Raw genomic sequence first — 143838 nt, 5'->3', positions numbered from 1 at the left:
GTTAAAGCCATAAGACATTTCAAACATTTATTTTTCTTCTAATAGCCAAAAAATTTGGGTGCCAACACAGAGGGCAATAATATTAAAAAGCATGTAGCTACAAAGTGCATTAGTGTTTTTTCTCTTCTTAATGTTAAGATACTTCAATTCACAATGGATGAGTCAAAGTACCCTCTATGTAAAAAGTTTAACTCAAAATCTTGTAGTGTTTTCCAGTGAAGTTTGGCACAGGTATATAATACCCAGGCACATCAAGAGATTTGATTACTAAAAATGTGGAGGATATGGGGAGGGAATTGCATAAAGTTGCCAAGAATTTTGTTGCCTTTTTCCAATAGGCTGCTCTTCTTTTAGGACTTAATTCTGTTACTTGTTTTTTGTAGAATTTGTCTTTTGTGCTATACAAAACATGTATTCTTACTACAGCCAAGTATACTGCCATTTTATGTACTATTTATTGACCATATACACGAAGTTTAATGACCACAGTCATTTTCTTTACTGCTGCTTCTCTGGGTATATGCCTGAAGGACTCCTAAAGGAGACTGAAGGATTTACTTTTGGGAAATGGATGTGCTAAGGAATAAAGGCATTATAAAATCAGTATGGAAACTTCAATAATTGTTTTGAGGAACTAGTATCTTAGAAAAAGATGTAATACACAGAGAATTGTATGACTGTTAATAAAACAGTGTTTACACAGGGCAAAGAAAGGTGAGTAGTAGGTGATTGAATTTAAAGGAGAGAGTGCCATTCATAGGGCTTGATTAATCTCCAGTTTCCACTGGGCAATTTATGAACTATGTCTTATGAGGAGTTAACTTAGGCTTGAAGCCTAGTCCCGTGTCACATACACAGAGGCAATTTCATCCTTATCACTCTTGCATTTTGGAGTCCCTCATTTCTACTGCTGATGGTTGGCTTCCAAATAGAAAGCATAATTCAGTCAATTCAGGAAACCAAGGTGGTTTTGGTTATAAAACACAGTGTGTAAAAGAGCCTGGCCTCTCATATGTCTTTTTCAAATTTAATTCTTCAGTGGTGTTTTTCTCATTTAAAGCTATTGAATTTAAGTAGATTCCAACATGTCTTTAAACTGTTAGTTTATTGAATCTGGCAAAAATAAAACTGAATCAATTTTGTAAAGAAAACATACAGTTGGACTATTCATATATTCCAATGTGCAACCAATTACTTTTTTTTTTGTCAGCTTTGATTTGCATTTCCTAGGACACATGAGTTCTGGACATGGAATAAAAGGTCTGGCTTTGCTCACTGTTTTGACATTTGATACTATAAAAAAGATGAAAAGCTCAAGAATAAGCATCTGTCAGTTAAAAAGTTGAAGGATCCATCTTTTCCAGCAATAATAGAAGACTACATGCTGTAAATTCACATTTGAAAGCAAGCCACTTTTTAGGTTAAATTCCTGTTTACAGGAATTTACAGCCTATTAACATATTTGCTTTTGCCGTCACTGTGCTTGTGTACATACTGTTTGTCATAGTAACATACAGTTACACTACCAGCAGCATTTGATTAATACATAAATTCAACATAATTTCTTTGATACTTAGGGACATAAAAATGCATGTGGCTCTCCCACAGCCTCTTTTCTTTTTAGAAGTGCTAACAATAGAATGAAAAACTAATAAGCATACTGTTTTAAACAGTAGGTTTATGAAAAGAAAGTAAGTCCATTATCATCTGCCCAAATTATTCTGAAAGCTTATGATAGTATTTCATACTGGATAGTAATTCAGTGCAATTCTAATGTAGCATTACACTAACAAATCAATTGAAAAAGAAAATGAAGTGAGAAAAATCTTTTAGCACTATTATAGTTCCTGTGTTTCAAGGGGTAGGTATGTCAATGCTTTACTGAAATCTGTAAAAGGTAAGTAAATAATAAGCTACTGTTTTCCACAAGGTCAGACTGGCTGATTAGGTGTTGAAAATGTGAGAGTATGGGAATACTTGTGGTTAATCTTAACAGTTATTCAGAAATGAGTATATGACCAGGACTTTCCATGAAAGAAGCCAATCAGACTGCAAAAAAGGTAGTCACTATTCTGCTTTTTGCTCGTGAAATTAAAAAAAGGACATGAACTTTGCAATATCTGTTACAGCCTTCTCCCCCCAAAAGTAACATCATTAAATTTACTGTAATTTCTGAGGCTACGTATTTTACAATCAATGTCTAGAGTTCTAGTACAAAATATTCAAAGAAAATAAAAAATTGCCTCATTCCATTAATTGTCACATCAGTACACATAGTTCCACAGCTAATCCCCAGCAACTCAATTTTGTCTAACCTTGAATATAACAAAACCTTACTAATATGTTCTTTCTTTTATAATAAAAACAAAATAAAGTTCAGCTTCTGTTTTATATGCCAGTTGAGATTCTTTGCAGTAATTCCTTCCACATCTGCTCTGCAGCTTTCAGGTTTATAAAAGCACCATCTTCCAATTTCCTTTCATCAAAATATCCATATTTATAGACATGTTGGTACACTTTAACACTGAGGCACTAATTACAACTTGGAATCATATGTTAAGGCTAAGAAAATAAATACATGTGGTTATGAGGCATCTAATACTGAAAATCATGAACTAAAATTACTCAAAGAGTGACATAGCAATAAAAGTACACCTGAAATTATCCCAAAAGTTATAGAACTAAAATTGAAAGATAAAAAAAAAAAAGCCTAAACAAAACCACCACCATATTCTAAGCAAATGACCTAAAATCATGTGCAGAAAAGTTGCTATCCAGATTATGAGAGTAAAACTGTTGTAATAAACCAAATTGTTCAGGAAAGGGGCTGATGAGGGAAGAGCATTTTTCCAAAACATATATTTCTAGTATTTCTGAATCTGGTGTTGCTATCTCCTGATTTCAAGTTTCTAAGTTAACAGTGTGTTGTAATTGTCATTGGCTTTCCAGTGAACAGTCCATTGATGGGAGCATTCCAGGGGACAGAGAGTGTAAGACAGATGATCTCCAAGTCACATTAATCTTCACTATATGCAGGATTAGGAAAGCTTTTCATTGTCCTGACCAATCTGTAGTGCTGTATTCCCTTTCCTGTGTGTGCCGCCACTGCATACCCAATACTCCTGTCCCCCTGAGGGTACAAGCATAGCAGCCACCTCCCTTCCATATCTGACAGATGAGAATATAAGCGCAACTGAGGAACTGAAGGTAGGTACTGTTCTTTACAGCAAATGGTATATAAGCATGGTATGATCTGTATAAAAATTAGGGGGCCAAAAAATACCCATTAACCTCAAGACAAAGAGAACTAATCCTTCATGTTTCTGTCTAGAAGTACCTAATGCACTAAAAATGTTTCAATGGGAGAAATGAAATGCAAATATCAAAAAATTGATTAAATTTCTCATCAGGTACCTACCTGGAACATATTTATAAGCATGCATTTGAAAAAGGAAGCCTGTTTTCTCACAAAAATGGACCAGTAAAGGCTGCAAATAAGTGTTTTCAATCCTGCAATGATGCTCTAAATATCCAATAAAAGGAGACAAAAGGCAAATTAGAAAAACATGCTACAAAATACCTGGGGACATCAAATCTTGAAAAGACCAAAGAGCCCTCTAGAAAATTTAGAAGAGCTGAAACAAACTGGCAAGTATATTCCTCTTGAAAACAGTATAATAGTTTGCTGATCAAAACTCTGGCATCTAGAGAGCTACAAGCCAAAACAAAGCAGCATCCATCACCTCAAAATCAAGGTTTCTAGGTTTCAACAAAGGCACACTAAACAAACAAAATTGAGGGTTTAACACTAGTTTTCCTATTTTCTTCCATGCTAACCCTGGGATACACATAGTAATCTAAAGCAAGCAGCACACTGTCAAGGGTATTCTTAAATAATCAGCAGAGAACAAACCGTTCCTTCTCTTCCTTAAATCTGTACCCAATCACGCAGGCAGGGTTCATGTTTTGCAAGTGAGAGAACAAAGATTTTCCCCCACACTTTTCATTTGCCTTTCCTCTCTCCTCCCCTTCCAAGTGAACATGAGACACAGAAGGCTGTTCTCTAAAGCTGGGTCAAGATGCTTGAAATGCTACCTTGCCATATGAAGTCCTCCCATAGAAGGTTTCAGATAGTAGTATTTCTCCATCACTCTCCGTTTTTAATAATGAAGAAAATGTTTTGCCATATGGCAAGAGTAAGGAACATCAACTAAGTGGTTTCATATGGACTGCCTACATATGTTACTACAAATAGTAGAACATAGGGCCTTATTCATATTACACAAAGATGACGTTTAATGAAAAAAATGAACACATCTACTACACGGCATTGGTTGGCATGAAGTACTTCTGGTAAAATGATATAACCTACCATAACCAGGCTTACTTTACAAGCATACAGCTTTTTCCTTCACTTCCTGATCAAATCTCAATAGTGACTGAACAACTTTTCTAGAAATATAAAGGAATATTTGTTTTAAGAAATGAATTACAAATGGAAAAGTAAAAAGTAAATATTAATATCTGATTCACAGTGCACCATACATGAAATAAAAGGCATTTGCCACATAGCCTTTCCAAGTAATATTTAAAAGGTTTTTCTCTTCTTTAGCATTGCTTAGCTTCCCCAGAACTCTCTAGTACTTCCTATTAAATAGAACACCTACCAGCTCCAGCTAGCACCAGGAAAAAATCCTCCAGCCAACCTTCCAATGGCAAACAAGTTAACAAGTATTTTTCCTAGCTCACTGTAGTAGTTAAATGTGTCACTTCCTCCTTTTCCAATATTTCCCTCACCTAAATTGACCTGAAGTTGGACCAACCAATCCCAACTCTTATCGGGCTTCAAGCATGGCATGTCTATGCTAAAAAGCCTGCATGGCTTTCCCACTTAACTGGCTGGTGTGAGGGAAGAGGATCTTTCATCTCACCTGGTCCTGTCCATACCCCTGTGTTGTGGTGATCAACAAGCAACACAGTTCCTGGGAAACCCTGGCATTAGAAATATTTGGCAGTAGAACCCTGGTGATGAGATGCTAGAAGATGTATAGGGTCTCCCTACCTCAGTAACTGCACCAAGAACCTGCTCAAGAACAATGTAGGGTCTCACCCCAGCCCCAAAATATAAATCAGACTGGATCAGAAAATACTTTTGTAAATCCCCCAGTAAAACAGGAGAAAAATGGGGCAGTAGTTACAACCTGCTGATCAACTGCTCAGACAGCAGATATACTCCATTTCTATGCAAAATCAGAACTAGTAGCCCAAATTCATCCTAACTCATCACAAATTATCTCAAAGTATTTAATAGCAAGAACGTACTTTTTACCACCACACACAGAGCTCCCTCTTTTCTCTTTAAGAAGGTCATACGCTAGATATACAGACTGTATCACATCTAGTAACATCATTACTGATGAGGTGCCTAATTTCATTACAACATGCCTCCCAGTTCACTGACGTTCACATGAAAGTGGCAGGCCCACTCTCCCATTGCTCCCCAGAATTTCAGAGTGTTGCCAAACTTCTTCTACACCCGCTAGAGTGTTTTGCTGTGAGAGGGGGTGCAGGATGCAGTTTAAAAGATCAGAGAAATGAGTTTAAGAGATTACCCTGGGGTCTGCAGAGCAGCATTCTGTACCGTCATTTAAGTGCTTCGGTAGCATTTGGCCTCCTATTTAAATTCAGATATTTACACTGTGTACACCACATTGTACTGAAACTTGTACTGTTCAAAACTGCGGATTTGAATTTTTAACAAGGTTTAATCTTGCGCGTTAAGGAATAAATTAAGAAAGATAGCCCCACCTACTGACAGAGCAGTCACAATACAGGGTGAAAATTAACTTCATACTCACTGACCAGAAAATATTTCTTTCCAGCCCTTTTCCACTCAGACCCCAGAAACACTTTATACCAACAGGGCAAGAACTCAAATCCCTCATTTTCCCTTTACTCAGTACATAAGCTCAGATGACAAAGTAGTTCACACCATTATCCTTTTCACACTCTGCTGCTACTTGATAGGGTAACATAGGAGCTTCATTCGGGGATGTCAGAAAACAGAAGTTCAACACTAAGCAAAGTGAAGAATCAAAAGAATTAAGTGAAACCCATTTGAAAGGTTCATCCGCATATTGTATCACAGGCGCTGCTTCCTGTGTTCAGGACTGTCAGACCACTTTATCAAGTCAGTAAGAGGATAACACACTGCTCATTAGCACATTGTAACTTCAGAAAAGTTTGTTTTCCAAGTAATAATGGGAATGCTTTATCCTTTGAAATCCTTTGACTCCATTTCCCTTTCTGGTTTTCTTAGTTCTGTTTGGGGTTTTGGTGGGAGGTTTTTTGTTTTGTCACTGTTGTTTGAGGTTTTTTGGTTTGGTTTGGGGTTTTTTGTTTTGTTTTTTTTTGAGTGGGTAGCTATAATTCTAGAATTTTATTTCAAGAGTCTTAGTATTTATCAATAGCCCTCATCTTTTCATGTGTTATGTCACTATCCATTTGTAAATAATGATTTTAATGTTGCCTATTCAAAAAGCTCTTTTTCCACCCTGCCTTAAAGCTTAAATTTCTATACATTATACATTTATAGTTTTTCCGAAGATCCCACAGAACTGCTAAGAAAAAGTTGTAAACTTTCTCCACAAAATTCTTTCACAATTAGCTTTTTCCTGCCTCTGATCGGCACAGTAAGTTCTCTTGGAAGTACTTTGGTTTCCCTTTACTTTAGAGCCTGAGTAACAGACGATTTCAAGTCATCTACAATGAGTTAACCTTTGAGCACGTAAGCTGGAGAAGAGGGTGCTGGATGGACAGACTAACTAGTAACTCCCTGCTGTGTGCTCCCTCATTTATATTTTTTTCCTCTGTAATGCTAAGTCAAGTCGCGGCCAGAAAAAAAAATGTATTACCTGCACAGAGCTGTCAAGCAAACTAATACCCTTGTTCTGTTATCTTCTACTCTTATAAAACCAAACAGCACTGCAGGAGGAACCACGGCGCCCTGGATTTAGCAGTAGCAGTCTTCCCGCGGAAGATGGGGAAGTCCAATGTATACCTCAGGGGGATTTGATTTTGGGGAAAAACAGCCAATGAACTTAATTGTATGCTGTTGCCTGCTGTGTAATACTTTTATAGCCCATCAACTAGATGTCTTCAGGTCACCAGCAGCTAGCCCTGACTTCCCTCCAACCACCATCCCAACAGAGAATGAACTTTGACAGAACCAGACAAGTTCTGCAGTAAAGGAATGATCAGCATCAGCAGGCAACGATCCAATACTGCACACAGCCTTTCCTGCCCTGAAAGAATATTACAAGAGGTGGAACCTGACATCATGGACCGAATGGACTCGGCAGCATTATAGGGATTGGTCCATGCACTAAGAAAATGATCACTTTCTCTCGGTCTGTGCGTGTATGTGGACGTATATATATGTAAGAGCGATGGTATATTGAAAATGTGGGATCTGAGCATGACGTGAATGGTATGGAATAAGGGGTGGATAATGTCCTGGGTTTAGCAATAGCAGTCAATTTTTCTCCTTCTTGGTAGCTGGTGCAGTGCAGTGTTTTGACTTTCAGACTGGGAACAGTGCTGGTGATACCGATGTTTTCAGTTGTTGCTAAGTGATGTTTACCCTGACCAAGGACTTTCTGAGGCTCATGCTCTGCCAGGGAAGAGGGGAAGCCAGGAGGAAACAGAGACAGGACACCTGACCCAAACTAGCCAGAGATATTCCATACCACAGCACGTCATGCCGAGGGGGGGAACTGGGAGTTACCTGGAAGGACACGGGGTCTTCTGGGTCAGACTCGTTTTTCGGCCGGTGGTATCATATTCTCTTCCCTTGTTATTTTCTCTTATTGTTATTGTCGGTGGTGGTAGCGGTGGTGACTTGTGTTGTACATTGGTTGCTGGACTGTTCTTGTCTCAACCCGTGGGAGTTACATTCTTTCGATTCTCCTCCCCATCCCTCTGGGAGCGGGGGGGGGAAGGAAAGAAAGAGGGAGGAAAAGGGCGGGGGAAGGGAGTGAACGAGCTGGCTGGCTGGGTTTAAAACACGACACATGGTTACAAGGATAATTTTTTTAATGTTTAGCAAATGAGATTTTTTTTTCTGCTTTTTCCTCTTTAGTGAAAAGTTTGTTTAATTACTGAAATACCAGATAATGGGAAGCAATAGGATGAATTAAGTATCACCTTGTGATAGAAGGAACATGACTCAAATGAAAATCATGATGTACAAAAATAAAAGGCAACCAAACAAAAAACACACAAAAACAAATTGTCACTTGGACATTGGAAAATTTATCTTTACTGATCTGACAGTGCCACAGTGTTTCCAGTTAAGAAATAGCTGCATGGAAGCTAATGGAGCTTCTTTTCTCCTCTAGCTTGTTGCAAGGCATAAGAAGTGATGAAGCATGCTAACAATAGCAGAATTTGACATATATGTTCATATTTAACAGGGACTGTTTGATTAACAGTTCTTTCATAAACCTTTTACAATCACTTCATTCAAATGTCTTCTAATAACCGATAGAAAAACAGAGATTAATTCTTCAGGTTCATTTTATCAGCAATGATGAATACAAATCTCTTACGAAAATATTCTTAACATTTCAATATATAAGAATTGTCTATAAAAATATACTACTACATAACAAAGCCAGTAACTTCTACAAAACATGCTGTCCAACATATATTTAGCAATATATAGGACATAGTAAAAGTCATTTAATTACTTTAGGGTATTTTTACACCCTTTTTGTCAAACAATAACTCACAATATAGGAAACTATGCATTCTGATATACAGAAGTGTTATCATCATAGAAGTCTATGTATGTTCCACCTGAAGTTACCTGCGTCTGCAGGAACATAAAGCCACAACGTTTCTTTGGATGGACAGGCAGTTATGACCACAAAAACATTCTGCTGCTAGCTGCAATGTCCTGCTGATGTCAGTGTTGCACATCTGTTGTCAACACTGCCAATCCTGAATTCATGCACGGACAGAGGTTGTGGTTCTACTACCCTTGTGGGACTGATGTCACAGATGAGCCTGCTACTATGGTTAGAGAACTGGAAAACAGGCTCTTCCTGGTTAAATACCGCTAGTTAGCAAGGAAGTGATTTTTCTAAGAGGCTGCCTCTCCAGAAATAAACTTTCTTCTCACAGACAGCTCTTGAACAAAAGCTCAAGGAAGAGAAAAAACTGGAAGTGTTCATACTAAACGATGATCAAGGGTCAATCTTGTCACTGCCAATTACAGGAACTGACATCGTACAACAGTTTTTGGAGTTGGGAGAGACCCTAGTTTCAGGCTTCAGAAGAAAAGTGACACACTGAACTAGTTACTTCACCAGCACTGTTATGCTGAGGTTACTTCATGCCTGGTGTTAGACAAACACAGGAAATCCATTTTAATTAGGCAGAGTGCTCTTGTCTACACAATGAGCTTGTCAAATTCTTAGTGTAGATGTATTTAGAGAGCTTTTGGAGCATACTTTGACAACCAGCTTAACCTGAAGAAATTGGCTGCTGCACAGTGACAGTACATAGCTTTTTCACCATTAGCTTTCTATAGAAGAGTTGGGTATGTAAGGCTTTAAGGCTTCAAAGTCCCACTGAGGACACCAGATGAACAGTGTTTTGCATAGTAAAGAACGTAAGAAATATGCTTGCTGTTACTAATACATCACTAACTCTTTTTACCCTATGTTTACGCGTAAAACAACCAATAATTAATCATTACTCTTTCTATTCAGGGTGCACTGAAATCAGCACATCAAATTAACACATTGAAACTCAAGAGGAACAACTTTATAGCATAGCAGTTGCAATGCAACAATATTCTATCATATTACTAAGGAAGGACTTCCTATTAGAAAAGTACATTTACAGAACTTAAAAATACTGTAAAGATCACAACAGGATACTACAGGCGACAAACATTAATAATATGTTTCTGATGGAAAGCTAAGAAAAGTAACATTTGACCCTGAGAAACTTGCTGTACTGAAACTTAAAGCTAAAAAAAAAAGAAATCAGAAGTAGAAATTGTCAAGAAAAAAGACACACCAGAATATGAAAGACTCCAGGCTCAACCAGTTTCATTTCAGATTCTCTTAAAAACCCACATTTTAGGGTATCCATAATTTTGTATCATTTCATTCTCCTTCATGGCTTCCAACTAAAATTTTAGTTTTCAGTCTACATTTGAGGGTAAGAAAAAAATTAAAAATTGAGGTGGTTGAGAAAATATAAGCTTAAATGTCTTCCATTCCCAACATCACCTAGAAAAGCTAGTTACAGAAGCTAGCTTGTCACACGTTATCACTAGAGAAGCCCTAGTCAAGTCCTTCATTCTCATACAAGTTGAGTAATTCTATAAAACATTGATGAAAATCAAAATAATTAAAAAAAAGAAAAAATAGTGCTCTCCAACACAGGATCTTGTGTAGACTGTTACTCAAATTACTTAAATATTTAGGAAGGTTTAGGAACAGCAACAGCAAACAAGTAAGTGGAGCCATAAAGAAACACTATAGGTTTGGATAAAGTAAAAAATAATAATTGGGGGCGAGGGGGCACTACAGATATGGAAATATAATGAAAGTTTCTGCAAGAACTGGAGAGAAAAATTACCAATCACTGTATCAGGTTGGTGGTTTCAGGTAGCCTTATTTTCTACACTTACGTTACAGGCAAGAAAACGGTCCTTTCTTCAGTTGCCTGTTCTTCTCCACTAACTGTAAACAAGTTTCAGTGAAATCATATGACCTAAACATTTTTTCGATGTAAGCTTCCACATTATTTTTATTCTGTACTGACAAAGCAGCATTCATAAGCTGTAATTTAAACTACTATCTAATTGCCCTTCCTAATGTTTTCACACTGTCATCAAGTTCAGGCTACTCTGGTTTTGCCTTCTCCAAGTACCTTACTAAGAAGTTACACAGCTGGATCAGCTCCCAGGGCTAGCTCACCACATAACCACATAAGCATGAGCATTGAGCCAATGGGAGGGAGCAGGACCAGCTGACAAACCAAGTTTACATCAGTCTGAACTGCTTTGGAACCACACCTTTGTTAAGTGTCAATTCAAACACATGCTATTAAACGTGAAGTGAAGCAGTAAAAAATGCGGTCTATTTTCCTTCCCACCCTGAAAGCAGTTGTTCAATGACAGTGATGGCTGAGCAGCAGGAGAAACAATTCCAGTTTATAATTTCAAGTATTAAGTAGTAATTCCAAACTGGAATTTTATTATTACATCAGGCCTTAAAGAGATGTGAAAGCAGTTTCATACTACTCCTGACCTTGCCAGCAGTAGCTGAACTTCAGCCTTCATGAGAAGCAAGGCATGCATGCTATAAGCATGATCTGATTCTATCACTCAAGTGAAATCTGCTTGTGTCCATAAACATATATGGATTCAGGGTGTTGGTTACATACAGACATTTACATACAGAATCTTGCACAAAGACAGCTTCTCACTTCCAGGCACATCCCAAAGTACTATGCACATTCCAGTCTTTCAGGACTTAAGTTGCAGGATCTGCCCTGCTAGGAAGCAATGCTTATTGGCAAAAGAAAAGATATGTGACATCAGTAAATCAAAACAAGAAAACATCCACCAGCATTCTCTTTTATAAAAACACTAGAATGAGTAAATAACTGAAAACCACCTCATGATACACAGGACCAAATAAAGATCCAAGTTAAAATTTTCTCTGTGCACTACTGAGATAGGACCTCAAAGTACTTAAGACTCCATTTGGGAAAATCCCCTTATCTGATACTAAACATACATTCCTCCTCAAACATTAAGGATGCTAACATAAATAACACAAGCCTTTTTTCTTAGCATTTGTAGCTATCAAGATAAAGCCCATAAAAGTGAGAAGATGTGTAAGAGGAGCAACTAAATGCAAATTTAAAAAGATAGGCTGGAAAAATGGGGCTGAAGCTGCCCACTAGCACTGCCTGATGTGGTGTGGATGCCTCCAAGCCACTCTCCCATCAAACTCTCCCCAAACCTGTTCTGTAGAATCTCTGTTATTACCTTGGTCAACCTACCTTTTCTGTGAAACTGCAATTACTTTGTGCTCTTGTAAATTCTTAGGAAAAAGGCAAAAGCTTTGTTGTAAATACTCCTAACTTTATGAAGGCCAAAACTTAAACTTGGTCTCATAAAGAACTTTTGTACAGAAGAATCTAAACAAAAGGGTCACAAGCAGCATTTAAAATAACCTGTATTAAATACCTAAAAAATGTAATCTTTTGCATAGAATAAAGAAAGTGCAGCTACAGCATAACATTCCATACCACAAGAAATGGTGAATTTACGAGTGGTACACAATTAACTGTTGTCTCTCATCATTGAGACTGCAGCAACTAAAGAGTCATGTTAAAAAAAAGGGATTAAGTTATTTCATTATGTCTGTAAAGCAAGTGCAAATATTTAAAATTCATTTTAGAAGAAAGTAAAGCTGAAGATAATTTTCACAAGTTGATTTTCTCTTTATATAATTTGGAAAGATGAAATAGCTTTTGTTCTTCCAGAATCCAAATTAAAAAGAAATCCCCATTTGGCATCTGTTTTGTGGAAAAAAAAAATAAAAATAGAAAGCTTATAAATGTGCAAGCTTTATCTGTTCTAGAAAAGTTGGATGTTTATAGGATTATAACTCTTTTTTCACTTCTAAATTTTGTACTACAATCCCTCTGCTAATCAAGCACAGAATAGTATTAAATAAGCCTGGGAGACTGATTTCCACTGCTCAGAAGAACAGAGAAAGGGTCTAAGAAGTGGAGAATCAGGAATTTTAGGGAAAGAAAAGCCAAAAACTTATTGCCCAGTTTTGATAGGAGGCAAGCAACTTTCAAATTTTTTTCTACTCCTCGTATTTGCATGCCTAAGTATGAGAAAGAAAAGTATATACCTAATCAGTTGTTCACACATATTCAATTTTGTTAAAAAAAAAATAAAAATAATAAAAAATATATATTCAACTTATTGCCCATAATTTGGTACTAAAATTTGGTAAAAGAGATATTTAAAATAAATAAAAACAAATATTGTATATATATATTTGAAGATTGTTTGTTTCTGTAATGAATTAGTGTCTGCTACTGTCAGATTTCATTTTCTTTAGCTTTCTTCAAGGTTTGTCGCCACTTACGAATCGCGGCTCCAGAACTACTTGCCACTACACAAAGAGCACCACCTACAGTCCACCAAGTTGGCCGATGATTGAGAAAAAGAATTTGCAAAATAAAAGCAAACACCACATCCATTGTTTTCATTATGGCTACAGGTCCAGCTTTCTCTATCTGTAATGCTTTTGTGAGAAATATCTGACCCCCTAACCCTAACAAGCCTATTAATATTAGAAGAACCCTATCTTTACCACAGTGTGGTAAACGCCATTCATTCATAACAAACAATGCTACAACACATCCAATTAAACCAATGACCGCATAATACCAAATTGACAAAAAATAATGCACAGATTTTCCCACCTTCCTTAGTATAACGAAAGTCGAAGCCGAAGACACTGTGCTTGTAATTGCTGCTATAGTTCCTTTAAGGTGCTCTGTATAACTTCCTTCAATCCCTGTAACATTTGACCCAAACAGAAATGGTGGTCTGGCAATAAGAATCACTCCAGTGATGGCAAAGAGGGTAAACAGAAGATCCCAAATACTGTACTTCTCTTTGAGAAAGATCCATGCCAGCAATGATGTAAAAACAGGACTGCTAAAAGTTATAACCGTGGCATCAGCTAGTGGCATGACTTGGTAAGCATAGTAGAGAAGAATCATTGCACTAGAGCCAAGGAATCCTCGGAAGCAAAGAAAAATTCTTTTACCTTTTGGTCCCAAAAACCCTGTTCTGAAAAACAGAAACATCACATTAATATTGCTGGCTTGCTTATTTCATGACCAACATTCAATCACATTTAAACATACACACCCTTCTAGACTTTACACACCTTTCTAAATGAAGGCCTTATCTCAAATATCAAAATATTTTTAACTCTCCGACCACAGACCAATTTATTCCCATCACCACTCCCAATCACATTCAGAGTCAAAAACCTGTTCTTCTACCTATTAATTTTTCTGCTTGCAAAATAACCCAAGCGTATCTACAATTTACCTTCTATTTTTTAAGAACACCATTTCATGGAAGATCAACACACTTGATACAATCCCTGCAGAAACTTCTACAATTCAGGGAGTCAAAGATTTTCAGTTTGTGAATAGTATTCAGAAACTATTAACTAATTAAAAAAAATGCAGTTATGCAACTGAAGTCTGAATTACAATAATCTTGCTATCTGATTTAAGCGAGTGATAATTCTACACCTATTATTAAGAAATAATTTTAACTACTTACTTGTAGTATATTAAACCAGGAAGAACAAATGCCATTTGGAAAATACATCGAAACGCACTCACTTCCACTGAATGTACATCTTCTATTTTTTTAAGAAATAAAGAGGCCACTGAGAAAAGGAAGGCAGACAGTACAGTATAAAACAGACCAAGTCCTGGACACGCAGCTTTCTTCTTTGCTCCTGCAACAGATAAACTCAAGTTAGTAACGACCCACCGGAAGATTTCTCAAGTTAATCAGCTCTACATACTGCAGTGCTTTATACATTTGTAGCTATTCTTGGGGAAGCAAGAGAAACAAATGCAAATACTACATGTATTTATGTAGTATTTATTCACTGACCATCACAGGTCTCCAACTTTTTAATTAAAATAGGAAGTAAGAGATTAACTCTTAACACTTTGGACACAAAACTTCTCACATTTCAACAAGTCAGTGGGCTTTACAACTTGGATACATCAGCCTAGTTTGGGTGATTCACTGTAGAAGTAGTACGATTGACCACCGCAAGGACCAACAAATACAACAGACTACGAAATGGTCCATGGTCAGATTCTGAAACACTGAAACTTATTAACTTGCGAACCATCTGATTATCAATTAAGTTACTCAGGTTTCATAAGCAACTACCTAATTTCCTTTCTCACAAATACACACATAAAACTTGTGTACAGAACCTCACTTCTGTTGTATTTCATATTTATTTTGCAGCTAAATCGCCCTTTGACCTAGACCTACAAAAGTTTTACATAACGTTTTTATTTTGCTGTAAAAATCCAAGTATTTGCTTCAAATAAGTATCATTATTATATCACCATTAAGTATACAGTTTTAAGCAGAAAAAAAATTAAGTGACTTTAATTTTAAAACATCATAGGCCTGCTTAAAGTACTGATACAAACTTCCATGAAGACCTTAGTTATCACCTTAGTTTACACTTATTTAGCAGACTTCCTGAAGTAGTTTCCCAAATCTAATAGCCTCTATTCAAGCTTCCCCACTGCCTCGGGCTCTCTTCAGGGACATACTCTTCCTTGTTCCACTCATCTTCTCCACCCTCAACTATTCAAACAATAATTTAAAAAACAAAAGAAAAAGGGCTGCTAACGGAGAGGATGAACTGCTGCTGACCTCAGCAGGGTCCCCAAAGAAACCAGCTTATTTTGCCATTGCTTTGCTGCATAGGAACAGTCTTTCCACTGAACCTAAAGGTGAACAGTGAGGAAGAGATCCCATCTAAAAATCTGAGTGGGATGTTACCTCACTCCTGTCTGCACAAAACATTGGGAGTTACCTTTTCTTCTACAACACCCTCTAAAGCTAAGAGCAAGAACTCCATGTCCCTGAGGCAGTGTTTTGACAAAAGGGTACGTCATCTCACATAGGTGTGGAAGCCTGTGGGCCTTATGGATCCTCTAAAAACCAAATCAGGAGGACACTGCTGTGAGTTGCTTAGCAACTAAATATGGGTTTGAAGGGCTTTTTGTTTCGTTTGGGGTGTGGGTTTTTTTTTTAAACTAACAAAACTTGTCACAAACCATTTTGATCCTCCTTGAGATCAGCACTCAAGGATGAGAAACTGCACTTAATACACAATACCTAAGACTGGACCAATACAGTGTGTATAGCATTGGTTCTGGCTTCAACAGTTCTAGAGACCCAGGTTTAACAACCACAACCAAAATTTGAAGCACACAGAAGGCCTGCTTTTCAAGGAATCCAGCCACACTGCAACTGAAAATGAATGACAGTTTCTACTAGAAATACTTCTATTACAGCCTCTTACATAAAAGTGACTATAAAAGCTATCACCAACCAACACTGGACCAGGACATCTACCAGCTATGAAACAGAGCACGTTTAAAAAATGTTCATGAACTACATAATGTCCTAACCTACACAGTCACACAACAGAACTACAAAATCAACAATGTCTCTAATATTAAAGCATGAGGAATCAGACTGGTCTATAACTGAAATGGGAAATCCAAACCCAGGCTGGCTTACAGATGAACACAGCACAAACAGAACTATTAACTTTTATTTCAGGCATGATAACTTGTGCGATTACTACAGAACGAAGCCAATCTAAATAACAGGAGTGCTGAAATGGAAAACCAATCAAATTAAAGTAAGCTGAAAAGATCTTATACCTAGAATTAAGGGTGGGATTTAAAGAAACAAAGAAAAAACAGAAGGAACTCATTTTTGTAAGCTAGCCAATAAACCAAACCTATCAGAAACATTATCTTGTAATTCTAAAATTTAAACCATCAATATCTCATATTGCCAAAGCATGTACTCGGTCCAATGAGAAAGTGTTTTATTTCCTTTTAAAAATACAGTGGTGCAAGGTCTTCTACCAAAAACAAGAACTGCAGTTCTGAAGAGTACTCATTTCAAGATACATTGTGAAGAGGTTAAGATAACATTCCCACCCCACAAAATATTAAGCCTCCAAGCAAAAGCCCCATGCCATCAAAATACGGAAGCACTCATGCTTTTCTAAAAAAGTGTAGCAGTCTGAAAATGACAAAGTTTGAAGTAGCACCAAACTCTCTTTTCTGAGTGGCTGCAGGTTTGAGGTTTTTCACTTTTATTCCCTGACCATCTCCAAATGTAAGGCTTTCCAAGAATCTTTCACTCCTGTTTTAAGTACTAGTCAAATGCCTCCCACTGCGCACCATTTTCTGTGCAAATTCTTGTTGCCTGTATTTTAATGCCATGCTTTCTTGAAAACAGCTTTTAAACTTGCAAAATGCAGAGAAGAAAATCACACTTCTCACATACATGCGTCTTGAGTATAGTAGCAGAGGCAGAAGAGTACTGGCTGTGGGGAAGGTGGTCAGCGAGAAGATGATTCTCTCAGACCTTCTGTAAAGCCAGAGGGTTGTCCATTCTTCACACTGTAAGAAGCAGGTGAACGGCTCTCCCACAGACTTCGGGAAAGTGCCACGAGCACAACAGCCTGTGCAAGAGCTCACCATGGTCATGCAGACAAGATTTAGGAGTGATTCATAAAGTTCAGCCATTGACTCAGTTAACAATTTTGCTAGACAGACTAAAAAAAAAGTAAGTTTGATGAATAAATACAAGTTTCTCAGGATTACAAACGTGGGTTTTTTTCTCTCAAGATTTGTCCCAGAACTGACGTGAATTTCACTGGTGAAGCATGTTATCTCTTCTGGCCTCTCCGCAGCTCACCAGCTAACAAAGACTGCTATTTAATCCATTTTCTGCTGGAAAGTCAATTATAGTCCATATTTAATGAGAAACACATTTTTAGTGAAGTTGTTTAAAAATCACACATGCCAAACTACTTCAGATACCAACTGCAAACACTATTTTAAGATGGCATTTGGGTTTTAGGAGGAAGCTACGTTAAAGTAGCAAAACCCGTGTATTTCGCTGTAAGTTTCTAGCTTTAGCAATTCAAAATGACCAAGAAGTGAAGCACAGATTAAGACAAAATAAAGAGGAACCTCACACTAAAGCAAGGTACGAATTACCAAGGAAGTCACAGTCGCAAGTACATGGACTTGTTGAACAGCACTCATGCCCCTTCTCAAAGTTCACGCTGATAGAACGCACCTTGATTTACTCATACCTTACTTTGAAACTTTGGCAACAAGAAGGTCTGTCGTCCCGAAGGGATAATCGCTACCAAAGCGAAGAGCAGCAGCTCGCCCGTGAGGACTGGGAGTCAGGGAGGCGCGGCCGGAGTGGCCCCGAGCGCTCGTCCCGCTCTCGGAGGGGCACCGGGTCCTGCCCCTAGCCAACCCCGGAGTGCAAGCACAGGGGCTTAGCACCACGGAGGAGCTCGTGCCTGCCGCTAGGACGAGGAGGAGGGAGAGAGGCCGCACACGCTCGCAGGGGCCCGGTGTCCCCCGCCGGGCACCAGGTGTGGGCCACCACAGCCAAGTAGCCTCGGCTGCCGCCGGCCTGTCCCCGCCCGAGGGCCGCCGGCGGAGCAGCGGGCTCAGGTGCCGGACGCCCTCTGCGGCAGCCCCAGATCGCTCTGCGCCCTGCTGCCGCGCGCTGTGAGCCCCTGTGCCCTCGGGGCCGCTTCCTCTTCCTCGGCTCCTCTGGCAATGTCACCCCGAGAGCCGGCAGCGATGCCAGGAGGGCGCTGCCCTCCCCCCCGCGCTGCCTGTCAGACTCCCCCTCCTCACCAGGTGCCTTGCAGCAGCACAGCCAGGACAAACCCGAGCAGCAGCCACAGCCGCGGCGCTCTTCAGCGCCCGCTGCCTCCACGCCGGGCGCCGGGCAGAGGCAAGGCTGCCCCTTACCCGCATCGTCCTCCCGGCTCAGCGGCACCTCCGGCTCCTTCCCGCCCGCTGCCGGAACAGCAGCGGCCTCGCCGCTCTGACACAGCACCATAAGGACGTCGGGCTACCCGCGGTGCTACCGGCACAGCACAAGCCGGCAGGCACCTGGCCTCCTGCGCATGTGGGGCCACCGCCCATCGCCACCCGGCTCCCTCCCTCCCTGCGCTCGCCCCGCGGGTGTACGGCGCTTCGGGGCGGCGGGGTGGGTATGCCAGGTCGGGGCTTAACCACCCCACAAGGCAGGGCCCCGCCTGGAGAGAGCCAGGCTGCCGCCCGTTCTGCCACGGCAGAGACCTGCCTGGGGGCCCGGAGAGAGCCAAACGCCCTTCCCGGGACAGGAGGCAATGCTCTGCCCTGCTGTCCCCTCAGCCCACGGTGGCCCACTGGGAGAAGTACGGGAGCTGTGTCCGGGCAAGGGGCCTGGGCGGGGAGGAGCGAGGCCGCGGTGCTTCGGGAGGGGGAGCTCTCACCCTGCCGGAGAGCGGAGCGGCGCGGCGCCGGCCCCGCCGGGTGACCGTTAGGCGCGGCCAAAGCCGCGGGGCGTGGGCGCTGGGTGGCGCAGGCCGCGGGCTCTGCCGATGCCGCGCTCCGAGGTGGTGAGCTTGCGGGGAAGTGAAGCTGTGGTAAACGGTGACGCAGTGTTACTTCAGGGGCGCTGTTGCGTCATCTGAGCGCCCCAAATCAAGTGTGTAACTGTTGAGCACGCGGGACTGACACCTCAAATACCGGCTCGTCAGCCCGAGTGCAGGCAGGGTCTGCGCGGGGACAGCCGCCTTCTATTACAGCTGTTCCACATTGCGTGTGTCAGCGTGAAATCCCCCCGGGGAATCTCCGCACCGATTTAAGTAGCTTTCAGCGGGCCGTTAACGTGTAGTTGCCGTGCAATTACACGATTACCTGAGCATCACCCGTAGCATCACTGGAAGAGCTGCTGCCTGCACCCGCTGCCCTCACAGAGGTTAGAATGGAGATGCGAACCCGGTGGGTGATTTTGTCATTCTGTGTGCGTAGGAAAACCCTCACAGGGTTGTTGGTAGAGTACAAAAATCATCTAACCACCTTCTGGTAGGTTTTCTCTAAAAAACCGATGCCGCCTCTGTCTTTGGGCAGGGGAATCAGAGAGGGGAGCTGGTTCAAGTATACAGGCTGGCCTCTTACCCATCAAAGACTGCAGAGAAAAAGCAGCAGAATAATTTTCAAAAGCTAAAATTTTCCCCTTTTTAGCAAGTTGAGCTGTTATCAATAATTAAAACGGAGGAATTTCTATTCAAAGAATAGATTTATGCTCACGCTAATATTTCAGCTGCATAAATTAATCAGTGTTTATTTCTTTATTCTTAACAAGGGGAAATGTAATCTGTAGCTTTAGAAAAATGAGTAATAAATGGTAAATACAAGCCATTTCACACAAACTATTTCAAACTTCCCCTCAGACTACCTCATAAGAGCAATTTCAGGCTTTCTTTGTCTCTGATTTAGCACATTTTATAGTCCATGCTATCCACCAGAGGCCATAAATATTACATTATCACAGAGCTAGCATTTGATTAATGTGACCAGAATTATTTCTCAAATTATTCTTAACTAAGAATTAGATGTGTTATATCAATTATTAAAAAAAGAGAAAATAAGAAGTTTGTGTTGAAATCAGGATTAGTTCTTTCTACAGATTTACATTATCCAAACTCCTCTTTCTAGAAACCAACAAAGTATCTGCTGCACTAGACATAAACTCCTTTTATTAAAGCTTCTGTCAGCATAGTCCTCTACAAAGGCCATGTTCAAAGCTCGTCTTTCCTTATGGAGATGACATGGCAGCTTCATGTCCCACAAAGGGGAGAATCAGGCCAGCAACATTTCCCAAAGAGACACCCTTATTACTTCTGCCAGATGCACTTCCCTATCCCTCAGAGTTTGGTTTAATTTGGAGAGGGAGGTGCAAGTGAACCTGGCAGCATGCTGCTTTCCCAAGAAACTTACACTTTTCTGTACACTGGGGCAGTGCTTACAGGTCACTGTTCCATGAGTAACACAAAGGCAGAGCTGCCCTTCCTCACAGGAGTTTTGGTGAAAGACTGGTGGAGATCCTGCTTCTCACCAGCCATCTGGGGTGTCAATCCCATGGGTCTCTAGGGGAAAGACCCAGCATGTCCCTCGGCCAACAACCAAGAAGCAGGCTTGCGGAGTGCATGCACCCACAAAAAGGCCTTTCCTCGTGGTCACTACATGAGTTACCTCTGTAGCCAGTAGCAGCAGAGCGGCTGGCTTACTTGAGCCTTTGGTGAAGAAAAACAGAGCCAAAACATTTAATCCGTAGTACAGACGCAGAACAAAATTTAGTGAGTTCTTACGATTTCTGGCTATTTGTTTATATACTGTGTTAAAATGTGCAGATTATGTGCTTTATAATATTGTCACTATGAAACCCAAAGTAAACTTTTTAAGTGACACAGTGCCAAATACTGTGGTGGAGTTTCAAAGAGACTCTGCAACAGCTTCTTCCATCCCCCCTCCATGTCTGGCTTTGAAAGGGCAGTGTTTGTTTATGCCAAGATTCATAAAGTGTTCTGTTTGCTCCTGGTCAAACTGCCAGGCTTGCCTCAACTTGAAAGCTTCCAAGTTCTGCTTGCAAAGTACAACACTCCTCTGAGTAAGGAGGCAGAGCAACTGCAGCTGCCCAAACCAACCAGTAGGCAAAAGTAATGCTGCCCTAGACTGGAAAATTAAGTAGCTTGCATAAATGTGACAGGCCAATGTTTTATGCTGTCCTTTCAAGTACAGATTAAGCCTCATCTGTACAACACAGTGCTCAGAACTAGCTGTTCCTTTCTCCAGCACACTGCCAAAGGCAGAGCAATAAGGACCTGCAGTATCTTCCCTGATTGCAAAGTCCGTGAGAAAAAGGTTTAGTCAACTTGGGCAAACTGACCATTGAAAGGAGTTAGCTGAATGTCCACACACAAAGAGACTACTCTTTGAGTGTGGTCAATAGCTGGATGTTCGAGTGGAGATCAGTAATGAGCTGTGTTCTTCAGGGGTCGGTACTGAGACCAGCCCTGTCCCTGACATCTTTGTCAGCAACATGGACAATGGGATCAAGTGTACCCTCAGCAAGTTTGTTGACAATACCTTTCCTATGGAGGCTGAGAGAGTTGGGCATGTTCAGCCTGAAAAAGAGAAGGCTCCGGGGATAACTTTAAGCAGCTTCCAGTGACTAAAGAGGACCTACAAAAAAGCTGGAAGGAGATGTACAAGGGCATATAGTGATAGGACAAGGGGGGATGACTTTAAACTGAAAGAAGGGAGATTTAGATTAGATATTAGGAAAAAATTCTTCACTATGAGGATGATGAGACACTGGCACAGGTTGCCAAGAGAAGTTGTGGCTGCTCCATCCCCAGAAGTGTTCAAGGCCAGGTTGGATGGGGCTTTGAGCAATCTGGTCTAGTGGAAGGTGTCCCTGTCCATGGCAGGGATTTTGGAACTACATGAGCTTTAAGGTCCCTCCTAACCCAAACCATTCTATGATTCTAGAATGGCATTTGTCTGGTTTCCATAATATTGTAAGAGCAGAGAGGGAGCCACCTTCTCCTGTGTACTTACTGTTCTACATAGAGTTTTCTTGTGTTACTCTTTTCAAAGGAGGAATATTCTCATCCTCATCCAGAATTTAGGCAGACAGTTTTATCATTATAAATGCCAGGAACAAGAAAGTGCTTTGGTGCAGGTTGATATATAGACCTGACAGGTACTTAGGAAAGTACTGTAATGAGTCATTGGTCTGGATCTGTGTGCCTGGTGAGGGATCCTTTGGTTTCTGTCTCCCTGCCTGCAAGTGCTGTCTCTGACTCGTCAGTGTGACTTTTCAGAAACAAGATTAACTGGCACAAATGACAAAGAAATTATGTGAGTTTTGTGGAGAACCGTGGGAGTTTTCTATGAGATTATAAAACCTTTATCCACTATCACATAATTCCTTTAATCCACTGCTTAAGTATCCTAATAAGCTTTTTGAAACACTGCTGCCTCTTGGAGGTTTAGTGAGAACCAAATAATATAAACTCAGGGATCCCTGGGACTGAGCAAGCCCTTTCTCACCTCACCTAAGGGCAGCACTAAGGACTCTGCAGAGCACTAGTGGTAAAAGCCAACAGGCTGGATTCCTGAGTTCTGCATGTGGAACACTCTGATGACATTTAGCCCAGTTTGATCTTAACACAGCTGTGCCACCAGTTATGTATTGCTTAAGCTATAAAAATAATAGATTTAAATCAAGCCATCAATCTGTATTGGTGAGTTTCATTCTGTAAAAATGCTAATTTTTTTTAAGACCTTAACTTGGGATTCAAGTTGTCTAGCAGTAAATTCATTAAACCTAATATAGGCTAGTGCAAACGAAGTAACATAATAAACTTGAATTCATTCCTTTCATTCTGAAAAGGTTAAATGAAAAAAAAAGATAAGAAATACTTTGTCAGCTTCTGAAATGGATCCAGTTCTTAAGTGCATTGTAATAACCATTTACCTCTGCACCTGAATGCCATAAACCAGTTGATTATTGCAGCACCAAGGAGTTTCATTGTCCCAGTCATTCATTCAAACTTCTGGTCAACCCAGAGTTGTTTGAAAATCGCAGAATAGCTGAGGTTGATTAACACATCTGGTGTCTTGAAAGGTTGCCTAGTCCAAATTCCCCTGCTCAGAGCAGGGTCAGCTGGAGTTCAGGACTGTGTCTCTTGGGTTTTTAGATATCTCCAAGGACTGAGACTACACCACATCCTTGGGCAATGTGCTCCAGTGTTCAATCCCCCTCACTCTTAAAAATAAATAAAAGTTTAAAATGAGTGAGCCCTTGTAGTCTCGCAGCCCTATGAAGATGTGGTCCATATGAGCTGCTACCATTCCATCAGAATTCCAGTGCATGCCTTAGTGGTTTTTATGTCCATCTCATGTGCTAGAAGAGACCCATATATATCAGTTTCTGTGTTAAAGTGAACAGTGCATGATACTCAGTTTTGCCATCACCACTAATTGCTTCCACATGTATATATACAACTGTTGTACAAACATTTAATCTTGTATCAACAAACATATTTAGATGATCACAGTTTTCTTCCTCATGAGTTGGTGGTGGTACTGAATAGTATTATAGTAATAGGAGATAGGCATGAACATTGTAACAAGAGAGAATCCTGCAATTACATTTAATATAATGGAGAGATCCTGGGGCTCTTTTGAACTGTATTTTTCAGATTGCACTATTACCAGTTGCTCTTCAGAAGACTGAAAGTACTGAGGCAAGTACATTGGGGAGGAAGCAAGGAGTACATGTAACAATAATCTTATGTGGTTTTCAGAATGAAAGTTTGGTGATTTTTTTTACTTCCAAAGAACTGAAAGATAATGGATATGCAGAACAATATTCAAATTCTGCTTCTATACTGAATATAGAAGCAGTATTAAAGATGTGCTGCTTAGCACATGGTCACATAAAGGTCATGCAGCATTGCTTCTATCCTCAGATGGCTTAATTGCACTGCTGGCTAAGCATTCAATCACTTGCTAAGCATTCATCAAGTCTCTGTAGCTAGTGTTAATGGGAGGATAAATTAAAAATCATTTTCCACATACACTCACTTGAAGACAGGAAAATCCATGGTAGAACTGTTTTTGTTGGTCACGAATGAATGAATTTCTCCAGGCCAGGCCACTGTAAGTTTTGTAAAGCATAGTGGCAGGTGGCATTCGGGTATTCACCCTGGTACTCAGAAGAGCGAGCTGCACTTGCTGTCTTACTGCAGTGAAGGTTTACTGATTGTTTTTAACATGTAACAAATATACTCTGCTAAAAAGGCAAAACTTAGTGAGTTAATCTCAATGAACAGAGGTTTTAGCATCTATCTCATGTGTATCTCAGGTGCCTATCCATAGATGTGTTTGTAGTTATTTTATACCGTGACACAGTGAAGATAGTTAACAGAATTCCAAAATGCTTCAAACTAGCAGTGCTTGATAAAACATATATTGCAAAGCTATTATTTCTACTTCTTTAGGAGAATCTATGTTTTGAATACAAACTTGGCAAAGCAAGCAATGTGAAAGCCTGAATTTGGAAAATCTTTCTGGCAAAAGAAGTGCAGGTGGTGTTTTACTCAGGCATATTTTTTCATTTGGTTGCTTGAGAATATCTGAGTCCTCACTATTTTTGAGTTATTTATTGGGGCCATTTAAGCAGTGAAGAGCTTGCAGCCTTGGTGTGTTCCCTTTCACTTACTGTACTTTCTGATCTGATGTGTCAGTACTATTGCTAGGAATGCAGAACATTAAGAGCGTAGCTATAAACTAACCAAAGCTCTGTTCTCTTTGAATACCTCTTTACTCAGAAAGAGTAAGATTATCCAGTGCTTACAGAAACGCACAGTGAACAAAAAAGAAATAAGAGAAAATAAACAAGGAATACAGAAAAAAAACAAACCATAACAACAACAAAACCACAAAAAACCCCCAACCAGCCAAACATTTATGTCATTTGATATATGGAAGAGAAGAAATAAGCATCCTAGCATTTGTGTATGCATTACCCTGGGAAGTTGCTTCTTCTGGTAGGCATCTCCTCCTGTTAGTTGCTTAAATTTAGATATTTCCAAAATAAAATGCTTTCTTTTGGAAATATCTAACTCTAATGTTTTGACATTTTCAGTCCCCAACATTATTTTTTTTTCATTCAAAATTATTTCCCCAATCCATCCCAATTTCTGGATAATTTGAAAAATTGTGTTTTGCAATTTTGATAACTACATATTTTTTTTCTACCTTTTCCTTGGAGGAATTCTTGGAAATCACCTGGGAACTTGTCATTCAGTGCAAATTGCCACTTACGTATTGCAGAGATGACTATCTAAGCTCATTCAATGCAGCTACCAGAGTCAAAGGGCTTGGAAGAGGGAAGGGCAGATGCTCTTTAAACTATAGATAGAGAAAACAGGACTAGACAGCAGGTATCAGTTGCCATTCTGCAATATGCTTGAATAGAAATAATGTAATCATTAAATATATGCTCTTTCTAAATTACTCAGTGAATTAGCAGACAAGGGAAGTGTCTTCTTCCTTCTTCATAGCAGTCAGAATTGTGGAGAGAAGAGAAAAAGAAATAAAAAGTTATATAACTTTAAAGTTCATGGCAATTTTCCAGAGATTTCTTCCCTGGCAAGTAATACAGTACAGAAATCAGGTAGCAGAAGTACAGCTTGAGTGCCATTGAGTGTTAGAGCTCCCAAGGAGCAGTGGAGGAAAGCGGAAATTGCCCACAGTTGCCACTGATAATTTTTGCTTGTTTTGTTCTGTTCTGTTCTGCCATTTATGGCTGTTAGATGATTTGTTCAATTATATTTTTTCACTGTCACCTTAACTTTTTTTTTTACAGCAGTAGGAATGACTGAATGTCGTGGAAGTTTATCTTCATGGAAGGGAATTATTTCAATCAGCTGCATTTCTTGGCACTTACACAGTACCTTTCCTATTCCATAAGCTATCTGCCTGGGGCTGCTCTGCAGGGCAGGAAGGGGGAAACTTCCTTGCTTGCAAGCAACTGACTTGCTTGCAAGTTGTTAAACATTCGTTTACATGCCTTACATGCCTACATTTCCTTGAAGGACATTGGTCTTCCTTGGCTTCTACTTTTCCCCAGAACAAAAAGTACATGCAGTGTACATAAGCTTGTCACAAATAATGGATCAGTATTGATGCATTGGGACGCTATCACACATATATAAATTTATAGATGTGAATGATACATGATATAAATATATTTATGTTCTGTATTTATATAAATATATGATATATAAAACTCTAACATGATTCAGCCTGCACACCTCTCATCTTGTTCTGACATGCTAGTGCAATGTCTGCTTCTCTCAATTTACTTGTGTTAGTATGTTCAAAGGGGAACAGTCTGAAATGCAACCCTAAAACCCTAACTGTTAGGGAGAAAAACCTCGCAACACAGGTTTTAAAGCCCTTTCTATTTGTCAGTCACAAATATAGGTGAGGTCTTTTTTGTTTTCATATGTTTTCATAGTTTTTTAACTATGTCAGTGCTCCTTCATTACCTCCAGCAGCTGCAATGCAGAACAGCATTCATTATTATAGAAAAAGCCCCTGCTGCTGCCATGCATGCAGAATGTACCGATTCTAGGCATTTTGCTGTTCACAAGAATACCTCCTTAAGGCAGGAAGCATGGTTTATTTTCCTTCCTTGCTGGAGGCTGAGAGGGTATCCTGGGAAATCATTGTGCTGTATTTCCCATACTCTTGGTTCTTTATAAGCATTGCTTCTGGCCAAGTAGGCAGGACTTTGAAGCACATGAACCCTGGTCTAACTCCAAATGGTTATTTTTATGTCCATGTAACCGCAGCTAACTCAGATCCTGCTAACAGTGCCAGTGTGGTAGCCTCTCAGGAATGGGCTGACCAAGCCTTTGCAGAGTGTGCTGATCTCTGCAATCTGTTCCTGGCGCCCCAGCAAGTGGACACTAAGTGAGCTTGGGTTTGATGACACATGCAAACTGATTACTCCCTCTGAAATACCAACAAAACTGGGAATGTTCCGAAATACGTCCTCAAGACCCTGCTGAGTTGTCCTTGTCTCTCAGAGGAGCACCTCCGGTCCATGACTGTACTTCAAGGAAATTGTCACTCCTGAGGCACACATGGAGCTTGTTCCCTTCTTCCAAAGGCAGCTTCTGTGCTGTCTGCTCCTTGTGCAGGTATAGGGAAGGTTACAAGGGACTCTCAGACTGGCAAATGGAACTTTGCAATGTACTTGCTTAAGAGAGCTCTGGTTGTATACAATGACGTAAGCGTAGCATAGTTTATTTGTACTAGTCTTGCTAGGTACACTTTACAGTTCATGTCATTGAATGAACTGATTATTTTGCAATTTAACCTGGTTGCATTTATGTGTACTTTTAGACAAGTCACAACCACCGCAGTAGTAGAATTTTTTGAGCAGCAGTTGAAATTAGCTTCCTTTTGTCTTCCTCTTAGGTCCCTTGATAATGTCACTGCTATCAAAATAACTTTACAGAAATTTTGAAATGAGTTGTAATTCTGGAAAAGACATTAATTTCCTATTTGGTTCAAGCTAATTAAATATGATTATTGTACTGCTGTTGTAGTTGAAGTACTCCAGAACCCTGTATAGAAAGGCACAGCTTTCCTAGTGGCTGCTGTACCAGATAATTTTGCTTGGTCTGAGCCTTGAAGTGAGTTTAGTTTGAAGAAGTTACTGTTACCTTAAATAATGCCAAGGAGAAGTTAGAGATAGGGTTTAAGACTGGACTAATGCCAGCACACATGGATTATTTAAAAGCAGAGGACTTTTATTGGTGTTTGCAGTTTATAATCCAGGTAGCTAATGCCTTCAAATGTAAACATTAAAAGGATGTTCTCTTTTCAGTAATGTTCTATATATCAGAAAATTTTGATGCTCACAGGTGCAATTAAACTTTCCAAAACCAAACAGATTTCCTGACCACAAGCTATTGTTTCTGTTCCAGCTTTGTCCTTTTTCTTCCTTTGTTTTGCACTCTGGAGCAATATATTTACAAGGATTTTTCCTGAATGGGCAGTATCATTATGTTACTGTCTATGGAGGACAAAAGGGAGCAGGATAGGGTTTTCAGATTTCACACTTACTTTAAGATTATGAAATCTGGGGTTGTTTCTTTTCTCCTCCCTCCCTCCCTCCCTCCCTCCCTCCCTCCTTCCTTCCTTCCTTCCTTCCTTCCTTCCTTCCTCCCTCCCTCCCTCCCTCCCTCCCTCCCTCCCTCCCTCTCTTCCTCCCTTCCTCTCTTCCTCCCTTCCTCTCTTCCTCCCTTCCTCTCTTCCTTCCTTCCATCCTTCTTTCCTCTCTTCCTCCCTTCCTCTCTTCCTCCCTTCCTCCCTTCCTCCCCTCCTCCCTCCCTCTCTTATTTCCTTTTTCCAAAATTGATGATCTGTTCTTGTATATTAAAATTACACCCTTACAGGACAATGCTGTTACCTGGTTAATTACAAGGTACTTTGTGACTTTCTGCAGCTCTAATATCCAACTCTTAAAAATAAGCTTATAAAAAGGCTGACTTATGTTCTTCCCATGGGACTCTGTTAGGACATACATAGCTAAAGCCAGCCAAAGTTCTGCAATTACATCTTCAAGCACTTGCAAATAGTTTGCTAAAATTTTCTCATTGTTGACATCCTCAAAACGTATGTTGCTGGTATCTTCTAGATTTATTCAGTGTTCATGTTCTCAGTATTGTAAATGCTTCTGAACAGCTAATTCATATGTATGTACATCTTATGTATTTAGTTTTGTGAATCCTAGAAACAAAGTTGAGTTAATTTCTGAGCAATGTGTCTCAAGGACTGAAAATAGGAAATGCCACACTGGAGCACATTCACTATCCAGCTGCTTGGCTGTCCTCCTGTCCAAAATGGCTACAGCCAGATGCTTCTGACAGAAGTGTAAGGAACTTCCTCTTCTCTAATAATTAAAAAGCATTTTAAGCACTAAAAATAAGATAAATACAGTTTTAATGGAATTTGTCCATGCTTGACTCTTTCTGAATGCTCTGTTCTTTTTTTCAATGGCTGCTTATTGTAATGAATGCCACAGTTTAATGGGGGGGATGGGGGAAATAGTTTGTTTTATGGCTTGGTGTTTGCTAATGTCAGTTGTCATCTTGTCCACACTTTCAATGAGTTTTTTCACATTTATCTGAGTACTTAATCATTCTGCAGTGTTTTTTAAGATGACTACATTAGCACTACACACAGTATCTCAGCTAAGGCAACAGCATTGATTTGCCACAACGTGTAGTGTTGTATTCTCCTTACTGTCCTGCCCATGTTCTAACATTATTTGCTTTTTTCTGTAGCTGTATATCGTGATCAGTGTCTTGCTGAGTTGTTCACAACAATGTCAAGTTGCCTTTCTCTGCTGCTGATCTTAAACCTTGCAAGCATTTCTTTCCTATGGATGATATTTTGATTTTTTTTTTTTAATGTCCTGCTTGTTTAGTTACCTACTTTCTCCTGAAATTTTACATTTTGGTTTTTGATTATTATTTCAGATATTCAACCAGATATAAATCTGGATCTCACTGGCCTGAAACTCCACTGATTATCCCATGAAGTTTTTATAAAAATAGACATGATATTCATTACTTCCAGTTCTTTTGCACATAAATGATTTTTAATGAAGGACTGTGTATTCTTAGCAGATCAGCCTGTTTATTCTGAAGCTCTTTCAGCATTCTTGGATATTCACCATCTGGGCAGGTTGACAACTTGCTAACATACTGCTGTCGCTATCCAGGCCTTCGAACAGGAAGTGAGAATGGGTCAGAAAGTCCTTTTTCAATTGAAATAATTCAGTCGGAAGGATAAAGTAAGGCTGAGCTGAAAACAACTTTTGAGAATTCAAAAATTGATTTGATGAATAGGAGATTGGGAACAGTAACATAATTATTGCCATCATCCACTTTATTTGGAGAATAAATAAACAATTATATGAATATAAATATGCATATTTGGAGGCAAATTGCTTTCTACTGTAACAAATTTGAAGACAGAAGTATTACACTAGCATAACTAATTGGAAAAATTCAACGTCTCAAAGCAGAAATACAACACCACTTCTGTATAGCACACTGGAGGTCTTTGTAGCTGTAGTTCATTTCAGGAAAATTCCTGAATAGGAATAGGGTTAGGTTGGCCTCTGAGCACTTTGTTTAAGTGAACTATAAACAGAGACATGCCTGTAACACTAGGCATTAGAATTCAGAGTCATCAGTAATGAAGAAAAGTTGCCGTTAGCAATAAGTCAGGCAGTGTACCACAGCTTGGTCTTGAAGAACTCCACAAGACCTCAACATTTATCGGTTAGCTCCTGACCACAAAAACATCTTTAGCCATTCTAATCAATAGGAGCCTAAATCACAGCTTTACTACCACGGTCAGGTCTCCAGATCATCAAGTGTGAGAGGAGAATGCTTGCAGGCCTATGAAAGGTAGCTGCGGTTGCAATCCTTATTAACAAATCGGAGAGAAAACCTGCTAGACAGTGGGGGAGGCATTAACAGCCGAGTGAATTGAGTGTTCAGGTTTGCGTTTTCCATCTGCTGAACCTGGCTCAACTTCTTTCCTGCCCTGGCAGGGCCCTGGCCCTTTCAGTGGGCAGTAACCTATTTACTGCCCCATTTGTGTCACCACAAAAAATATCTCCTTGAAAGGGAAGACTCTTTGACTCTTGAGACTTGCTGCGGTCTTATTCTGTCCTTAGTTGTAACATTTTGGACATGCTGACTTCCCCACTTTCTCTTGGTGCTATTAGTGGTGCTCGTGAACAGTCTGAGGACTGGTTTAAATACTCCTTATTTTCCACTGAATACTAACATAATATATTGTAATGCTCATATAAATACAGCTGTTAGACATTTAGCTTCCCACTAGAATGTATCAAAGCATATCACACATATTAACAACTATGCTAATAATTGTTTCCCATCCTCAAGTGTATTTTGAATGGCCATTATTACCCCTTCAAATAAAGTTAAAAAATAACTGTAAGAGAATTAAGAGAAGTTATAATTAAAATGCAACTCCGTACTCTAAAATAATACGGTTTGTCCCTATTTCTGTTTGGTTTGTTATTTTACAGAACAAGCTCTTTCCTTACTGAATTTTCTTCTTAGTAGGTAGAGTGTCTTTTGGAATATTTTTCCAATGGAAAATAAGTAGAAACAAAAAACCTGCAAGTCCTAGACATTACAACAAAGAAAAAAAAAACTACACAAGGTGTAATATCAGGTATTCTGAATGTATTTTGTGTATCCTTTCTAGAGTAAAGAAGTGTATGTTCTTTTGTATTTGTGGTCCATTAAAAATATAATGAAGTAGTTGTAAGAATACAATATAATTCCATTAACAGCCTTTTCTGCTTAGACGTTAACATGACTAATCAGCATCAGGGATCAGCAGCATCCATTAATGACCTACAATACTGTCTTCTATAATACTTTCGGTATTTTACAGGATCCGTCAGTCAAAACCAAAACAATTAGGGAGTTTAGAAAATCCACAGCCACAGAAGACAGACAACCAGTTAGCCACAAGAGACTTGCTGAAAGAAATGGATTTTTTTAAACAATGTGTAAGAAAAGTATCAATGTATATATGAGAAAAGGTTCTCTTTTAGTTTTGTCTGGGACTTCCACTGATAACAGAAGGAATAGTGAGCAGAGAACCAGGGCGCAATATGGCATTATGCTCAGAGGAGTTGTTAAAATGCCCAGTCTCTGAAATTAGGAAGAAACAGCACAGGGAGCCACCTAAAGAGCCTTTACAGTCTTCCACATTAAGGATTATGAGTTCCGTTCTAAAAATAGCCCAATTCCTTATGTGATGCAATGAAATGCTATGCTTGCACAAGAACAAACTGGCCCTACTCCCTGTGAATCTCCACCTGACATAAATTGGATAGAGGATTTTCAGAAGAGAACAGATTTAGATTGAGCATTTTATAGTGATTAGCTGACCTTCCAAAAATGACATAGGCATTAAGAACTTCCCAAATCATTAGTCCTTAGCTACAGGTAAAATTTCCTGAAGGAATACTCAAACTGCTAACACAGTTGTGTACTTCAGCAGATTAACCCAGCAGATTTATCTCTTACCAGCCTCCACTGTACCATGGCTTGTTTTATAGGTATAATGAATGTAAAATTCTAGTGACTCACACCCTTGCAGGCTTTTAAACTCTTCCTTTAAACCCAGGAGTGAGTTCCCATGAATCTGCTGTATTATTTCAGAGTAAGTTAACTCAGGAAAACAATCATAGCACTATTATAGCAAAGGGTGTGTAGCCGGCTGGCTCTGAAATATGATTCCATGAAACATAACCTTCTCGAGGTACAATTGTGAGGAAATACACTGGGGTTTAGCATTTGTAAATAAATATTAGTAGCAGATTAGCAAGGTTATCCAATTCCACTGAAATTCAGCCAGATGTCCATAATATGTCTCTAATGAGAGGGATACATAGCCATTATCTACATAATTTGATAGAGAATTCATATAGGCAAGTATAAGGGGAGAAATCAGATCAAAATCAGCGCACCTAATTCAATAGGACCTTAAGTAAAAGACCAAAACAAAAGACAAGATGAAGTAGAAAACACTTCATGATTTGCTGGTACATTGGAGGTTGGTTCATGACTTTCTGTTTTATTCCTTTGCCATGCAACGTGGACTGAAGATGAAATGGACAAACTGAATTGGCCATCACAGATGTGCAGGCAACATTGAGAAATAATAAAAAAGAATATTTGGGTTCATCTGGTATTTGAAATCATGCTCATATAAAAGCTAAAAATTTACAAAGGAAACCTCTCTAGCAAGTGATGTTTTATCAAGATGATTTTGGGAAATGTATTTATTAAGAAAAAATGTGGAGGTTTCAACTTTGAAAATCTGTCTAGTCACACTGTGACTACTTACAATTCTGTTTGATTCCTACTTATGGAATAGGTAATTATTAAGCCACATGCTGACCAGAGCATAAGCAGCTATGGATAAAATGGTATCATAAAAATAAACCCATTAAAGTAGTATTGTTCACATGGGACTTTTTTCTTTTCAAGTAACATTTAATATAAAAGAACTCTATTCTTTATTACAAAAACATACTGTTTAGGAGTGGCTTCTTAAAAAATACATAATATGTCTTTTTATTTGCTGCAGGTTTATTTCCTGCAGGTGCTCTCAGTAGCACCATAATGTTCTGACAAGTCTCTGTGGGTACAGAGAGCAGCCAGCTTGCAGAATCAGCTTGTGTGGTTAGCTGACATGCACAGAATGCTAAGTCTTATTTGCCAGTGAATGTCTGTGAACGTTAGAAATGTTAGAAATGGGTATAAACACACCCAGTGTTCATATTTGAAAGATGGCACTGGATCACAAGGCTTCCTAACTTCAAGCGAAGTGCAAAGGTATCTAAAATCAACTTGAGCTCTTTTCCTGAGCTGCACCAAACAAGCTTCAGCAGCAGTATACGTTTCTCACAAGTGATGTACTAGATGGATGTAAACAAAAGTCTATTTTGAGTTTGTAATAGATTTCCATGCCAAATTCAGACTTGGCATAATTTAGCAGATATAGGTAGCTTTCCTGGAGTTGCATATGCTACACCAACTGAATTTGTCCTGCCATGTTCAAAGTTCCCTGAATTTCAGACGTATCTGTTGCTAAACTTCATTGCAGGGTAGTGGAAAAAAATTACTTCAGATTCACTAGCTTCATTCAGAATAATGAATAAATTCATTGAAGATTAAGTAATTGCAATTGCAGTGGAAAGACTTGACAGGAACACACAGAATTCATGCAAGTGATGTGTGACAGTGCAGATACAGAAATGATGCTAGCTTAAAAATAAGCTGTGCTTCTAGCTCTCAGCACAGTAACAGCCTCAGTGTTATAGCAGAGATTTGATTTGTGCCACTTCAGCATGAGGTAGAAAAAGACAGATTTTTACATTGTCTTTTATCCTGTTGCTTTCTTTGTATATTTTTAGAAGAACAGGTACTTCCAGCTATAGACAGTACAAAGCCTCATCCTACAATTGGATCTGTATAACTGGTTCATCTATATCAATGAACACTTATTTCTGGGTGGAGTCATGTTTAAATGAGTGAGGCTTCAGATAAATGCAAGGATATGTCCAGGCGATAATTTATAGGATCGGGGTTCAATGCTGTATTTTTATCAAGAACTTCTTGGTATATGTAACACCCACCTGATTTTCAATATTGTGTGTCTTCCATGCAGTACAATACTGCGTTGGGCAATATGCCTTCTTGGCTTTATTTTATATGTGTATATTAAATACACAAATAAAAGGTATCACCTGCAAATAATATTTGGAATGTGAAAGACACAAAATGTAAACATTTTATTTGGCAGTTGTTTCAAACAGGTGAATAAATAAATGGAAAAGTACATCTTAATATTTTTTATAGCAACAGATGCAGTTGCACACATATTTACATATTGTGGATGCAAAGAACAGTTAATTTAATTTCTTTTTGTTAAAAAATGCAACTTCCAACACCACTAGACAATTAGAGATGAAGATACTAGTAATACTTGGTTCTAGCAATCGCAACTTTTAAAGGCATTCATTTGGAAGTAAGATAAGAGTCATCATGCACTTAGTTCATTTTGTCCACTTATGGTAGAAAGTCTGATGTAATCTCAGAATTATGAGTGTCATGCGCTTAAGTCAACTATGACATGTTTATAAATCAATGTAGTTCCCTTAAAACTTGAAGCAAAGAGAAAATCTCGTTTATCGATGGAGACATGTATGAAAGATCTCGGTGCCTGTACGTTTAATTCTTGAAACTTCACAAATTTTGCCTTTTCAGCATCCCAGTAATAGACTTGAGTGAAAGAATAATCACTTCCAAGAATGGCATATTGGTAATTACTTATCTGAAGCGGTTGGAATACCATGGACCCTCGGGATGGCATCCTTTGTAAATCCAAAAATGCTGAACCACCCCATTTCATTACTTTAGAGTCCCCAATAAATCTTGTTAAGCAAATGTATACATCCTCTTTCACTTTGAAATGTTTCACTGCATATGCATCTTCCATATCTTGGATATCAAAACGCTTAACAAATTCATTTGTTCCTTTGTTCCACTGATATATTACAGGTCTTTGAGAACTACTTGACAGAATTAAATGTGGTTTGCCAGATATTTCAAGATACTCCACATCAGTATCTCTGTACCAGGCATGCAGAGACTGATGGGAATAAAATCCATTCCCATTCCATTTGTAAACCGTGGTGAAACCAGCCTTTGAACTGTCTGCAACAACAAAATACCAGTCTTCAGCAATCCTGAAAGTTTCAATGTCATTGGGTTTTCGGATTTTAAGGATTTCAATATCTTGAATTTTTATAAACTTATTAGCAAAAATATCTCTTTTATATATGTGGGAGCCTCCAAACAGCTGTGCGACAATGACATACAGCTGACTCTCAATAACTATAGGTTTACACACAACAGTTGAAGTACCTGTAAAAAGAAAAATAAAAGACAGGGTTAGCACCACTTCTTGGATCAGCTGTTGTAATGTTATTTCTTGAGCAGTGTTCATACCTGTAATGTTGTCATAATTCCTGAACATCACTTCTACATGGTCCCACTCAAGAAAGATGCATTTTCCAGTAAAAGGCTGAGCAATAACCACGTGTTCATCATTCATGTATGAGAAAGTATCTACTGACAGAGACTGGTATGGCAGGGACTGATAAACTTCAAATTCTGCAAAAGTGCACACAACATGTAATTACAGATCCTTTCCATACTGTGCTGAAAAAACATCTGCTTAGCAGATACCATTTTATTACAAATTACAGTATTTCATCGCTAGTTTGATTTTCCTGTTGATAAGGGAACACTGCAATTTGTTTTCAGATATTTCTCAAAGAGGTGCTGTTTTATGTCCCAGTTCTCCAAATCTTTATATAGCATATTAAAGTCTTGAGTAGAACCTGCAATATCAGACCCCACTCCCAAGTGATTTGGAAGTCAGACTTATACCTTCACAGAATTCATATTGATTTTAGTGGAATTTCCATCCATTATGCAGACTTCTTGCAAAAATGGACCTTAGTATAAAAAAAAATACAGCTTTGACTTTAATTTAACAAGATTAAATAATTTGAAGCACATTACCTGTAATAATGCAATCAAATTCTTTTGGAGAGAGGCTATTGATTTTGCGCTTCTTATATTCTGGTGGACTTTCACAGTAAATGTCTTCAACTGTTGCATTGGTGCTGCCCAGCCATTCCACTAACCATTTCAGTTTGCAGTCACAATTAAATGCATTGCCTCTAAGATCTCTACAATAAATAAATCATGCATTGAAAATAAGTACTTAGCTGATGTATTCCTCCTTGTAGGACATCAACAAACTAAGCTCTTGTTAAATATGTGCCCTCTTGCTTATTCTCAGTTGTTGCCTTCCTGACCTAATTTGTCCAGACCCATAGTTAAATCTACATGCCAGAACCCACACAGACTTAATTATACTAAGGTTATCACAAAGAACTTAACTTGATCAGTAGGAAATTTTTGTTGATTTCTCCAAGTTTACAGGTACACAAAAGCTTACCTAATTGTTGGCCCCATATTTTGGGAGGTTGTTTCTTTTGGATTACCCTTTCTCAGTAAGATCATTCTAGATAACAAAGTTGGAATTAATACAGCCTGACAGTCAGCCAGTCAGTATTTGGTATATCCTTTAGATATACTCATTTAGGGCTTCAGGAGACACAAGCAAAGGTGTTCTGTTCAAGACTTACAGCTGTCTTCAGTCATATTTCAGATTGTATGTACAGGAACAAGCAAGTGCCAGGACCAGACTGTGCAACCACCTGGCCACGATCAGTCTTGCCAAGTAATGCTACCAGATAACACTGACCATCTCCACATCTTACTACTGCAGGTCTACACTGTGAATTCAGCCTACCTTGATAACACAGGGAGCAGGCAAAGGACGTTCTGTGCTCATTATCCCACATCAGGTGAACCAGAATTGGTGTGTTGTAAACAGGACATATTTCAGTGAAGCAGCTACAGATTTATCTGTTCATATTTTGTATTTTTACTGGTATTTAAGTTACATATTTTTAAAAGTTCACGTTTTGGTTTGATTGCAATTCAATTTAGTATGGGATGGTACTTACTAAGACACATGCACTCATGATAAAAGATTGCCATCCCAGAAATTGCTTGCACATAGAAATGTTACTCCATTAAATACCTTCCACCTTCCCCTCATGCCATGCTCTCTCATGCATCCCTAAGGATACTTCCTTCTTATTCACCAAGTCTAAATAAACATGCATCTCTCTTACACAACTACTAACAATATTACTTATCTTCATAACTGGTGGAATGTTCAAAACTAAAGCAAATTATCAACAACAGTAGACAAAACCCAGGCCTACCCATATTGGGAAGTCTACCCAGTGGATCCCATTTCTGGCTGTCAGTTTGAATGGTTACTCAGAATGTCCTCTAAAAGAATCTCATTATATTTTTAGTATAATTAATAGATTAATTAATTGCTTTCTTACACATTTGTTAAAGAATCCAAGCCTTTGAATATGTCTTTTGGAAGCGACTGGAGGTTATTATTTGCGAGACTCCTGTAAAAAAAGATATTTCAGTATCAGTGCTAATTCATTAAATTACACATTTTTGCAGGGTGTAATAGGGTTTCTTTCTTTAGGTAAAGAACCCTGGTATTCTGTAGCACTTAGTTCTAAAAGATTGCTTTTAAGAACAGCTCATTTACTTTGTGACTTTTTCTTCCACTAAAATGCCATGCCTCCTTCTGTGTTCTCACTCTTCAGCAGCCTTGCAGCATTTACAATAACTTCACTTAGCAGGGTAAAAGGTGTAATCACCTCTGGTGTTTTGCCAACACCATTGTTTTAAAACGATTAGTCATGATTGGATCTACTGATGTTTTCCTTATGAGATACCAATACATGGTGTTCATATTACTACAATTTCCCCACTTTCTTGTATCTCTTCTGGAAGGGAAATCTTAATACTAGATTTCATTCAGTGGATTTAAGTTTAGTTCATAGTTTTTGGAAATATGCATTAATAGACAAGAAATTGCTGATCAGCATTCATTTCTTTCCTGGAATGTGCATGTGTGTGTGTGAGTGTGTGAGTATGTGTGTATGAGACCAGCAAAAACCTGCTGTTAATTCACAGTTTTTAATGTTGGGAAACCTTGCCTAAATTCAGTGAGTATTCTAGCTACTAAAAGTGATGAGAAAATGTGAACAGGCTTTGAACAAGCAATATATTACACTTCACACAGACATGTCTCTGTGAATCCACTAAAGGTCTGAGTTCTCCAAGATGTCACAGGGGGCATGACAGGAAAAGAGTCACGTAGGTTATAGCTGAGGGCTCTTTGAGTAACAGTATTATTTATTACTTACAAGAAGAAATGAAAATAGAAATCATTCTGGTTTAAGATCCCAGTTAGAATCTGTAGCTACTAAGACTTAACAACTTCTTCTGTTGTCGCTTGTAAACATAGAAGTTATTTATTAACTACAATTTATCTCACCATGCAAAGGCACTTAGGCATATACTAATTTCTAGAACAGGCCCACATATACTAGGTCTGCTGCCTCATTTAAAATTGTTTGTCATATCAGGAATGGTAAATACAGGATGATGCCATTAGTCCATGCTTTCAAAGTACATCTGATTGTAACACTGTTTGGTGTACGTATCATGTGCTTCACTTATGCTTAATTTTACACTCAGGAGCAATTCTTTAAAAGTCAGGTAACTCATATGGAAAAAGCCAAGCAGATGTGCAAGCTGAGGCAGGTTTAATGCCCTATATATTATTTATATATTAATTATCATACAACAAACTGAAAGAGATGGTAGACTTGGAAGTAGCAGCAGTTCACCACTGCCGTGGGAATGTGACTGACAGAAAAATTTACACAAGGTTTGTGCATTTGCCGATTTTTGGATGAAAATTACTCATTTTATATTCCACTGTTAAAAAGCATACTTATATATTACGAAACACTGGCTTGTGTAGATGGTGCTGTATGTGATATTTGGCTTATAATAAAAGAGTAAAGGTTGAATCAAACATGCAGTTAAACTTATGGCTGCAGTCCTGAAAGAAGTGCAATCAAAATTACATATTGTGCATAGAAATTACTGTCCAATGCTAAGATTTTTACATTAAATGATAAATTAGTAAAAGAAATAAGCTTTTTTTTTTTTTTCTGACCTTTAATATACTCTGAGCAGAAACTGAGTTGTGTTGCAGAATGATAAATACTAGATGGTTCTGTTTTACAGTAAGGGCACACTATAATTATCAAAATCAATTGCATTATAAAAATACAAATGTTTGGATAGCTTATTGCATTGCAAAAGTTATGTTGCCAAAAGGAAGTTAACAGAATAAATAGAACAAAGTTCATCTCTAACTTCATGTAACTCATTTGTATGCTTATTTACTGTGGTTCTTTTTGATATATTTTATGTACACAAGTACTCTGCTGTTTCTCAAATGAGAAATGCCTCAGGGTGCCAAATGATTATTCTTAATGTGTATGTGCAATTTCCCCCAAAGGGTGGGGAGTGGTTCTGCAAGCAGATTAAACTAGTCACATTCTGTGGTTAATGGACCTGCTTTTGCAGTTATTTTCTGCAAATTTCTCATTGTCTTCATGAATAGCACTCTATGTGCAATAGCAGCATGATGCACAAATCTGTGTCCCAAAAATGTGCATGCAACCACATGCAAACCCCAGTGGCTCCTCACTTGTGGTTCTAGCTTTTGCATTTGTTTCTCTTATGAAACTGCTGAAGCATCCCCAGAATCCAATATAACAGGCAAGACAAGATGTTACTCTTGGAATATATGCTCTGATAAAAGAAACTGTGCCTTCCTCTGTGTTAGGAAAGCAATTTGCTCCCTGGCAGCAACAGCTACTAAATAAATAAATGAATATGATAAATAATGTACTGAACCCATTTGTGAATATAAAGCTATTCATGTGCTTAAATATTTTGAAGATAGGGTCCCAGTTACCAGCTTTATCCAATTATCTGCCTTTTCTAATAGTACTGTAAGTATGCCTATACCTCTAATATGGATTTTTACAGGATGTGCCGAGCCTGTTTATATACCTTTTTACCTCCCCTCTCTCTTTTCTCTTCTTCAGACGCAGGGGCATTCTATAAGTAACTTTATCTACACAAGTAGTCATAGTAGGCTTGGGCTCACACCTCTGAGTCTTGTCTGTTCTGACTAAAAAGGGAAGAGTAAAGTGTTTTATGGTATATTTACTATGTAGTGAAGCACGTGGTGAACTACAATTCAACTATTATATTTATGCATTAACTATTTAAAATGGAACCTTTGCTTTCTCTCCTGTGTCAAAATATATGAAAGAAAAAGTTAAATGGCCCTGTTTCAAAACACTCTTGGAGGTTATTGGGTTAAGGCCAAAAGGTCAGAATCCACTCCCCTGCCTCTGACACACCCCCCAAGATGTATGCTTCAGAATGCAAATGCTCAGAGCTAGGTACAAACCCATGTCAGGCACACCCCAGAGGTTTCAGCCTCCTTTTTCTTACAGTACTCTTGTAATTTGTTATGTTTTCTTACAGTACATATTGTATTTTCAATAAATTTATTGCTTGCTAAAATAAAATTATTGCTAAAAGATAAACTGAATGTGAAATAAGAGACAGAAGCATGAGGATGCTACTCCTGTGTTTGCAGTGGAATGTTACAGGTATTTGTTGAGAGTGTGCAGTTTCACCTGCTGAGCACAGCATGAGAAGTGCCTCCACTGGTGTGAGCTTGGGAAGCATTGCTCTGAACAGCCACATTAGCATCCAGAGTGCCTTTGACTAATTTCCCCTCTTGGCTAATGCAGCAGGGGGGCTGCAGCATATCAGAGGGCAAGGGTTAGGCATGTTTCTAGGCCAGCTGAAAGGCTGAGCAGCAACATGAAGAATGTTAAGAAGTTCCTTGTGTCAGTGCATGACAGATCCTGACCATGAGATGCTCTTGCTCATGTGCAGGAGAGAACAGGGTGCAGAGCAGGGCTTTGAAGCCAATCCTGCTGGAGTCTAAAAGCTGCTATGCCACACAGTTAAGTGGAAGAAGTGTACCAGTAAGTTGTAATAAATGCATCTTGCTGCAACCCTTCTGTTTAAAAGGGTGGGAAATTTCAAATTTTATTTGGTCAAATTCTGCTGGATACACTTAGTGGTGGCTGAAGTGGACATGGGTACAGACATTGATGGCCTGTCCCCAGGAATGACTGTCACATGCTCTTGGATTCATGCCAGACTTGGGTACCTGGGAAGAGGCACGTGTCCATCCTTCAGCATGTCACCACTGTGGCACTTCAGTGCTGACCACAGCTCCCACCTTCCTGCTCTCCAAGTTCCAAACTTGAACTCCCTTCACCAGTGCCAAGCCCTGACACATTCTGCTTTCTACCTGTTCCTACATACTCAGGTAGAAATCCCCAGTGCTCTGAGCAGAGAAAGTCAGGGAGCTACTGCCAAACATACTTCTTGGAAGCTGTTTGGGTCCTGACCTTCTACAAATACCAAAAGTTTGGGAGTCTTTCGTGGAAACACAAAGATTAACATTCTAATTAAGTTACTATTAATACTGCTTAAACAAATGTAAATAGCTATATATCCAAATGTGAAATTCAGCAACACAGTGGTTCAGTTACTATATTAAAAATACCAAGTAATATATTCAACCACTTTACTTACAGGTGAATTAAAGATTTCAGTCCTCTGAAAGTATTTCTTGAAATTGACTTAATGCTGTTGTTCTCTATGAACCTGTAACGGGTCGTAAAGTCATTCTGGTCAAAGCAATGCCTGGAACTTGAAAGCCCACCCCCTCTATTCAATAATACCAGGAAATATACATTTGTCCACTCACAAATATTCTAGATGAGGAAGGCCCATGAAAGCATCATCACTAATAACATCAAAAGTGTTGGACGTAAACAACCTGCATAAAGAGATGCAAAAGACCATTAGGTTATTAGCATCTTTAGAGTTCAGCAAGCCATGGTAGGCCAGATTTCCACTTCCTGGTTTCATGTTTTTTTCTGTGCAAGCACTACCAGGCTGTATGGCTGATATTTTGCCCCATAGTCTGGGTCAAAGGGGCAACAAGCCTAGCAACTTGTTGCTTTGCCTGCTGGAGCAATCTGATAAAATTCCATTGACTTCTGTGGGATGCAAACGTGGGTTTATCATGCCAGTAAAACAATGGGATCGTACAAGTGCCACTGGAGACATACTTGGTCGACAATGAAATGTTCAAGTACTACAGAGGTCTAAATTGTCTTGAAGAACACTTATTTTTTATGACAACATAGGGAACGTATCCAGCTGGCTAGCCAGACATCAGGTTGAATTAGCATCACTGACAGGCAGGAAAATCCCTTAACTTCTGAGTTGAACTTGTGAGCATGTTTGACCTGAGGGTACTAAAAAGTTACTGAGAAACAAATAGAAAATCTCTTAATTCAATCAGTGTTCAAATCAGAACTATTTTTAAGACCACATTATACCAACTGGAGATAGTTCTTAGTGTGTGCATATATTTTTCATCCATCTAGCAATAAAAATAGCAGCAACACATTTAATTTTATGTAATTTTGTAAGCATTAAAAGTGGAACAACATTGATTTTTTGCAGCTTTATTTATGCTTATCAGCCATGTTTGAATTTTGCCCATTTTAATTCAGCTCTGGACTGCCACACCCTTAGTATGTTGAGCATTGTCAAGTACAATGAACTTTGCCCAGTGGAATACTAGATGTACATCTATATATTATTCAATTAGACCTGATGGATAAATAAATTTACCCTGTGACATCTTTAGGCATTGAGGAATGCAAGATTTGCAAGTATGAATTAATAAAATTAATAAGACACTTCATCTCTTATTCTGAAATTCTGGTATAAAGAATAAATTGCAGTTGATTTGTTTTCTCACTTAGCTGTTGCAGACTGTGCTTTTTCCACTTTAAATATGTAATTTTATATGTGTGAAAAATATAAGCAGGAAAATCTTTTTTTTTTTTGTTAGAAACAATAAATACTTGTCTTCCTTCAAGAAAATTAGTATTTTTGTAAAATCTCTGAATCAGAAGACCAATTTAGTAAATCTGCTGCCTGTAACTAATTTTACTTTTCTGATGTGATTTCACTGGATAATTTTTCCTTTTCTGCACTCTACCCTCCTAAAGAACATGGTGGTATCTCTTTAAACAGTATAGCTATTTTAGGGATTGCCAGGTTTATAGAACAGGTCTTGCACTTCGTGATCTCATTTGCCTCCCATCTCATACCTCTCCCCAGTGTCTGTATCACACATATGTGATGCACAAAGTGGCTTTTCCCCGAGTCACTGACCTCAGACACTAGTTTGCATGACCCACCAGCTAGCTATTTCTGGGATAGAGGCTGAAGATACTGCACTGTACCTAGGGACTATACTACTTAGCAGGAACTGTCTGCTGCTAGCAGATGCCATGACTACCTCCTTTCTTTCTGTGGGCTTTCATGTCATCAGTTTATAAAAGCAACCTCAGCACGTTGCTGATACACAGTTAACGACTGCTGGAGATGAGAGCAGGGATATTTTCTCTACATTTAGGGAACACTCCTGCTGGCACTTGTAGGTCCTTTGTATTTTTGTTGTCATATGAAGAGCACAGAGCATACCATCCATACTATTCAAGAAGCTCTCCTGGCCTGGGACTTCGCATAGTGTTTAGCACGAGACCATGATTTTTTCAGAGACCATTGCCACTACTACAGTAAAAATAGTAGTAAATAATAATAGCAGCAGATATATTTCACACTCAGAAATGTGTGAATGTCATACTGGAGATACCAGCTCACATTTGGGCTGCAAAAATGTAATGCTGGAGACTATTACATAGAAATATAGGCTGCTCAATCTTGCTATTGGCTAAATTAAACCTACTGATACAGCTATAATCATGCAAAGCTAAAGCTTACTGTAATTTCTAATTAGCCTGAATTTTCCGTACTCTTATTTCCATTACTATCTTCTGCCAAAGGTGGAAATTTTCCTTTCCCATGTACAAACAGGAGTATTGACCCCACAGATACAATCCTGCCTCCTGTGGTCTGTGTTTAAGGAGTTTGCCTCAGATCAGCAGTCTGACTTCTCAAAAATGGCAAGCAGCTCAGCTACCATGTTAGAAATATATCTGGAAAACAGATCACTCGTTGAAGACCATAATGGAACAAAACCAGCTCTTCTGAGGTCAGAGCTTTTGTTGCAGCATTTATTAACATCAGCTTAGAACATGCATTTCAGTGTACGGCAGACCATGCAAATTATTACCATTACGAAAATGCCATAAGCCGTTGCCAGACCCCACTATGCCAGGCACTATAACTCAAAATAAGATGACTGTGTCTGTCCTACTCCACCCTACCCAATTCTGCCTCCCTGGCAGCGGGATCGTTGTGTAGGTGGCGTATCGTAGCCAAGAGAGATGATGTCCTACTCACACTTTACTGATACAAGCTTCACAAACGCTGCTATTTCGGTTTTCCTTCCTTTGAAAGGCCTATTGCAGGAATTATGTGAAATGTGTCCTTTTTGTGATCTGTGACCACCTGGGAAAAGCTTCTCCAGAATAAAGCACTGTAGAAAAGCATTTAGGTTTCCATAGTAACTGCATTTACCTATTTACCCTGTATCCAAAATTGTACAGTACGTCTGCACCTCCTTATCAGCTCCACTTGAGGTAGCAGAGTACAGCTAGGGTCAGGGCTTCAGCTATCGGTGCGCCAGCAGTTTAATCCAACAGCCATAGGCTCTAATACATCAACATTACACCTCTGACCACATACAGAGTGCACGGGAAGTCGGTCCGGGACAGACATCTGATTTTGGTTTTGATCACATCAGGGAGTCTGTCCTGCCGGATTTCTGAGACAAATCTGGGTGTGTGTCAGGCTGGCAGCACATCCACTATAAACAGTTCAGGTTACACCCCCTCTACTTCTCTATAGCTCACAATTATATAATCCTATGCCCAAATTTCCAGGAAAGCCTGTAAGCCTGTAAAAATCCTATATAGAAATGCATCTAGTAAACACCCCAAAATATTCTCTCTCTGCGTATACCTCATTGCAGTATTTGATTTTGAAATAAATGCTTAATTTATTTCTTTTCGAATTGGAGGAAAATTTCCATTACTTTTTTTTTTCTTTTTTCAAAGAACATGAAATAACAAAAAGGGTCAAATCCAAGCGCTATGAAGGCAAAACTCCCACTGAAGTGACTAAACTTCCACAGAAGTCAATGGTAATTTTACATGGAAAAGGACTTCAGGACCTGTCCCACTGCAATGAAGGGTCTGATCTGAGGGTTTCAGAACCCACAGTCAGTGGGAGTTGCAAATGGGCAGCTTTATATTGGGATCAGGCCCCCGGACTGCAGAAAAGGAACATGAATAGTTGTTGCAATGCTGAAGTCCCTGCTGTAATGTTAATTAAAGTATAATGAGGATAGCATACGTTCTGTCACCAAAAGCTTCAGCATGTAATCATTCAAAGTAGCACTGACAACAGATAGCCTTGCAAAATACAAAGTAGATACACTTTGAAAAAATTAAACATGCACTATCCTTCAAATTGCTAAGAAGTCTTGTATTTTGACATCTAATGAATCTTCTCTTGCTGTTTCTTATAAAAGTAACACTGAGACTCTTATAAAATTAACACTTGAGACCCTTTCTAAAATATTTATGGATACATATACATTTCATAACAAAAATTGTATCATATAAATATTTCTCACAGAAGCTGCAGAGATGGTGTGAGCAAAAAACTCCCTTCTGGGATTTTAGTAAAAGCAGATCTCACAAAGGATCTGGAAAGAAAAAAAAAAACAACCTTATATTAATGTAGTCTTATATATCCATGGTTATAATAATGATCTGGTCATCACAGAGAAATTTATTTATGTAAGTAAAAAAAAAGAAAAAACAACCAAAAAAAAAGAATGTTACAGGTTTCATGTAGTATAGAAGAAGGTATAAAATGGGATGTGTGCACATACACAGACAGACAGACGGATGAAAGAGATGTAAAAATGAGGATTCAAGGATGAAGCACAATTTTAACACATTAGCTGATGATTCTGAATACTGGAGGTACTCCCTGCAGCAAGCATCCTTCCGTATGCACTGAAAACACCACACATCCCAGTTCATTTTAAATCATAAATTAAATAACCAAATGCTTACAGCCCTTACAGTGAGATAACATCAGGCGGAACGCTGCGAGGAATAGATCTGGCATTTTCACATAAAGCATTATCTTTGGTACAAGTACACCAGGCAGGACATTTTGGCTTCACTGGTTTCTTCCCTTCAGTCAGCAAAAGCACAGATAAAAGGCATAAGAAATAAGCAATTCTTCTAAAGGGTCTGCTGGCATTTCCCATTCTTTTGATCCGCTCTCGTTCCAGTCAGTTGAAAGAATATCCCAAAACATGAACAGGGGTTCTTTATTCAGCCATTGGATGTCTTTCTGTAAGTCCAGGTCAATATTTGTCTCAGCTTTCCCAGCCCTTTTCTTTCTCTTTCACTCTGTTTTTGTAGTCAGAAACCTGCAGCTGATCTGTATGTTTCCATTCACTCAGGCAATGTACTGCTCAGAGAAGAGACCTGCGAGGTGCTGTAAGATGGGGAAAATCCAACCGGCTGAAGGGAGGAAAAAAAAAAAAAGGAAAAAAAAAAAAAAAAAGACTTGCATCACCACAAAAACACTGAGCACAACACGGCATTAGATTGCAAAGTGATGTAACTGAGAAATACACTGCTTTCTGTTTTCACAAGGAGGCCCTTTCCCTGCTGCCAAAAATAGTACAGCATTATGTTTTGCTGGTGGGTGGGTGAGGGGGTGTGGGGTGGAGTGAATGTGTGTGGGGGGAGAAATCAGTCATCTCCTACTGGATCCCTACAACCTCGTGAACCTCTGAGAATTATGCTTCACATATTGCAAGCAGCAGAACTGACGGCAGTATCCACAGGAAAATGAAATCGAGTGAAACCATCAAAAGCCTTGCTGCAAAAGCTGTTAGATTAATTCTTACCCTTAGCCCTTATTGCACATATTTGTACCACTGAAAAACAAGCTGCCACACATGGAAAATATTACAATGTATGAGAGAATGCCTACAACTCTCATTCCTAAACAAAATATTTTCTCATGCAAAATAGACCCCAACTGCCTTTTTTAAAATTTTCCTTTTTTTTTTTTTTAAATTTTTTTTTTAGGAAAAGAACCGTTTTTATGTGTTACATGTTTTCTGAGCTGGTTAAATAAAGTGGATCAAAATGGACATTAATTAAAAGTTCAAGTTAAAAAAATGTGTTTGCTTGGGACTAGTTTGATCATTTTAGATGGAAGGAAGAAAAAAAAAAGAAACTTGTTATCTAAACACCAAACCTGTAGTTAAGAATGGACCTTCCTTGAAGAGTGAAAGGGTAGGGACAGATCTTGATGGTATAATGAACCTTCATAATACTGCCTGGAGGCTGCAGTTGAAATCAGTGCTAGGTGCTGCATGAACACTGTAAGAAACATTCCTCAGCCTGATGACTTTACAGTAAACTACATTTAATATTTTATACGGAACTTAAGCAGCACCTAAGTATTATTACATAAAGAATGGTAAGACAAAACTAATGAATGCCAAAGAGCTGGAAAGCCATATGGGATTTTTTTTTTTTTTTTTTTCTGATACAGGATTGCTATTAGAAGAGATTTGCAAACTTTAACAGATCTTGACACTTCCCCACAGTGGCAGCAGCACTGTTTATGTTACACAAATCACAAAGCCTACTAGGGTCGACTCTGTGGTGCAGGAGTTTAATACAGTCATGCTCACTATAGTCTCCTTCACGTAGGTGCTGTCTCCTCACCAGAAGATACTTGATCTCCTGATAAGGAGATCCCTCTTGACAGTAGATTTAGGAAGGCAGATATTAGGAAGAAATTATGTACTATGAGGGTGGTGAGGCATTGGAACAGGTTGCTCAGAGAAGCTGTGGATGCCTCATCCTTGGCAGTGTTCAAGGCTTAGAGCAACCTGCCCTAGTGGAAGGTGTCCCTGTCTGTGGCAGGAGGTTGGAACTGGATGATTTTTAAAGTCCCTTCCAACTCTAACCATTCTATGATTCTCTGATTCTGCTCACTCCTCCTTTGGTTCTACAAGGCCACCTGGCTCTGGCCCATTGCTTCTGCTCTACAGGCCATCGACTCTCAAGACCAACACTGGGCCATGTCTGTCTCCCTCAGGAAGAGTGCCAGCAAGGCCCTAGTGCATACCCAGCTATGGCTGTCTAGCAGGAATTTCATACACTATGGGTCAAAGACAGCAAGGGGGAGCAACAGGCTAAAAAACTACAAGAAACTCAGCTCATAGATACTAGGCAGGATGCCAGCATTGCTGAATCCTTGCCTGGACAGTGACCTAGGTCTGTCTACCCATTATGAGACGAGACCCACAGAGCTCATGCTGTGTGGTGGGACTGCATCATCTGAGGGATAGGGGATTGCCAGAAACATTGAGAAAGCTTTCAGAGGCAAAGGGACACCTCCAGAGGCCTGCTGGGAGAGGACTCTAGTGCCTGTGCATGCTCCCCGCCTGCAGAAGAAAGGGCAGCTCGTGCTTTCCCAGCTCCCTCGCTCTCTGTGCTGTGTTTTTGTAAAGCTCTTTATTAATTTAAGTGGAAGGCCGTGTTTCTACTGTTAAGAAAATCTTCCCTGTCAGCAGTCTCTCCTGAAGCAGGATTGACTTCAACTACGAATGACACAGAGCTGTGTTACTTCTGAGCCCTTCCACCTTCTTTCTATAAGGAGATGGTACAGAATTACAGTAACCAAAGCACTGAAATCATTGTAAAGCAAATGTCAGTGCCTTCCCCTGGGTATAAAGGTTACTTCTTGCTCTGGAAATGATCTAATTGGACGACTGGGAAAGAAGCTGGACTTGTGGGGCTTGTGTAAGTAGGGTACACCATCTCCTCCATCTGAGATGTCCAAAGGCACAGACTTTGGTGAGGTGAGAACAGAAAATTCTCTAACTTTTTTTTTCTGAAAGAGAAGAGGCCTGTTGTTGTTTGTTTATTCCTGGCAAAGCTACCCATTGCCATGGCAATATTTTGCCATTGATGGTGAAACCCCATGTTTCATTTCCTTCAGCTCATTCACTGAAACCCGCCATCAATTACTTACGCATTTCTTTTTAATTAATACTCCAGCCACACTCTGAATCTCCTGAAAACTTTGCAGTGGAGTGGGCTTGGGGTAACGGAAACACGTTCTGCAACAGAGCAGTAACACAGCTCCAGTTTTGTCCAGAGAACTGCCTGGAAGTTAGTCTCCTATTCCAAACTGTGTGCCAAAACAACCGCTCTTTCCAAAATTGCAAATATTATGAATATTTATAACAGCTCTGTCAAAGGAAAGGCATAAATCGCATTTTCCAGAGTCCTTCTGTGCCAGCCTCAGCATCTCATTTCTTGCTATGTAGCAGTTTAAAAAGAAATGGGTTCACTGAATTTTGGTGGCTTAGCTCTCTCCAGGCATTGCAAGGTTTGACTCACTCTTTGCCTAGGCCATCACTGTTGGTTCCTGGCTAAGGGAACAAGCAGCGGCCTCCTGTGCTCACACCTCTAGGTACCTAGGGTCTCCTCTAGCTTGTTTTTGGTGGCGTTTTTGGTATTAATTAGGCACAATGTGATACAAATTTATTTATTTCTCTCAGCAAGGTTTCAGCAGGGGAAGGGGGTGCAAGGGAGTTGTGGCTTGCATTACTCGGTCTGCTTTAGAGGAACAATCCACCTCGCCGGAGGTGCTCGCTGGCAGACATGTTTCAGCATGGGCAGGGGTACACCGCGCTGATGGCTCGATTTCGGTGCCGGGCAGCAGGTTCAGACACGGACCTAAGCAGGGGCCCCGCACCACAGCCCCGCGGCCAGGGCCGGCGGTGAAGCGGCCGGGCGGCATGAGGGGGCCGGGGCTGAGGGGACCGGCCGGGGCTGAGGGGCCCGGGGCTGGGACTCGGGAGGCCGGGCAGGGCTGAGGGAGCCGGGCGGCGCTGCCCTTACCCGCTCGGTAACCCGGCAACCTGCCCGCCGCAGCCCCGCTCGCTCGCCTCGCCGCCTCGTTTTAGCCGGAGCAGGTCCGAGGAGAAGCCCCCGAGGAGAAGGCGTGGAGGGAGGGCGGTGTGCGCCCTGCCCTGGCTTCCCCTGCGCCTTCCCCACGCTCCCCCGGTGCCTGCCCTGCTAGGATTTGTGCCTCCCTGGTGACAACGGGTAGTCACACACCGCTGCCCTGGGCACGGCAGATTCCAGTATTTCCTGTGCTTTATTACTATGCTGTGATACCTCACCTCTTTAATTCTGACCAGAGCTAACTAAGCCCTTAGTGACTGATTATCTCCCACACAGTTGCTCTGGACAGTAAGAATCAAATAGCTTATTTCTTCCACTGTCTCCAAACTGTTTGGTAACAATCTTTGATAATAATAATCTAATGACAAGCTCGGTGCAGGTATCTGGTGGTCAAAAATAAAGATACTTTTGCTAGCTGTCATTACTGGTATTCACCACCTACCATTACGCGTGTTCCTTGGTCAGACTTAGCACAACTTTTGTGACTTGGTTTCTACAGCGAACATAGGCATTTCTTATTATTAACTAAAAATACATTTTTAGCAAGTATTCTCGAATATCTGGTTAAAATGTGAATACTTCAATGAGTAAACCTGTTTGCTAAAACATTTGAGGAAAGCAAACACAAATGGTCAGGACATAGAGCCATTTAAATATACAAAAAATACCTTTTTTGAGGGATAAATTCTTCTCCACTGACTATATCTGTATATTTGCCTTAGCCCAATATGTTTTCATTATGAGCATATGACAAAATTTTAATAAGCTTCCCATGGTTTCATGCTCACTACATTTCCCTTTGCAGTTACATATACTGTTACAGTTATCCTTTATTTCACCCTGCTTTCAGAAAATCGTGTTCCCTTTTCTATGCTTGGGATGAGCTGCCTACACCTATGTTGCTTAATCCAAAAGCCACTGATGATGAAGGTGAGACTTTACTGAACTTCACTGTGCTTGGTGTTAGGCCCGTAATTTCACCCCACACAGATGCACAATAGTGTAAAACACACCCTGATATTCATGAGCCTCCTAAAGAACAAAACATTGTCATTGCTGTGTTACCACTGTGCTTGGAGCAGAAGGATTTTGAGATCAAAGACTCCTACATTTCATGAGTCTGAATTTTTGCTCTCTCAGTGCCATCCTTTTAACAAATACTGCAGCAAATGGCAAATTTGAAGCAGCTGAGACCAAGGCTGTACTTTCAATACACCGAACTAAGTCTTGTGAATTCTAAACAGTTCTGAAAAGACTAAGTTTCCTGGTAGATCTGGCACCAACAGCCATTGCCAGGAAGAGGCCTTCTGCAGGTTAGGCATAATAAAATTCGAGATGCCTTTACAACAGCTCACAGCACAGACCAGCTTGGGAATGATCACAGGGCTGCCCAGAATGTTTTATTTGGAAAGTTCTTCCGACTTTACCCTGTCCTGTAATACAGGTCTGTATTACGGGTATCCTTATTTATTACACAACAAGAGTTTCATTTAAAGCAGACCAACCAGGCCAGACTCTGGGTCAAAAAGATGAGGAAATGGCTACTTAATTGCTGCCAACTTCAGAGGAAATAAAAACTTGGAGGGTGGTCTCCTTTGCCTTGCACAAAGTAGCCAGTTCACAGTTCTCATAGACAAAATTGCATGGTGATGCAGAGCACCTACTCCTCTGAGCACATCCTGGTGTGTGTGCAGGTAGCACTAGGACTGCTTGTTAGCCTAGGTACACTAGAATTTGACCAATGACGAGGTATGTCAGGAGAGATGTACTGTTATGGGTACTGTTAGCATTCTCTGAGAAAAACAGATGCGCAATGCATTTCATCCAACAAGAAGCTAGGCAAAATTAATCTGTTTAGATTTTATTCTTTTACAAGCAAGGACTTCCAACGTCTTTAGGATTCTTGATTTTTTTTTTTTTTTTTTACTGCAGGTTTTTAATAGTAGAGAATATTAAATATTACCTCAAAGACACTTTAAAGAGATAGGATTTCTACCCCTTGTGATTTTCAAAGGGCTCTCTCAGGCTGGGAAGGACACCTCATCCAACTTCCTGGGTAACTGAGAGTGATAAAGGCTAAGCTAGATAAGAAGTAGCCAAAAGGTACTATATTTTGATATCACATTACTTTTAAATCACTACCACAAAATATTAAGGACCTAATCCCTCATCTTTGAACAGCTGATACTGACAATACCGCTAATATTAAGTGTGTTTGCATGTTCTGTGGGATGCTCATTCCTGCTGGTCTATCTTCCAAGGCAGGCAAGTAAGTGCCACAAATCAGTAGCTTTATTTTGTGTAAGTAAAGAAAAAGTCAGAACAAACTATCAAACAGAAAAATCCATTAACTGTCCCTCAGGCCAGACATAGACATAACCTCATTGGATTGGCCCTTCACTATGAGAAAGAACCCACAAATCCTATCAATCTTGTTACATAGTGACCCCCAGTTTCCTCTGAGGTTGTCTGTTCCTGTTTTTCTAAATGAGATTTGATGCCTCCATAAATCCCAGAGGCAGAATTCCTCAGATCTTCCCCAGCTCCTGCATTCTGTTTTCCAGCAGAGTGGGACCAGTTTCTTTCTCAGGTTTTTAAAAGGCTCATAGGCTCTGCTACAAAGCAGTGTGCTTTGCAGCACACAATCCAGTAGTGTGAAGTTAACTGCTCTCCTGAATATTAGCCACTTTTCTCCAGTCCTAAAATAATAGTTCGTGTTTTGTTTCTATTATCTGTGTTTTGCCTTGAAAATGCTAACAATGGATATTTGGGGAGGAACAGGAAGCATACAAGCTCAAGAGCAAACAAGAGCCGAACTCAAAGATTGTGAAGCTGTGCTACTTCAAGGTTCACAGCAGGAATTGAGACCACACCTAATATAAAGGGAAGTATTAAGAAAGGAAATAATAACATCTCATGTGTGCAAATAGGGACACTTTTCAACCAGAAAACATGCTGCTGCACTTTAGTGGCACTGACATCAGACCCATCATGCATCCTACCGTAGTAGTGCCCTCTATATGAACCTCTCAGAGAGGAAAAGTCATGTTCAAATATGCAAATTACTTTTTTTTGCCCTTTTCTTCCCCCCTGCATAGCTTGATCAGACATTAAAAGCATGATACTACTGAGATAGCTTGATCAGACATTAAAAGCATGATACAACTGAGAGAATGTATGCTGAATTTATAATTTGAAATGGTCTGATGACTTCTGAAGAAACTGATGTGGTGATACTGAGAAGGCATTTCTGTGCAATGCTTTCCTTAATGGGCCAGTTTCTCACTTTCCCACTCTTCCATGGGCTCTTGGTTCTGCTCTCTTCCGCAGCTCTCTAACTGTGCTTCTGGCCTTAATGCTATTCTCTAAACTGGATTAAATAATTGATCTGGTAAAACAACAAAAACCAAACCAAACCCTAAACAAGCCCAAATCCTTCCAAAACAAAACCAGAATTGCTAGAGCAATAGGACAAAATATGAATCTCATAAAATGCCCTAGCATTTAGCTAGCATTGTTTAAAAGTTATCAGCTATGTGGAGGACAGACAGACCCTCCACAGGTGTATACGAAGTGCCACTTGGTAATTATCTCCACTCTGCCAGCTCCTTGCACTATTTATTAATCTAGTAATTGTTCATAGCAGGTATCCTTCATGCCTACAGTAAAATTAAGAGGGATAGAAAATCCAGTCCAGTAAGAACCCTTTATCCAAAACAAAATGTCCCAGATTTTCTAGCATGAGCAAGTGCTTTCTACAGACCCAAAACAACATACCACTGTCACTGTAGCTAAATGCCATTTAATTGGCAGCTAGAAAAGTCTATAATACATTTCTTCATGGAAAAATGTTTGAGCTCTTCCAGTTTGCCAAGATGCTAATTAAAAACAGATGGCATGTTATAAAATTTTTTCCTTGACCTGTGCTCTCTTATATTGCCCTTCTGTACTTTTTCATGGCATTGGCTCCCTGCAGAATTATTTTAATCTTCCTAAACTTGTATTTATTTTCCTGTGGACAGGAAAAAAAAAGTTATTTACTTAAATGTACATAGGAAACTTATTTGTTATATGTCAGGCTTTTGAGGAGAGAATCTTTACTTTTAAAAACAGGTTTCTATATCCTGAATAATTCACAATGAAATAAATCTTAGCACCACAAAGTCACAGAAATGGTTCAAGTACAAGCCTCTCTGGAGTGCCACTGACATAATGAATTGCACAATGAGAAGGATGTGCCTCATCAAACACATTATTGTTTCATCAGTGCTAATCAAAATGCTTTATAAAGCAGGAATTTGGATTAGCAGTGAAACATTTTAAGGGGCTGTTGGTGGTAGCTCCACAAGCGTATTTTACTGATGTATTTACTGTTCTTAATTCAAGAAATTTGGAAAAAAAAAACCTTATTTTGGTAATACTTAATCCCTTTTATCTCAAAGAAACACTAGATTTGCCTGACATCCCACCTTACCCTACCCTACGGTGATCACACTGCCACTGCACAAGCCCAGCGCAGATTCTCCATCAAATAAAATACTGTACCAAGCTGAACTCCTCAGTCCCTTTTCCTTGCGAACCACATTCCCCCGCAGATGAGACTTTGGAGGGCTGAAGAAGTCTGCCACATCTGCTTGCTCATATGCAACACACTATTTATTCAGTACAGCTTTAAGAAATTATTTGCTCTTTTGGCTGCTGGCTCTCTCACTCTGCAGTGGGAGAACAAAACCAACACAACATTGTTATCTAAGAACTGGCTGTAGTTTTAAATGTACTTTTCATAGCAACAGAGAGATACATGTTTCAGTTATGACTGCTCAGAAGCTACAGAATTTTCCCTACCTTGAGTATGATAACATTGCCATTTGAGGTTACAATGCTTCCTGTATTTCACTTTTCTAAGACAACAATCCAAATTCCATCTGCCTTGGACTTTTAGGCATTTGCAAGTTTCCATTGTTGCTGCCCTTGTGATTTAAGCAAAGAGTCATTAAGACTGGAGGGCCTAATTCCCAGCCTCAATATAATACATCAGTAAGAAGTAATAAGCTCCTTCATGAAGCAATATAACTCTCCAGCTAAATAAATGGCACACACTACTGATTAAACAAAGGCACATGTGGCTTTTTTTCCTAAACATTTTTTTTTTAACCTAAGAGATTAATATACAAGAGGAAAAAGAGAAGGACAAAAAAAAAAACACAACCAAAAAACCAGGAGTGGGAACTCAGAGAGCATCACAGAAACCAAGATGTTGGACCCCAGGCACTTGAAAGGGGGACCTGAGAGATGTTCTTGGAGCAAGTATTGGCTGAAAAGAGCTCAGAGCTGCAAATAATCTCCTGCTGTTCAATTTGCTCTTCACTCAGGGAAATGAATGCTACACATTCTTTACAAATAAAGACTGAATCAAACATACCCAATTCCATTAATGATCTATTTTCTATTTTGTATTTTCTATTGTTTTACAGAACAATCAGAAATAATGACTTTTTAGGTAATTGCTCAGGTCAGAAGTAGCAATAATGTGCTACTCTATGTTCCTGACACCTCTGTCTCCCCTCAGGGAGGCAGATCTCCATATACACATTAAATATATTAAGAGCTTTTCTTGAGCTATATATAGCTTCTATTCACAGGCAAGCACCACAACCACTTATTCATTCTTTTCATGCTTTACCTGCTGTTTTCAAGGCTGCCCTGATGCTAAAAATAGCTTCGCATATTAGAGGAGGGTTGCTATAGATTCAGAATGGGTGATGTTAGGAAGACAGCTAAATCCCTCTTGCCAAAGACATGAAAGATCTGTGTGGATGGGGCTGATGGGTAGCTGTTTTATTATCTGTGACCTGAGCTATGATGCCCTTTCATAAAGACTCTCAGGCTCCAAGGCTGGGGTATCTGTGTTCTGCTAAGACCACACTGAACTGCAAATCAATACAAATCATGGATGTCACTACAAGTTTAAGGCTTTGTTTTTCATAGTGTAGTGTTAGAGCACAATACAACAGTACCTTCGTGTAGTAATAGCACATTAGCTTCTTTATAACTGGAAAACAATTTAATATCCTGTTGCATGGGCATATTTCTCTGCAGGCACTGATGTCTCCAAGAAGGAAAATACAGAAATTCTTCAGTAGTTGTTCTTACTACAGAGTTGAAAGGATGACAATTCATCATCTATTTGATTACTTTCAAGACAGCAGTGAAACCACGTAAAAAATTGTACTACGTACAGCTGTTTTGAACTTCTGGCAGTGCATCCTCTGACACTGCTGACAAAGCTAATGTTAATTTTGGAAGTTATGTTCTTGTCTACAATTTAATGGATAGTGCAAGTGAAAAACTGCTTATATATAACTTTCCAACTCATTTACTGCATAAAACAGTGAGGCGTACTATAGATTCGCGCATTTGATTGTTACGGTTCTGAAACCTAGGCTTTCAAAATCTGTCTGACAAAAATTCTGGAATCATAAGAAAGATTTTCTTTTGTCAAGATTGAACATGCAGAAGTTTGAGGACTCTCTCTAGAACATAGTTATTTCTATGCTCTGTAATTAAAAGCATCTTAAAATATTTTCCTGGTTTTAGAAGTCACTTTTCTGCATTAGGAGAATATCGCTGGTTGCATCCTTTCAGAATGATGATAATGAGATTAATGGAGATAAGCAAGTGCCTGAATAAGACTTACTTTTCTTTCATAATGTAGTAAAATCTTTCCAAGTGGTAGCAATCTGATCTTGATTTTGAAGGCAATAAAGAATGGATGGCAAAATATTGGTCATTAAAGTAACTCCTACCTAGAAACACAGGAGTTTTATTCCACCATATACATTAGCATGAGGAAGTCAGAAGAATATTTTTGTTTTGTTAAATCAGATTATAGAAACTTGCCAAATACTGACTCTGTAAAGGTTGAGGTTCAAATAAAGTTAGTTGTACAGGGAAAGTGTGGCGTGTATTGACTAAACCAAGATTATTCATATATATTAAATCAGATCCTAATATAACTTTAAATAATACCATCTTTTAACAACTGCATATTTGAGGACAGTGCAATGCACACTTAAGAGACGATTCCTCTATGCTAACGGAAATGTTTTTTCACTCAAATCTCATTTCATGTCCTGACCCTTATCTTTCATGTGGTTATGTTTTATTTCCATTCAAAAAAGGCAGCCATCTAGATACATAACTGTTAACACTTTAGTGTACTGCCTGCAAATTGAATGTGGTTAGAGCAAGTAGCACAATCTCACAAGATACAAGCTGGAGTATTTATTTTTACTTGCTATACTTTCCTCAGCAATTTTTTGACTGCCATTTTTACTTCTAGAGTTGTGAATTTTGCAGGGCTCACTGTTGCTGGCTATAAGAAAACATAACTTGATATTTTAAACTAAGACTAATTGTTCCCATTTAGGATAGTTATCCTTCCTGTTCCACTTAGGTGACATGGAATGAATAGTATCTTGGCAATATTTTCAATAGAAAGGTAGATAGTATTTCAGTACTTTATGTCTGAATGATATTGGTGATTAAGTAACACAAAATTGTATTTAATTTGAAATATAACCCCTATTATTTCCAAAATCTAGCAATTAGTAGTATACTTTTACTAATGAATGGTCAGTTCTAGCAGAATGGCTGATGGTATTACTAATTAAATGAGGTCTGGCAGTACTCTATAAGCTTGTTCATTCAAAAAAAATGAAATAGGAATTTTTACTGAATCATCCTACTTCACTGCTCAGAGCAGCCTGTATCCTTTCATTTCCATTGAACGATCAGCTATAGATCACATTAATCCAGACACTTTCAGCCTCTACGTGCAGTTACTATACCGCTTTACTACATAAGTAATCCCACTGAAATCATATGGTGATTACATTATTACAACCTAATATGGACTTATACCTTATTTTTTAAAATCTTTCTGTGATATTTCAAACACTTGATTACACCACTGTATACTGCAAATAAACTCTGATGTGAAATATTTTCTTAGCTTTAGGACAACCAGTGGAAAACACTGTGATGCCTGACCAGCTACATACTACAGTTTGCAAGACAGATTCCTGGATGAAGATCTCAAATTTTGCTTAAGATGCAATACATCTGAATTTTCTGGAACACGTATGGAGGAATAAGACCTTATTTCTCTATTACATTATATCTTAGAGTAAGACTCTGAGGCACTGTTCTTCCCCAGGTTTTCTAGAATGCTAGGTACATGAACACTGATTAACTGCTTCTGTGACTCAGAAGAGAGTGACTTGTCACTCACCTTTTTATATAGAAGACTTTCGATTACATACGTTCCATTGCAAATGATTTGTACCTTCCCTCAATTCTCTCCTGAACTGAACACTCTGAATATACACACATTACGCACAAAAAAATGTCTATCAGGAAACAAGGGAATTCATATCTTTTCCACTATGGTTTAAAAGTGCAATGAACTGTAATTTTGCTCACATATTATTTTTATTTTCACAAAATAAATCCAGTGTATATATAATTAAAAAAAACAACCCAACAACCCAACACCTCCCCCCCCAAATCAACAAACCGAAACAAATAAATTGCTTGTTTTCAGTTGGTTGCTTTTTCTATTTTTGCTTTATTATATTTTCTTACTTATTATTTTCTTTCATTTTTTTCATCTGATATCAAACTGGGAAAAAACAGATTTCCCTTTTTCTTGGATTTGCATATTTGAATGCCATCAGTTGCTTTCCACCACAGCAGATCTAGACATAAAAGTAGGATTAGGCATTCTTTGCTCTCTTAGGAAAATGTTCATACTTGGGGGAATTTAAGCATAATACACCTCCAAAATCTCCTCCAATGAAAACTGGCAAATGTTGGAGGATTTAGTTTCTGTACTCCACTTATTTGAATGCAGGTTGATAAAACTAAGGAGTAGTATTTTGTGCGTATTGATAATTACTTTTTAATTAAATTCTTGATAGACTTGTTTATGCGTGCCTACACGCATATGTAATCTTTTAGTGTGCTTTGTTCTCAAAAGAGCTGCCAAACTGTAAGCTCTGAAGACCAAGATTACCTGCCATGCAACAAATATGGCACTAGCAGTGACAGTTAAAGGACACTAGACAGGAGTCTACATAATCTATATCCTTACTTAAAACCCAAACACCAAACCTTGGAGATAACATGGGAGGTTGCTTCCAAGATTTTATTTTATTTTTAAATGAAAATCTGCTTTATTATTTCCATAACTGAATCAGTCTTTCTAAGGTCATATTGGCATTATTTACAGTGCACATCTTAACAAGGGCTTGTGGCCTAGCTTATTTTAATGATACTTTTTGAAGTTAACAGAAATACCAGGATCAAGGTTGTTGCTATGAATGTTCCCTGAAGTACAACAGAATGAATGAATGAAACAATCTGTTTTTCAAGATATTATGATAAGATTCTTACATAACTCTGTAGTCAGAGTCAAGAAAACTAAAATAGATGTTAATAATTAAGTTATAATTATTCATGTATCTGTGATTCATTAGTGTGTTAAGAGTGTGAGTGATGCTACCATCAAATGAAGTGTTCAGCATGACTTAAACTACTTCAGACCATAATAATGAAGATTAAGGCTGCCCCTCTGCAAACAGTAACAAAATCATTAGTTTATGAATTGTGTTTAAAGTTGAGTGGCCTTATCTACATCACAGGAGGTGGGGTTAATGGAATAAATCAGGTTAGGCTGTATTTTCTAAATCTGTGGCCTAAACTGGGATTCTATGTACCAAATTGACCAGATAAGAATAAGGGTGCAATTTCCGCATATTTTGCTCCTTGGGAGATTTTCATATCAACTGAGAATTTCAACTCCATTTCTAATAAAATAATAATTTTTTTTTAAATCCTATCAGCAGAACAAGCTTAATTTGGAATTTGAGATGTGCACTGTCCTCTTCTTTTGTGCTTTGCCTTAGTGTTTATAAAACTAATTCTCAAACTTTGGTCTCCAAGTAAGTGCTCTGTAGATGGCCAACAAAACCACTTCTTTCAGAGAGTCTGACAGTGCATTAAGCAATAAGTAGTTGTCTGCAGTAATTTCTTCACCTTAGAAATACAGGAGCCTGGAATAAAAAGGTCCATGGGTCAAATTCTACTTCACACAACTTGCTAGAATTCCATAATCTGTTGGTTCTGCCTTTAGTTATACAGAACTGGGGACAGATTTTCAAAATAACCAAGTTTTCTAAGTTGTTTATCATACTGGAAGCCTTAAGTATTTTAGAAATTCTGTCCCCACACAGTGTATCTGACATTGATCTCCAATGTGTTAAACAGGAATAATTAAGAGGAAAATTTCCACTGATAACTGGAATTTAGGGAATTCTATACTCTTATAATAGGATTAGAGATCATATTATTATCCCTATCTTATCTTATTAACAAATACAATGCAATACAATTATTGTGGTTACTTATACAAAGGTCTGGGATTTTGGATCAAGGGAGGAAACTGATGAACAACCAGATGCTATTTTTTCAAAGGCACTTTTCTAACAATGAGTACACACTGAAATGGTAATTGCAACTTCAAAACAGCATAAACCACCACAGCTGCTCTCAAAATAATGGATATAGCACAGGCCTGTCTATGATACTGTCTGTAACTGACTCTATACTGGAAAAGATTTTAAATCCAGAAGTGCTTTTATTGAATAAATTACTTTGTCAGCCAAACAAATAAGACTGTATTTGCCTTTTAGCACAGCAACATTGACATCTAGTGGCTAGTTAAACTCCACATTTGATATCCTTCGTATGACAAAAGCACATGGAAAATACAGTCTACCGAATTTAACAAAATACATGCATTGCAACAGCCTGCTCTCTTTACATAGCCTCTAGATGACTGCAGAATGATGGTAGTCTTTAATGACCAGTCCGGAGTGACCAGTCCCAGTGAAGAGAACTGGTGAGCATGAGCCATTGCCCCTCAGCACAGCCCTACTGGTTTTTCCTGACTGTCAGCAAGTCTTAGGCCTGGGAGTCAGATGCCTGACAGAAGTGTAAACCTTGCTCTGGATGCTTGTTGGGAGGCATAGTGCATCCCATAATTGTTACCCTGGTACCTCTAAAAGAAGAACTACAATTACTGAACATGATGCTACTGGCATATGTGAATGTCCATTTTTAGTTCTACTTGATTTTCTACAAATTACTAGGGGGCTTCAGAGAGAGGGAGATGAAAATCAGGAACACGATAGATGCTGTGAGACTGTTCGTACTATGAAGACATGAAAATAAATGTTTTGGCAACCTACTTCACAGACATGTAGAAGATAGGAAGGTGCCAACATCAAATAATCTTAGTCTAATTTCCTCATTTTTCAACAAAGTAACTGGCTTAATGGAGAAAGAGGAAAGATAAACCTCAATTTTACTAGCATTCTTGATGGTTCCACATTACTGTCTCATAATCAAACTCAAATGTACATGACAAAAATATATCTGCCCTGCAAACAGGTCTTATAATGAATAAGGTTGTCAGTGACCACCCTGCCCTCACTCTCCACGCCAGTGTTAGCTGCTCCTTCTGGCCTGCTGGCAATGCTGCCTGATGTGCTTCATTAAAAACTAGACCAATTTTCTAATCAGCTAACCAAACTAATTTTGACCAAACAACCAGAGGCTGTTGAGTTTAAGCAATTTTACCAGACCTTAGAAGGCAATAATCTCCTGCAGAAAGGTTGGACTTGATGATCTAAAAGGTCTTTTCCAACCTAGTCTAAGGCTGAGGTATTTCTTCTTAGCTAAATACTTATAAGAACTAAACAGCTATGCTTAGTGTTTATTAGAAACACAGAGAGAACTCTGAGCATGAAGGAGAGCAATAAAACATAAAAGTTTTCAAAAATATAACCTATATGGACAGCTTGAAGTACTTTCATTTCCTTAGCTTCAAAAACCTAAGACGGTGGGCATATAGAATCATAGAATAGTTAGGGTTGGAAAGGATCTTAAGATCATCTAGTTCCACCCCCCCCTGCCATGGGCAGTATTTAAAGATTTGTTATTCAAATGAGGATAAATTCTTTCTTTCTGTACCAATTAATGTAGGGCATTAAGAAATTATCTCCAGTAGCAACAAAGGAGATTTATCTTAGCTATTAGGAAAAAAAAGCTGTATACTTAAGAGGTTAATAGATTAGGCTATTTATGCTGTGCAATCTGCTATACTAGAAGATTCTAGGAATGGCTCAGTAAGTATATCAAATATGATCCTTTGAATTCTGCATCTCTATAATTTAATACCTTCTTTTGGTACATACATGTTGATAAAAGTATGATGTCTGACTTAAGCATTCTGAATACACCAGGTCCCAAACTCAGCCCATTTCTAGATTTAGGGCAGGAATAAAGAAAGAACTACAGTGATGTTGCCTCCTTAGTAGGCCACGAAGTTCAGGCTACTGTAATTTAAGAGTATAGTTTCACACTACTGCTAAACTAATCTAATGGAGTGCTGCTGCTGAAAGGGCTGCCCTTGTTTCTCACCTTCCCCTTCCCTCCTGTCCTATCCCTCCATCCACAACCGTTTTTTGCACCACCACTGTTACACATCAGACACCACAGCAGGATAGTCAGAAGAGCTAGAATGACAGAAATTAAAAACTGCAGTCTAGCAGAAGTGGCAAGATGAGCACTGGCAGGTCAAGACAAGGAACGCTTTCTTCGGAGGCAGCCAACCCATAGATTTACCTGTTATAGAAAACCGTGCTCCTAAGGTCTGACTGTACAATCATTGAAATTCCAACTCAAAACCATAGCACAGCCCACCCTGCAAAGAGTTATGCCCAACTCTTCTTTTTCCCCCTGTCTTTCAGTGCTGTGGGACTTGTATGGGAGAATTATCATTCTTGGTGTCAAAGCATACAGATGCTAGCTTTAAACTACCGAGATACTCCTACAGAATCAAACTATAATACATACACTAAGGGTTAAGGACAGACTCAGTTTCAACTACTAGTTTAGTAAGGATTCATTTCTGATCCACTTCCCCAGCTATAGCTTACTGTCACTCACATATAAAAAGCAGTTAGGTGATGTTTGAAAGCAACAGTCAGACATCAGAAAAGTATAACATAGTAAGATGAAGTTATCTAGTTGCTATTCTCAAAAGAGCTGTTGATAAACTAACTTCAGCATCTACAACAGTTGCAATAGTTGAACATGCTGGAGAATTTTATTTTGTCCAGAAATTTATTTTTTCTATATGCAATCTTTTATGGCCACAGCACAATGCCAAGAGGTTCAGGAATTGTAAATCTTTCCTCTACCTTTCCCACTTTTCTTCAAAGTGCATAATCAATGATATGTTGGCCCAGTTTCCAGAATCATATCAGGATTCATTCACACTAAAGCAGTCAGTCGTTTCCATAAGAGAACAAAAAGATGCCTGCTATTACAGTTTCATGGGTATACATTATTTATTTTGAGGTATTTAAATTATTAATTAGTATAATTCCATTTTTGCAAGTCTCTGCTCCTTAGAGGAAATGGGCCACATTCCATAGGATTTCAGCAGAACACTGTACACACTCAGATAAGCATATTGCCTGCCACTCAGTTCCTTTCCATCGGACACCTCTAGTATCACCTTTACATCCCTTCAGAGTGATAATACCACAACAAGTGACACAAATACTAGCTCAGGAGAAAGAAAATACTTTTGGTTTTAACACAGATTCAGTAGCCAAGGTATGGAGGTACACTGTCAACTGTTGGCATTCAATTCCCTTACTGTGTAGCACTGTAAAATACTGCACTAGGTTTTACAACTTATGTATTACATTGGTGACATTTCAGTTTTGAAATTTTCCCTGTATTAAGTGTATCTGTGGTTTAAGACTCCAGAAATCAATAATACTGCTGGAAAAGTCTGATGCAGTCCAGAAGAAAGTACCTGTGATGGACTAAAGCATTTCAGACCTCAGCAGTCAAAATGCTGGTTCAAGGTGTTGTGCGCCCTGATCTTTGATGGGAAACAGTATCAGCTCCTTGACAGCTACTTGCTGTATCTGATGACTTAATGCTGAAGACTGGCATTTCCCAGCTAGCTTATGAGAAAACAGTTTTAGTTTATAAAGCCCCTTCCAGTGATGCAACCCACAAGCTCCCGAACTCTTATCAACCAGCTGCCGTTGGTCCTCGCAGAGAAACTGGGTCAGATACTGTCTCTTCTCTTCTAACTGCGAGATGCAATTGAGAAGAGAAACCGCTAAAACATGTGGAAACCAATGTTACATATTACCTTGCCGAGGCTGCCAAGCCGTTACTGCGGCCGTGCAGGAGGTCTGTGTCGCCCTGAAGGCAGCGCACACACCTACTGCACGGAGCCCGGCCCCGAGGGACGTCTGGCAGCTTCTGCCACCGAGGAGCACCCACCCAGGGCCCTCTCCTCCCCGAGGGGCCTCCTCCAGAGCGACCCCTCCTGCGCGCCCCGTCCCCCGAAGGACCCTTTCCGCGGGGCCCCGCTGCCCTGGTGCTCGCAGCCAGCTTTCAGCCCCCGCAGCTCAGCTCCTCTAGAGAGACTCCCCAGCCCAAAAGCACTCGGAGTGGCGAAAGGGCGAAGCGGGATGGGATGGAGAGGGAGTCGCTAAAGCCTCCCTGGGCGCCACTACGGCCGGGTCCTACCTTCCCAGAGGCGGAGACCGCCGCAGCCGGCGCCGCGCACCGGGTTCCCGGGCAGGGAGACTCCCCTCGCCCCTAAACATGATGAGCCGCTTTCCCCTCCCCTGCCGTCGCAGTTCGCCCTCCCCCTCCCGCCGGCGCCCCGCCGCGCTCCGCCGGCTGCCCGCGTCCCTGTGCCCTGCCCAGCGCCGCGCCGCCCGCCAGCGGCAGAGGGAGGCAGCCGGCGCAGCGGCCGTGCTCCGCCTCTGTGCCCAGTTTCCGGGAGGGGCCCACGGGAGCGGGCCGCGGAGCAGCGCCGCGGCCGGCGAGTAGGGCCGGGTGGCGGAGGAGGAGGCGGTCTTCGCCCGCGTTCCCAGCCAACTCTCCCCTCCGGCCGGGCGGCCCGCGCCGCCGTCATGGTGCCTAACCAGCTGTTCCTATCCGCCGCCGTGAGTGGGGCCCTGGAGAAAGGGAGGGGCGGGCAGCGGGCAGGCCGCGGCCTCCTCGGCCTCCATCGCGGAGGGGTGGAGCCGGCGGAGGGGCCAGGCCGTGCCTGTGCGGGGATGGGGCAGTGTGGCGGGCCGGCAGTCGGGAGGTTGAGTCTTGTGTCGGAGTCACTGGACTGTGCCCCGCGGCCGCCCTGGTGGCGGCGGGCCCGGTCTGGCGGGCTGCGCAGCAAGCTAGAGCAGAGCTGGCTGGTTTTCGGGGAGTAAGAACAGCTTCGAAGTCGTGTCGGACCCACACGGGCCGGTCTTCGGTGTGATTTTTCTCCTTGGAGCCCCACAAAGCTCTAAACCTCACCGTCGTGGTCTGCTGTTACCTATACCTTACTCCTGCTGCTCCTTCCGTATCTTCAGAGTTTTAATAAAGGGGCAGTATCCTGTGTGTTCTGTTTTGGTTCACTGGGTTGTATATGCAGATATTTATCGTAATTAGTTTTACAAGGAAGAGTAGATTTGAAGCTAATTGTACTTACTCTCACGTCTTTTCTCCCAAGTGGAAATTGCAAAGTCTTAAGGTAGGAAGAGTGTTTTTGCAGTGAACTCTGCTGACACTCAGCATGGCACCCTTTATCCAGCCAGGACAGCTCCCCAAGCCCTGTTCTCTTCAAACTCTCCCAGGGCAGTTTGTTGAACCAAAATGAACTGTCAGGGCTGTTTTCGGCCACATCTGGGCTGTGAGCAGACATGAGTGCAGACCTGTGTACTGGGCAGATAAGGGGAAGGATGGGAGTGTCACTTGTGTGGGGAGTAGCAAGATTACGGTTGTCAGGGGCATGACTTGGGTTTTTGTGTGTAGGATTGTTTTGCCCCCCCCCCTTTTTTTTTTAACTGCCTTTCTTTTCAGCTTTGTGTTGTGAACAGGAGGGTCAGTGTGAATTACGACATGTCCATGTCACTAGTGTGTGTTTGTTCCAGTGGAGAGGGTTAAAAGAGATGCTTTTTCTGGATGCAAATACCACCTGTAAATGCAGTGTCCTGTAGTGACATCAGCAGTTGACATCTCTGCTCTCAGTTGCATACAGTGTTTGTAGATTTACTGGGTTTAAGTTGCAGGTTTTTAGGAGCCCTAAATTAGTGGGCTTGGTTCTGTCTCCAATTGCTTTGCTGTTAATTAATCCAGGATGTTGGGATTACTTAAATGTCAGTGATTGGTACTTGTTCTGGTTTTGTGGTTTCAGTTTGTTTTCTTGTTTGGGAAAAAGGAAGTTCAAAGTTGGTGAAACAGAAAAAAAAGCTGTGCCATTTAAATTATGTAGCTTTTATTTAGGTTTATATTTTGATAAAATATTTGGTATTTACCTTGCTAATATACTAAAGCATCCTGAGTTTCTGACAAATTCCATCAAAGTGAAGATTAATTAAAGAGTTTATCGAATAGTGAAAGTAGTTATTCTAGGTTTTCTTGACAATTTTGCATATCCGTGTCTACACATGCCTGTTAAAATCCACTAGTTTAGGCACAAAACTTTGGTATCTGCCTCTCTTTTACTCGAGTTAAATACATTCTACGTGTTGGGGATTATTGCCTGTCTTTTTTTTTTTTTGTGGAGAAGGGGAGAAATCAGTCTTGAAATTTCACAACATTAAGCAGGTGTCTGTTTACATTTCCCTTCCAAAATGTAAAGATTCATTTATGGATGTGATTCTTTAGTGGAGTTCATTTTTATGTTTTACTTTAAAATCAGGTCATCTTAGTGTCATTCTGTGAAGTTTCCAGTTGGAAGAGCAGCCTCTGAGGACCTTGGCCATGCCTGGGTCTATATTCACGGTCACAGCTTTCCAAAGGGCAGTCAGCAGCTTCTGAGGGCCCTACAATATGACTCTGTTGGAGCAGCTTTTTTTTTGCTTGAGTCATTCCTGGAATCATTTGGGAGCTGATTATCAAGTATGTTTACATCTTTCCTGAGGCCCAACATTCAAGGGAATCCACTGTGGGAAAATCTCCTTTTATTTGAGCTTTTCCCTTCTTGCCTGTTTTTATACTTCATCTGTCTCATGTTGACTTTCATGCACATTGTGTTGGCTTGGACTTTCTCCCCTTTTGAGTGTGAAGGAAGCTCTCAGTGTTCATCTGGAAAGCATTATTTTGCCAATTAAAACATTCCTGGATTGACATGATATTTTTAAAATTTAGAGGCCAAGTATAAATATATTTGCTGCACACTTGTAATGTGTTCAGCCTTTTCTCAAGACCAGACAAGCTTCATTAATGAAAATAGTGACAAGCGTGCTATGAGAACCACCTAAGCTAGGGGACCTGCATCTGAACTGTGGATTACCATGGGACTTTGCACCATTGCTGCACTTTTGCCAGTGTGTGAGGCCCACCTTACACCACACACTGCAGACATCTGCCAGACTTTTTTTGGCAATTGATAATTTTTGTGTCTCTTGGGAAAGTCCTGATTTGCTTTTGTTCAAATTGATGTGTGTATGTGAGCTAGGTCTTCTTCAGAAAAGTTCAAGAGTGAAAAGAATGTTACAGTATTAAAGCAAAAAAGTCACATATTAATACTGGTAATATAAATTAATTAAAATATTAAAAATCAATCCTTCACCACCAGCGTGAAAAGATAGTATTTTACATACTCTGCACATTACAGACCAACAAGATAGAGCTTTTTGATGTCAGTAGAGGATACAGCTGTGTCTGCAGCATGGCATTGCTAGCAGGCATTTGCAGCAAGGGAAGGCAAATCATCCAGAAGAGATGCATCTTTTTTTCAGATTTTGTTTTTCTCAGGTTTTTGTCTGAGGAGGAATATGATTGTAGGTGATTTAAGAATCAGCAATGCTGAATCAAATACACTGGTTTTCTAATCCAGTTCCTTTTCTTATCCACAGTCTGAATTACCATGATACTTAGGAAGCATGTATTGAACCTTTCCCCATGCAGATGTATAATAACCATCTCTCATGTTTTTAGCTTAGTTGTGTAAATATTCTGGTTTGTAAATCATTTTTTGGTGTCAGTGCCAGTTTATGCAGTTTCCAGCTCTGGCTGTTCTCTTCCTGTGCTACCCCACAGCTGGCTGGTGAAGCTGGTTATGGGGCTCTAGATGAACTGCCAGGAAGCTTATCTGGGTTAAAATAATGTTTTTTTAGGTAGGAACCTTTATAACTTGGGTGAGTTGATTTATCTGGTTTATGTGTAGTTTCACAATTGTAACTGAGCAAATGGATCAAAAGTACTAAAGTAGGAGTGAGGGAGAGAAGATGGGATCTGCTTAAGACATTACTTCTGCTGAAAGAAGTAAACATGTAACTATGCTCTGAAAGGTGGAGGTTTTAGATCTCAGCATCAGTTAGTGCTTAGTCGTTTGATGGCATTAAGGTATAAGGTATTTTGGGTTTCTTATATTCATTAATTTAACATTGTAGTATGTGGGAGAAAGATTTCATTTCACGGTAGAAATATTTTGATGATTAGATGATACATTTTTCAGACATATTGTTGTTTTGTATTTAGATATCATTTCAACCAGCTTTCCATCTGGCAATGTAAGATCTAATATAAAATTCTGTGCCACAGCCCAATAAACTTTTGTTCTTATCTGTGATAATATGGGCACATCAGTTGATGTCCTCAAGCCCACTGAATGAGTGGCTCCTGGGGAAAATACTTAGCTTTTTCATACATAAGAGAGATTGTTTGAAAGTAAAGACTGAAGACGTTTATCACATTTTTGGCATCTGTGTGAAGATTAAATATGGGGGCATCTACATATAAATTATTTATAAAGCGATCTTGTGATAGACTGATGTCTGGCTTTGCCCTCTGTTATTTGGAATATACTCTGCATTGTCTATTGGATTTGGTTTCGTGTAGACACGTGAGAATTTGCACTTGCTTGCTTGCTCTCTATCTTTCTCTCATTTATGCATGATGGACAGTACTGATTTCTATTTATGCAGTGTCAATATTACATTAGCAGGTGTGTTGACTCTTGTCTTTTTTCAGGGACGTGGCCATGGAGGCTATGATTCTGATTTTAGTGATGAGGAGAACGGAGAGAAGTCTGTGCAAAAGACTAAAAGGTAATGTAGTACAGAATTAACACTTTGCATTATATGTTGTGTGCAAATGGCCTATTACTGTATATACAAGATCATGCTGTCATAAGTAAAGGGTGGTGTTGAAATGGTTTGATGTGGTTTTTGAAAAATCAGTCTCTGATTCCTGCATCTCCTCATGTCAAGCTTGCCAGAGAGCGTTGTCTCCCAGGGGCAGCTGAACAAGGTTCATTCTGCCATGTCCATCTTGTGCCTACATGCCCCTCAGCCTTGGAGCAGAGCATTTCATTTTTCCAAGCATTAGTATCAACTGCTGAGGTTTGGCTGCACAGTTCGCTTCCCTGTGATCCGTCAGGATGCATGGAACGGCTAAGAGAGCAAAGGAAAAAAGGCCAAATGGCAGCAAGCTTTGTAGATATAAAATGCCTGCTTGTAGGAAGTGAAGGATTTATGCTATTTATCATTTAATTTGTGAAGAGACCTGGAATTGGTGAACTGTGTTGTGCTCAATCCTTGAAATGTAACTACACATCTCTTATTCGAGATCACCTTTGCCAGTTCTTTCAGTGGTTCACACAATTAGTGACTTTGACTTTTGGAGTCTGATCTTATTGTTGTTAATATTTTCATCTACATACGTGGTACCACAGTCCTTTGACACTTTCTGCACTGTACTGAGCATTTAGCCTCTACTGTGCATATATTTTTCATACCTTTTTCTGTCTCTCCCGTGCTCTGCTACTGGACTTTATTTGAAAAGGCTTTCTGGAAGCCTTCCTAGGACTCTTGCATATTTTCCCTTGTAGTAAAATTGAAAGAATGGGCTTTGTAGTGTATGAGTGCATCCTGGGAAAAAAAAATATGTTTTAATCATTGGAATAATAGCAGGCATTGTGCTGTTCCATTTATTTTATAAATATAGCTGTTCTCCATTAAAACAGTGACTGGTTTTGTTCAGTTTCTTTAAAAGGCCATTACACATTATACCATTCCACTTTCTATTCTAGGTGGAATATTAACAGGAGCCTTTCAAAAATATCATCATTACCCTTGTTCTGGCACACTACTGCTAATTCCCAGTTCGGCTCTAATGTTGGTTCACTGTATATATATATATATCCTTTTCTTGCTCTGTGAAGATATTTATTTTCACTTGGTGGAAAATATTAGTCTTAAGTTTTCTCCATATTCCTGTTTTATGGAGACTCCTTGTGGGAATTTTGTGCCTACAGATCCTTTGGAGCAAATAATAAAAATCCTTAGTTTCTAGAGTCCTGTATTCTGTAGCTTGAAGTATGAATTCCTTGGCTTGCTTTCTACAGGTTTCTGACTTCCATTATTTCTGCCAGCTGATAATTATGGAAAAATCTTTTCTTCACCTCTATGAGGAGTGGAACTAACTAAATATATCTTTTACTAGCTAAGTGCATCACTTTATAGTTAAATTTTTATTACTTTGTTGAATTCTGAACATATTTTTAGCTGCCCACTGACAAGTATGCTTCACAATCCAGTACTAAAGTTTTAAATGAGTAATTCTTTTGATTACACTGAGGGAGGCAGAGTTGTTTAATGGTGTGTTGAGACATTGGCATGAAAGGATGGGATAAGGTTACTAGCAGTCACTCTTATTCAGTGAACATACTGTCCTTCCTACTTCCTACTTGGCTGTTGAGCTGAGATTTATGGAGCTTTGCACATGGAGGGAAGCTGAGGAATATTCATGCTTTTTTTCATTGTAGTTCTATAGTGATAATGCTAAAAATAAATATTACAGACTGCTGTTTTAAGCAGGTTATTTTTAAATGCTAACTGTAAGCAAATGCCTTTATTATTTTGTTCGACAAATGAAGTAAAGTCTAACCTGATGTTGGTTATGAAGTTCGGTTCTATCCCTGTAGAAGCTAGCAATATAGCAGGTTTTGTCACTCAAGCTAGTGCAGAGTGTGGCATATGCAAATTTTATTGCTTATATAAAGCTCTTGACTAACTTTTCTGCCTTTCTCCTCCCTACCTTTAGTGTAAAGGAAGATGGCCTTCTGATAAAGCCATTCCAAAAACCAAAGCAAGGCAGCATGGTTCACAGACAATTTGCAGCTGAAGAATGGGATAGGTATGTTCTGTCTGTTGCTTTTGTGAGACGTTTTTCACTTAATGTAAAGACATCTGTCACTCAAATGTATTTGTTATTAACAGGGAAGAAGCAAGAAAACGAAGATGCCACCTGATAGCAATGGATGCCGTATCCTTCTGTTTCATTTTAATTCAAGTTTGAAGATGGAACATAGGTTATCCCTTATGCTGAAATACTGGGGTTGCTCAGTTATCACAGCAGTTGACAGTGTAGTACCAGATACTGAGTTTTAAAATTAGTTTCTTTTTGTTGCTGAGATGACTGAGAATACTCTAGTCAGTAGAAGCATTGTCAGATTTGTCCTATAAAATCATTTGTCCTGTTTGGGTTTAAGTTACGCAGTGAATTTTATTTAGACTGGCACAAAGACACTTTGCTGTTTTGGTTGAGTTTATACAGAGCGTAATTCTATATAAAGTTGCTATGACCTATGGACAAATACATTTCTACTGGAAATTTAAGGAAGCATTAGTTAGTTCAAAAGTCTGTTCAAAACAGCCTGATCTCCAGTAATATCTTCTACAGCTACTCTAATATAAGCCTGCTAAATATCACGTGAAGGGGTTTTTTTACTATCTTAATCATGTTTCATGCATAATTTTAAACTGTTTTTATAACTACTGCCTTATTTAGGTTACAACCTTTCTTCTTTCATTCAGTTTTCACCTGGGCCAGACGTTACATATTTTGACTTCAGTGTATCTGAAATACCATCAGTTCCCTGTTTGTTTAAATAGCTGTTCTTCAGCTGTAACAGTTAATAAATAGGAAAGTAAAGACTAATTATATGTGGAAAGACTTACCTAAATCTGAAAACTGCAGTAAACAGACAGTAACTTCTCCTAACCTGCTTGGGATTTGGCCAGGCGCTGCATAAACCATTATATGTCTGTGAAGGGGACATATCTTAAATCAGTCCCACTGACTTTGTGGACTGTCATTATCCATAGAAAAGTCTGTGTATGCTGGAATGACTATAAAACTCATTATGTAGAGACTTCTATGAGTTTCTGCTAATGTTTTTGAGTAGTTCATATGTAAAACCTTTACTGTTATGCAGTTTTAACACCTAGTAACTCAAATAGCAGCACAAAATAGTATGTTTTGTTAAATATGCTTATTTGTGCCAGTTAAATATTCTGGGTTTGCTTCTCTGTCCTTCTGTTTGTGGTGGAAAGAGAAAAGAAAGATACATACTGAGGTTAAATTAACTTTTTGAAGGCTTTGGAAATTAAATGTTTTCTCAATAAAATTTTAATACATATCTGAATAGCAGGTTGATAAAAATTATTCAAACTGATGCAGTATTTGCTGGAATATGTACCAGAAGATACTGTGTTTCTCAATTTGCTGCTTCAGAAACACCATACAAGTTAATTGAAAATATTTTAGCCATATATAATGTTTTTATTTATGAAGACACTTATTTTCTGAGTAAGTAATTGCATATTTTTGGTCAAATTATGGTACAAAATGTGTTTCAAATCATGTCTCTGAGCCCAAAGTGTTCTACAGTAAGCATTACATACTTTTCCATTCCTTTCGTCTCCCAACCAAAGAAGATAGATAATTTTTATTTGAATGTGGATGATAAAATGTAATAAATTATTCAATTTTAGAAGCCAGACTATTTACATAATATGAAAATACAAATCTGGTTCAAACTTAAGTTGCAGTTCTAAGAAGCTATTGTTTAACTCACAGCTGAAAAGATGGACTCAGTTTCTATCTATATGCATACAGAGCATCTTTGATAGAAGAGAAATTTATAAAGGTCTGGCAGCTGAATGAGGTTGAAAGATGAAGTTGCCTTGAATTCCTGTATTTGGAAAAAATAAAAAAACAAAACCGAACCCTTCTTTCCGTTAAGTGTATAAAAAAGTTTGTATTTTTATTTTTTTATTATTTTTAAACTATGTTAAAAGAAGGTAAGTTCTGCAGCCATCCTTAATTGCTTTATTCAGTATGAAAGACATAAGAAGCTTGTGAAAGATTACATTTTGTACTATGGTGGCAAAATAGAAGATTTCCGACGTTCTGGGTAAGAACCATTGGCAATCTTTCCCCTCATGCCCCCAAAGCTCCCCTGTTATGTGAAGCCATTAAACATATATTGTAGCTTTGTGGGGAGAGGGGGGTTGTGGCTGTGCATCAAATTATTAATTCTTTTGGTCATAAATAATAACTACATTCATTGTAAATAACCAAAACACGGAATTGCCTGGTTTAATTTTTGTTTTGGGGTTTAGGGTTGTTGTTTTTTTTCCCATATTTTTATATAAGAATTTATCATGAACTGAATTATTCTTTTATTATGTAAAAGGAAAGATGACAGGTTAGCATTAATTTTGTATTGAGGGTACATTGAGAAATATCTGTCAGTAACTTCAAAATAACAATCTGAAATACTTTTGAAATATGCAGAATTGCTATCCATTGTCCAGAATAATGATAACCTTCTTTAGGGCTGTCTGTAGCTGCCTTCTAACATTACTGTCTCCAATAAAAAGTGTAAAAAGTATTTTCAGACAGGATCAAGTCATCCCATTTCAGTGGCCATTTTCCACTGTGAATTTTTCACTGGGGAAAATATATGCCAGGGAATATATGTTTTCATAGTTTTATTCCATAGCAATATATTCCTTTTTGCAGTGAGGTAGAGATCACAACTGTGAAATAGTGGTGTTTACCAAATTGTTATTTGACTGACTTTTCATTTTAATGTTACATTGTACTAAAAAAAATGTGTCCTTCTATAGAGCAAATGACAAGACGGATCTTGATGTTATTAGAGAAAACCATAGATTCCTGTGGAACGAAGAAGATGAAGCAGACATGAATTGGTACCTGGAACTGTTACAGAACATGTTATTTTTAGATCACTTGTATTAAATTTGTGGTGTCCCCTACTACTTAAGAATTATCGTGCATACTTAGTGATAACTCTTTGATCCTTAATGCATTTAAAAATTAAAGACCTTATAAAGGTCAGTGCAAAATTAATTGATGACAGAAAGAACTGAGAAATGTTTGTGTGATCTCTGAGATCCAAATGACTGTTCTGAAAATTCTGAAGGAAGCCTAGTTTGAAAAAATACAGTTTGATTTGTGCTGTAGATGTATGTTAGATGTATTTTTCCAGTTTTATGGAAATTATCTCTTGGCTTAGTGAATGTATTTCTGTTGAATTTTTAGCCTTGCAACTTGTGTTCTTCAGATTAAACAACATGTCTTTATCTTGCCAATGTGATTACAATCTAAAATGAATCATATCATGTTCTGTTTAATAAAAATAATACTTTTCCTTACAGGGAAAAGAGGCTTGCAAAGAAGTATTATGATAAGTTGTTCAAAGAATACTGTATAGCAGATATCAGCAGATACAAAGAGAATAAGGTACATTTCAGTATTGTAAATAATTTTGGTTTTAAAGTATGCCCTTTTTAAAAAAATTGTCTTGATTGTGTATATATTGTGAAACCAGAATGTTAGTACCCCTACCCTAGAAAGAGAATTGTGAGAACTTGTCAAGTTATTTAATAAGCAGCAGCAGTTTGAATCCAAGCATTGTTGCTGCCCCAGAAATGTGCTTCTGTGGGAAGAGGAGCTCTTCTGTCAGATGGTGTTTTATGAAGAGGTACATTGTGTGTAAGAAAGGCAGAAAACGGAGAGAGGTTAAGGAGGGAAGACGATAGAAGTTTGCCTGGAGAGAATCACTGGATGAAGCCTAAAAAAAGTCCCTGGGAATGTTACTATTAAGGGGAAAGAAAAAAAAGACATAGTCTAAAAAGAGAGAGTTTTATACTGGGATGCTGGCAGAAACTGTTTTGGAAGTATCTGTTCTAAAGCAGTTTCTTTTGCTGGTCATTCTTTTCTGTTTATGGAAACAGGATTTGTATGTTCCTTGTAAGTAAATAGAATTTAAGAGAAACAGCCCAATTCCAGCACCGGTTTTTCTTAACTGGAACAACCTTTTTCGTTTTGAAGTTTCTGGCTGACTAACATCTTGGTCAAAAAGAATACATGAAATTTCTATTGTGATTTTGCAAAGAGTATTGCTCAACTCAGATGTCTTAGTGTTGTTAGCACATAGTAACAACCCAGCCCTGCAAACAGTGGCTATGTAAGTTCTTTGAGACTATTTATAGTACTGAAAATTATGTTCACTGGTAAATGTTTGCAAGGACTGGACCTAAACTAATACTAGGTAGAAAAGATGACAGCCTTCTAAAGACCGTTGTAACAGAAAAATGCAAAACTTAAATGAAAATTAATAAAATATAAAATTCTGAAGAAGTTTTCCCTCCTTCTTTTTTTTTTTTGAGTAAATTTGATTTTATTTTCCTATAGCTGTTTCATATCCCTCAATCTTTGACCCACCTCCCCAGCTGATTTTCCCTCAGCATGCTTACAGATTTTGTTTCTTCAACTACCGTGCCAAGTTTCCATATGTTTGCTGTCTTTTGTGGGAAACAGTTCTGCCCCAGTTTCCATTTTTTTTGTGTGTGTGTGTGAGTGTTGTGCAAACAGTGTTTCCCTGACAGACTTAAAATGTGGCTATCCTAACTCTGAGGTCACTCTGAATTCCTATGTATGCTCGTAAGTCATTACCTATGGTTTTGGAGTTGCCATGTCAGTATAGCTCTGCTATATCATGTAATTAGTTTTCTTACATTAGGCTATGTTTTCTATTCTCAAATATGTTCTGAGCATGTCCTTTCTTAGAAATTCTTAGAAAAATGAGAAAAATCTCATTTTTTTTTCCCTCATTACTCATCTATGCATGCCCATGTTTGGTACAGAAGGGTATCAAAGCAGGTTTTTTTTCTTGGAAGTCAGAAATAGGCTGCTGATCCCATTCACACCAATGGAATGCAGTCTGTGCTTTCAGACTTTTTCTGCCTTGATTCTTTCTCTGCATTGCCAGAAACTGGAAGTTGGATATCTTTAGCCCCGTGTGCCTTCTGTTCTGCAGTTCTGGTGCTTTGAGAGGTGCAGGGTGGGTAACAAGCTTCTCAGCTGTCCAGCCTTTTGTATGCTAGTTGTTGATGCTGTATATGATGATGCTTCCTCTTAATACAAGGAAGACGTTTTTTAAAGTGAGAATATTAATTCACTGAAACAACCTCCCCAGTGGTGAAGCAGAGTCTCTGTCACTGGAGGTTTTCAAGATGTTGTTGGACAGGGTGATAGGTAACCTCATCTAGGCTCCCTTTCCCATAAAAGATTAGACCACATCATCTTTCGAGGTCCCTTTCCTGGACTGTTCTATGATTCTATATCCTGCTAAGTGGTGTCAAAGTAAAGTTGGAGGCCACTTTACTGTGATGTTTTTAATATATATATAGCATAGACTGAGGCTTGCATGTACATACTCATCTGTCTTTTCACAACGGTAATGGTTTTGCTACTGGCCAAAATCTTCTAGGCAGCTGTTTTTTTTAAAGACCTCTGAATAGAGGTTGTAGCTCAGATCTCATGTAGAACTTTTATTCTGAGAAAAATCAACTTGTTTTCCTAAGTACTAGATAATGATAAGGACCAGTTCTATGCAAGGGGTTCTCTTGAAAAATAAGCAGACTACCTTGTCGAAGACCAAAAACTCAAAAGAAAACAGAAGACCCAAGACATATGAAACCCCAATGCCACGGCTGCTCTTCAATTGCTAGTTCAGACTGTTTCATTCCCATATGTGCATGCATATACACATACGCACTCACAGAGATGGCTGGGACTCCCCTCGTCCCATAGGAGATACCCCCTGTGCTCTTGTCATTAGAGATACACAGGTGCTCTCATACTCAGAGCTGGCTGGTGGTGACCCATTCATCCTCCTTGCTCCCAGACTACTTTACCTGAGGGCTAGTCTGCCTCAGTCTTTGCTGGTGTTCACACACTCATTTGCACACGGGCGCTCACCTTGCTAGCTGCAGACAAATGGGACCTGTGATCTACGATCCCACTTCTCTTTGTGTAGTTAGGACGTATAAACATTTTTAATGGAAATGCCACGGTGACCCTGTGGTGTGAGGTTACTTAGAGACACTGGAAGAGTGTGCTCTGACAGCTCTTACTTGTGATGGGTCTGTTATTTCTTGTATTTTCCCTAAATCAGAATTTTTAGGTCAAGGTTGTCTTTGAACCTTCAGTGTATCTTGTCTGCAAGCTTTGAGGCTGATAAATGACCATCTCATTGTCAGATAGTTGTGTTCCATTGTCAGTTTTGCAGTGCAGTAAGGAAGAGTGCTGTGCATGTAGGTTTTACTTTGATACACATTGGACTAGAAATGTTATCTTTGTTGTCTTATTTTCCTAGAAACGTTCTTATTTGTTGTCTCTGTGCTTTGTTTTGTAGCTTAACAGATTGGAAATGTCTCCTATTTGCTAAGAAATGAAATCTGTTTGACACCTGGTCATTAAACAGAATACATTTTATACTTTGTTTTGATTTCCAAATAATTTTCAGATTTCTAGGGAAACTTGTCTTCCACTTGGTAATGTCAGTACTTTTGCTTTGTCACTTTTTCAGCATGGAGGCTTTCCTGCAAAAAGAAAAATATGTAAAATACAGTATTTTTCCACAGTGTTGTCTGAATTCATACATTTCTTTTTTTGTGAAAGAGGTCACTGGACATTACTTGTTGCTGCAGCCAATGCATATTATGCAAGCTGTCCATATTTAATTTGGGAATTTTATACCTATGGGTATTAAATGGTCTTTCACATTTTTAAAACTATCATTTCTTATTAAGTTAGCCGTTTGATACTCTTGCAAAGCATCTGTTTTGGTCTGCCTTGTAGAAATAGCTCATTTAGGATCTTGATGAACTTATTTAATAAAGAAGATGAGGCAGAATCATAGAATGATTTGGGTTGTAAGCGATCTTAAAGATCATCCAGTTCCAATCCCCTTGCCATGAGCAGGGACACCTCCCACTAGACCAGGTTGCTCAAAGCCCCATGCTGTCTACTGATGATGCTTTTGCATTCCTTAATATTGCAGGCCAACTATTCAACATCATACTCTAATTCTTATACACTTTAGTCTGTTCCTGAGATTTCAGCTTAGTTAGAGGAATTCAGTTGTATTTAATTTTTATTTTATTGTTTCTTCTTAGCCTTGGCCACTTTCTGTCATTTTCCGTTAGTTGGTGGAAGAATGATTGGCAAAAATGGATGCAGAGGAGTTCAACTTTTGTCCTAGATATACTTACAGGTTGTTCTGCCTACCTCTTTTATTTTGCTTAGTTTTCTTGATATTACAGAAATATTCTGTAAGGATATAATCTCATTTACATTGTATTGAGTCAGCTTTAGACTATGAGGGAAAATTTGTGTAGAAGTCTTCTCGAGTAGCAAAAGTGTGCATGGATAACTTGGTGATTGCTGAAGTAACAGATGGACTATGAAAAAGCAAATATGCAGATAAGGTCAAATTGTTCTTTACTTTTTATTGCCAGCAGCACACATGTTCAAAATTGGTGCCAAAATATTGTTGATATTTAATAGTAAACTTGCTGTATTTTTCAATTGCATCACAAGTTTTTCAGGATTAGAAAACTTTGTAGACCAGCAAATATTCTTTGAAGAGGAAAACCAATCGCCATAACTCTTTGGATGAACTGGTTCCATCATTAATTCTGCACTCACAGATGTATTTTGCATTCTGTTTTCACTGAACTATTCAACGCAGTTCTTGGTTTTTACAACTGACTTCTTTTTGTTGGACCCAAGCTTGAGTGGTATAATGGTACTTGAGACATCACTGCAGGTTTGTAAAGTAGGCGAAGCACAGTCTGATCCAGTCTTAGCAGACTGTCATAGGCTGTATGATAGCAGAACCTGATTGGTCATTTTTTTTTACCAGTGAAACCAGCGGGTGTGAAAACACTGTTTATGTTATAACACAAATTCAGAAATTAGTGGACTGATTTAAAGTGGCAAGTATTTTGTTGGTGTACAAATTTTTAGTTTTCTTAGACATCTATGTAATATATTGACTTGGGGAGAATCAGTGCTGACAAAATATTTGGCTGCTGACACCTTTCTTTTAAGTTTGTTTAGCTTTGTTACTAAGTTTCAAAGCATGTATATGAAAGTATGGCACATTCTTAAAAGCCAAAACTTTAAATGTTTTTTAACTGATGTTCTTTGAACCACATACTACTTCACATACGAGAAGTCCATGGTGTTGCCCTTCAGATAAAGAATTATTATTGTTTATTAAAAAATTAACAGCGTTCAAGACCACACACAGCAATAGGTACTTGTGCTTCTGTGGAGTGTTCAAAAACTAAATTTAAAAGATTGAAAATCAATACAGGATGTTGCAGAACTTACACATTTACAAAGTGCACATTTGTGTGGGTTCAGTCTATCAGTGCACCAGGAGAAGGTTCATATCCAAAGGGTTCCAAAGATGGGCTTTGCAGCCATTTTTGTACCTCTTGGATTTTGTAATCCTTCTTTTCCCTCTTCCGTCCCCATCTTTTAATGTGAAGTTCAGAGTCTTCTGTGCTTTGCTCACAGAGCAGCAATTTTATCTACTTGTCATCTTGTGAACATGAATTTTAAATGAAAGTACAAGGTAACCTTTTTTAGAGAAGTTGTACGCCTCTTTCTAGTTGTTATTGAAAATATAATTGTTTTTTCCATGCTGTTTGCACTCCCTTCCGTCTTCAGTCTTTTCACTGAGGTACTTGCCATTTTGACAGTTTGAAGCAGATTCTGTTGGAAAACAAAAATAGTAGATGGGTTATCTACAGGTAAAGTTTCTAGGCAATGTAAAGAGAAATACAACTTAGTTGTCAGTTGGTTTGGTTTGAATTTTTTTGCCTTAGAGTGTAAGAAGTGATCTATTGATAATGTACTAATACAACTTTTCAGTATTCCAGTGATGTTTTCAGTATGGACAAAATTGCAAGGAAGTAGCTAGTAAAGCCAGTCTGTCCTATTTGTTCTTCGGCATGTTGTGAAGACTTTTAGCAAGTTGCTGTTTGAATTGCATGTGTAAATTGGAATAATTCTGTCAAGCAGAGGGAGAGAGATATTTTTAATTAACACAGAAAGAAATGAAATTCCACCAACTGGAATTAAATAGATGAACTACATGCAGGGCATCAGTCAACAGAAATTAGTCTTTACACTGAATGCATCGACTGTTCACAATTCTGGTTCTTATCTTAACAGTTTGGATTTAGATGGCGACACGAGAAAGAAGTAATTTCAGGAAAAGGTAATGCTTTAGTTTTATATTATTTTCTTCCTTAATGCTTTTCTTGCTGCTTTTTGGTATAATTTTGTTGACAGTATTTGTCAATACGGGTAAGTTTATTGAATAACAATGGATAATTAATTGACCTAACTTCTAACTTTGCTGGTGTATGTCACATAGCTCGAGAGTGCACACTGATTAAAATTAAGAAAACGTGGTTTATTTTCACAGGGTCAGATTTGTAATGAACACCAGCATAATTAGTTTGATAATGTAGCTTTTCATGGATATTTTTTTTTAGCTGCTATTTTTTTTAGCTACCTTTCTCCAGTAGTTCTGTTACCTCATTAGTCTTTGATGGCTTTAATTGAAGTCTCTCAATACTTTTCCTCAGGAAATAATTTTCTTAACTATTTCTGCAATGCTGTTTTGCAAATATTTACTTTTTAATTAAAGTTCTGTGTGTAATGTCTGGTTTAGGGTAAATTGGTTTTTGAAAGCTTCAGTGGGGATGCTTGTCATGTCTCCCAATCCTATTTCTAAATCAGTAGCGTATTCTGCCTGCTTATATGTGTGAGTTCTTATGTGTTATTGGGACTTTGCACAGTGATCCCCATTTGATGGCCTGGTCACATGGAATTTTTGAATTGGCCAAGCAAGAAAGAAAATTATGTGATTCTATTGCTGTTCGTGTGGGTAGATCTTCATACATGTGTACAGTTTTCAGAAGTCATGTATGCATGCACAAGAAAATTGCATACAGTGATACTGTTGATCAGAACAGTTCTGTAAACAGCTCTATTTATTATAATATATTGCAAGAACTTACAAATATACTTTTTTAAATGTATCACTTCACAGAAAGAAGTATGAACATTAACGGCTGGGGTTTTTAACCTATAAAGATTAAAGCTTCTAAAGGTAGTTGTAGTCATATGTTGCATTCAGCACTGCAGAATATATTAACAGATAATTACATTTGATACAGTTGCATGATTTATTGATTGCTTTTAAAAAGAAAATTAAAATTAAATGAGAAATGAATAATTTAGGAACAATTATGTCTTTGTGGTGAAAAAGAATTTAAAGCCGCATTTTACTTTTAATATCTAATACCCTATATTTAAGAATGTGGGAGAAGGTGCAGAATTACGTGTTTTGAGCTTTTTAGTGGAATCCTGATGAAAAGCGTACAGTAGCGAGAATTGAGAAACTATCTTTCACCACTAAGTGGCGCAAGAATTCAACCTTATCTCGTGTGTCAGATGCTCTTTTCAAGTGCAGTTTCAGATGTTCATTTAAAATAGGTGACTCTTTAATGCCTTTCTTTTACTGTTTTAAGTATAAATCGGTAATGTAAATTGCTTTAATTAAAGCTAATAAAGCATTAGTACCTACCTGTCTGATAATTCATGTTTTTAAAGGGAGAGCATATGCGTATTGTAGCTATGACAATAATAGTTGTGATGGTGGACTGCACTGTGTTTTGAGGTATGTTAAGAAGGGAACATAGGAGTGGGTTACTCACATTTGATTGCTTTGTTTTCGATGTCTGTCTTCATAAGGTCATGGAGAAGAAGAAGGGTTAGGACGAGTGAAAGGAGCAGTATTACTCATATTACTAATTGTAAATGCCAGAATATTTCTCCTCTCCTCTCCTTGCATAGGAGGTCATATTGGAGATTGCTGTTGTATCTCCTTAAATTTAAAATGTAATCTTAATGGTGGTTAATGATGTAATGCATTGACAGTTTCAATAAATGGTTCCTCAAAATGGGTATTTTCTTAATTAAAATCTTAAGGTAGAAGCCCTACTTCAAGTTTTATAAATCAGTGAATAGTAGGCACATGATTAATTAAATTAAAAGCTTTTAAGCTATTTAAAAAACATATTTGGCATGCCTTCCCAAGTACTTTTTCTCTACTTTCAAAGCATGAATAGTAAGGTATGGCATAACATTTAATAGTAAATGATATTTTAGGCAAAAGGCCTAAATTATTTTCTGTAGGAAAATAGGAAACATTGGGTAGAGTGGAATAGGACTTTTTCATAATATGCAGAAAGAGTAAAGCTGAACATGTGGATATATGTGCTATTTTCTACTTACTTGTATTTGTCAATTACATAGTGAAATACTCAAACCAGCCATATTATTTGGTGAAATAGGGTTTAATACCTGTAAATTCATCTTCTTTCCATTTTTCTCACTATTTCAGTGAACTAACATTTCACTTTTAGCATAGTAGTGTCTCTCTTAGCCTATTTTATACATGCATAAATGCACATATAATTTAACTTATTTAAACAAACATTCTTCCAAACCTGTTTCCGTTTATTCTTTCTCAGTAATTTCCTCCATGGAAAATAGGCAGGGTAAAATGGAAAATACTTGGATAGTGCACCATGTAGCCATATATCAGTATGTTTTTTGCGTTCAAGTGTTAGCATTGGAAGTGGTTTTACATTGCAGAACTGAAGTATTTGAGGACACTGTGAACCCATTAGTTAGCAGCTTAAGCAGAATATTCTGAGCTTGATTGTTCATTAGTGGTCCTCCTTGTGAGCCTATTAATACACATCCTTGTTGCCAGCTCTGCATACATATCAGTCTTCTGCAAAGGGGATATATGTTTCTTTATTACTGCAGTGTTGGGAACCCAGTGGTGCGAACAATATTATGTGTAAATTGTTTAAAATTAGTGTCATATTTTACATAATAAACCCAAGGAAGCTTTTAAAGCTGATATATAATTTCTCATAGAATTGGATTTCTTTTTCTTAAAAGACAAGTAAAGTGTTCATGGAAAGTCATAAAATGCAAATTTTATGTCCAGTATATCAAATGAACTAGAAAGGTAATAAGAACATGGGCATCTCAAATAATACTTTGAATAGTTTGATGTCATTAAAGGTGCATATCTGAATCACACCTCCTGATCCATCACTCTGCTAAGTAAGTGATCATATAGAATATGGAATGTATCCTAGTGACATTCATTTTGTCAAAGTTCAGTATGACACTTACTATTTTATAACATATGCCTCCATCTACAGATTGTAAAACACAGTTCAAGTTATGTGCTTTCTTTGCTATTATGCAGTACTAGGCAATCATGATTGAATGCTTTGCATTATCTGCTATTGTTTTCTTAATCTGCATATTACTTGTAGATTTGTGCTTTATCTCTTTGAAAGAAATGGAAAATAAAAAGGAAAAACTGAGGAAGACTGGAAATAACAAGCTGAAACCTATGCATGTTTGTTATTGAGCTATGGTTTGCTGGTTTTGACTTCCTTAAAGGTCAGTTTTCCTGTGGAAATAAGCACTGTGATGAGAAAGAAGGCCTGAAGAGCTGGGAGGTGAATTTTGGTTACGTTGAACATGGTGAAAAGAAGAATGCGCTTGTGAAATTGAGTAAGTCAACCCTTCAAGGATATGTACATTTAAAATAAGACAAATATCTTGTCCTTTAAAAGCTGTTGAGTGAGACCCAGTGGTAATGATTATTAGTTCATGCAAAATGCAAAATGTTGAATAGGAGATAATTTTGTTCTATTAAGTACAGGTAGTATGACAGTCTTGATTTGGAGAGAATGGCTGTTATCATTATATATGACAAAGTTGTTACAGGTTGAACACTTCATGCTGTATAATTGGTGGTGCCATAAATTAAGATAACAGATTATAAAACTTTTTTATACAAGCATATCTATTTTTAATGGACAGTACTATGTTGTAAGGAGGGTTTCATCACTGTACTTGCTTAATCAATTAGGTGTCTTAGGATTCCTTAGGGATTTGGACCAGACAACTTCTTGAACACCTTCAGTTCTACTGATTTTAGTACTTTTGTTTTCTCCCAAAAATTCTAACTTCAATTATGTCTCTTCCTTTTCCATTCTTGCCTCTTGAGTGGGATTTTCTTATTCAATACTGTGTACACATTGATATGTTCATCAGATAATTAAACTTACACAGTTCACACAGTTACTTTGCGTAAGACAAGCTCATGGTGTATTTTCTTTTGTGCACAAGAAACTCCATGTGGCAGCACTTGCTCTCTGGCAAAGCTCTAAGAGGCTTGAGAATCTTTGGTATAATTGTAGATCAATTTGGTCTATCCGCAGAAATCCATGAAATGGGGTATCTGTAAGTGATAAGCACTGATAACTTGGTTATGAAGAGTTGCCAGCTCTAAATCTGTGATCTTCCTCCAGGTTTAGTAAAATCTGGGTTTGTACTGAAGACGTATATCATGGTATATTTCTCAACCCTGGCTGCAATTATATTGTAACTTTTGTTTTGAAGGAAAAGCTACTGAAATTGGAAGATAGTAGTTCTATCTAGTTTTGTGTATGTATTAATGTTTTCATAATCATGCTTATCAAATACATCTCTGTAATGTTCTCATTCTCTCTTTTTCAGGACTGTGTCCAGAGTGTTCCCACAAATTAAACTTTCATCACCGGTAATGAAATATTTTGAAAATATGTGGGTTGAATAGATTAAAGTTGTGATGAAGAGCTAATAGGGAGAAAGCTTCAGCTAGGTGATGAAGAACTTAATTTATGCTGATTTCAGATTCTGTTCTGGAGCTCTTAGCTCTTATAATGCTACTGGCTTGCCACTGCTGAGAGTTAGATACTAGTGCACTAATGAAAGTACAGAATCCCTCAAAGTGGAAGAATCTCATCCCTACCCCCACAAAAGTTTCCTTCGTTTCAGTCCATTGATTATTTTTCTTTTCTGAAAGTTTATGCAAAACACTGTCTTTTTTATTTTCTCTCTTGCTGTGTTTAAGAGCTGGAATGCTTTTTCTATTCTTAAAAGTAGTGGGTTTATGTGTGAGTCAAGTGACTGTGCTTTGACATTTTGAATTTGAGTATTTGTTCTTTGAGAATCAGTTATTAATAGGAGAGAAAAATTGTAAATTTTGAACCTGTAAAATGTATGCATTAAGATTTGATTTGATTTTTTGATATTATCTATAAACGTAGTGAATTCCACAACTATTGATATTCAGTTTTTATGTTTTTTTGACTCTTGATGTGGCATTAACTTAGTTGCGTGGCTCAGTACTTAAGCCATACAGTTACCTGAAATTCATAAAAGGAAAAGGAAACCTTACAGGTAGGAAACAGTGATTTCTTTTCTAAAGTGACAAATCAAAGGTATGTCTAGATGGATATATCCAAGACTGTTAATGAATCCATTTTAAAAGTGAATTCATATTCAGTTTCATTAGAGCATGTTGGGCGCATATTAAGAAGAATTAACTAAATGAGATTACGTTGACTTTTTTGTCTTCTTTTTTGGAAGTAAAATTGTAAATGCACTTGAATTCAGAATAAGCATGGGCAAACATTTTCTCTTTGTCAATTGCAGAGTAATACTTTGAAACAATTTTACTGACTTTATGCAAAGAAGCAAGAAAAAGTTAGGCTATGTTTATGTGATAAGCCTATATAAGTAAGGCTGACAATAAAATACATGGGTTGTTGGTTTGTAGCAGATTCTTAGACTTGAGATTCTTCTGCCTCAGATTTCGTTGCTATCAAATATGAAAACAAATTTTAAGACCTGTGTTAACTATGTTTTTTTCATTACATATATGAAAAAATAGTTTTCTATAAGGTTTCAGTATAACTGAGTATTTGGCATATTATAAAATAATTTTTTGGTTTTAGTATTTGAATGCCAATAAGAACTGGTTTTGCTGCCTACATCAGTGTCATTTTAGTAGCTTCAGAATTCCTGTCCTGTGCCTTCAGCTATAGAGCTTCATTGTTTCTATTGCACTTCTCATTTTAACTAATTTATTTTTTTCAGTTTAGTTACAGGGTATAGGAAAAAATGACAAATATTTGACTGAATTAAATAGTCAAGATTTACTGTTGTTTGAGACTACATATTTCAAAGGTGTGCATTCATTTTTTTAAAGGAGGAAAGAAGTCAAAGCATGCAAGAAAAGAGGCACAGCTGGACTAAAATCTAAAGAGCCAAAAAGTAAGAAGAAAAAATCTTCTTCGGCAAAAAAGAAGTCCAAAAAAAAGACCCGTGAAGGTAAATTTAAATTTTAAATGTTTAATTTTTAAAAATATTCAAATATGTTAGTTGAATCTTAGTTTTGCTATAGCTACATGAATATAGATATGTAACTTTCTTGATTATAACACAGTCAAAAAAATTAATTTCTTAGGTAAAATTCCCTGGGTGCACAAAAAAAGAGGAATTTGGAGAAGAAAAAGAAAAGATAAATTTCTGACATTTACAGAGAGGGATATCCTTTAGAAAAACATGCGTTGCAAGGAAAAATTGTCCAGGTATTGGACGTTACATACCAGAAGGGGTTGTGAAGTATTTAATTCCTTGAGGCTTTGGGGTTGAAAGTCTTTTGGAAATCTTAGATAGATAACCTTTTTACACCACAGATCTCAGGATAAAATGTTTGGGCTCAAACTGATTAACTGTGAAGACATGCAGAAAAAAATCTTTCTACCTTTTGCTTGCTTTGAATATATGTTGTGTACATGCTTGCACACGTTTATGTGTAATATAGTGTGATAGAAATATCCTTGTAAACAATTTAAGTTAAAAGATAAATTAAGATATACTTACTATTTTTTAACTGGTGTTTCTTTCCAGATGAGGTTTCTTCAGAAGATTCAGATAATTCTGATAAAGGTAAAGTATTTGAGTATCTTCTGCATTTTATGTTTTGTAGTAAGTTGTATTATCTCATAGTCATTTGTCATTGGTCTTAGTTTTAATTGTAAGATAATTTTTCGTAAGATATGAACACTGTGAAAACAAGAAGAGATACGAAAGGTCAAAATAATTGCTTACAAATTCTTGGAGAAAAACTGTAAAGAATTTTAAGAAGGAAATCTTCTAAGTTTAAGGGATAAAAATGTGGTCAGATAATAGAACAGAAATCTGAAATGAGTAGGGGGCATGAAATAGCTACATTGTTAATAATTGCATGGTTCCAGGTATGCAAATATGTGCTGTATAATGTGTGCTGTGTAAAGAAAGTACTTTTCTGATAGAACAACTGCTACATTCCCCTCAAGGGAACGATACTAATATGTACTCTACTAAAATAAACCCTAGACTTTAACTCATGCTTTTCCAGCTACCACCTATAGTACCTCAGAGATCGACTTGTGGATGCACTCAGTCTCAGTGATTTCTTAGGTTGCTTCTGTATCTCAGTAGTTCCCATCCTGTTTCTTTTGTGATGAAACAAGCTCCACCTCCTGGTCATGACAGTTCATGCTGCCGACTATGAAGAAGGGATTGTTTCTATTGATTGTTTTGCTGTGCTATACATTTTTAGGAATGTCACAGTATCACAGTATGCTAGAGATGGGAAGGGACCTCAAAAGATCATCTAGTCCAATCCCCCTGCCAGAGCAGGAACACCTAGATAACGTTACACAGGAATATGTCCAGGCGGGCTTTGAATGTCTCCAGGGAAGGAGACTCCACAACCTCCCTGGGCAGCCTGTTCCAGTGTTCCGTCACCCTCACTGAGAAGAAGTTCCTTCTCAAGTTTAAGTGGAACCTCTTGTGTTCCAGTTTGCACCCATTACCCCTTGTCCTATCATTGTTTGCCACTGAGTAGAGCCTGGCTCCATCCTCGTGACATTCCCCCTTTATATATTTATAGACACTAATAAGGTCACCCCTCAGTCTCCTCTTCTCTAGAGACCCAGCTCCCTCAGTCTTTCCTCATAAGGGAGATGCTCCACTCCCTTAATCATCTTGGTTGCCCTGCGCTGGACTCTCTCCAGCAGCTCCCTGTCCTTCTTGAACTGAGGGGCCCAGAACTGGACACAATATTCCAGATGGGGTCTCACCAGGGCAGAGTAGAGGGGAAGGAGGACCTCTCTCGACCTACTAACCACCACCCTTCTAATACACCCCAGGATGCCATTGGCCTTCTTAGCCACAAGGGCACAGTGTTGGCTCATGGTCATCCTGTCGTCCACCAGGACCCCCAGGTCCCTCTCCCCTACACTGCTCTCTAGCAGGTCGTTCCCCAACCTATACTGGAACCTGGGGTTGTTCCTGCCCAGATGCAGGACTCTACACTTCCCCTTGTTATATTTCATCCAGTTATTCCCTGCCCAACTCTCCAGCCTGTCCAGGTCTCGCTGGATGGCAGCACAGCCTTCTGGCGTGTCAGCCACTCCTCCCAGCTTAGTGTCATCAGCAAACTTGCTGATAGTACACTCGATTCCCTCATCTAAATCGTTGATGAATATATTAAATAATACCGGTCCCAGTACTGACCCTTGAGGCACTCCACTAGTTACAGGCCTCCAACTAGACTCCGCCCCATAGACTACAACTCTCTGGCTTCTCTCCTTCAGCCAGTTCGCAGTCCACCTCACTACCTGATCATCCAGTCCACACTTCCTCAATTTAGCCGTGAGGATGCTGTGGGAGACCGTGTCAAATGCTTTGCTGAAGTCAAGGTAGACCACATCCACCGCTCTGCCATCATCCATCCACCGTGTTATTTCCTCATAAAAGGCTAAGAGATTGGTCAAACATGATTTCCCCCTGGTGAAGCCATGTTGACTGCCCCTCATAACCCTCTTATCCTTGATATGCCTTAAGATGGCACCAAGGACAAGGTGTTCCATCACTTTCCCAGGGATGGAGGTGAGGCTGACCGGTCTATAGTTACCCGGGTCCTCCTTCTTGCCCTTTTTGAAGACCGGAGTGACATTTGCCTTCCTCCAGTCCTCAGGCACCTCTCCCGTTTCCCAGGACTTGGTAAAGATGATGGCGAGTGGTCTAGCAATGACTTCCGCCAGTTCCCTCAGCACCCGCGGGTGCATCCCATCTGGACCCATGGATTTATGGATGTCCAGATTGCTCAACTGATCTCTAACCCATTCCTCATCGACTAAGGCAAACCGTTCCGTCGACCTGACTTCATCTAAGGTCTCCGGGGTATAGGGCTCTTCAGGACTGCCTGCAGCAGAGTAGACAGAGACAAAGAAGGCATTCAGTAACTCTGCCATCTCTGCATCTTCTGTCACCAGGGCACCCATCCCGTTCATCAGTGGGCCTACATTGCCTCTGGTGTTAGTTTTGTCTGCCATGTACTTGAAAAAGCTCTTTTTGCTGTCCTTGACCCTTCTTGCCAGGTTTAATTCTAAGGATGCCTTAGTCCTCCTAGCTGCCTTCCTACATCCCCTAGCAGCAGCATTATATTCTTCCCAAGTGGCCAGCCCCTCCTTCCATGACCTGTAAACTCTCCTCTTCCACTTGAGCATACCCAGCAATTCCCTATTTAGCCACGCAGGTCTCCTGGCCCTCTTCCTTGACTTCCTACGTGTCGGGATGCTTCGATCTTGAGCACGGAAAAAGCAGTCCTTGAATGTCAACCAACTATCTTGGGCCCCTTTTCCTTCAAGCAGCCTTGCCCATGGGATTTCCCCTAGCAATTGCTTGAAAAGGCCAAAGTTTGCCCTGCTAAAGTCCAGGGTTGCAATTCTACTTGGTATTCTACTAGTCCTACCACACAAGATCCTGAACTTCACCATCTCGTGGTCGCTGCAACCAAGGCAGCCCTCAACCCTTACTGCTTCGACCAGACCCTCCTTGTTAGTGAGGATGAGATCCAGCAGCGCTCCTCTCCTGGTCGGCTCATCCACCATTTGCAGGAGGAAGTTATCATCCACACACTGGAGGAACCTCCTGGACTGTGGCTGGGTTGCCGAGTGGTCCTTCCAGCAAACATCAGGGAAGTTAAAATCCCCCATGACGACCACGGCCTGTGACTGTGAGGCCGCTCTCAGCTGCCTGTAGAAGGCCTCGTCAACTTCCTCACCCTGATCCGGTGGTCTGTAACAGACACCTACAACAGTGTCGCCCCTGCCAGCCTGCCCCTTAATTCTCACCCACAGACTCTCAACTCGCTCATCATCTGTCCCCAGACAGAACTCGGTGCATTGTAGTTGGTCCCGCACATAAAGAGCAACCCCACCACCCCTCCTGGCTGGCCTGTCTTTCCTGAAAAGGACATAGCCCTCCATGACTATATTCCAGTCATGTGAGCTGTCCCACCACGTCTCTGTAATTGCCACCAGATCATAGTCTCCTGACTTAACACAGGTTTCCAACTCCTCCTGCTTATTTCCCATGCTGTGCGCATTGGTGTACAGACATTTCAGGGAGCGAGCTGAGCACACCGATTTCACCCTAGGATTATAGGAGGCCTCCCAGTCTTCATCAATTCTGGAGCGCTGCCCCACTGGGGCAAGCCCAGCTACAACCCCATCCCCCTTCGAATCTAGTTTAAAGCTCTCCAAATGAGCCCTGCTAATTCGTGCCCCAGTATCCTTTTGCCTCTGTGAGACAAACCTTTCTCACTTGACATTGTCCAGACTGGTGCCCTATAAAACCAGCCATTATCAAAGAATCCAAAGCCCTGCCTGTAGCACCAGTCTCGTAGCCAATTGTTCATGAACTGAATCTTCCCATTCCTTCCCACATCATCAGTGGAAGATGGAAGTAGTGAGGAGAAGATCACTTGAGCCCCAGACTCTTTCACCATCCGCCCCAAGGCCCTGTAGTCTTTCTTCATCCCCCTCAGACTGCGGGAAGCAGCTTCCTCCCCACCTGTCTGGAAGACCAGCAGCGGGTAGTAGTCTGTCGGGTGCACCAGGTTGGGGAGCGCCCTAGTGATATCCCTGATCCGGGCTCCAGGCAGACTACATACTTCCCTATGATGAGGGTCAACTCTGCATATCGGGCCCTCTGTTCCTCTCAGAAAGGAATCCCCTACTACAATGACCCTTCTTTCTTTCTTAACAGAGGCAGTCTTGAGGTGCAAAGTCGACCCCCTTTTCCTATGTGGCCTTGTGGGCTGGCCTTGCCCCACATTCTCACTTACCTCTCCTTCAAGATCCAGGGCCTCGAACCTATTACAGACGGACACCTGGGGAAGCAGGGCAGGAAGGGGGGAGGGTTTCCCCCGACGTCGAACTGGAACTCGCTTCCAACCCTCGTCGTCTTTCTGGTCCCCTACCTCTGCGCTACAGCTACAGGGCAGGGGCTGTCTCGGGCCATCCCCCTCTGCCTGAGAAGGCAGGGGGTCCTTCCCCTTTTGGGGGGTATCTCCCTGGAACCGTTCCGACCGGCACGCCAGGGAGTTACTCCACCAGTCGATCTCCCTTTCACACTCCCTGATAGTCCTCAGCGTCTCAACCTCCTCCTTAAGTCTTGCCACCAGGCTAAGCAGATCTTCTACCTGCTCACACCTCACGCAGGTGGAATGCTGTCCTCCCTCCCCCGGCAGCAGCAGGCTCTGGCACTCCCTGCACCCAGAGACCTGAACAGCCACGGTTTGGGACGGGGTCTCCGTCTGAGTTGCTGCAGTTTTCTTACTGCAAGCTCTCTTTCTGGAGACAACCATATTGGTCCGCAGTCTGGGACACCAGCAACATGACCTGCTTGTTCCTCCCTGCACCCGGCCGGTCGCTGCCCTCTCTGAGGCCTTTTCAAGGCAAGCAGCAGGGAGTGATCACCGTCACCGCGGGAACGCCCCCCGCCACGTGAGCCTCCTCAGCACCTAGCTTTTCCCAGTTAGGTACAGGAACAGCTGAAGCAGTTTTCTTACACTTAGACCATGTCCAAAGTCTGTCTTATCAGGAAATTGCTATTGGAAGATTTTATTTTTTTTTTTTAGTCCAGGGCATCTTTCTGATGACAGGATTTGGGTTTTTTTTGGTTGTCATTCCTTCTGTATACTTCACTAAACAGTTATGCAGTAATCCATGTTTTTTGACAATTTCGCTTACAAATCAAAATTGATAAAAGTTGTCATTCGAGCAGAAGTAATTGATTCATTTAATATCATGAGTTGAAACTGAAATTTAATTCTGTGTGATTATAAGCAATTTTAGGAACAAAGTGCAATGCTGCTGTGTGTGTCAAAGATCAGTGATTTGACATGATTGTTGTTATGTTTGGCCATAATATTAACTCATAATAGCTAAGAGCCTTTTTGATCTGTATTGAATAACATTTGAAAATGTTTTCATTTTCACTTTATGCAAAGTAAAGCTTGCTTTTTATTCTCATGGTTACGATTAAACTTTGTGCCTAGCAGTATATAATCTAAATGGAAATAAAATGATAAATTCTTTAAAAATTTATTTTGTGACCACTTTAAATTTTTAACAGATTCAGATAAGAGTGATGTACAAGATGGTCCTTCAGATGCTGACTTTTGGAAAGGTCCTCTGAAAGACACAGATGAAAAATCACGGTGAGTTTGATCTAGTAAACTTGTAGCTAGTAGAACATACAGTGTCCATTCAGAAATGCAGAACCAGAGATCTTTTCTGTGTGAATGAATATACTGACATTTTAAATTATGTCAAATCTCTCTTGTAGTGAACCTAAGATTGTGTTTTTAAAGGGGAGACATCTCTGGGTGAGAACCTTTCTCAAGCCACTACCATACGACTGCTGTCTTACCCCTTACTATACTGTTAATTATCTTGGAAGTTAATCCCAACAGTTAACTCACTGCTGTTCCACAGATAGGGAAATGTAAAGGGTATTGGAATGTAGTGGATAAGTCAAACTGATCTATACCAGCAACAAATGCTAATCGGAAGTCTGCTAAATCTTTTTCTAACGAATATTATCTTGTAGGTATAGATTCAAAGGAGAACTTTTTCATGTTGTTTCTTTCTTTTTTCTTTTTTTTTTTTTTAACAGGGAAGAGGAGTTTGATGAGTATTTTCAAGACTTGTTTCTCTGAAGCTAGAGATGGATGTGGGCTCATCTTCTTCAGGAGTTGTCAAGACGGAAGTCTGGAAATCCAGTCATAATTAAGAACCAGACACCTTTTTCTGCCAACATACTTTTTTTACAGTCACTTGTATGGACCATTTGGATAGATTGTCTTTGTTGAAAGAAGGCTTCAGGTCTAAAAACTTTGTTTTCCTTATGGTAGGCTGTATACTCATGAAATAAGAGAAATAATTTTTTCAGCTTAATGCAAAAGATATATGAAACCCAAACTTAGAAAGGATGTAAACAAATGAGAATATAGTTTATTGATGTTGCATCACAGAAGTTGGTTGCTTTTTATTTTGTCCCAAACTTCAGTTATTGCCAGATTTTTGTAAAGGTGCATTTTGGAAGATCCTGTTACTAGTTTAAAGTCATGCACTTTAATATATTCATATTTCTAATTTATTAAACAAGAGTTAATAGCCTTTAATTTTTTGGTCATGTAGATGTAATTAGTCAGCTATTAGTCTTTGTAAGTATTTTCAAATGTGGTTGGAGGCCAGTTTTTATCAAATATGTATTTTTCTTGAATGTCTCCCCTACTCCTTAAAAAAAATTAGTTCATTGTGACCTTGTTTTAAATTTTAGTTGTATAAAGATCTGGTTGATTGGTGAAATTTTTTATGTAAAAAATAGAGTGTGTGGCTTTCCATTGGGGATGTACATGTGACTTTTATGTTATCTGTGGTTTCCAATCTCCTTAACATTGATTGAACATTAATCTTTCCTTAAAGTGTAATCCTAAATATACAAGTAAAAAATGTATATTGCTTGAGAAACTTATTGGATTCATCTTCCTCTTCAAGTTGCAACACAACTTTAAACATTCTTTAGTTTATGTTTCCAAAGAAATGCACATGAATACTTACAGTGCCTATTTTCTTTGTTGGATGAAAATTACTTTGGATCTAAAGGACAAACTTTCTTAAATGTTCATGTTAAACTGAGGAAAGTCAATGTTGTATAAAATATATTTTTGGTAAGTACTTGTCACTGTAGATATATTTATAGAAAGTATTTATAATAAGTGTTTGATGAGGAAAATATAACAGCAGAGATGGTTGCAGTGTATTTATGAACATTTTACATGCACTCGTGAATAAGTTGAGAAGTCTATTTACAAGTATTACTTAACATAATTACATTTTAAATAGTTTGTACTTACATAATAGTTAACAGTACGAGGACATATTTAGGGCGTCTTTGAGTAAGAAATAAACATAGCCTTGCAAGAAGACTTCTTTAGGTAAGAAGGTGGATTTAAAGGTTAATTCTCTGTCATGTTGCAAGCTTGATTGAGAGTCAAATCCAATCTGCAGTAATCTGCTTACAAGTGTGCAACTTGCCCAAAAGGGCTTTTGTCAAATGTGTTACTATATTTGTGGCCTCAAGTACTGCATACTAATTATGTGTTCTGGATAACTAACTCCTCTTTGGATCTTTAAAATAGTTATAAAAAGGTACGCTATACATATTAAATACATAATTTAATACAGTTTGAATAAAATTACATGATCAAACAACCTTGAAATAGCTTTCTTCAGCGTTTGCATTTAATACAGAAAATAATACGTGATACCCAGTTTTATGTCATAACCAAGTTTGCATAGAATATTTGGCCCAATTAGAAATAAGGATGTAATAAGCGTGTGTGTGGAGTGGATTCCTTTACTTTTGGGTGATAGCTGCACACAGTATCTATGTTCATAGAGCATTCTTAGCAAGGTGTATAATATGGCAAGTCATTCAGTCATTCTCCCTTCTCTGTGGATGCAGAGGGCCCTCAAAGAAAAATGTAAGGTATGAGTCTGCTTTTTTTTTTTTTTCCTTATGGGGGAAGAAAAGTGGCAGGTTTGAGCCTGTACATCAGAATTGTTTGTTGCAGGAACTACATTTGGCATCAGTCTCCTCTTAGATTTGAAACTGGTTCCGGTGAATGCTTGGATCCATGCGTAATGTACTAGCCATTTTCCTTTGTCTGCAGGAGGAGCTGGCTTTGTGACACCTGAGTAGAAGGTATGGAGCTGACTCCTGTCATTCTTCAAGAACAGGAGGTTTTGTTAGAGAGATGGTTGTTTATGAAAAACTAATTTGTGTGCAGTCTGTCATCTTAGTTGTAAGAAGGGAGGTAATAGGAATTCTGATGTGCTCCACTTCTGCTGTCCTCTCCCTCCCAAGATTAAGTTGGTGCCAGTTCATTGGTTTTTGAATAATTTCCTGCATTTTTAAAAAGGTGCATTGGGACTACATGAGTCTTTTAAAATGTTTTTGACAGTAGATCCTGCTGTAGATATACTGCTGTAGGTATGTTAGAAAACTCTGACTTGTATGCAAAGCATGACGTTTACAGTCTGCCTTTTGAGATTTTTTACAATAAAAGGTGTTCAGTTTAGGAATTGTGAGCAGAGCCACTTACGTATGGGCAAAAGAGTATGGGCTTTCTGTGAGTAATGGCTACAATTTACAGTTTTATTATTGGTGGTTTTGAAAAAATACTGTTTACCATGGGTCTGCTTTTTGTAGATATGAGCCAGGGAACTGTGTTGAGCATTCCTAAAGTGAAGGTTGAGAATGAAGGAAAAGAACACCATTCCAGATTAAGGAAATACACGTAATATAAAAATCTAAATATACAAGTTAGCGAAAAGTGCCATTTTTTGTTTGAATTGTACATGTTAAGACTTCAATCAATAATTTCATATAAGATCTGTCAAAATTATTCATGTTTTTTCTGGACAGTGTGCAGAAATTACATATTTTAATAAAAATACTGTATATAAATCGAGTAACATGGAAAAATACCTAGAGCACACAGTTAACTCATTTTGCAACATTATTTTTTCTTTTCCAGTTTTTAATTGTAACTGTTTACTACGATTTAAAATTATTTCCAACAAATGGTGAGTATTTAAGAGGTTTGTTAAGAAATTGACCTATACTATTCAAAGCAAAAATCCACTGGGGCTCACTGAAGTCCTTTGTAGATGCCTTTTCTGTAGCCGGAACAGTGTCTGAGACAAACAATTACAAAATTATACATGTTTTGGATTTTCCATCCTCTCCACTTCCGCCACCACCTCCAGCGTCATTTTCAGCTAAAAAACAGAGAAGGAAAGTAAAGTGAGTATTTTCTGTTATTTTTAGCTGCTCTAATTTCTTTGAAAAGATGTTGCTTTTGTAATATCCGTATTATGTGTGTTTGACCTTCTGAAAATTGAATGTGATTTCACTACTTGTCTGGGAAAATAGAAGATGAAACAATAACACATACTATATATACATATATGCATATAGTGTAGCAGTTGATACCAACATTTCTTAAAGGACCAAACACGCACTGAACCACTCTTACTGGAAAGTTTCAGTAGTTAAATATAGATAAGTGTCCCACACATACAAAACTGAGGTATGCAAGCCATGCAAAAGAAATAAACTCATGATCAATATAAACTGCAAATCTACTTTTGAAGCAGATGACACAAAAACTTTAATTTGACCTAATTGTATAAACCTTTATCCAACCCTGCATGAATCCCTTTGTAATTACCAATTGAGAGAGACACTTCTTATGTTTGTCATCTATAGATACTGATTCTTTTACTGTCTCTCTCAAATGATTCCACAGATGTTCTTTGGTCATATTTAAGATTCTTTCAATGTAACAACTTTAGTTTCCAGGTTCATTTAAGTTAAGATACCAATATTAGAATTAAAACTTACATTTGAAAGCTGTGGATCACCATGTTACTAGGTCATTTTCGACCCTTTCCACCTGCATTGAAACATGTCACATAATCAGTGTCCTACCCTCTGTAATTTGTGGATATAATCAACACTATGTTACTAACTACATATTTTATTTTCTTAGTTTAATACTGTATTCTGTTTTAGTTTCTGTTCTGAACTTTCCACTGTAGTGGTTCAGCAAATATGTTTATTTTGTTTTCTGTCTACGGAATGGCTAAGAATAGCCAGGTCAATGTGATCTAGAGAAACCACTGTGGTTCAGCCTGTATCAAATTATTGTTTGTATGAACTGACTTAACAAACACATATATTTACATGGCCTTAATTTGACAGTGTCAGATCTGTTCTTCACAAATGTGCATTGCCTCACTCACTCCAGTGCATGTTTAAAAAGATTCAAAATAATTCACTTACATTGTATGATACCAGTTATAATATGCAAAGGCCAGATCCTTAGCTCCTGCAAGTCAGTCTGTCAGTGCTTGGCTGTGTAAGGTTCCTTGTGGGAAAATACTTCTTAAGTCAGTGACTAAGTGATTCCAAAATACCAGTGTTGTAAGATGGTCCTAACTTCAAGTGAGAGTAGAAATATCTGACTCTCCTAAATGTAGAATTTAATTTTCATTTAAGAAGCTTATAGGATCTGACTTCAGTAACTATACTTTTTGCCAAGAAGCAAATGTATAGAGAAGTTTATGTGTAGGTCCCAGGTGTTTTATGTTTTGTTTAGCTGGTATTTCTGTGAAATTCAGATGCTTAGATTCCAGTGTGAGGAAGGAGTACTTTGTTCATATTCACAACCAGCTAGTTCTCAGCAATAAACTAATCTTAAATAAATAAAATTATATGGTTAATTGCAAAAAAAAAAAGTCTTTAAAAATAAGTTTGGGAGACAATGGGGTGGGCATAACTTCTGTGAAAGTGTGTGTTAAGTCATATCACAGTGTGATACTACTTTTAAATTTATTACAATAACAGTATTTGACTCTTTTTATTAAACTTCTCTTTTGAAAATCTACTTTGATTAAATTATATAACTAAAAATGACTGTAACCACTTTGCAACAACTTATTTTTATTTTAGCCTAGTGTAATTTATTTTAGGAGCCAATAACTCTAGTTCCACTTTACATTGACATTAAATTGATAGGTGGCCTTGAGTAGCCTTGCTTTTGTATGAAATGTGAAAAATACTCACCTATTGCACACAGACACTGATTAACAAATTATTCAGTACTCATATATGTTTTAAAGATATGAAACACACACTTAGAGTAAACTAATTTTTCTTCTTCAAACTAGCTGACAATAAATCATTCTGTAGTAAACCCATGAGGTTTTGTTTTAATCTCTGAACCTTTTCAGTCATCTTAGCTGATTGGCAGAGCTGTTGACTTGCTCTTCCACGTGAAATACTGAAGAATAAAAATAACTGACTGACTTCACTTTTACACTTGAGCGATAGGTTCTTGGTTCCTATAAAATCATTTTCTTTTCTAGGTTATCTTACCCCGAGCCGTATTTTAAATTTTAAGACTTGAGCTATCTTAGGAAGATCAGTGTTAAATTTGTAATATGAGAGAGTGTATTTCAGCCAAGAAACTGCGTGTAGGGAACTAGAGCCAAAAGCTTTATCTAAATTTGGAAGAGAGCTCGGGGTTTGCATTGATTTTTAATGCTACAAATGAACACTGTCCATTCCCAACTCTTTTCCTTACACTTTTCATTTTCAACTTAAAAGCAGTTGAACATATTTGGGGCTGATGCCACACAGAATTTCTAAATCTCTAATATTTCAGGTGATTGCAGCATTCATAAATAAGTTTTTAATTACATTCAGTTATAAGTCTTAAAAGAAATTTTACATTCCCTTCACTGTTGTGATGGTCCTATTTCCTGTAATTCTGCAGTTTGTAAAATGAGGTCAGTGTACTGGATTTGTGTAATCTTTAAAGGTTACTCCTCTTCCAAGTAAAGGTAAAGCTAATTGTCTAATTCTGAACTTGCATATTATTAGTATGAAGTTTAACAGAATATTGGACATGTGTGAATTTGAAAGAGAATATGTTGAATGCCTTACAAATATACATAAATGAAAACATTAGAAGCTACTTAACCTTTTTTTGCAGCTGCTTCTTCTTCCTTTTTCTTTTGTTCCTCAATGACCTTTATCTTCTCTTCATATTCATCAGCTCGTGTTTTCCATTCAACCCTGTTGTTTTGAAGACCATCAAACATAGGTGTAATTTCCTTGTGAAACCTCGAGAATTCCTGTACAAGCAATTTAAATTAGTAAATTAGAAACCTGTAACACTGACAGTTTGTAAAGTCTGGATTTTTAAAACACTGCTGCTTTGCAGAAAGAACATTTAGTTTTCTTTCTTAAATCTAATTCAGTATATATGCTAGATTAACTGATTTCATTTGATTTAACTTTTTTCCAAGAACTTGTTCTATCTCTGGTAGTGGTGTTTTTGTAGAAGAGAAAAAATTACGAAAGAAATAGTGTGAGTACCAGCTGGTGCAGATTTGAAAGTATGTTCTTGCCCATGCATGGTGGCCTATTATTGGAAATACCATGTTGGGAGAATAATGCCCTGTTCCATAATGCTTCTGTTCCATAGAAGGATCTGATTTACACACTACACATTTTAGTATCTTCCCTAATCCCACATTTGATAGTCTGAAACATACGATACAACTATAACTATGATGCATGATATTTTATCATATGATTATCAGGATATAAAAAAATGTCTAGTATCCTATAGTAGATTCCAAGCAGGTGAAGATGTATCTGAAGATGTTAAAGTATAACATGTCACTTTTCTGTGTGACGTTTTGGGATAATACTAGCTTTTAGCTAGTCAGGAATTAATAATGTTGGCATTTCAGTGCCTTACAGAAGATACAGAATATCTGTATTTCCACAATATTACAAGTTTCCTAGTCCCTTTGCTGTGCCATTAACACCTTTTTGTAACCATCTATATGTTGCATACTTAGATTAAATGCGACTGTGAAGAATCAGACTAGACTTTCTAACTCAGTCTTTCAAAGTAGTAACATAACCTCAGCACCCTCAAGTTTCACTGAGATATTCACTTTTTATGCATTTGTTTCACATCTCTTGAATTTTATTTGTGGGAGCAATTCTTCTTTGTAACAGAAGACTGAAATATTGTGGTGGTTGGGATAGTTGTTTACCCTGTGACCAAAAGTCCTTCTCTGTCTAGAGTTTTTCAGCTGTAACAGTTTGTCACTAACTGTGCCATCAGAACTGCTGGAGTGGGAAAACAAAAAAAAATATCTATTCTTACCTTGTACACAAATGTACACACAAAATCTATGAAACCAACTTGGAGCTTAGGAAGTTCATCTCCTTTGTTTCTGTCCATCATTGGCTAGAATGGAATAGTTGTAATTTAGGTTACATAGTTATCAGGTTTTTTGTTTTAATGATCTAGTAAGCAACATGGCCTATTATCTAATGAGTGTTTTAATAGCAATTAATGTTGCTTAATACAGTTAAATTATTTAGTCCTTACAATTGGTTGTTGCTGTAGCACAGATCGTTCCAGGTCACCTTGCTCCCAGAATTCATTTGCAACCATTAGGGCAACCTGAAAAATCACAATTCAGTGGAAGTGTCAGCAGAAAGCAGGACATACAAATTAATAAATAAAAGAGACAAGCTTTTCAGAAAATGTGAAAATGTTGACTGAGAACTGGTGTATTTTTACTACTTAACTATTACTACCAGCTTCCCTTCCACAAAGAGAGAACCGATTTCTTGCTAGCTGCATTATCTCTGAGTAGTTTAAAAATTTTCCCAGAAAGAGGGAATTTTGCTCAAGCACAATATGATTCCACTGTTTAATTCCTGTAGAGATAAGTCAAGCATTTCTTTCAAGAATTACAGATACCCTCTGGTGTACTTAAGGCTTTTTCCAGCAGATTATCTCTGTTGGTATTATGGTGCATGCTGAGTATATGATAGATCATTGTCAACAGAAATGAGACAATATAACAGTCTTCTAGTACTTGTAATATGTATTAGTTAGAAGGCCTCACAAGCATCTTAGAGTTATATTTTCATTATGCATTATTAAAACCTATTCCTGTAAGGCTGAGTGATGAGCGTGATGGTCAGTGCTGGAGTACTTGAAGTACTTACGTACAAAGCAATGTCACACTGTATTACAGAATTTAATTTTAGCATGTTTAAGCTGCTTTGCAAAGGCACCAAGACCTACAGAATAGACACAATTCAAATTGTACTGTTGGTAAATCTGTACCTTAAAAATATCTGGAAAATAGCAAAAGTTGGATAGCACAAAAATAGCTGAGTGATATTTAAGGGTAGCTAGACAGCTGACAGAATCAAGGATGCCATTTTTAGCTGAAGGACAAGTACAGAAGAGTGGGACAACTGTAAAGTGGTTGGGGATAGGCATCATGGAATCCTTACACTCTCAGTGACAGAAAAATAGAGGTTGTTTTCTAGAAACACAGTTGAATACAGATATTAAATATCAGCTGATAATTTTTTTTTATGGTCATGCACCAAATAGGCAATAAAATAGATGGAAATGCAGTCCTGGTTATTCAAAAATTACCTACCTTACTTTGCACTTCCCAAGGCTTGGTTATTGCAGACAGATCGCATCCAGTCATCATCATAGCCCTTTGAAAACATAGAACAGGAGTGTAGTTAGGATGATAATAGAAAAAAAAGAAAGGTCTAGGGTTTTTTTTAAGGAATTTGCATACCTGAGATGCAGATGGATGCACATTTTGCACATTCTGAGATCTATTTCTAATTTAAAATCATTGCTATGCTCATCATTGGACAATAACACCAGGTTTTAATGTACATGTTTAAATGCCCAAATTTTTTTGAAATCAGGTCTAGATAACAAATTGAATGAAGAGTAAAATATTAACCACCTACATGATGACTTCTTTTTTGGTTGGGTCAATAGATATATATTTAATTGCCTCCTCTTCTTTTTCCATTTTTTCAATTGCATCCACGATCTTTTGAAACATAGTTCTTTTCCTATTAAAACATACCAATAAACCATATATTAGAGAACAAAAGTTTGTGCATTAAAAATGGAAGTAGAAAACCATATTCCTGATACTTATGCTTTTCCAAAGTAGCATCCTGATAATAGCAATATCAAAGTGACACATTCTTGCAATTGAACTCAAACTTTTCAGTTAGCCTAGCACATTTAGATTTTGCTATATACCACTGACATGTAAAGTATTATGTCAGAACTCATGATGAGGAAGCAAATTACTAATTTCCTAATTCTTCATATTAAACTATTTGAGTTGCCATTTGTATTTTTTTAGTGTTACATGTTTGTTACTTCGTGTAACGTAATGAAGTGGGAAAAGAGAAGCAAATATTAATGTTCTTCCACTCCCTCACCTCAAAAATCCAAAGAAGTGCTAAAACCTGACTGAGAATTCAAAAACGTGTCTTGCTATTGCTTAGTAGATCTTCTGACTTGCATTTAGAATTAATTAAATAATGGAATTACTCTTCATTAAAATTTAATAACTGTTGTTGAATAACTTACTGAATTGTTTCCTGTCTCCCGTGTTTAAATTGTCTCAGTCATAAGACTATTAGATCAAACCAAAATGCTCAAATACCTTTAAGGAAAATACCCATTATAAAAGTACTTTAAGTCAGTAATTTAGGAATAGGATGGATGATTTGATATTTGGTGGAGGTTTTGGCATCCTTAGCACTGGGATCGGTTGTCTGCAGTTTTGTTTTTAAACCAGCATATTAATTTTCATCGCATAAGCGTACTCCTCTTTAGTGTGAGTAATTGTACTATGGTATGATAAATATCACACATGCACAGTTAAGCTACAGAATCCACACTTGTGAAATACAGTGCTGTGACTAAAAGCATATTTGAATGACCTTCTAAATGTATACTAAGTATTATATACATTTATGCATTCTCTAATTTTAGCGCTTATAATGAATCTAAGAATATCTTAGTTTTTTACAAGAATTAGACTAACAATTTTAAATATAGCTCTGTACTCTATGTGTAAATAACTAAGAACTACAGTTATAAATTCTATAGGACTGACTTTTTTTCAGTAGGAATTTATACAGAATTTCGTACTTACTTGAAATACAAAGCCAAGTCAGTTGCTATTATTGCAACTTCAAATAAGTGTAGAACAGTTTCAAACTGGCGCTTATTCAGGTTCTGGAAGATGTTTAAACTCTGCAAGGTGGAAAGTTTACCAATTCAATTCATAATATAATACTGTCTTTGGTTTGTCCTAGCTGTCTCATGAAATGGTGTAACAAAATCAGCCAACTGCATTCCCTAAGTTAAAATAATGCTACAAATAAAAAATCAGTCGATTGTTAAATATGGCCCTTATTCAGGGCTACTAAATGGCTAAATAACCTCTATGATCAGTAGGTAGATCTAAGATGCAGCCCTCAGAGGCTGCACAAATAAATAAATCCACAGTGTCTCATACAGATGTAAGTCCTGCTATTGCCATATGCAAATGCACAGTATTTTTCTCAGGGTTCTGGTTTTATTTCCTTCCATTAACTAAGGGGACAATAAATAAGAGAGCAAGGAGCCTGGCAATGCCTCTGTTGAGAGCCTCCAGAGGTCTTGACAACTGCTCCAGCAAAGAGTAGGAGTTAGTCCCTGGCATCACATTTGAAAACAAAACATACATTGCCATTAATAAAGGTGGTTTATATCATAAATCTTCTGGGGGTTTATGATCATTGTGCTGCTGGTTAATGTAAGGATTTATTCTGTGGCCTCATGAAGTCAGGAAGTAGCAACACCACAGGGATTAGAAAATGAAAAATGAGGGTGGAAAGGGGTGCTTGCCACGCTGCTGCGAACAAGTGGGATGGAAGTGGCACATGTGTTCAAGTCTTGCCTGTTAAACCTCCTATTTCCTCACAAAATACGTAGTAAAAAGGTGTAGTCTCTTCCCTTGTAGTCAGGACGGAGCCAGGCACTGCTGGGGGGAAGCATGGCTGACCCCCACTGCAGGAGCTTGGCTCTGGGGGCAGAGGGTCCTGGCAGGCTGCACTGCCGCCATTTTGTTGAGCCTGAGGAGACTGTGGTAGGGAATCTTACCCCTGCGGTTGCTGGGGGTGGGCAGCTGAGGGTACCTGCCTGATTCAGGTAAGACTGGTAATGGGAGCTGCAGCAAAGCCTCATGACACCTTAACAAAGTCAGGTCTGTGTGGGGTTCTGGCCTGGGAGTAAGGGGACCTTCCATAGACACATCTACCCCTGTGTCCCTCAGCCGCCGGAGCCAGACCTGAACTCAGACCTCATGAACTAGGGGCAGCAGTTTAATGACAACATGTATGTATTGTATTTTCTGCTTTGGTTTCAACATCTACTGTTTTGTAAAAGTGGAAAGAACCTGAGGAGTGAGGCCCAGAGGAAAAACTTTTCTATCTTAAGTCTATTTCTAGTGGAATTACTGATGTTTGTCTAAGAGTGGACAATACATAAGAATTTGATTTAAATTTCAAATTCTAACATAATTTCTTAATCTGGGTCTAGAGGGATGAATAAATCATGGTGAAATTTGGAACATCATAACTGGGTCTTTTGTGTTGATCAGTGTGAGCAGAAGGGTCATACAGACATACCTCATCTTGCAGTAGGGTTTTACTGTACTCTAAGTGATGTCTTTCTAAAATGGAAGAGCCATGAAGTTTTGCCAGTGGAGCAGCTGACCTGTTGAAAAAGAAGCAAATCTTAATAGTGTTCTATATTAGAGGTAATATTTTTGGTTCAAGATTCAGATTGTTCAGATTTCAGTTTAAAATGCTTCATGTTCAGTAGTTTATGTATCTTAACCATTGGTGTGATGCAGAACAAAAAAACCTCCGCTTGCTTGCGTTCTCTCCCTCTTCACTCTGTGACTAAGTAATGATGGAAATCGGAGAGGACCGACTGTTCAGTGGCTGCTAAAGTCAAAGGCATGGTTAGATGCCTTAAAACCTGTATTAAAACATGCCTCTGTTTCATCTTGCATGTTCAGTTTTGCTGTTTGTTTAACCTACACACCTTCTGTATACTTTAAAAGTAGCCTTTTCCATCTTTTAGTATTTATTCTTTGGCACAGCTTTTGAACTCTGTAATGTATGTGGCCAAATCCACTGCGATTCTAATTTACTGTAAGTTAAATCTGAAGTAACAGTATAATGGAGTTTAATTCCTCTAATGCCCTTGGTCTCCCCCCTTCCGCCAAAATCACCGTTTTATGGATGGCACAAATCCTGACAGCTCAGGTGTGTTCAGGCATCACAGATCTGAAAGCATCACTCTAACTTTGGGCTAAGAGAAAATTCTGTGTCAGATTGTGGTAGCAGGAGGCTGGTATAAGTATCCGGTCTACGTAGGCTCCAGGGGGCTCTGCATGTTTAGAAGTGTATTTTGCTGCGTTCTTCCCTTGGCTAATAACTCTGTTCCTCAGATAACCCAAGGTGGATTGCTACATGCTACCTGTATTTTCTGACCTGTGATTAGGACTGTCATGGTAAAGCCTGATAACTTTTATAAATAGCCTTACTGCATATGACCTCGTGTAGAGGGCTTTCAGCTAGGGAAGACCACAGTAGGAAGATTTAAAACCCCCCTTAAACTTGTTTGGATGAGAGGCAGTCTGCTGAATAAGAATCAGCATCTCTGTCTCCTACGTCACCTGGAGAATCCCTGAGAATAATCAGAAAATCCCCTTGTCTTACTGCTCTAGCATGCAGGCTGAAATGCCTCTGCCGGGAGGAGTGTATGCAGGATCAGAGGGGAAAGATGAATCATTCTGGAGATACAGTTAATGGAGACTGTACTAAGAAAATTACGGTTATAATCTTCTGGTACATGTGACATTCAGTGAAACTGTGTTCTCCAGCTAGCACATAGAAACAAGCCCTAACAGAACATGTAAAAAGATAAAAGGTAGATTGTTCATTTCAGGAGAAAAGTGGGTCTCAACATGATGTAAAGTTGTAATAAAAAGGTAAGTTCAAACCAAAATTAATTAGTCCTGTTTTATAACAAGTATCAATTAATATTTCATGAGAAACAAGGGAGAGGAATCACAAAGAAATCCTTTAGAATATTTACTCAAAACAAAAAGGAGCATGAATAGCTAAGCTTAACCTCATGATGCGTAACTTAACAGCATGTGGACCCAGTGACAGAGCACAAGCTCTTTAGCTGAGAATCCTGTATAACACAAGGAGCTTACACCTCAAGAAAGGACGTACATCAGTAAGTAAACTGTGGGGGGAATGACACGGACAACTGAGCTAGTCAAATCAGACCATAGAAAAAGCAAAGAAAAAGAATGCATCTTAAATCCTGTCTCAGTTTAAACTGGCCCTTGTTTATGCCGCATCCTGATTCCCTCTTCAGAAAAGTGCTTATGCCCTGTCTTAACAAAAAATAATCCAGTTAAGGATTTTAATTTACTTTTCTTATTTCTTTGTAGCCTGATGTGCATGAGGCTCTGCTAGAATCCAAGCATTGCTAGACCTTGGTCTCTCTTAAAAATGAATTGCAGATCCAGAAGACTCTTCTAAGATTCTAGTTTTGCATTTTGTCTTTGTGTTTCAGCTGTCGTGACAAATGCTCTGAGGCAGAAATCTTCAGTAGGATAAATGTTTAATCATGCCAGATGAATATGGAATGTATATCCTAGATTTTTGCGAGTGCTGAAATAGTTTGGTTGGGCTTTTTGGTTTTGTTTTTCATTCGCTGTTAAAAACATTACATTTCTGTATGTTTGAATATTTGTACTTACTTCATTTGATACAAGTTATTGGTCCCTCTGTGATCAATATCATGGCAGAAAGCAGCAGCAACCATGGCAAAGGCTTCTAGATCAGTATAGTATTTCTTTATTTTGCCTGTCTGTAAAAGAAAAACAGACAATTTGGAGTGTGTAAGCTCTTGAATTTTCCAGCTGGAGCTGAAAGGAAAACTAAATGATGAATGAAAGGTTGATACTGGCAATACTACCATTAGCAGAGTAAACATGGTTTGTCCCACATTGAATCCATGTCGCCAGTTATGGTAAGTGATATCTCGATAACCCTTCCTGACTGTGTACATCCATCTTGTAAGGACCTATTATGAACAAAAATGATGAAGACTTCGCTGTTAGTTGAAACAAAGTGATGGGATGGCTATAAAATTATTGGAATATATTATAAAATTACTGTAATAATAAGAAAATTCTATGAAAATAATGGCTTTTTATTGAATTAAACATGGAAACAGCAATTTTTCTTAAGTAAATGCCTCTTGATTTAATTCCTTCTATGGCTCACATAATTTTAGGATTAATTTTAAGTCTTTATGAAAATACGTAAATATTTAATTAAGAAGGGAAGATTGATATCCATACCAGTAATACTATAGTACTGCCTACTTTTATATTAAAACATCTACAATCAGCTATTTTTCTTCTATCTTAAAATAAAAATGAACAAGACAAAATAAATCAGACCTCAGCTGGGACTTTGAACTTTTCAACAACATTTATCTCAAAGAACAGTCGTATTCCACAAGTTATCAGGCCATGCTCTGTAACAGGGAAGTCACTGAAGCGGAATTCATACAGTTCTAAATCTTTTGGATCAGGTAATTCTTCCTTCTGAAAAGTCAAAAACACAATGTTTTTTTCTGGCAAGAAAACAGAAAAAAACTTTTAATTTTCTTTTCTGACTTCAGTAGAAATGTTGCCTAATGACAGTATGCTTACTGTATCTTCAAAGGCCTCAGGTTTTGGTACACACTAATGTATAGTATGTTACGAAACACAATCTTGATACTGCTGGCTTTCTGCTCAAAGATGATAGGTAAATATCTTGACCAGATGGTATTATTCTCCTACTCTGAATTCCAACAAAAGCTGTTGTGACCATCTCAACATTTCCTTAGTTCAGAAATCTCAGGCCTTGCCATTTTTCCTTCCTGTTACAAAATTCTGTGATTCTCTTTCTTTTAGCCTGGTCTTAAGGCTGCAGTTCATCTTTTTCACAAAGCTATTATGTGTTCTTTCCTATTGGATCTTATGAATAGTGATGAATATAGTGATCAAAACTAACCTGTCTGGAACAAAACATGTCATTTACTTTCTAGTGTGGTGTCTGGTGGCAATTCTGTCCTAGTAATTCCCTTTCTTAGTTTACAACAGTCTGTTCTGAAGGATCCTGACCACTGATGAGAGATCATGCCAGAAGTAGTGGACTGTGTTAAGTGCATAATCTTTTCCCATGTACTAAACCTCACCAGAAGCTGTCTGGATGCCAAGCAGAGATTTTTCTCTCCTGAAGAGCAGATACAGAGCTTAAGTCAGCTATTCCTTGTACTAAAGAACCTCCATAAAGCATACACTAAATTCTAAAATGCAGAGGATACAAAGGTTAACAAGTCTGTATTAAATACCCTATTTTCTATACGTAATGTAGATTCACATTGATTAACTGGTAATAGCGATATTAGTGAACTGTTCTATAACACTTTTCATCTGTATATTCCAAAGCCTAGGGAAAGATAATATATTTTAAAGAATGCACCCCAATCCAAGCAAGAATTATTTCAGGGAAGTCTTACAAAATGCTAAAAATAGATTGTGTGATCACAGTGACTCCCTTCCTTCATAGTAGTCTATCTCCATTTTATAGAAAAAAGATGACTGAATGCATGCATGTATTTTAACCAATAATGCTGAACATCCAAAGGTATTTCCTTCTCCCTAGGTTTTTCCTTTATATCTGCTCTGATCTGAGGTCAAGGACAAAGAAGCCTGTAGCAGTGGTGTTTTAAGACCCATTACTTTGTGAATCATCAGATCTAGAAACACCTGCTTTATCTCATTAGCTATCTGGGATTCCAGGTCTTATAATAGGATAAAGTATTTGCATGTAGGCCTGGCAGTGCAGAAGATATTAGACCTTTGAATTTGTAACTCCATAATGTTGAAGGAACTCATTTTAATTGCTTTGGGAGATTTAAAAATTCATACCAGCATTATGTTTTTACATTTGGAGCCTGTACCATGATAATCACTTGTTGCTCTACCAGTAGAGATATTTTATAGCATTTATCTAATAATTTTTATAATTCTTCATGCAGCTAAATGAAATTTACTGTAAAAGGTATGTGAAGGTACACACCTTTTGATTTTTTGGTTTCACCGCTTGTTAAGCTGTTTGAGCATTGGTTTTGTGGGAGCCAATAAAGCCTGAACACCACTGCTTTCCAGCATGCACGTGTACATAACTAAAAATAGTTCAGTGAGATCTTTTCTCTATGTCTATGTCTGCATTAGCAAATGTGGTATAATAGGAGGAAATATGTAAAGTGCTTGGTACTGGAAGTCAACAGATGTGTATTTGACCTTCTTTCTACAGCCTAGCTCTGTTTTGATCCATTAAAAGTGGAAGTTCATTCAGTATTTTCCTGGAGCACATCTTTGAGTTTTATTTCAGATAAAGTAAGCCACTACATTTGCTTGAGGACTGCTCCACAAGAAAAAAGTGCACTAACTGGGCACAAACAGGAATTTTCCTCCAAAAAGACACTCCCTTTCTAGATTGAAATAGTAAGACAGCCAGAGGACCGCACAGTCTGGGAAAGAAAGTGATTCTTTTTTTTTGTTTACTAGAAGCAGAGTTAGCTGGTTAGGTCAAATCTGTTTTATCAATGTGAAGTCACTGTGATGAAGTCTTTAGACTTCCCTGTCAGAAGGAAATGCAGGAAAATAAATCTGAAAGTAGGTTAGTTCCACTGGACACTCCTACATGTTCTCTGTTAGTCAGAATGAAAGTCAACTTACACCAAGATCCATTCTTTTACCTTCAAAATTAAATAAATTCAGTTATAGGTGTAGCACTGTCCCCATGGATATTTAAAGAAGTTAAGCATTTTAAATGTTAATTCATATATAAGTGTTTCTATATACTCTGACTGTCCAAGTCAGTTGACACATGTTTGGCACTGAGTGTTTCCCTTAGGTAACGGTGAGGTCTGCACGTAGAAGAACCAAAGAGGTTGAGGAGGTGTTACTAAATCAATTTCATCTAGTTTGTGGAACTGATAGCTAAAATCAATTCTAGTAGTCAGCATTTGGCTATACACAGCTTGTTCTAAAATGAGGACATATTACTATCTGATTTAAGCACACCACTAGAATTTTCAGTTTAATGACTTACCAAAATCCTGATAAGATCCTTTTGGTCACACTCTTCTATGCTATTTACATTTAATTTCTCCTTGTATTTCTAAAAATAAAAATGAGTAAGAAATTGATTTTTTTTACATAGCAAATGACCTACTTTAATTTTGTGAGTGTGGACAGGAATTTACCAGTATAGATTCAACTTCAGAAGGGGTGGCCTTTGTCTGGTACATAAGCATTTCCTGAGCAATGTCTTTCCTGTTTTCAAGCTTGTTCATTTTGTCGTAAGTGTCAGTATTTAAAACAGACCACCCCAGAAACTGTGTGAGAGTCTGGAACAGAGGCAAGAAAAGTGGAGATGACACCATAACAGTAAAATTTGAATATACTTTTCTTAAACTCCAATTTCTGGTAGTGCTCTTTGAAAAACATAACTCTACTTGTTAGAGACCTTCATCTTCCATGAACATGTTCTGTTAACACATGGCAGCTTTTAATAACACTGTTTGTCTCAACCTAGTAATTAAGGGCTCATATTCCCACAGGACTTTGAGGCTGCTGAAGCTTACATTAGCTGAGTGGACTTGAATACGCTGCGTAGCATCTTGCCCAAGTACATGCAATCCTAAACTCTCTGGAAACACCCATGATCACAGCAACACAGCATACCTGACTACCCATTGCTAATTAGGAGATGCTGACCATCACTAAAAAGTCAAATTATTAAAAGTAAAACTATATCTGACTTTTGGTCATTAGTAGAACTTAAACAATCTCTCATAAATTTCTGAGTTTATAAAGGGAAAATTTCTGATCCTTAAGAAACTGTATAGTGAAGCAGACAGACATTTGGTTAGATGATAATACAGCCTATTTGAAAATTTTTAGACATTTTAAAATTACTTTTTACAATAATATTTTTATTAACATCACATGGCTCCTTACAGCCTTTAATCCCATTAAGCTTACTTCAATGATCTGTTCATCATATTCGTCAAAAGGTTTTCCATCTTTCCTATTGTAAAATGTTGCAACTCCAACAATTTCTTCTTTTTTGTTGACAATGGGCAGTGATAGGACATTTTTGATAACCCATCCAGTCTCATCCACTGGTCCTTTCTGTGGGAAAGCCAAAGAACTGGATATGTATATTTCTTTCAAAGTAGTAATACAGCTATTGATATAGGCAATGTAACTCTGAGACCCATTCATCACAACCAAAGGAGTAATTATTTATGTAATCAACTGCATAACTAATTGGTGGAAAGCATTAACATATTTTTCTACAATATCTGTTATTTTTAACATTACTGGAATTACCTGAAATGTGAAATACTCATCTGCTGGGGCATTCATCATGTTACAAATCTGCAGCATGAAGAAAAGGAGGCATTGTTTAAATAGAATATAAGCTGCACCAACACTTGGCCTGGTATTTTAAAAAGGTCTATTTATTCTCTAAGCTAACAATGATGAGCTAACAATGATAGCTATAGACATTAAAGCTGTTCCTATTAAATTACATGTGGATATTCTAACAGACATCATCCCAGAGTGCTTGCAGAAAAGTCCCTCATGTGTGATGTCATATAGTGCATAAACATAGGCGTAATCATTTTAATAAAGTCACTTTGGGATTAAAATGGCATGGGGGTTTATAGAAAGAAATTACTCGGTACTAAGGGCTCTATCCTTACGGCTATTATAAAACCCATAGGATTACTAATAACTGTCATACATCACAACTTTGAATCATATATATTGTCTACGCAAGAAGATTTTAGAACTGTTTATATGATGATTTTCTTATTTTGACATTTTTTTTGTGAGACTTGGCACACATGGAAAGTGGTATCAGACGCACATATTATTCCTCTGATGTCACCACAATCAGAGGGAAATTTTCCTGATGTTTTGCCTGTTTATGCCAAGGCCTTGTCTCCATCTAGACTACTGATTTCACCTGGGAACCAATGACACAGGAAGCAGCATGGCATTTTTGTTGAGGTTTTTGGCTGTGGGGAGGTTTGGGAGGTTTTTGTTCAATCAGAAGAACTGCATGAATGAAAACTTTTAGTTTTTTACTTTTACTATGAACTTACAAATCCATTTTCAGCAACATATGTTGGCAGTCCACTGACAAGACACCAGTGATCTGCTGGAGGTGACCTTTAGAGAGAGAATGAGATTAAACGATTTCTGCAATACAGACATTACTATTCTATCCCAGCAATGTATCTAGTTACCACACATTCACAGGCTGCTAAGGAATACTCACGGAATTACTTTGATTTCTTCTTTCCCATGTAAAATATAGTCAATAATCTTATAAAAGTTGACTTCCTAAAATTAAAAGAGGAAAACATGCAAGTGACCTGTACAACCTCAATTTTTGAAATTCAGATTCATAAAAAGAAAAATTAATATCCTCACTCGTCCATCAGGTGTCTTGGGGCCTTTGTAAGGCTCTGCCTCCCCCAGCCGGATTGGCCACTCATCATAGAACTCCTGAGAAAATTAGACACAGGATGTTCATAGATAACATGACATCTGCAGGTAGCAATTTTATTTTTCTTTCTCCATAGCTGTGCGACAGCCACATTTAAGACAATATTGAGAAAACATTGTTACATATATTCCAGGCAAGATATGTTTGGCAATAAATTGCAGGCTAATCTGAAGCGTATCTCTGCATGGTTGTACAGGTTAATTGTTGTTTTAAAAGGCAGGTATTTTATAAAGCAATAATCAGACCTGCACTTCTCTCTTGTACCCTTTCTCACATGGAATTATTAAAATCATTTCAGAATTAGCCTTTTTGTTTATCGTGGTTTTATCCTTTGCCATGCTTATGTTTTGCATATAATTTTTTGTGACATGATTAGGTTTTATAGAAATTACCCCAAAAGGTTAGAAAGCTTGATAACTTTCTGCCTCAGAGAGACATGCACTAGAAATATGCAGAACAAATGAATTAGAAGGATGGATTTTATAACTTAGAGTTAGGAGTAGGCAAAATGTTTGTTACCTTCTCTTTAGTCATGTCCAGCAGACCAACAGAGTATCTTTCACAGTTCAAATACATTCGAATAGTATACAGTGCTTTGTGAAACTGCCGTTCAATGTCTGTTAGCTCTTCAAATACTTTGTTGGCAGACCACAAAAGCATCTATTTACAACAAAAGAGAAAGAGAGTAAATGTTCACAGCGATAAGTAAATATAAGCATATGATTCCTAAGTATTCCAGAATAAGATGCATTACTCTTATCAAATTTAAAAAAATAAAAAAAATAGATGCCATCCTTACTTCAACAACCTTGCAAGAATGTAGAATAGTGGAAATAATAATGTTTTCACACAAAAATGAAGTATTATAATTAATAAAATTTTCTCTACCTGACTTCTTCGGGATTCAATATTGTAGAGATATGTTGTATGGTGATTTCTTAGGACCAAAGATATAAAATTGAGGTATTTTTTAAAAACCTAAAAATGAGAAAACAGCCAAAATGAGACAAAATATCAAATCAAGAGGTAGATTCACTCAAAATACTTGTTGAACTAACAATTGCACTGTTGTGTGACATTTGAGGTTATTACCTCTTCATCCTCTTTTGAGAACTCAGTGGCATTTAATTTGTTGAGCGCCATCACAACAGCAAGCACCTCTTTACCCTGCACAATTGGGGTTGCCAGCATATTGATTGTTGTGTAACCAGTTCTTTTGTCCAGAAAGTCAGAAAAATGGTTGTTCTGAAAGAAAAAAAGAAAACCAAAACAAATGAAATACATAATAGTCAGTTACCACTCCAAGAGCAAACGATAATTTCAGTTGATAATTACTGTCTGCTATGAGCACAGTTGCACAGTGCAGTAGGTTTATACTCACAAACCCCCATTATCATTATGTAACTAAATCTTGCAGTTATGTGTACAAGCTTAACTTAGGCATTAATAATGAATGTAGCTGCTGAAGTCAAGTTCTGTGTAGATTTTTATTAGAATGATGAGGAATTAAAGATATGGGAAAATCTATAATAAAGGAGAGTGTAATTTGACTTTAGGCTACCTCTAAGTCTAATACATACATGGTTTGCATGTAAGAGAATTATTTCATAGATATGTTAATATTTTTTATTTATTTCTGTAGATAAAATTCATTATACTGTCCCATCACACAACATCTGAAACTACCATCTGTCCTGAATGTATATGGCTAAAAATGCCTCTGGCAGAGAGGCATCCCAGCAGGTATTCATCTGGTGGAGCTGTTTCTTATTTCCTGTCTGACAGACTCCCGTTCCTGCTGCTTTCAGCCCAACATACTCTTCTTGTGAATGGGGAGTTGTAGGACTAGGGGGATCAGGACACAGAGTTGCTTTTGTTAGGTGGATGATCCTGTGGGAATGAGACCACATGGCTAACGAATGAGCCACAGCTAACACCTCCACCTTTCCTTCTTGAGACCAAATGCTGAGAAGGGTTTAGTAAAAGCTATTCTTTTAATTCTTTTATGTAAAAATACTGGGATACTTGTTCATATTTCATGTAAATCTGTTTTATTTCTAAAACATTCTTGGTGCTTTCTTTGAAATGCTTTAGTGTTTTCTTCATTTAAAAAAAATGGGATTTGAAATTTGTCAGGGAAATTTGTAAAAGGTTGTTGAGTTTCATGATGTTCCTATGACAATATATCTAAATAAGCTGAGTTATGAGTTGGGTGATTAGAATCTATCAACACATTCATACTGAGAAGTTAGATGGTTCTACTAAGCAGCTAAAATAGCCAGACTGTCTTCACTGAGCCTTTTCCATCCACTTGCATCTGCCACGACTGACAAGTCAGTGCTCAGAACTCTTCAGACATTGAGCACTCAAGTCTTTGTCTACAGTCAATGGCAGATTCTCCCTGAACTTCGTTTAACAGGTCTGCGTCTGATTTCTCCAGGTGGTGAGTGGTTAGTGCTGAAAGAGAATGTCAGGACATGGCGAGAGGCCTAGTAGTCAGGTAGCCAGACTACATCATAGCACCATGGATAGGAATGGCAGCCAGCCAGGGAGGGACCAAAGGAGTCCTGTTTTAAAGACACCCACCAACAATCAAGATTCTGAAACCTTACCAATCCCCTGCTGTTAGCAAGTATTTGTGAACCCACTTATAAAGTTACTGACATGTTACTTCATGACTGCCTGCAGAGCTAATGGATATTACTGCTATTAATTACTGCCATAGCCTAGGCAGCCAAGATCTGCATGATGCATCTCAAGGTGTCTTCCTTGCTGATGGGCTGGAGAATGTTGCAGGATGCTGCATAATGGAATTTCTTCTTTCAGAAATCATATGTAAAACTACTTAAACATTTTCTAGGTTGTGAAATCCAATAAGAAAAGACTAGGAAATGCAGAACTAAAACTGTTTGTCTACTATCTGTATCTTCCTTCTTAATTTCTTTTTTCCCCTCTTCACTCTAGCAATTGTTTTTGGTATACGTTGAATTTATAGCATACACAACCCTGAGAAGGTAGACTGGATTTTATTATGTGTTCAGAATGTTAGGGGTTTCCCCACATGCACACTTCAATTCTTCATAGTCTTTAGATAGCCCATCTTTTATATTTGCATTTTAGATTTCCTTCAACGAGTGCATTACTCTGGAAGGAATTAAATGTGTGGCAGTAACTCTGAAGTCTCTTCTATATTTACTGGCTGGGCTCTCTTACAGAGAATTGATTCTCCTAAGGACATCTTCATAAATCACATTGAGATGAATAAATGTAACCAGTATGTTTTCTCTGTAGTTCAATGTATCAGTATATATTTGAGTCCCTGGAAAGTGTAGCCAGTTTTGCATATACTGTCCAGGTGAAGAAGGGTTTTTTTCTATTTCAGTCAAACTTTCCATGAGTTATTCTCTGCTTTTCTTGGAGAAAGGTGTAGAGGTATCTCAACAGACATCCAGGGAAAATGACAGTCAATCTGTCTCTTCTGTGTAGAACTCAGATCATGTCCTGCCATCTGCTAAGCAAGTATGTTATTATGTGGAAATATTTTCTCTGAGACCTATTGCCTACTGATACAACCAGTCTGGGTTTGAGTGTGGTTTTGGGCTTCGGCAATGATTTCTGAATCTCTGTTTTAGCCATCCAAAATTAAGTAAGTCAGATAGATAATCTGACCCTCTTTTGCAGTCCCTTGGCCTCCCCAAGACCATCTAGCATAATGGCAAGGCCCAGGTTCCTGATGTGAGAGTGCTGTATGCTGCTATGAGGGGATAAATGAAACTTTCAGACACTCCTGGATTTCTGAATACTTAAAAGGGACCTGTACATACCACATGAGCTGAATCAGCAGAACACAGCTGCTGACTCCAGACTGAAGGTACAAGCAGTGGTGTTCAGAATTGTTCAGAAGAAGCACTTTGGTCATACAATTTTTGCAGAGGATAGGAAAATTTGAATGCAAGTCTGTGTTAATAAACAGAAAGTTCAGTGACTGCAAGCCATCTTGAGTTGTGCCTAGACAGTGCAATGCAGAAAGATACAAACACCTCATAGCACATTGCCAACATTCCCACAGCATGTACAAAGACTCATATAGCACATGATTTGCCTATATAAGCAAAAATTTGTGCTTAGTTTTAGGCTTTTCATTATTTAATATTTTGCACACAGTTGCTACAGGTTTTGAAGCCTTTATCTCAAGGTTTCAAAATATTTTCTTTTGAGAACATAAGCTTCTTTTGTTTTCAAAGAAAATAACTTTTTGCAATGTCTGGAAAACTATGTTTATAGATAAGCAAGAAATGTGTTCTGCAGTACCAGAGGCAGAAAACCAGAAGAGTGATGTGAACTTTTAGCTCTCAGTTAAATCATCAGACAGGCTTTTTTAAAAAATAAAGGAAAGGTGATCTGTGATAACTCCTTAATTGTAGTACATTTGTAAGCATTTTCTACTAGCTACTCTTAAAGCTGAGATACCTAGCTGTTTACTGTACAATGATCAGATCTGTAGATATATCCTAAAATGTTCAGCATGTCCTGGATTTGCACTAAGCTAGCACCAGCATACCTGAATGGAAAATCAGGGCACTTCTTTGTATTCATATTTCTGTTGTAGGTGATGGAAGGTGACTGAAGAGTTTGGCAAGATACAATAGATCTAGCCTATACACTTGCAAATTAGTAGTTAATTCATGTTTCCTGATTCTCTAAACCATGACACCATATTTATCTCACTGTAATTCACCAGCACTACTAGACATTACTAATACAAACCTCTTACCAATGAAATATCAATATAAAGTTCTACTTTTACATAATTTGGCCTCAACTTTTCATTTTCTTTAAGGTTTGTATGCTTATTTCCACCTCACAGCTACCAGTGGAATTTACTATATCAGAAGTCACTGTTGTGTAAGCAGTGTGATTACACCTGTGTGAAAGGGAAAAGTAAGACCTGTCTTTCTAAAAATGACTTATTTTCCTCATATGGCAGTTACAGATAAACTTCCTTACTGGAACCATATCTGATTCTGAGACAAAATAAATACAAACGAGAAAAAAATCACTCCCCTGGGAGCCGTAGGCATTTCAAGAAGTTAATTTTAAAAGACTACATAAGCAGATAATACTTTAAGATTATGTAGCTTGTTTTTCTTTTAAAAAAAATCAATGTTACTTCATTGTTTCTGGAAAGCTCTTACTGGTGGGGTGCCCAAAAGAAGGAATCATCTTGCGTTCTGTTTTCCTGCAGATCTCAGTTCCATTCTTGGGAATGATATGTTCCTCTGTATTTCCTTTCACTAGTTTTTAAAGACCTTATTTCTCTCATGAAGAATTCTCCTTCAGTAGCTGGTTTTAGCTATCCCACAATTCTTTAAGTGACTATGAAGAGGAGCTCTGCAAAATTTTCTAACCTTTCGCAAGTTTTCTATGCCATCTTAAGAAAATGCTGAAGACTATCATTCTAATGTTTGTGGAACCATCCTACAGTATTTAATAAAGGAAGTACACCTTGCAGTGCATAATGTTATTTTAGGGTTTGCTATACCAGCACACAGAATTAAGCCTTGAGCATTTCTGATGAGATTAACAACAAAATGCAGCCTGAGGAAAATGAGTTTGACAGTATGGGAAACTCCAGGTCAAAGTCTGCAGTGTAAATTAGTTGTTGAGTGTAAATTTGATGAGAAAAGGCAAAACATTTAAGTAATGAGATAGTGCAACCCTTGTTAATTTAGTTTCAATTGCACATGCAAAAGTATATCATTTATACAAATTCAGGAAAGACAGAAAAATGGAAAAGTATAAGGGATCAAGGATCCCTCTTCCCTGTTCAGCTAGTCAGGGTGAAGTTTCACTGCTCTGGTTGATTTGAGATAATAGGAACAGCAGCTCAAAACTGTTAGCAGTAAGGCTTCTCACATCTCCAGTATACTTGCTTATTCCCAACTGCTTTTAATTTGGTACAACATCAGCATCTTCATTACATATGTGGTTTGAAATGTTAGAAAATGAGGATTTCCCATAAGACTTTGCTTAAGTAACTGGGGGCCTTGCTAGCAAGCCTCATGATGTTGGTTTTTTTGTATCCATCAGGTGACATTTACACCTTGGTTTTCATATGACAATCACTATTAGGCCCATTGAAAAACCTCTTCCTTCCGTGTGTTGACTCTGAGTGACCTGTCAGTATCTGTTGTGCAGCCCACCTTTGCATTTTTATTTTGGTGCAGTGCCTCAAATATCGCAGTTCAGAATTCATAAGACTTAATCCTGTAGCTGAGGTGGTAGTGCCAAGAAAGCAGATGCCTATTTTACTCCACCTCTTTCCTCTTACAAAGCACAGAGGAATAATGGCTTTCTGGGACCTCTTTCAGCTACTTTGCTCATATTGCGCTGGCAGTTCTGGGTTGGATAGATTAGCTCAGAATGGTCAAAATGCATCATCCTTTGGATGACCAGGAGAGGTTCTGGAACACTGCTGGAACAGGAACCACAGGAGCCTTTGACATCAGGAGCTGGTGCCACACGCATCATTTCTTTGCATCATCTTCACATTTCTGTATCCCTTCAGTATTTTCTCCTCTTACTGATATTTCGTTCTCCCGCTGATTGTCTTGCACTGGCTCAGATTTCTCAAACAAAATTTCTAACGCTGACAAGGTGGTACTGGTGTGCTACACTGCTCCATCTCTTACTTCTGCCTGTCCTATTTTCAACTCACAAATGTGGGGTTTTTTTCATAATGATATAATTGAGTATGAATGGTAAATAAAAACCAACTGCTATCAGCTACAATAATGTCATCAGTCTAATTCAAAACCAAACCCAATTAATGGATTTGGCCATTCATTAGGCCACATTCAAAAGATCATGTATTGTCAGGGATGTAAAACAGCTGCATTTTGACATGTAACTTCCAAGCATTAGAAAACAAATTGAAGTTGGTATCTTCAAGATCGCTACAGTTCTGAAACTGAATCAAGTAGCCCTTCATATATATTTAACAGCATTTGGGGGTTGAACTTTTCAGTCATGTCACTGAAATGTCTGCTTGTTATTTGCCATACGAAGTGGCTATTTTGCAACTTTTTGAAATTGAGTCTATTATATTTCAGTATTTTTTTTCACAGAAAACAAGAAAATTAGGATGAAGGGGAGCTTTTAATTTTATTTTTTAATGTTTTTTTTTTCTTAATTTGGAAGCTCTCCTCTTTTAATAAAAATTAATTCAAGGAAAGAACTAAAGGTTCGTGTTTTTCTTCCGTAAGGTGCAGTTACCACAGATTTGTTCCTGTTTCCATTTTTGCAGTTAATATTTTACTGTATTGAGTGTGACTTCATGACAGTCTGGTTTTTATTATCAAGATGATAAGATAAAATGGAGGATCAGACATTAACATTTACAACACAAGTTCTTCCCACGTAAAAGGTTACCTGTCATTTTTCTTCCTCATTTTGAGTTTATCTTGGGGTTGTTTCAGTTCTCATTACTTTCCAGAAGTTCAGCAAAGCAGTGCATCTGTAGTGTTGTGTATCTTTGCTCTCATTTCTTCTCAACACTGAGTTTGTTTCTCAAGAATTCCCTCCAACAATCTTCCTTTGGACTTTGAACCTTTTTTTTACACACTCTGCCTCCTCAATATGCTGGATATTGGGGCTTCTTCTCCAAGATTACTTTGTGAGGGGACTAGCGGAATATGAGTTAAGAACTAAGACATCTTATTAGCAAGTGACTGACCTGTACCAGCTCTACCACAACGTGACTCTATTCTTTCCATTTTCAGAGCAACCAGTTGTGTCATTGACCATCTTGCTGTCTCCTGCGCTTTCTCATTGCTTCATATTTTTGACATCAATGCGTCTGATTCCAGCAATGTCTTCTTGCCCTAAGAGGCATTCTAAGACTACCTCCTGGTCACAGGACCACTGCTGTGTGTTACCAGAGCAACTGTTTGCACATCACAGCTAGACAGCAGTTCAGTGTCCAGGTCTCCTCACTGCCACATGGGAATTTGAACCACTGAGCTGCAAGACCATGCTTCCCTTTTCTCTTCTTTTCTTCCCTCTTCAAATAATTTATTTTACAATCTGATATAGAGTCAAGAAAAGGCATGGAGTATCTCTTCTTCCTTGTTCCAGGTTCAGGCAGCCTGAAGTCTGGGTACTGATACATTCCTGTGAATCTGAAACTCCTGTCCTTTAGGACAGGACTGAATCTGAAGTCTCTCCTGCCCTTGCATTAAAGAGAAGTAGAGCTCCTACAGAAAAAAAAAGATTCATACAAAATGAAGCTGTATCAGTTTACTAAGGATTGATACAAGTGCTTGCCACTTGAAGACGTATTGAAGTTGTTAAATTAGGTGCCACAACGATCACTGATCTGGCTGCTTAATCTGAATTGGAAGCATCAGAATCTCCCCACATTCAGCTGATTCTTCACTGGGGATTGTGGATTCCAGTGCAGCACCTCTACAAATGAGGGCTTGTTCTTCTGCATCAGAACATTTCAGTCCCATATGGATCTAATCCAAAAGCTTTCACTTCTTTTGAAGCATGTTTTTCACCATTCATATGATTTTATTTTCACCATTATTTCACCATTCATATAATTTATTCTACTATAACCAGGACTTTCCAATACTCAGTTAAATCTGTCTTCAAATATCTCTGAACTAAAGGGAATATTGCAATAATTTAAATATATGTAGTCGAGCAAATATATATAAGTATTTATTATTGGTTCTTACATGCTGAGAATGTAAGATTTTGATTGCTCAGAAGAGGTGTTCCTTGTTCAACTATTTCTTAGCTTTATTTCAAAATATTGTCTTAGCAAAAGGTGTAAGGCAGTTGTACTCTTCTTTATCACATTGTCCATGTTATCGGTTAATATTTAAAGAATATTAATGGACGTATCAAATTTTATGTAGTCTATTATTTTAATTTGGAATATTTGTGTCACATACTCTGCCAGACCCTGGAAATAATGTGAAGCAAATTACTAAGGCAATGGTCCTGCCTGGCCTTCTGTTTCTCACTACCATTAAATCCTGGATTAAACACTGTTAGCTCTTGCAGTCAACAGGTCCATAATCTTGTGGGGAGAGACTGTTCTTGCTACTAAGTTAATTATGAAAGGTCTGTATCTTTTCCTCTACTTTTCTTTTCTGAAGCATTAGTCAGGATGAGGAGCTTCCTCATGTTTATTGATACTTTTCTAGGTTGAAGAAGATAATCCCTGAAGAACTGGCTACCAGGCACCAAAAGTGGAGTCTTAAGTTCTTGCAATGATTTATTGCTGTTGTGATCTTTCATTACATTCACTTCTGTTATAAAGGGGTGGTGATTGAAGCATGGAAAAGTCTCACTGTGGGTTTGTCAATGTTGTCATGTACTTAAGACTTAAAAAACACTATGACGTTTGGATATGGATTGTGTCAACAATAGAAAGTGGTTAGACATGACATATTTAAAGTACTATAGTATCTAGAATTATTCATTGTGCATTTTGTATTCTGACAAGGCAATAGGGTTAAAATTCCTCTCAAGTCTGCTTGTAATTTTTTGCTCATTTTGGGCAGCAATCTAGTTTGACTGAAGTGCATACAAAATGATCTGAAAAATCATTATGCTTTCAAAAACGTGATTAAGGCTTCAGCAGCTGCTTATTTCTGCTGCCATGGACTAAATCTATTCCTTAAACATTTTGACTAAGGCTGCAGTTCTGGTTCTGCAGTTGTCTCCAAAATGGAGAGATTTTGGTGACATTACTGGAAACTTGGTCTGTGTGAGGAGTGTGGATTTGGCCACCTGAATTTTTGTAAAAATTGAACGGAAATGGTGACAATTTTGAGACCTTGAGGGTATTTTTTAAGTAACAAATCTTGGTCCCAGAGAAAAAAATGGGAGTTTTGCAATTAACCTATGTAATGTCAATATTTTAATTACATTCATTTACCAAATATGGATTAATAGCACCTTGGTTTAACTGCATTTTTAAGTGTGGGCCTAATGGCATAGACCTCAGTAACCCTAAGAGAGTAAAAGGATGCCTAAGTAAAGATTACCTTAGAATGGCTGAATAATAGCTGAACAGATATTCATCTGATATGGATTAATTTATGAGTGCAAAATGTATACCTAGCAGGATTAGATGGACAAAAAGGTTCTCTTATTTAAGCATATTCAAATTATATTAGTCACAACATTTTGAACTAATTCTATTGCAAACACAGAAATATTTGGGCAGCGCTCCTTTGTGCACCTCTCACACAACAAAATTAAGGAGCACTGCAGTTTCTGATAAAAAAACATATCTTTCTTGATCCTTCTGATCTTTTCTCATGTAATCAGCCTTATGAATTTAGAAGGATTATCTTCCAATATCCCAGTGTGGTGGTAAGAGGCAGTAGGTCAGGTGCTTCTTGTCAGGACAGCAGACATTGGAGAAAGCATCTTAGTGGTCAGTTAAAAATCAATTGTTTTCTTTTTTCTCAAATCAGTCATTCTGTTTGTTGCTATCATTCCTACTTGCATCTGAGGTAGTTTACTATATATTGGAATGTTATTTTCACACACATATACATTTTCATTTGCTTATGAGCTTTTAAAGTAGTCCTTTATTTTTTATGTCTGCCAATATGTACCATTATAAAATATAATCCTTTTAGTTTATCTCCTGGAAAACATAGACAATTGCAGTGTATAAATTTTTTTTTTTAATTTATATTTATCTTAAGACACTGAGGTAGTTTCCATCCCTAAAATGGCCCAGTATTTTAAGTCGACTGTATAGGAAATACTGAGAGGACAGGCTGCCATCTTATATAATTATCTTAGTACCATTTGGTTTATGTTGAGCTTTTCCATATGACACAAAAAGGAGATGAAGATGTCACCATTTGATAATATAAGGTTATCTATTTTTAAAGAAATCTACAGCAATCACAGCACATTTATGTTTCCCCTTGTATTTCGGAGCAGTTTCTGAATGCAGTTCTCATCATGCATGTTTAATTTCTGTTAGGTCACTCATCATTTTAATTAACATCTGTAATAACCCTTGTCAGCATCATAACTAAAGAGGATGATTCTGTGCAAATTCAACATGAACTCTGAAAATGTCAGACCAGCTCTGACTCATTAATCTTCTTCTATAGATGGTTCTGAACAAAAGCCTTGGATCTGGACACCCTCAAGATTTGAAGTCATTTTAAATTCAAAGACAGGCTTGAAACTGACAGTATATGTTGACATCATCATCATCTGGCTTCATTCACCTACTTACAATAAAGCATCCTCATTACAAAAGCTATAAATTGATTGTATTCAGAGGTGGATGTATGGCAGCACCTAATGATAAGGGAGCACACTTGCAAGCCCGTACTGGAAAACAGAATAGGAGCCTGCCTTGTTCAACAGAAATACAAGTACCTGTTGTCTCTATTAACCTAATAGTCTCCTTCTTTATTATAATAAATTACACTATAACTACTGTGCAAGGATACTGGAAATACCTCACTGCTTTTTGTCTGGATTTCTGTCTCTCGGATGTTTCTGAAGAATGACTCCGTACCACAAGCACTGTGCAGGAAGCTGAGTAAGCAGATGCACAGAAACCCATTCCCCAAGAGCAGTCACTTACCTTTTTCACATCAGGTATGTTAAAAAACTTCTTGGTATGAGCAACCCATCCTGCTATCCCAATGTCCAGAGGAAAAACTGTCTCATTGTCTGGTTTCACCAAATTCTCCTCAAAGCTGGAAGTTGGAGTGACATTGAGAAGCCTGGTGGCCACCTCTGGAATACCATTTCGGGAGCGGCAAAGAAACATACTACACCGATCAGCTGCCAGCAGCTGCGCTAGCCTCTGTAAGGCCTTGTGCACTATCTTTTCCATATCGCCTCCTTCATCCTGTATTTCTGTTAGCAGCTCAAAAAGTATGTCACACTCCTCCAGACGGGACATGTCTTTGAAGCTGACTCCTTCCTTCACATTTCCAGCGCTCACTTTAAAGATACTTCCCAGCACTTCTGCCCTCATTTTTCGGTCGAAATACTCCTTGGCAAACTGGGGGTTGTTCTCCAAGTATTTTTCAACATCATCTTTATTTACGTCACCCATTTTTGCTGGATTGTTCTCAGGATTTCCTTTAGAACCACATTACCATCAAAGTAGGAGTGGTAGCAAGAAGTCCTAACTTGATACTAGCAAAAAAACAGTGCCATGTACATATTGTACAGCTCACAGGCATAGTACATTCACCTTCCTCTCTGGCTTCCAAGCCGTCTGAAACTCTTGAGCTATGACAGAAGGCACTGGCTTAGCATCTTCTTAGTGTGAGATCTTGGAGACTGCTAAATAAAGAGATGTCAGGACGCTAAACCTTGAGCATTCTTAGCTCATAAATCCTAAGGGAATCATTTTAGCATTTTAAACAAATAAAATAATTCTTAGACCTTATAAAATTGTCTGATGTGTAGTCATGTATACCTGCATGTTAACTCCTTCATTCACAGTATATATATTGTACCATGCACGCAAAAGTTTCCATTGAAATTTAATATGAGGAATTCCACTTAGATACTAAGCCCACATTATACACGTGTGCAGATGTACACATGTGTATTTGTGAGAGGTGCTTAAGAAGAGGAAAACAGAATGTTACAGAGAAAATTTTTAAATTGCAATTTTGTTTTCATTGAAACAGTCAGGAGATTATGGAAACTGGATTACTAAAAGTAAATAATTATGAAGCTATACATGCATAAAATGGGTGAAATCCTAAAGACCTGACAAAAGTGTGAGCTTTCTTAAGTGGTTTACCCATCTGAAGATGGAGTAAAAGAACTAGAATTTGACCCAGCACAGTCAGATATGACTTACTTACAAATTTTTTAAAATAATTTTATTTTTTACAAAAATAGCCTAAAGGAAAAAGTAAAACCAGAAAATGGCTTGAATTCAAATTGAGTTCAGGAGACAGTACAATTTTTACACTATATGCATAAATAACCAGGCAGAGTACTGCAAGTAATGTACTTCCTTCTGTGCCTTCTTCAGAAAAAGTAGGGGATTTCTGCTCTTTTAAATAGCAGGAAAATGTTAATAACTGACAGAAAGTGAGCAAAGAGGGAAGCTTAAGTCTGGTTTTAGTTTTATAGCATGTTTGAAGTTTCCTACCATCAGAAGTTCAGCATCACTCACATGAATGGAAAAGGTATGAAGAAAAATAGGAAACACCCCAGGGCTATGTGAGAAACACGAGTTTAGAGTGTCAACTTTAACTTAATGACAGCAAATGATCTGTATTCATTGGAACAGATCTGAATTTCAGCAGAGTATAACAGTTGCAGTACAATTAATCTTATTTATGTTTGTGCCATCCACATTGATCAGAAGCAGAAAGAGATTCCTTCTATAAGAATAAAATAATACATACCCTTTGGCAATTCTTAATTTGAAAATAATAATCTCAAAGTACAACTTTATCTGTCTGCCAGAGACCAGACTGTGTCAACATTCATTTTTATCAAAAGGTCTAAAAGAATCAACATGACTCTGATCCTCTGGTGCACAACAAACAGGTCAGTGATAGATGTGTAATGGCAGCTAACTCGGTAAATTAGTTTCGCCTGACTGTGATATGAAACGCTGTGTAAGACACCAATTTTTGCCAGACGGCAGTTGCCATAAGGATTTAAAAATGCACATGGAAATCACACATTCTGGCCTGGTTCCTTTTCTCTGCCTGGGTTACTTGCCTCTAGCAGCCTGGGGGACAGCATAAGACCCTCGGTGGGTGTGTGAGGTTGCAGTATCTCAACCTGTAATTGTTTGTTGTGATTTAAACAATGCACAATTAGGGCAAACCAAGAAGATGATGTGATTTGACAGAAATTATAATATAGTTTGGAAGTGTTCAAAACAAATGTAAACGAGGTCCTTAGTGATACAGTTTGGTGGTGGTCCTGGCAATCCTGGAGTAATTGTTGGATTTGATGATCTTAAAGGTCTTTTCCAACCTAGGTGATTTTATGATTCTATAAATGTACCTTATATTTATGATGTCCTCATTTTAGAGTTAGGAAAATACATTGTACTTGTATCAATAATTTTTTTTTGTTTTTGTCATATTAGTATTCTAATAAATTTTGTAAATTAGAACATTTAAACTTTTTTGAGTACTAGCGTTGTACTGAATTTTAAAGCTTTCGTGCTGGAATAAGACATTTATTTTCTATTCTAATTCCTTTCCTCTTCATATTTTCCACACTATTCAGTATTTTATCTTTGTTATATATAGTTTCTTATAATAAACATAAATACAAATATTAATTAGAATTACTAAAGATAAAATAAATTCACATTTCTGGCACTTCAAACTTTTCAAATTTTGCTATCATCTTTCCTTTCAATTTTTTAATAAGATCACATATTAAGAAAATACATTTGGCTTTGATTCTTTTCCATGCTGAGGTAGTTTGATTTAAAAATATGATGAGCAGGTGCTATATTTTTCAAATTGTTTTAATTTCTGAGAATACCATAAATGTGTGCTTTATAATTTTAATACTTATGATGTCATTTGTTCATAGTTCACAATGATATTCACATTATTCACATTGATGTTCAGAGTTACTATAGAAATCAAATTATTTATGGAGTAGTTCTTAGTAGCAGACCATTCCTGAGCCCTTGTGAAACGTGGAAACTCCTAAGAAGGATAACAGACAGGGTTATTTAAATAGATTCAAGCTGCACGTAAATGTCAAAGGTATTTATAAGGTTTCTCAACACAGTTCAGTGTTTGTATCTGAGTCTCTGTCCATCTAATGTGGTTCATTCAGTTAAGATTTTCTGAAGAAACACAGATCAAATGCATTTATTTCAACTGCATGGGTTTTGATGTGGATAATTCTGTGGCCACTGCCTGGTCATCAGAGATTTATATGTATAATCCAAGAAATTAATAGCCAGAATTTTATTATTTTTTTCCTAAATTTCCTAATTTGAGAGAGTCGATTCTGTAGGTATGTACAACAGGCACTGTGTGCCTCTAACAGCCGTTCTTTTGGCACTGACATATTTTGGTGTCACTGACCTGGTGTGTTTTGGGGACCTTTATAAACAACCTGAACTTTTATGTTTCTTTTTTTAAATAATTTGCTATCCCTTTTCTTAAAAATGTAATCTTAAAAATATAAACACTGAGGATAGTAATTTAACTGATTTTTCCATACAGGTGCAAATTTTCATGGTCTCTTAAAACTACCAATGACTAGCTCTGGGGGTTCATGAAATAAGTAGTCAGCAGAGATTTCAGATTCTAGGGGAGATTTCCTGGAATAAATGGCCAGTCTAGCATGAAGAAGTTAACCTGGGTTGCCAAATGCACAGTAGCTTTGACCATGAGCATGGGTTTCTTGGCAGCTTGGCATGAATTTTAGTATACAGACTGAGCAAAGGATGGCAGCCTTTTAACCTTATGCTCTCTCACATTGACTCCCTGGTGATCTTAGGTTACCTGACCATTTTTTATTACTGAGAATACTATTCAGAACCACTGAGAAGGGTCTGACTCTATCTTCTATATACCCTCCTGCCAGATATTTATAAACCTGATAAGATCTCACAGAGTATTATTTTCAGACTGAACAGTCTCAGCTCCCTCAGGCACTCATTTTGTCAGATTCTCTTGTTGCTCAATGATCTCTGGCTTTTTGCTGGACTTGCTCCAGTATGTCCATGGCTTTCATCATTTGTTGTTTAAAGCTCTCTTCACCAGGCTGGCCAGCCTGTTGGCAAACTTACGTCTTTGTTTAAAGTTGTTTCCATTTTAGTAGAACATCTAGAAAAACATTTCAGTTCAGAATCACAATCCTCAGAAAGGTTTGCTAAAGAGAATAAAGTTACCGTTTTAAACTAGGTTTGTTTAAATACCATTTATAAAGAGCTCAACGTAAATTTACTCCTTAAGCAGCATGTGACGTCATTAAATCACAAAAACAGGTAGCACACAGGCTGACACGGTGCAAAGGCTAATCTTTTCAATCCCATTGTGTCCTTGACCTCTGTATTCAGACTGCCACCAAGGGGAACAGTTGTGATGGTGACAGTGTACGCAGTTGTCCCTTACAAAGTACACAGAGCTCCTTGGCTCAGATCATGCCATTTGTTGTCAGTTGTTATTATGAGTCTGGTTCCACAGGGCAATGGCTCCGCTTGGATTTGCTGCTCTATGCACACCACAATCATTCATTTCCCTGCAAACTCTGCTTCTAAGAGTTTAATAGATACCCATGTTTGTGAATGGCACGCTATAAATAACTGTAAGATTGCAAAAAGTCTTTCAATCTATGTGCAGTCCGGCTGGAAATGGATGTTGTATCTCCTATTATCAGTTCTTTGAGCCAGCTTTCTCCTAAGAGCTAGCTTTTCTGACCACAAATAAAATTCTAGTTGTTTAAATATTTAAAGTTTAAATGTAGCAGTGTCCCCCTAGAGGGCAGAGGGGCCCAAGACTGTTGGTTGATATTCAAGGATCACCTGCTGCAAGCTCAGGAGTGTTGCATCCCAACCAGAAGGAAGTGCAGCAGGAGGGCCAGGAGCTCCTGAGGAAAATTCAACTGAAAAAAGAGGCTTATAATAAGTGGAAGCAAGGACAGGTGGCATGGGAAGAGTACAGGGATGTTGTCCAGGAAGCTACGGACCAGGTTAGGAAAGCTAAGGCCCAGTTAGAATTAAACTTAGCTAGAGGTATTAAAGATAACAGGAAGGGATTCTACAAGTACATAGCAAATAAAAAACAGACTAGGGAGAACGTAGGCCCCCTCAGGAAGCTCTCAGGAGAACTGGCTACACAGGATTTGGAGAAGGCTGAGGTTCTGAATGACTTCTTTGCCTCGGTCTTCACTGCAAAGGCTCTGACCAAACCACCCAAGTCTTGGAAGGCAGATGCAGGGACTGTGAGAATGAAGACCTTGTGCCCACTGGAGGAGAGGATCTGGTTCAAGACCATCTTAAAAATCTGAACATGCACAAGTCCATGGGTCCTGATGAGATCCATCCGTGGGTCCTGAAGGAGCTGGTGAATGAAGTTGCAAAGCTGCTGGCCATCATATTTGAGAAATCATGGCAGTCAGGTGAAGTTCCCGACGACTGGAAAAAGGGAAATATAACCCCCATTTTCAAGAAGGGGAAAATGGATGACCCAGGGAATTACAGACCAGTCAGTCTCACCTCTGTGCCTGGCAAAATCTTGGAGCAGATTCTCTTGGAAGGCATGCTAAGGCACATGAAAATCAACAAGGTGCTTGGTGACAGCCAGCATGGCTTCACTAAGGGGAAATCCTGCCTGACCAATTTGGTGGCCTTCTATGATGGGGCTACAGAACTGATGGACAGGGGTAGAGCAGTTGATGTCATCTACCTGGACTTGTGTAAAGCGTTCGACACTGTCCCACACGACATCCTTGTCTCTAAATTGGAGGGACGTCAATTTGATGGATGGACCACTGGGTGGATAAAGAACTGGCTGGATGGCCACACACAGAGAGTTGTGGTCAATGGCTCAATGTCCGGCTGGAGACCAGTAATGAGTGGTGTCCCTCAGGGATCGGTGTTGGGACCAGTCTTGTTTAACATCTTCATCGCTGACATGGACAGTGGGATTGAGTGCGCCCTCAGCAAGTTTGCTGATGACACCAAGCTGTGTGGTTCGGTTGATACGCTGGAGGGAAGGAATGCCATCCAGAGGGACCTTGACACACTTCTGAGGTGGGCTGATGCCAACCTCATGAAGTTTAACCATGCCAAGTGCAACCATATCCTGGGCTGCATCAAAAGGAGCATGACCAGCAGGTCGAAGGAGGTGATCCTGCCCCTCTACTCTGCTCTTGTGAGACCTCACCTGGACTATTGTGTGCAGTTCTGGTGCCCTCAACATAAAAAGGACATGGAACTGTTGGAACAAATCCAGAGAAGGGCCACAAGGATGATCAGGGGACTGGAGCACCTCCCGTGTGAAGATAGGCTGAGAGACTTAGGGCTGTTCAGCCTGGAGAAGAGAAGACTGCGTGGACACCTCATAGCAGCCTTCCAGTATCTGAAGGGGGCCTATAAGGATGCTGGGGAGGGACTCTTCATTAGGGACTGTAGTGACAGGACAAGGGGTAACGGGTTAAAACTTAAACAGGAGAAGTTTAGGTTGGATATAAGAAGGAAATTCTTTCCTGTTAGGGTGGTGAGGCACTGGAATAGGTTCCCCCAGGGAGGTTGTGAATCCTCCATCCCTGGCAGTGCTCAAGACCAGGTTGGACGAGGCCTTGGGTGATATGGTTTAGCGTAAGGTGTCCCTGCCCACAGCAGGGGGGTTGGAACTAGATGATCTTAAGGTCCTTTCCAGCCCTAACGATTCTATGATTCTATGATTCTAAAATGTTTTAAATAGTAATTTGATTCCTGTTTCTTCTTTTCTGTTATGAAGTCATAAATGAAATTAAAATAGCTCCTACAATGAAAGCTTTTTTTCAGCAATTTCCTTTGAAAATCTGACCTTCTCTGTGTATTTTCTGTTGCTATTCCTAGTGGAACATACTGGAGAATTTTACAGGCTATTACTGTAAAAAATACTTCAATCACAGAATCATTGCCAGAAAGGCCATTTTTTTTTGCCTTTTGGCACAATTCAGAGGTAGAAGACTTTTCTACCCTTCAATTAATTACAGTTCCAAAAAAAACCCATACTGACTTTTAAAAAACTTTCTATAATATTAGAAATATGCTGCCAACTTCAAATGGAATGAGAAGTCATATATGAAATTTATTGATTGTGGCAATACAACAAGTTTTGTAAATGAATGCTTTACATTACAGGTTATTTGCATGTTCATGCATTATCAATATTTTAATTGTCTAAGATTTCTCAGAACCCAACAATCTTTTAATGTGATTGACTTGATCTATGCACATTGCTCTGAGAATCAATTGAAATCCTGGCCCAAATTCTGTTCTGTTTGCATGAGAAGTACAAACTTCCAAGGGGTGTACCCAGGTTCCAAAGATCTGATTAAGGATCACTTGCTGGCATCATTTCTCAACCTAACCCATAGCCCAAGTCAATCCAAATGATGATTAACTGAGGCAAAGTTTACCCTGTTTATGAGTTTACATAGTTGTGCTGGCATAGCTACACCTGTTAGGACTGAGAAAAAATTCACCCTTGAATTGCCATAAAAATGGTAGTCTGCCAGCAACCTTCCATCCCTGCCCCAGTACACTCCCAGCTGAGACGTAACTGACAACAAGGAGCCTTTTTCGCCTAAAAAGCTTGTCTCATTGAACCAAAGTGTTTTAGCTGTGACTGAAAATACTTCATTAATGTAAACTGTGTTTCAAGCAGGCACAGTTGGAAGTATAGCTAAACCAGAAGAGGAACAGAGCCAAACTTTTACTACGTTGCCTACATATGGTACTGACTTGCCCAGGTCTTCTGCAGTTGTTGAAATGTGACTGGGAAATACTGGTGTGACTTCACTGTAGCTGCACTCCCACAAATCCACAATGATAGCAGTTCAAAAGAAGAGTTTTCTGAGGTTATTACCTAGAGTTCATAGAGATCCCAGACTTGAGGTGAATGAATTAGAAATTATAATTACTAAGCCTCTGCCAGGCCCATCTGCCAGATATGCTTTGCCAAACATGGCAGAGATCAGCAGACGCACGCAAAGAAATGCTGTGCCATGGCTAACATAAAATTACACGCTTCTGATTTATTTTTGTTGATGAGCTCAGATTAATTTAAGACACTGGAATGCCTCTTGCCCTTAATTAAAAATTATTAACAGAAGCATATTTTTTGTTCCAGTGAAACATGATTTGGTCTCCTGTCTGTAAAACTGCTGAGGACAACATGCAGTAAATATAATGGGGCTGCTGATCTAGATTTTCAGAGGTGGTCAAATCTCATCATGTTTTGTTTCATTTGGATGAGTGACTGTAAATTCCTTTGAAAACTTCTGTAATAGAATTTTCATGGGTCATTATGTTATTGACAAAATTTTGTAGGAATGCTTTTGATCCTGAAAGAACCTGTCTGGGAATATAAAGCAGTATACAGATTTCCAAAGAGGACAAATTTAGGAGAAATAATATTTCATGATTTGGCAGACAATAATTGTTTTCTTTGGTATTAAAGTAAGTAACAGATTTAAAGCTTGTAAATTAAACTATAGTCTGTCTTCTTACCATCAGTCATGTGAGACACTGAACAAAGAAAATCCATGTTGATTTTACTCTTGTAAGTATGATAAATTCATATATTAAAAATAGTGATAGTTTTGTAAAAGTTTTGTAAAAATACATAAATATAACCAGTATCAGCATTGCCAGAGGCTAGAACAAGGTTCTAAAAGCCAACAGAGGGATATAGATTGCTTTGTGGGAGTTAGCAAACTTGAAAATCTCAGTTTAAAATGGAAAGGTTGGCTTGTTGAAAGATTACTGCTTAAAGTTGCAGGACAATTAATATGCCTCATCCTTTCTGGATACCTATGTTAAATACCTTCTTTATTCCAAACAGTAGCCTTAATATTAAACATAATAGAATTTTCAGTGTCTGATGTTATCTGGGGAATCAAAGGCTTCAGAGCAGACTTGGAACAGCCCTGAGCATTTGATTCTTGAGAAAGTGAACAAAAATCTACTAGCTATGCAAAAATGTGCCAACACAAAGCAGAAAAGGAAAATAAATCAGACTGTTACTGTCTGCATTACATTTGAAAAAGATAGCAAAAACAGTAAAAAGTTCAATATTTTTATGAATATACGACAGGAATAGAACGCTGAAAGAAATTTCTAGGAAAGACCATGCTGAATAAATTGTTTTAACTCTTCACATCAGCTACTGTTGAAGTATTTGTTATACCACATTGGTATTGCCATACTTTAATGTGTATTAAAGTAATGAATAAAGCCCTTTAACTAACAGGCCCCGTCTCTATTCTTTCAAAACTGGGAGGTAAAAAAAGTAGGTGAATTAGTTCTCTTGGTAATAATCGGTCCTATCGTGCTCTGGTTACATGTCTAGAAAATAATTAACAGGTTTTCTCTAATGCTTCCTAAAGATGTTGAAACTATAGAACAAATATTGACTGAGAGGCAACAAAACTTGCTTGGACAGGAGAAAATAATGGTTTATGGAACTGAAAACTGTTTGCCAAAAACATAATAGAAATTCTGGAAACTCTGATTTAAAACTGATGTGAAAAGGGCCAGATGTGGCGTGTACATGCACTCAGGTATTTGCAGGCTGCACGTATGTCCTACCACCTTTGCAGTACCACACAAAAGTGCTCTTTGCCTTCTCAGAGATTTGCAGGACCCCAGCTCCTGTTCCTGAGGGCAGACCCTGGACTGGCACCTGAGCCATCTTTTGGGAAGGAAGAGGGAACCAGTCATAAGGACGTGAAGAAGTTCTGACATGATGAGGCTTTCAGAAATGTTAGCAGAAACTTGCAAGTATGATGTTTGCCACTGTTTATCAGGGGAAAACAGGAAAAGAATTTGGGGAGGAGGTGGAGGAAACAGGTCTGCACCTTGTAACCGGGTTGAGCACATTGGGCAAGAAGGACTTTGGACTGCAGCATAAAATCACATAGGAGGTGAACACAACTAACTCTCCCCCCTGCAGAGACGGAGTGCCTCTCTTCCTTTGTTCTCCCTGCACATGTGCACACCTCTTCTCCCAGGTATGCGCTCTGCCTCTGGCTTAGGAAAAACAAAGAGAGGCATTTGTTCCTACTGCCTGCTTGGCTGCAGGTCAGGGTCAAAGACCACCTGAGCCCATGGGAGTTATGCAAGACATTGCTATGAAGAGGCCCTGAATGCCCACAGCATGCAACAACCCCCCTCCCTGCTCCCCGTCCAATGCTGGCTTTGTACCTCAGGGGGTTGCGAAAGACCCAGGACTATATAAAACATTCCCTGTCTGGGAGCCCCACCACTGCCATCAACACTTGGGCTCTCAAGAGGCTACAGGGACCAGCACTGTCTGTAAGGGATCCTGCTATGGTGGGCTGGGGACAACCGGGTGCCTTGCCTGTGTATACGTCAGGGAAAGCTGCATGATGCCTGGGGATCTGTCAGGGCAGCCTTCCTCCCGTCCTCAGTTGTGTGACAGAGCCTGTTTCTGATGCTATTCTCTGTTTGCTGTTGCTGCAGGGACAGGATGGCCCATACAGAAAGAGCTCTGTCCTGGCTGCTCCTGCTGGCACTGGCCTTGCTAGGCAGCAGCACAGCACAGCGGGACTGCCGAGTAAGCAGCTTCAAAGTCAAGGAGAACTTCGACAAGAACAGGGTAAATCTCCTTTCTCTCATGGATCTGTGATATCTTGCCTAACTCCTCTTCCCAGGCTACAAAATCTGGCATTCAGTAGCATAAGTGTTCACATTTTCACTCAGTCACAGACTGCAAAACAGCAGAAGTGTGTGATGTGGCCCACACCTCCACAGATGCTGGATCCTGATGCATCTGGTAAGGAATACTACAGAAACTGAGCTTTAGCAGGCTGGTCTCAATCTGTAATAAAACAAGAGTAGTGATTTGGTTGTTTCTATGAAAAATTAATACTCGTGTTTTCAGACATCATTGCAAGGAGAAATCATCTATACATAGATCTGACAAGATCTACCAGTTGTTATCCTCTTCCCACCAAATTTCGCATTTTAAATGCTGGAGAACTGCAGATACAAATAACATACAAACAGAATCAATTATTTCTCTACCCCTGGCTGCAGTAGGACATGCCGGTGGGTTTATGCTGTTGCAACAGCTAGATTTGTTCCCTAGCTACAACATCGAGGCGTGGTGTCAAATATCTGCATGTCCTCCCCTCTGTAGCTCCCCCCCCCCCCAGTTTTTAATGTCTGTATGTAGTTTTCCATACTTCTAGGACTATCTACAACCTTTCTTATTTCCTTACAGTATAGTGGCATCTGGTATGCCATGGCAAAAAAAGATCCCGAGGGGCTGTTTCTGCAGGACAATGTGGTAGCTGACTTCACCATAGATGAGAATGGACAAATGACTGCCACTGCAAAGGGCAGAGTCAGACTCTTCAAGTAAGCTGTTTGCGATCTCCCTCTTAGTCCGTTTCACTTAACTTCTCCTTTGCTTACTGGTGCTCTAATCCTACCTGCTATCTCTGGTAGTCACTCTGAATATGTGCTGTTAGGTTTGCATGTGATGTATCTTTTCTCTCTGGCCACAGCAACTGGGATGTCTGTGCTGACATGATTGGCTCTTTCACTGACACGGAGGATCCTGCCAAGTTCAAGATGAAGTACTGGGGTGTTGCCTCTTTTCTGCAGAAAGGAAGTGAGTACTTAGCTGTAGAAGATGAAGAACAACTAGTTACGTTGTATGTCCATCCTGGGGAAGGGAAATATAGGTTTGGACTTCTTAAATACACTTAAAACATGTAGTAACTATCATACAGCAAAGCCTTCATGAGAACAAGGTAAGCACTATCTTTCATATGGGTGAGCTGCTTGGCTTTCTTTAAACAAGTCAAGACCAGGCCTTTGTGTATCTTTGTATTTCTTTTGTTTGCTATCCAACAACATAATTGAAGGTCATTGGAAAGAAATGAAAGGCAGATGAAGTATTTTAAGTCTTTAGTTCAGAATTCAACTTATCAATGCTTCTGTCCTCTCTGAAGAGCCTAATGTCAGACTTGGCTGAGCAGGAGAAAAGATTTTGCAACTGTTATTTTGCTTGGTTTCATATTTTCAAATGTAGAGATTTATCTATTTTAAGAAACAAATATTATCTAGTATATATACATTCATATTTTTCTGTCATCTGTCACACCCTAGGAAAAATTAGTTTATTGAGCCAAGTAGAGATTCAGACACCTGTAGCTCAAGACATTTCCACAGATTGTTTCCAAGAGAAGCAGGTGGAATTTGGAAGTGATTTGAGTTCCATTCTCCAAAGACACAGCTACAAAGAATGCTTTGGATGCCAACTGCTTTTGAATTGTTGCCAAATCTCCTCACAGCATGCTGCTGAATCATGTTTTCGTGCATACTTCAGATTGCGGGCTGAGCCCAGATTCTACCTTTCTAAAAACTGTGGTCCCCACCCACAGGAGAGATGGGGAAGAGAACATACCATATTCCTTCACCAGCATAGACATAGCATCAGGGAGGATCTTTTGCTCCAGGAAAGGAAAGTGTAGAGATGACACTTTTTACTGCAAAAACTCAGGTTCACTTCTGTTAGCACCGGGTGTCTCTGTGACTGGGTATATATGAGATTACCTAGCTAAATAGTTAAGAATTTCCTGAAATTGTCAGTGTGTTTTGAGAAGAGGGTTTATGATAGAGCTTGTAGCAAATGCACTTCTAACACACATGGAAACTGCACGATAATCTTTTTCCTTAAAAACACAGTTTAAGTAACATCCCTGGTAGGCAAATAGTTATGGTTTTGAGTAATCTGGAGCATGACCAAGAATACATTTAGCTTCTCTATTTGCTTTTTTAACTTTTTTTTTTTGTCTGACTGTTCCCCTTTCTTGGTTAAAATAAGAAAACTTTATTTATACTTAATGATAGCTACTGTAATACATGATTCTTTTTTTTTCTTTGCTGCCACATTTTATAATGATGTTCAGGCATGGATTTACAAGGCATTTATTGGCAATTCTTCATACTGCTCTTGTTCTGAACCTACGTTAGAGGAGCAGCAGTGTGCCAACCATTTCCTCTTTTCTCCAGCACTGTCTCTGATAAATATGCTTATTTTATTTATAAAATGGAAAACTCCCCAAAAAACATGGAATTAAATACTGGAGGTAGGAATAAACTAAGAGCTAATCTGCTATCATTTATAGCAATTTTCATTGTATTTTTTTTTTAGAGTTATGGCAGCAATCTCTCTAGTTCTACCAGATACTGCTTGTGTCTCACCTTTGCTATTTGCTATGATTCCTTCCAGATGATGATCACTGGGTAGTGGACACAGATTATGATACCTATGCTCTTCATTACTCCTGCCGCCAGCTGAATGAAGATGGCACTTGTGCTGATAGCTATTCCTTTGTGTTCTCCCGGGACCCCAAGGGATTGCCTCCAGAGGCACAGAAAATTGTCAGACAAAGGCAGAAGGACCTTTGCTTGGACAGAAAATACAGAGTTATTGTTCATAATGGTAAGAATGTTTTTTTTCTGAAGAATATTGCTTCAGGGTTTGGTGACTAAAGCACTAGGAGTCAATTAAATAGCAAATATATTAAGTCTTTTAGTTAGTGGCTGTAATATTGTCTTTTGAAAACTGGAACTTGTAGTAAGTTATTTCCAACTTTTTCTTCCCATATCTGGAGGAGAGCTGAGGTGTATAGCTTTTTATGCGGCACATCACATCACATCACCTGAAACAATAATTAGAGGAAGTTGTAAAACAATTATATCAATGTAGTATGAGTAAACATAGTAAGGATAAACTTCATCGTTGCTGTAAAAAGAAGTTGTATCTCTTTGACAAGATCTCTTAGTCTTTCTCAACAAAATAGTTGTGCAAGAGAATAGAATGTATTTTCAAAAACTTCTTTGACAAATTCTTCATGAAAGGATTATAAGTAAAATCACATGTCTTGGAAAGGATACCTTATAGCAGACCCTTTCTCACATATCCTCATGCCAACTGTTTCACAACGGGTGGTGGAAGAGAGACACAGCCTTCATACTGGTAATATGAAGTTATCCTGAATCACATAGTCAGGCTGAGCTTGCAACACAGGGAAGGATACAGATTAGCTCACTTCTGCTCAAAAATATTAAAAAAGGCCAAATAGTAATTTATGCTACTTTAATTGATGATCCAGAAGAAAACTGAATATACTTACTGATAGAGATTACACCTAAAATGAGAAATAGCGAAGAATGAAGAAAAGAGACCATAATATTTAGAAGAAATAAAATAGTCGTGTACCCACCCCTACCTCTCCCCCTAGCATTCTGGAAGACACAATATCTACAGAAGACTTGACTGGTGAACCAGCTGAATGTGAACTCATATGAGAGTGTTCCGCTTTATACCACAGGACATATATATGTTTCCCCTGGAAAGGATACTGAGGTTGAGTTAGAAGCTTCAAAGAAGAGCAGAGAAAACTTGTAAAATATTTCCCCTAGTGAGGGCTTCAGAGATCTAGATCTTTTCTCAGAAACAGGTTAAAGGCTGACCTGAGCAAAGTTTGTGCTTGCCCACACAAGCAGTGGGAATTGGATAATAAAGGACTTGCAAACATAGGGATAATAAATTAAAATAGATGGAACTTTAAAATGGACACATTCAGAGCAGAAATAAATAGCCATTTGTTTAAGTCCAAAGGTCATTAACCTTTGGAACAGTTTACCAAGAGCTGTTGTATGTTCTTCATCACTGAAATCTGTAAATCAAGATTAAAGGCTTTTCTAAATGACATGTTAGAATAAACTGGGATTGACTGAAGGAACTTTTGTGTATTATAAAGAAAGTCAGAACAGATGAGCACAGTCAGCTCTTGTGTCTATTACCTGTTCATCTGCTCTATAAACAAAGAGTAATATATTGCCATGTTGTAAAGTAGGTATGCTGATAACAGGGTGCCTGAAAGATCTGCTAAGATGGGTATTTAGAATACTGATTAGTGACCTGGAAAAAAGTGCTTGACAACAATGGAAACAAAACTTCTGTCTTGAATCTGGAGACAGTATAAAAGACAGATGAGATTTAAGGCACTCAAGACTAAGAGACACTATAAATGCAAATGAAAACGCCTTTTGTGAATGATATCTATGATTGCATAAAGGGTAGGATAGAAAAGAAAGCATGTTGTTATATAAATTGATACTTTCTTGTTTTGAATGCCACATTCACTGCTCATTTCAAATAAACTACAGTGAGAATAAAAATTTCTCAGGATGAGAAAACAAAATAATGACATAATTAGGGATGGTTTTGTATTAAATATAAGGTGAAGTGTAAATATACAGATGTTGTGCTGTGATTTTGAGAGGTGTGTGCTATGGTGATTCTTTGCATTTCTGCCAAACCCAGGGAAAAATATCCCGTTGTAAAATCGGGGTATTGGGCTAGTTCAAGTACCAGCCTAATTCAGGATAGTAGAATCTGTTTTATCTATTATTTCTGCACTATACAAGGCTTGCAAGACAATAAATGTATTGCCAATCTTTGCAAGCATAAACTGAGAAGAAAGGCTCAGTATACTGGTTTATTCATAATTTGGGATGTAACTTGTTTGAATATCTCAGAACTTCTATATAATTGAACGCTTGGTGATTGTTTTTTTTTCCCCACAGAATATGAAACCAATTGTGTAATTTAAAAATGAAAGTTCAGAATGTCTTTTGAAAGTTCAGTCCTAAATGTTCTTTGACTTGCTAACCTTAAAAGTTGATCATGCTGCCTCTAGTTTATTATGGAAATAATCAAATCTGCAGGGTTGCACCGAGTGCTGTGTTCTTTGTCAGCTATCCTAATTTATATTCAAATGTTAGGTGTTACTGTTTGTAAATGAAAAATAGCAGCCCAGGTCCTTAATGCTGTTTGCTTTTTATTGAGTTTGTCTTTATGAGCCCAGCACCAAAGATTAAATGAAAGTTAAAGCCAGCAATTTGCATTTTTCCCTTACTGTAATCAGAACCTGTAATTACCGTAGTGTTAATTGATTCTGAATTATCCACTATCATTAACCCAAAGTTTCTGCAAAGCAAGGATATTTGGGAATGAGAGAATGATTGTGAGCCAAACTGAAAAAAAAACATTTATTGAAAGTTTATATCAGAAACACTTATAAAATTCCCTGAATTCCTTAGGAAGCCCTGGTACTTTAGTTTTCATTCTGCTATTAAGAGCTACAGAATTAGTAGCAGAAAAACCCAATTTCAATTGTCTGTACTGACCTGCATTCAGCTGTTACTGTGGTAAAATTCTGACTGAAATTCACAGATGCTGCAAGAATAGGCTTGTGTCTGTTTCTAACTGTGCATATTCAATGTCTTGACACTAATTTCTCCCCCAACCCCCAAGATTTTTCATTAGCTTTTCAAATCAATGCTGTACTTAAAGAACTTAAGTTCCCAAAAAAATCAAGTAGATGTACAAAACTTACCTTGATGGGAGAAAAAAAATCTAAAATACCTATTCTTTGTATAGTGGCTAAGGCAGAAGCTTGGGAAATGATGAGCGTTTTGGTTGTAACTTGCATTGCATTTCTGATGGTAGCTCCTTTTGAAATATGGATCCAGCTCTGATACACTTAGTGTCTCAGAAGAATAACATAGGTTGCTCTGAGTTATACAAATATGAGTGTGGGCATCACAGTGGGACTACTTGTAAACACAATACAAAGTCATGTCAGTAGAGCTGTAAGCTGAATTTGCTGTTAGCATTTGCTAGAAGCAAAAATTGTGAATTAAAGTATGGCATATTATCCCAGCTAATCTACTATTGCCATTAGTTTTGGAGGTCAGGAGAGTCTTACTTTGTTGAAAGACACTCTTAAATTAATAATTTTTAAAAGGCAAATAATTTGAAGCTTGATAAAGCAAATAAATAACTTTTTTATCACTGATCTATCCAGTCCCTTGTTTGCCAAAGTATTAAAATGCTCAGGACAGGTGTAATAGATTGGGAGAATTCCTGTTTTGCTCCAAGTTGGAAATTCTTTGGAATTACAAACTGAGGAGCAAGGCACTGACATTGCATTATAAGTAACAGCTTGCTGAACTCAAGAGCATTTTAAAGGAAGTGTTAAATTGGTGAAAGTTTGTATATTTCAATTTTGTCTAGTGTGGCTGAGAACCAAAATTATTTTTTTTTTTTTTTTTTAGGATTTTGCTCTTAAGGAAATCCGAAACTATGGAAAGAAACCACATAACAACACCATGGATGTAAAGTTCACACTTTGATTGGGTGTTCTCTTGAAAACCTTTTAAATGGCTTAATTTAGATTTTGAGTATATTTATCTGAGCTGTGTAGCTCATCTTGTTAATAAACCAATGAAACATTTTAATAAACTTGGATTACAGGGGATTCAAATTGTTTGTATGCAAATCTGTACATATGGAGACATTGGCTTTATTAGTAGACCATTTTCTTAATGCACTGTTTTGAATTGGTCACAGATAATAATTAAGAATTTATTTTTTCTTTTTTTTAGCAGTTTCAATTTCTGACTGAAGAGTTTCCATTAAAAAGAACCAAAATAAATGTATTTTAATTTATTTTCAATACAATGTCATCTTTTCTCCTAGGAAATACTGGAAATCATTCCCAATAGCATTTTAGAAAAGAGGAAGAAATTTCAGTGAGCCTATATATCACTGATTAACTTTATTACATGCCTACTGAATTCATAAAAAATATGCATCTTTTAAAAAGAACTATTTTACACACAACAAGTAAACATTTCTTTATTCCTTATTTATAAATTAGAAGGCATTATGTCCATATTTTTAATTTGAGGTGGAATATAATTGGTTATTCACCTGGTGATACTACCAATATGATGCTTATCATCTTGTTTCCTACATGAAATTGGTTAGTCTGCTCAAACCTGTGTTCAGGCAGTCAGTTATCTAAGTGTATAATCAAGGGCCTGTTTTAAATGGGATTGAATAAAAGAGAGATACTTTCTGAGGATGTGTATTTTCACTAGAAAGTTAATCTCTTACTCAGTAGAAAATAAAAGAGTAAAAATAGATCAAGTGCCCCTGATACAGACTCACTATAACTTCATTAATGACATTTATGCCAACTAAAAATGTACCCTCATAGAAATTAATTCGTCTGGTATGTACTTATTTCAACTATTTAAAAACACCAAGTTAACTGCCATATTCATACCTATTTCAGTGTAAGTGGCAAATTAAATCCATTGGATTAAATTGTCCAAATCTTACTAAGGCAAAACAGCGAAGTCGAGAATTTTACTTTCAGGAATCAAAAATACAGATTCTAGTTTGCTTTTTTTTTTTTTTTTCTGTCTCTGGCATATAGTACTATAACATAGTGACCTATTCAACTTGGGTTAACATAGACATTAACATCAAAAATGTGTCACAACTTAAACTTTAAATAATTATCTGCTAATGAAAGACAGATTTGGTTGTTCATGGTTACTTCTTCTTACAGTGGTTTCTGTACCAGCCCCATGCCTTACAGGGATCCCTGTACAACAGAGAAAAATTTCCTGACATTTACGTCTGAAATGGGCAACATTATACAAAATTGGATTGACAGCAGAGTTGGCAAAAGTGAATAACACTATCCAGAAGAAA

At 38.3% G+C, this 143838-nt stretch overlaps 6 protein-coding genes and 1 long non-coding RNA gene across 18 annotated transcripts in view; 3 read left to right on the top strand and 4 right to left on the bottom strand.

Annotated features, from left to right (window-relative positions):
* Window positions 1-12028: 12028 nt before the first annotated feature.
* Window positions 12029-18941, bottom strand: SLC35G1 (solute carrier family 35 member G1). The gene is made up of 3 exons (XM_062619464.1): window positions 18589-18941; window positions 14417-14597; window positions 12029-13909 (listed from the first exon to the last, which is right to left on the bottom strand). The coding sequence occupies exons 1-3, from the start codon at window positions 18794-18796 to the stop codon at window positions 13150-13152; spliced, it is 1149 nt and encodes a 382-aa protein (XP_062475448.1). The 5' UTR covers window positions 18797-18941; the 3' UTR covers window positions 12029-13149.
* Window positions 18942-34711: 15770 nt separating this feature from the next.
* LGI1 (leucine rich glioma inactivated 1) lies at window positions 34712-65458 on the bottom strand. Of its 8 annotated transcripts, none has more exons than XM_062619452.1 (9): window positions 65336-65458; window positions 46721-47170; window positions 46264-46335; window positions 42346-42417; window positions 42171-42242; window positions 37943-38014; window positions 36534-36703; window positions 35955-36119; window positions 34712-35870 (listed from the first exon to the last, which is right to left on the bottom strand). In XM_062619452.1, the coding sequence occupies exons 2-9, from the start codon at window positions 46909-46911 to the stop codon at window positions 35053-35055; spliced, it is 1632 nt and encodes a 543-aa protein (XP_062475436.1). In that variant the 5' UTR covers window positions 46912-47170; window positions 65336-65458; the 3' UTR covers window positions 34712-35052. The 8 variants fall into 8 exon arrangements, with proteins under 8 accessions (XP_062475436.1, XP_062475437.1, XP_062475442.1 ...); XM_062619453.1 differs by lacking the exon at window positions 65336-65458 and adding an exon at window positions 64953-65125; XM_062619458.1 differs by lacking the exon at window positions 65336-65458 and having other exon boundaries at window positions 46712-46851.
* Window positions 65459-65515: 57 nt separating this feature from the next.
* Window positions 65516-94436, top strand: LOC134164062 (protein FRA10AC1). 2 transcript variants are annotated; one of them, XM_062619461.1, is made up of 14 exons: window positions 65516-65760; window positions 69776-69852; window positions 71849-71941; window positions 72025-72070; window positions 73927-74003; window positions 74722-74805; window positions 75274-75358; window positions 81152-81197; window positions 84479-84592; window positions 85604-85646; window positions 87120-87241; window positions 87824-87862; window positions 93386-93470; window positions 93929-94436. In XM_062619461.1, exons 1-14 carry the CDS (start codon window positions 65728-65730, stop codon window positions 93969-93971), a joined length of 987 nt encoding a protein of 328 aa, XP_062475445.1. In that variant the 5' UTR covers window positions 65516-65727; the 3' UTR covers window positions 93972-94436. The 2 variants fall into 2 exon arrangements, with proteins under 2 accessions (XP_062475445.1, XP_062475444.1); XM_062619460.1 differs by lacking the exon at window positions 65516-65760 and adding an exon at window positions 66210-66329.
* Window positions 94437-94536: 100 nt separating this feature from the next.
* LOC134164064 (uncharacterized) lies at window positions 94537-98622 on the top strand. Its single transcript, XR_009964985.1, has 2 exons — window positions 94537-95657; window positions 95692-98622. It is a non-coding gene; the product is annotated as an uncharacterized LOC134164064 (long non-coding RNA).
* On the bottom strand, window positions 96978-125849 carry PDE6C (phosphodiesterase 6C). The gene is made up of 22 exons (XM_062619462.1): window positions 125130-125849; window positions 114581-114733; window positions 114377-114466; window positions 114008-114148; window positions 113413-113487; window positions 113258-113322; window positions 113082-113148; window positions 112300-112347; window positions 111949-112098; window positions 111168-111311; window positions 111014-111082; window positions 108304-108450; window positions 107814-107921; window positions 107596-107705; window positions 105437-105524; window positions 103918-104018; window positions 102707-102814; window positions 102376-102439; window positions 101301-101375; window positions 101073-101156; window positions 99870-100023; window positions 96978-97101 (listed from the first exon to the last, which is right to left on the bottom strand). The coding sequence occupies exons 1-22, from the start codon at window positions 125607-125609 to the stop codon at window positions 97031-97033; spliced, it is 2592 nt and encodes an 863-aa protein (XP_062475446.1). The 5' UTR covers window positions 125610-125849; the 3' UTR covers window positions 96978-97030.
* Window positions 125850-135398: 9549 nt separating this feature from the next.
* RBP4 (retinol binding protein 4) lies at window positions 135399-142782 on the top strand. 4 transcript variants are annotated; one of them, XM_062619448.1, is made up of 6 exons: window positions 135399-135535; window positions 135708-135843; window positions 136471-136607; window positions 136757-136863; window positions 138490-138702; window positions 142389-142782. In XM_062619448.1, exons 1-6 carry the CDS (start codon window positions 135414-135416, stop codon window positions 142400-142402), a joined length of 729 nt encoding a protein of 242 aa, XP_062475432.1. In that variant the 5' UTR covers window positions 135399-135413; the 3' UTR covers window positions 142403-142782. The 4 variants fall into 4 exon arrangements, with proteins under 4 accessions (XP_062475432.1, XP_062475431.1, XP_062475434.1 ...); XM_062619447.1 differs by having other exon boundaries at window positions 135399-135589; XM_062619450.1 differs by having other exon boundaries at window positions 135402-135539.
* A 748-nt stretch (window positions 142783-143530) lies between these two features.
* The window catches only part of FFAR4 (free fatty acid receptor 4), a 5831-nt gene continuing 5523 nt past the window's right edge, over window positions 143531-143838 (bottom strand). Inside the window, exon 3 of the mRNA XM_062619446.1 lies at window positions 143531-143838. This exon is cut by the window's right edge and continues 209 nt beyond it. Coding sequence (XP_062475430.1) covers window positions 143640-143838 — 199 coding nt within the window. The 3' untranslated portion in view covers window positions 143531-143639.

This window comes from Pezoporus occidentalis, unplaced genomic scaffold (assembly GCF_034315485.1).
Source record: "Pezoporus occidentalis ecotype Australia unplaced genomic scaffold, CSIRO_AGI_Poc_V1 ctg210, whole genome shotgun sequence".
Lineage (NCBI taxonomy): Eukaryota > Metazoa > Chordata > Aves > Psittaciformes > Psittacidae > Pezoporus > Pezoporus occidentalis.
This window is presented reverse-complemented; position numbering and strand designations above follow the sequence as displayed.

What these genes read in the sequence shown, in the direction of transcription:
- LGI1 (XM_062619452.1), bottom strand. Translation starts at nt 46,911, where the DNA reads ATGGGAAATGCCAGCAGACCCTTTAGAAGAATTGCTTATTTCTTATGC. An exon ending in ACACCATCTCTGCAGCTTCT is followed by an intron (nt 42,418 to 46,263) that starts GTGAGAAATATT and finishes CTCTTTATGCAG; the next exon opens with GTTGTTTACGTCCAACACTT. An exon ending in CTTCCTCATCTAGAATATTT is followed by an intron (nt 42,243 to 42,345) that starts GTGAGTGGACAA and finishes GACCCGTTACAG; the next exon opens with GTTCATAGAGAACAACAGCA.
- SLC35G1 (XM_062619464.1), bottom strand. Translation starts at nt 18,796, where the DNA reads ATGGTGCTGTGTCAGAGCGGCGAGGCCGCTGCTGTTCCGGCAGCGGGC. An exon ending in GTGCTGCTGCAAGGCACCTG is followed by an intron (nt 14,598 to 18,588) that starts GTGAGGAGGGGG and finishes TATCTGTTGCAG; the next exon opens with GAGCAAAGAAGAAAGCTGCG. An exon ending in CCTGGTTTAATATACTACAA is followed by an intron (nt 13,910 to 14,416) that starts GTAAGTAGTTAA and finishes TCTGTTTTTCAG; the next exon opens with AACAGGGTTTTTGGGACCAA.
- PDE6C (XM_062619462.1), bottom strand. Translation starts at nt 125,609, where the DNA reads ATGGGTGACGTAAATAAAGATGATGTTGAAAAATACTTGGAGAACAAC. An exon ending in AGGATCTTATCAGGATTTTG is followed by an intron (nt 108,451 to 111,013) that starts GTAAGTCATTAA and finishes TTGACTTTTCAG; the next exon opens with AAGGAAGAATTACCTGATCC. An exon ending in AGAAGCAGCTGCAAAAAAAG is followed by an intron (nt 97,102 to 99,869) that starts GTTAAGTAGCTT and finishes TCTGTTTTTTAG; the next exon opens with CTGAAAATGACGCTGGAGGT.
- LOC134164062 (XM_062619460.1), top strand. Translation starts at nt 66,225, where the DNA reads ATGCAGATATTTATCGTAATTAGTTTTACAAGGAAGAGTAGATTTGAA. An exon ending in ACCTGATAGCAATGGATGCC is followed by an intron (nt 72,071 to 73,926) that starts GTATCCTTCTGT and finishes TGCTTTATTCAG; the next exon opens with TATGAAAGACATAAGAAGCT. An exon ending in GAAGATTTCCGACGTTCTGG is followed by an intron (nt 74,004 to 74,721) that starts GTAAGAACCATT and finishes GTCCTTCTATAG; the next exon opens with AGCAAATGACAAGACGGATC.
- RBP4 (XM_062619447.1), top strand. Translation starts at nt 135,414, where the DNA reads ATGCTGGCTTTGTACCTCAGGGGGTTGCGAAAGACCCAGGACTATATA. An exon ending in CAACCGGGTGCCTTGCCTGT is followed by an intron (nt 135,590 to 135,707) that starts GTATACGTCAGG and finishes CTGTTGCTGCAG; the next exon opens with GGACAGGATGGCCCATACAG. An exon ending in GGCAGAGTCAGACTCTTCAA is followed by an intron (nt 136,608 to 136,756) that starts GTAAGCTGTTTG and finishes CTCTGGCCACAG; the next exon opens with CAACTGGGATGTCTGTGCTG.